This window comes from Cornus florida, unplaced genomic scaffold, assembly GCF_030987335.1.
Source record: "Cornus florida cultivar Cherokee Brave unplaced genomic scaffold, ASM3098733v1 CherokeeBrave_3.0.0_Hap2_Chr10, whole genome shotgun sequence".
In the NCBI taxonomy this organism is placed as follows: domain Eukaryota; kingdom Viridiplantae; phylum Streptophyta; class Magnoliopsida; order Cornales; family Cornaceae; genus Cornus; species Cornus florida.
The window spans coordinates 1,254,338-1,398,516 of NW_026775580.1; the positions used below are offsets into that span (position 1 = coordinate 1,254,338).

General features: G+C 38.1%; 2 protein-coding genes and 1 pseudogene across 2 annotated transcripts; all 3 read left to right on the forward strand.

The window, feature by feature from the left end:
- Positions 1 to 11,245: 11,245 nt before the first annotated feature.
- Positions 11,246 to 11,344, forward strand: LOC132280554 (small nucleolar RNA R71; annotated as a pseudogene).
- Positions 11,345 to 23,694: 12,350 nt separating this feature from the next.
- Positions 23,695 to 81,289, forward strand: LOC132275871 (DNA repair RAD52-like protein 1, mitochondrial). The gene is made up of 4 exons (XM_059777042.1): positions 23,695 to 24,081; positions 57,936 to 57,973; positions 58,082 to 58,176; positions 80,871 to 81,289. The coding sequence occupies exons 1-4, from the start codon at positions 23,771 to 23,773 to the stop codon at positions 81,012 to 81,014; spliced, it is 588 nt and encodes a 195-aa protein (XP_059633025.1). The 5' UTR covers positions 23,695 to 23,770; the 3' UTR covers positions 81,015 to 81,289.
- A 50,232-nt stretch (positions 81,290 to 131,521) lies between these two features.
- On the forward strand, positions 131,522 to 134,713 carry LOC132280200 (GDSL esterase/lipase At1g71250). The gene is made up of 5 exons (XM_059782372.1): positions 131,522 to 132,350; positions 132,480 to 132,607; positions 132,737 to 132,979; positions 133,110 to 133,368; positions 134,487 to 134,713. The coding sequence occupies exons 1-5, from the start codon at positions 132,086 to 132,088 to the stop codon at positions 134,711 to 134,713; spliced, it is 1,122 nt and encodes a 373-aa protein (XP_059638355.1). The 5' UTR covers positions 131,522 to 132,085.
- The last annotated feature ends 9,466 nt before the right edge of the window (positions 134,714 to 144,179 follow it).

Sequence of the window (144,179 nt, forward strand, 5' to 3'; positions counted from 1 at the left end):
AGATGTAATGCTTAATTAGGTTCAATTATGCCATTTTGCCTTATGTCGTGTAAAGTGTACTTGGATACGCTATTTAGAACCTATTTGATATGTATGACATGAGGTCAAGGGCCAAACATGTTTAATTTAGCACTTGTACTCATTTGGCGCCACATTTTGTTTAAATATGTAATTTTTCCAACTTTAGAGGCTTGGCGTGTCAAATTTTGTAAATAAAATGTAATGAGACCGTAGGCCATTGTAACATGTTTAAGATGTCATATTACACTTGCGTGTATGTTCACATCATCACATACTTGCATATAATTCAGTTTGATCATGCTATGGGGGATGTAAATGAAACTTAGGAATTCTTTTCAGCCTTGGTGTATAATAGGCCTTAGTTTCACATTTTCGACTTGTTTCGGTCGACCGGTGGCTCATTTCGGTCGACCGGTTCTTGGTTCAATTCATTTGCACAGTTTAAACTCATTTTCCAATAGCTTAGTTACTGTTTGGGATTGTTTCGGTCGACCGGTTCTTCATTTCGGCCAACCAAAGTGGTTTCTCTTCAAAATCAGTCTTTGGGTAAAATTTCTGTTCATTTCGGCCTACCAAAATGGCTATTTCGGCCTACCTAAATAACTTCTTTCAACTTCAAAAGGTCATAACTTATTCATTTCTAATCCAAATGGGGTGATTCTTAAGCCTAAATTCATGGATTTTGAGTCAGCTTTCCAATGGTACCAATTCCATTCTCGGATTCCAATCACAATGGAAGTTATTCATGTTTTAGTGAGGTAGTATCAGTTTTCGCTTATACTGGGAAAGGGCATTTTGTGGGATTCTTGTCCAAAGTTCTTAGAACCTCTTGGAATATTGTGAAATGATTAGATTAGATTGTATTCACCTTGTTTGACTTGTTTAGAGTCAATTTTCTCTTCTCATTTATGAATTGACCATTTTGCCCTTCATTGACGGATTTAGCCCGTTTTGACTCTCGTTTGCTCATTCGCTTTTCCTTGAGTTCCGTGACTTCATGGAAGATCACAAGGTGTCTTAAAGATGATTTATATCTCAAAGGACTATGGTTTCATCTTTTGTTTCCGCATTTCGAATCCGTTATTGGGTTAATTTTTCAGGTCCCGGGTTGAAAAACTTGGGTCACGACATAGAATCTAAGTCAAGTTACATGTATAGGATCATTCCTAAGTCACGATAGCATAAAGTAACATGAAACGAGATAACAAAGAAAATTAACAAAATTGAAAAAAATCAATTAACACGATAAGGATAAGGCGTGAAATCAAGGATAATGCATAATATCTATACAATTAAACAAGAATAGAACATTCCACACAACACCCAAGTTTAATACATGGAATCAAGAACAAGGCATAATATCTATGCAAGTAAACAAGATTTGAACATTCCAATTAACACGATACGAGTTATACATGAAATCAAGAGCAAGGCATAATAAAGTAAACAAGGATGGAATCTTCCATACAACACGAAAAGAGTCTTAAATCTTCAAGGAATACAAAACTTGAAATTTAAGGAGTGAAATCATGGATGAAGCATAAAATCTATGCAATGAAACAAGATTGGCGCATTTCACATAACACGAAAAGTTTTAAATCTTCAAGGAATAGCAACTTGAAATTTAAAGAGTGAAATCAACCAATGTAGAAAGTCGGATATCGCCCGGATTAAAATCGTACTCTTGGGATCACTTTAGGGCTACTAACCCATGGGTTCCTTCCCTTAGTGTGCACTATAGTATAAGGAGCTCTCTATCTCCCATACTAGAACCAAGTCCTAGCCATGTCAATTCTTGATTGATATCCCAAGTTCCAAAATCATCAAGTTATGCAAGTCAAGATAGTATCAAGATACAAGAGATGTATTAACCACGTTTCATGCACAACCAAGATTTTGGAACACACAAGTCATGCCCTAAGTTCCAACTATAATGGCATGTGAAATATCAAGAAATCATAATATACATCTACATAGACTACGGACTAGGATATATAGCACATAGAATCTATTGATGTAAATATACCACGAGTATAAGTTTAATGATTTAATTACCTGTTTAACAACTCATGAACAATTAAATCATTACAATACAAGGGTGCAAGTTCATTAACCACATTAATGAAGCCAAGATACAATAAGTCATGATACATGATAAAAAAAGGCAAAAGCCCCATGAGATAGGTGTCCAATTCATTAGAACACTAAATAGAAATTAATTAACCTAATTAACATATGTGAATGTCCATTTCATGGCGATTACAAATTTCACATCAATTTCACAAAGTGAGCAAGATATAATCATGTGGAATTTAATTAATTTAAATTAAATAAATCCCTAGATTTCAAAAGTTATTCAAATGACCCCAATTAAATGTATATCAAGGATAAAGTCATGGCTATGCCATATATCAAGTCATAAATGGAATACAGGCAAGATACAATTAACTAGAATTTTAATCAAATTAAACTCATTAAATCTCTAGATTTGAAAACTCATTCAAATGGCTCCAAATAAATATATAACAAAGTTCAAGTCAATGTCATGCCATATACCAAGTCAAAAATGAGTTATATGCAAGCTATAATACATCATTAATTTCTCAAATTAACAAGAGACATGCATACAACTTGTATTTCATACAAAAGCAAGTAAAACCACTTGGAAAAATATATTATAACACCCCCCACCTCACTAGAGAAATATATATCTAGATTCTAAGGAAAATCAACACAAAATGGTAAACCCTTCAAGGGTTATGAAAAGGAGGATGAGGAGAACAAAAAGTATTCCAAGCTTTATTGTCTAAGGTGAGTGGAAGGGCCTCAAAAATTAAGGTCAAAGCTTAAGCATCAAGCTCCTCTAATGGTGGCTAGGGTTTGTGGTAAGGAAAAGAATAAAATAATGAGATGAAGTGTGAGTGGAGGAAATAGAAATCCTCCACTCACTATGTGATCTTACACCATGGTCAACACACACAAGTCTTGGTCAATTGGATAAAAACCCTTCTTTAAAACCATAACCCCAAAGTGGCCCAAAAATAATTGCAAGACTAAATTATTAGCCTACACTTGTCACAAATCCAAGGCTCCCTCCTAGGCTTAATCTCAAGCCTACACTTGTCAACCATCTAAGCCAACAAGTGCACTTATCCTAGGCCAACAAGTGGGTAAATCTCCACCCTCCACATGTCATCATCCAAGGCATCAAAGTGTCTCCACACAAATATTAACAAGTGGACCAATGAGAATGTGACACTTGTCACACTTTCCAGAAATTGCAAAAAGGTCCTTTTTAAAAATATCTTCTAAATTAAATTACAAAATGGTCCCCAAGATGAAAAATAATTACTTTAAGTAATTACACAAGTAACCCCAAAAACAAGAAAGTTTCCAAAGAAAGTGTGCATCCACACCCCTAAGAAAGAAAGTGAACAAATGGCATGCATTTCTAGGAAAGTAAAAATACACATGGCATGGAATTTAAATACCATAGATGCATGTAAAACCAGAATCAAATCCGAACACGAAAAGTGTGGTTGTGCCAACAAAGTGACATACGGAAAAAAGACGAAAAGTGAATAGTGCCCGAAAAGTGAAAATGCGAAAATGACTCGGTCCTCAAAGGAAGTTGTCAATCCAAACGAAAGAGTCTTGGAAACCATTTCCAAGCACTCGAGACGACACCCAGTGATGAGAAACAGAATTTGGAAAAAGAAAATTAAACGAAAAAAATTTATTTGTAAAATTTGAGAAAAAGGAAAGGGAGGAAAATAACCGGGTCATTACAGGATCAATCGAACTATGGCGGCACACTTTTTGGATAAGACAAAGCTGAGATATTTTTAGGATATTTTTAGGAAAAGGACAAAAGTGGTTGGTGAGGATAAGATCAAAAATGTTCGATCGATTGAAGGAAAGGTTAGATCAATCGAAAGGGAAATTTCCTGGAGATAAGGACAAAAGGCTTGATCCATCATGGCATGGTTGGAATGATCACAGTGTGATCGATTAGAGCTTGGTTTGATTGATTGGAGAAGGCTTCTTTTCACCACTTTGCTTCCATTTTGCTCCTTTCTTCCACCAAGCTTGAGATTGCTTCTTTTATGCTCTAATTCAGCTGAATTGACTTATTTTGGGGATAAGTGCCTAAAAAGGGAAATAACATAAAATTAGACTAAAATGGGAAAATAAGATAGAATAAGGTCCTAGAACGTTCAAGCTTAAGGGGTTTAAATGTGCACTTTTCAGCGCTAATCACAACTCCAAACTTAAATATTGCTAGTCCCTAGTAATGAACTATAAAGGAAATAAAGAAATGAACAACTATACAACTATGAACTAGAAAGTAATAAATGGATAACGTCACTTTCGTAGGGAACACGATTGCATTTAGCATGTGCAACAAGCCTTTAAACCCCTGGGTTACCCATAGTGGACGAGTGAAGTCTCGTGAGGGTTTCCAGAAATGATACCCACAAACATTACACTCATTCTCATTAAAGAGGCACCAATATTCCAAACAAGCATTGGGAGAAAACTCTCTCAAGTATGCAATTTGTCAATCATTTCCAAACAATCTCCCAAAATCTCAACATCAAGTAAGTATAGTCCTCCACACATCAAGACAATGATCATACAAATCAAAACAACTCTAGAATTCTTTTTAAGTGAACCAACATCAAATATGTTACTATCTAAGCCAACTAAAAAAATAATCACATCCGGCCTCAAACTAGCACACAAATCTAGTACTGACCATCAAGACAAAGAATGGACCTTTTATTAAAGCTTTATTCAACTAGGTGCGCTTATTCTTTTCACTCCATTTTTTTTTTATTTTTTTTTTAATCCTAAGGATCAAAGATGGAAACATAGTGCAATGTGTTGATCTATTAAGCTTTCTAGCGATCCATGAAGTCGAGCGTTAGGTCAATGACTCCTAAACCGGACAGCTTTAGGGCATTAGGTGTTTAAACACCCCTAAGGACTTATAAGCTCAAATCAATTAGGCTACAAATCACAATAACCTCCATCTAATCATTTCCCACTTCTCACCTTTTGGGAGAAGTCCTTACTTTTTTATTTACTTTTGCAATTTTTTTTTCCAATTATTAACCTAGAGTTTGGGCCCTTTACCTTTCAGCGCGAGAAATTCAGTGCTTGATGAGGCTAGAATCCCAGCTACTTAGTGAAAAGGGTTTGTTATCCACCTTTATCAAGAATGAAAGTTCTCAATGCACTACTAGGTCAATTGGGATATAACCAAATCAATAATCAACAAAGCATGTACCCCATAAATGAATGTTAGTGTGCGCCTGTGCTAGTGTAGAATCCTAGAGTGAATCTTAAAACAATCATAAAATTAGGATGACGTGGACCATAAATGCAAGCAAAATATCAATATTTCAAAAAATTTACTCCTAAATGGCATCCACAAAGCATACAAGGAGTATTAGACTCTCAAGTCAAGCAATTTTTAAATTCTAAGCAATATAGTCCTCAAAAGATCAAAATCATAGCTAGTCATGGACCAATCATAGAAAATCCCTTAAATGCACAAGTCATGCTCAAAATCTTGAATTGAATGCGAAGAACACACATTACCCCAAACTTAAATGGTACAATGTCCTCAATGTGTAAAGAAAAGAAAAGAAAAAGGAAAGAGTATACTAGTGTAACTATGGCGATGAATGGTCGGGACACAAATATCCAAAGTGGGTCGTATAACCCCCCAAACTTGGGATTAACTGTAGTCCTGAAAAGATGGCACTGGGATAAAACCTCATTAGATTACAAATAGGATAATAATGGTGTAAAGTGGTCATGCAAGTGCAAGTGGGATAGTAAATGAAATAAAGAGAGAGGGATAAGGGTGGTCCTGAAAAATATGGGCAGCACTCTCTCACTGAAGTCACTGGGATGCACCTGATAATGGAGTCAATCATCAACAGATATATCAATAAAATATCAAAACATCCATAATATCGAAAATAAAAATAGTATAATGTACATCACAGTAATCAGGCCAATAGACTGGCTACAAAAATGGAATAATAGTATCACAGTAACAAGGCAAAAACACAGTCATATAAATGATAAAGAGAGAGGGGTCAGGCAGACGATAACGGTCTAACAGGGCAGGAACCCTAGATATATCGAGAAATATCCTGTAATACTGACACAACATCCGTGCGGAGAATGGTCACATCTGCTCGGAGGGAGACAACTGAATTCTCTAGTGTCTAAATACGCTCCCCTAAGCTGGGTGTCTGAGCCTGAGCGTCAAGAATGACTAAATCATCCTGACGGGGAAATCTGGAGTCATCAGGAAACTGATGCTCGTCCTGGCTCTGGTCATGATGGCTCTGCTCCTGAGAATGATATGGTGACCCTACTAGAGGCTCCTGCTCTGGGTCAATATCTATGAAAGCTCTCTCTGCCACCTGTGCCTCTGCCACTACTGTTGCTGCCTCCTCCTCCTCAGCCTCAAGATCCTCCGCTGCCTAGGCTGCCTCGACCTCTAGACTCTTGATAAGGGCATTGTAACTCTTATTCTAGTCCTTCTTTGCCATAATGGCAAACTCTAGTCTCAATGTGCTCCTCCGGGTGAAATGGATAGTGCTGGTCCCGGAGGATCTGTATAATCAAATGTGCAAAGGGGAGGAACTTGGGCCGCTTCGGCCTGCTCTTGCTGATGTAATATCTATATAGCTTCATCATAACACTCCAGTAGAGTGCAGGAACTGAAAACCAATGCCCTATGAACATGGCATATAAAGCTGCAAGAAAATTTGCCCGCCTCTGAATTTTATGCCCCGCCACAAAAATATTTCGGTATAAAACCGAGTCAAATAACCATATGCTGTCAGGCAGATAGGTCCGAGTGGCATAAGTGTGGGTAGCAATGATGGTGCCGTGAAGAGCTGTGGCCATGTTTGCAAATGACGGCCTCTGTAGAATCGGGTAATCTATGCCTGAAGGGTAGACATGTGGGCATTGAGATGATGTCGCCAATGTCTCAACGGTAATACGGATGAGATACCTATCTATAATAGTCTGTAGCTCGGCCAGGTTACTCAAAGATGGCCAAAGGTTCTGGTAGAACAACCGAACAAGCCTCAGGTAAACTGGATTGGCCACTAGGCCAAAATAGGAGAAAGATGGCGTCCGTAGATTTCATCATATGACTACTTGGTCGTGATCGACTGGGCAAAGAACTCCTCATCAAAGATGGACTCATGCGCGACTGAAAGGTGCGCATATCTCTGAGCAACCCAGTCACAGACAATGCTAAGCTGTGCCGGTGGTGGCACTGGACTAGGTGAAGGAGGTGGCGTAGCCTCAGCCTCCTGTGAAGAAGAAGAAGAATAGATGATGATGATGAAGAAGAAGAGGAGTGCTCGGACTGATCAGGAGCTGGCTCCTCTGGCTCCTCTATCCTCTGCCGTACTCAGCGATCATATGTCCGATTGGCTGTGGTCTTAAACCTAGTCATAGCCTGCAAAACAATAAAATAAAATAAAATAACACTTGCACTTGTAGTCAGTAACAGGAAAGGATATATAGAATTGAAAGCACAATAGATAGAAACATGCTTGTCATATTAAGATAGACAACTCAGAATATAAGCACATGAAACTATCTATGCAAGTGGTAATGCAACCAAATATAAACATTAAATGATCAAAAAGCGTGAAACATGCTAGACATTACAAGCAAAAAATGCAACCAATGTGGAAAACATAGGCACTGGGCATAAATATAATAGCATGGACACAAGAAAGAGTATAGGAGCATCAATATGCAAAAATAGTGAAGTTTGAATGATCATAGAAAAATGTGATCGATCCAAGTTGGATCGATCATGACATACATTGGATCGATCGGTCCCTGATCGATTAGGGCACCGATGTAATCGATCGAACCTGCTGAGAAATGAAAAGTCATGGATTCGTGACGTAAAAGACACGGGGTGCATTCCATTGGTCACTTCAAGGCTCATGACCCCCTATACACCTCAACAATGCAAATATGGTCACTTAAAATGGCACGTGACCCCTGAACCGAATTTGGAAACAATATATATATATATATATACACATATACACATGTATATACACATGCCCAAAGTTCTAAAAATGGAAACAAAATCACATGAAGTTTTGAATCTAAACATGGCAACAATTTGTTTATGAAAATAAAACAAAACAGAAAAAAAAAAAATGTAAAACTTACCAAAGATGGGGGAGAGAAGGGGACCGAGAAAGAGAGTGGAAGAGATCTAGATCAGAGATGGAGTTTTGAAGCTTGCCGGAGTCTCGCCGAAGATGGAGAAGATGAAGGAGATGACGGGAGAGGGAGAGAGGGCTTTGGATCGATTCAATGAATCGATCCAAATGACCCTTGGTTCACTTTTTTTAAACTAGTCCCGACATATGTGATTGATCACATGGTCCAATGGATCGATCGAACCTTGATCGATTATAAAGGTTCTTAGATCGATCGAACTACAAAACGACAAAATATTTTTGAATTTTTTGAATTTTTGAAAATTGAAAATATTTTTGGATTTTTTTTTTTTGAATTTTGAAATTTGAAATTTGAAAAAGTCAAAGGGAAGAACACAGATCGATCGAAGGATGATCGATTGAAACTCGATCAATCCAAGATGTGAAAACCTGTAGATAACTTCAAACGATACACAAAGAGATGATTTTTTCAGACATCCAAAAATTTTCTAAGTTTAGAACTGAGATTGATTGAAGGGGAAACTGGATCGATCGAAGGATCTTTGAACAATCAGAGAGAAAATTCCAACGATATACAGAGAGATGAAACATGCAGAGAATTTTTGCACGATGGAACAGAGACTTGAGAATATGCAGAGATGATGTTCGATCGATCAAATATCTTTTGAGATTGATCGAACAGACACTAAATGCCTAATTTAGAGATGAAAACACATGCATTCCCCATTAAAGTTCCAAACAACATGTATAATCCCATATTGTATCTAGAGGACGCAAGAAAAGAAAAAAATATATATAAATGAGGGAGGAATAGGGTTAGAAACCCTACGAAGCACTAGTGTTTAACGTCTCTAGCAAGATGTTGGGCTCTTTTAGCCCGAATCAAAGACCTTAGTGTGTATCCCCTCCTTAATGGGGTGAAAAGAACCTTGAACCCCACCCAACAAACTATTCCCTAAGGAACTTGTTGAATTTGATTCAAGTGGAATTGATGGTCCTTGGTCAACAAATTCTTTGGGCTTCCATACTCTTACAACACTTAACTTAAAAACATTTCCTTTTGAAGCCTTTTTAGAAGGTAAAACAATTGATTGTTCAACACCAAACAAAGACTCATTTTTTTCAAATTCACTTTCAAGACATTTCTCAACAACACATACTTTTTCATGCTTGTCCATAGAATTGGGGGTTGGATTGAATATATTCAACTTCACCTTCATATAGCCAAATGAAATTTTCATTATCCCGGTCTTATAATTTATGTTGGCATCAGTGGTTGCCAAGAAGGGACGGCCAAGGATAACAGAGATTTGGCTCTTAGGATTTAGGACCGGTTCCGTGTCAATGACAACGAAATCAACTGGAAAGAAGAACTATCAATTTTGATCAACACATCCTCAATAATACCCCGGGGCTTTTTGATGGATTGGTCGGCTAGTTGCAAAACTACCGACGTTGGTTTTAAATCCCTTAAGCCCAATTGAACATACACTGAATATGGAAGAAGGGTCACACTTGCTCCTAAATCAAGAAGAGTCCGGTTATTGACGTGATCACCAATGATGCGAGAAGTAGTAGATGAACTGGGGTCTTTGAACTTTAGGAGGGTGTTATGTTACAAAATGGAGCTTACTTGCTCGGTCAAAACAACTATTTTTGGTGCTTGGCTATTATTCTTCCTCTTAAGGGTGCAAAGATCCTTCAAGAATTTGGCATAGGCCAGAATTTGTCTAATTGCATCTAAGAGAGGAAGATTGATCTTCACTTGCCTGAACATATCCATTATCTCATTTGCTTTACTTTGTTGTTTTTCAAGAGAATTGGATCCTTTTAAGGCATCCGGGAATGGAGCCTTGGGCTTAAAAACTTTTTCACAATCATTTTTCAAGTCTTTCTCAACAAAGGGTTCTTTCACATGCAATAAAGGAGGAATAGAATATGAGACGGAATGGGTGTCAACTTTTGGTTGCACTAGTTCACTCTCTTCATTTTGAACACCAATTTGATTATCAACAATTCTTCCACTTCTTAAGGTGGTAACCGCATTCACATGTTCAATTGTGTGACCTTCCGAAGAAGAATTAGTTTCCACAACAAATTGTTGCTTGGGTGGTGGATTCAAATACATTTTCTCTTTTTCCCTAGCATTCAAGGTACTAGTTATTTGCCCGACTTAGGTTTCTAGCTTTGTAATTGATTGGGAATGAGAATGAAGTAATTGGATATTTGCCTCTAAAGTACCTAAAGCGGTTGAGACTTTCTCCTCAAATGCAGGACTCCTTGAATTCCCTTGAGAATATGAAGATTGATTTGGAAAGTAAGTATTTGAAAATTGGTTTCCATGTGGTGCTTGATAAGATGATCTATAACATTGGGAACCTTGGCTTTAAATTGGGGGCGGAACATACTTGCCTTGAAAACCACTTTAGGGAGGGTTTGAGCCTTCCCCTTGGCTTTTCCAAGAGAAGTTTGGATGGTTCCTCCACCCGGCATTATAACGAGTTCCATAGGGATTATTCCCTTGTTTAACAAATACGGCATTCACTTGTTCGTGGTGCTCACTTTGCACATGTCCATGGGGATAATTGGAAGTAGAATGTAAAACACTAGAACAAGTCATGCAAGATTCATTTGAAGTATGATGAGTATGACTGGGGGAGGAAGACACTTGATTTGCCAAATTTTGGTTGATCAAAAATTAATCAAACCGTTGGGATAAAGATTTCACTTCGGAAGCTATATCATTAGAATTGTCAACTTGATACAAGCCGACATTCTTCCTTCCACCTAGGTTTCTACCATTTTTGGAAGATAAGGATCGATGCATTGAATTCTCACTCATGCTCTCATATAGACGTCATACATCATCCTCATGCCTATCAAGATATGAACCACCCATAGAGGCATCTACCATTCCTTTACAATTGTCCGACAAACTTTCAAAGAAAAATTGGACCAATTGCCATTTGGGAATGTCGTGATGTGGACACTTCCTAAGAAAATCATTTAAGCACTCCCATGCCTCGTGAAACATTTCCCCATCCCCTTGAGAAAATTCTCAAATTGAGGTTCTTATTGCATTGGTCTTTGAAACTAGATAGTACTTTTTCAAGAATTCTTATTGCATTTCTGTCCAAGAAGTTATCAAAAAAAGGCCTTAGATTGTTGAACTAATATTTCGCTTTATCTTTAAGGGTGAAAAGGAAGAGTTTTAATCTTAAAACCTCCTCCGCATGTCCGTGTATTTCACGGTGGAACACACTTCAAGAAACTCATCCAAATGCTTGTAAGGTTCTTCACTTGGAAGCCCATGATAATTAGGAAGCATTTGGATAGTTTGTGGTTTGATTTCATAATGGTGTGCTCTAAATGGAGGTAATTGAATGCACGTTGGTGCATTATACTCATTTAGCATATAGTGATCTCTCAAAGCAAGAGGAGGATTCACAACCGGTGGCGCTACATGAGCACCGTGATTTCCTTGAACAATGGGAGGTTGGGGTGGAACAAAATTTGGCAGAGGCATTCCCATTGGAACATGGCCTTGTTGTTGTGGAATGAAGGGTCTTGGCATGCCTAATGGTGCTTGAATGTAGTCATGATGGTGATGTACATTAGGGTGAAGGATGCCTTGTGGGTCTATTTAACTAAGGTCCTCCACATGGTCCTCATTATGTTTCTCCATTGATGAAATGAAGTCACTAGATTTACCCCTTCCCCTAGGATTACGAATAATGGATTCAAGATTCAAATTAAGTAGGACAAGAGTAGGATTTAATGATCTACGACTATGTATGCACTATCAAAACAATTAACAAGTTAACAACAAGAATGTAACAAGCACTTCTCCTCCGCAACAAATCAATCAACAAACCTCCACAAATATTGATCTTATACTACCATGCTTTGAACAATATGCAAGGAAAGTAAATTGCTTCCACGCGGGCTCACGATTTATCTCAGAAATTAAACTTGCCTCCATGCTGGCCAACAATTTAACTAGGGAGAGAGTTAGAAAAGCTCACAAAGGGTCCTTAAGCAACTTCAATTAAGTTTCAATTTTTGTTTTGCCTTGCCTTGCTTTGCAAATTTTTTTAGATTTTTAACTTTTTATGTTTTTGCTTTACTTAGCATAGCTTGTTTCTTTGCTCTAGAATTTCCCTTTTACTTCACTCATCTTGGCTCAATGTACCTAACCAAAAAAAAAAAAAAAAAAACACAATAAGTAACCAAAATAAAATAAAAATAAAGATAAGATCAAAATAGTACTAATTCCTAATTGATTTCCAAAATACGACATTGCCAAAACTTGGTGTGTCGTCGAACCAAAGCATAAAAAGTGTGTAATGTGGCCAAGTTTGAATTTATAGAATGCTACTACCACTACTAGCTATTAATGTAGCTAAAGTAAGTAGGGATCGTCCCAAGGGAAAGGAAGCGTATTTTTGGTTTGGAAATTAATGTTGGATTAATAGGTCGAGTGATCAAAAGATGGTTGGTGGATGAATTATACTATGATTTGAACTAAAATAATATGAGGTGTATAGACTATGAGAGAGGAGTCTTGGAATATAGAGTTCACCACTACGCATCACCTTCTTAGACATTTAATATTTGATGGATTAGGGGTTTTTGTGTTGTAAATGAAAGTGTGTGTCATTAATTGTATATCAAGCATGGATGGCCAAGTAAGCATACATTGTCTAGCCAATCTAGTGAATAGCACAATATATCAAATTAAGCCATTAATCTTTCCATAAGTCCACAATTAATGTACACTCATTAAATTAGAGAAATATACTACTTGCATTCATAAGCATGGAACATCAAACAACAAGTATGGATTGTCCACCTATTTAAGAAAGTAAGGCAATTAAACTACAACTAAGCTAGTGACATGAAAATTAAACTAATTAAACTAAGAAGGTGGCACAATCCATCAAGAAATGAGTATGAACCATCAAACAAACCATAAGAGTAATCTATTTAAGCATCATGCCTTGACCATCACTAGATTCATAATATCAACACATACAGACATGCATCAATGTCACAAAATCTAGAGATACACACATGAACATTCATTCTAGTATACATAGACATATGGATAGAACTAAATGATCAATTGGAAGTATTAAACCACATAAATCATTGTAAAAACAAGATTCATATATATAAGATGTCAAGACAAAAATTACAACACAAATCCCCATTAATTTCAAAACATCAAAGTCTAGAAGGCATGTTTAGGGCTATCTCTAGCCCCAAGAGAATGGTTTAGCCACTCATTGATGTTGTCATCCAACCCTCAAGAGCTATCTCCATGATAGAAATCATCCTCCTCTTCCTAGTAGTAACCCTAGATGAATGGAAGAACTTTCCAAAAAATGTATATTTCTATCTCTAATCTCTAGCCTCTAATCAACCTCAATGTTGTCTATCCTTTTTCTCAAAATAGCCAAAATCCTTATATAAGTAGCTCACATGTCACACCTAATGGTCAGACCTCGTGCACTAGGACCTCCAAATGATTGCACCATGAACACACATTTAAGTTAGCTAGAATTCTGTTTTTCACGCACTTGAGGCAGTTCGATCGACCACAAGGTTGCTTAGATCGATCGAACCATAGCAGTGCACTTTTTGGATAAAACAAAGCTGAGATATTTTTGGGATATTTTTGGGAAAAGGACAAAAGTGGTAGGTGATGATAAGATCAAATTTGTTCGATTGATCGAAAGAAAGGTTGGATCGATCCAAAAGGAAATTTCTTGAAGATAAGGACAAAAGGCTCAATCCATCATGGCATTGTTGGAACGATCACAGTGTGATCGATTGGAGGTTGGTTCGATCGATCGGAGAAGGCTTCTTTTCACCACTTTGCTTCCATTTTGCTCATTTCTTCCACCAAGCTTGAGATTGTTTCTTTTATGCTCTAATTCAGCAGAATTGACTTATTTTGGGGATAAGTGCCTGAAAAGATAAATAACATGAAATTAGACTAAAACGGGAAAATAAGATAGAATAAGGTCCTAGAACATTCAAGCTTAAGGGGTTTAAATGCTCACTTTTCAGCGCTTATCACCAAACAACCTTGTGATTGATCGAACTGCCTCAAGTGCGTGAAAAAATAGAGTTCTAGCCAACTTAAAGGTGTGCTCGTGGTACAATAATTTAGAGGTCCTAGTGCACGAGGTCTGACCATTGGGTATAATAGTTGAGCTACCTATATAGGGATTTTGGCCATTTTGAGTAAGTAGGTTGATTAGGTTTTGACAAGAAGCTAGAGATTAGAGAGAGAAATATACCATTTTGGGAAAGTTCTTCCACTTATCTAGGTTTTCTACCAAGAACACAAGAGGAGAATAATGATTTCTACTATGGAGATAGCCCTTGAGGGTTAGATGACAACATCAATGAGTGGCTAAACCATTCTCTTAAGGCTATAGATAGCCCTAAGCATGCCTCCTAGATTTTGATATTTTGTAATTAATGGTGATTTGTGTTGTAATTATTGTCTTGATATCTTATATATATAAATCTTGTTTCTATAATATTTTGTGTAGTTTAATACTTCCAATTGATCATTTAATTCTATCTATATGTCTATATATGCTAGAATGAATGTTCATGTATATATCTTTAGATCTTGTGACATTGATGCATGTCTATGTGTATTGATATTATGAATCTAGTGATGGTCAAGGCATAGTGCTTAAATAGATTAATCTTGTGGTTTATTTGATGGTTCATACTTATTTCTTGATGGATTGTGCTACCTCCTTAGTTTAATTAGTTTAATTTTCAAGTCACTAGCTTACTTGTAGTGTAATTGCCTTACTTTTTTAGATAGGTGGACAATCCATGCTTATTGTTTGATGTTCCATGCTTATGAATGCAAGGAGTACATTTCTCTAATTTAATGATTGTGCATTGATTGTGGGCTTATAAAAGAATTAATGGCTTAATTTGATATGTTGTGCTACTCAATAGATTGGCTAGACAATGTATGCTTACTTGGCCATCCATGCTTGATATTCAATTAATGGTATAAATACTTTCATTTATAACACATAATCCCCCTGATCCATCAAATATTAAATGTCAATGAAGGTGATACTTAATGGTGAACTCTATGTCCCAAGACTCCTCTCTCATATTCTCTACACCTCATATTGATCTAGTTGTTTTATATTGCATTTATTTAGCTTAAATTGTAGTATAATTCAACCACCAACCATCTAATATTGATTTCCAAACAAAAATATGTTTCCTTTCCCTTAGGACGATCCCTACTTACTATAGCTACATTAATAGTTAGTTGTGGTAGTGGCATTCTATAAATTCAAACTTGGCCACATTTTATCACACTTTTGTGCAACTAGGGTTTGACACACACAAGTAAAAAAAGCATGAAAGAAAGCTAGTATGTAAAATTACAACAAAGACATAAAAAATAAAAATATAAAAAAAAAAAAACAAAAATTCCTATTAGTGGTGGTGAGACGTTTAAGAGGTGAAGCTATTTATATTTTTATTTGTTTGGTACTTACCTTTTATTGTTGTAATTAGTGTGTAATGACCCGGTCATTTTCTTCCTTTCCTTTTTCCTCAAATTTTACGGATAAATTTTTTTCATTTAATTTTCTTTTCCGAGTTCCTTTTCTCGACTTTAGTGTCGTCTTGAGTGCTCAGAAATGGTTTTCGAGACTCTTTACCTTGGATTGACAACTTCCTTTAAGGATTGAGTCATTTCCACATTTTCACTTTTTGGACACCATTCACTTTTTGTCCTTTTCCTTATTTTGTCTTTTTCCCGTTTGTCACTTTTTGGCACAACCTCATTTTCCATGCTCGGAGTTGGTTTTTGACTTCATGTATTTTCATTCTAAGTGGTTTCCACGAAATACGTGTCTTTACTTTTGCAGTAAAGTACTCTAGTTGCTCCCGGTATCCATAGGGGCGTGGATACATAGTTTTTCAGCATCTTTTTCTTTTCTTGGGGTGTTTTTTGTAAATATCTTTTGAAGATATTTTATTTCAAGGGTTTTTAAGAAAATATTTTTGGAAGATATTTTCATTCTGGGCCATTAGTGCAGTTTTCACTTTTTGGAGGGACCATTGTGCAATTAGTGAAAGTTATTATTCAATGCCTTATTTTGAGCTTGGATCCTCATACGGGATTCATTTTCACTTTTCGTTGAGTTGCGTACTCTTATAATTCCCTTCTGGTCGTTTTTCTCCAGTTTCAAGATTTCTTGCCCTAGTTGCCGCCGAACTTGTTCGGGGCATATCTCTCTGCTCGGAACTCAGTTTTCTACGTCGTTTCTTCTGTTATTCATATTTTCTTATTTCGGTTCTTTTTCGTTCATGGAGTTTTGTCAGTTCAATGCGTCTGCTCAAATTTCACTTTTTCGGACCCTGTAGGGCCCTTTTGGGGCACTTTTTGAGATTTCTATAAATAGGTGGCCCTAATTTAAACAGTTAACTTTTCAGCCTTCTTCTCCACTTCATGGCTGGTAGCCATGGTAGCCCAAGGGGCTGCCACCTTTCTTTCTTCTTCTCCATTTGCATGCCTTTGTAAAAAGTCTTCCGCCTTAACGTTTATCGTAGACCTCGTCGTGCTCTACCTTTCCCCCTTATTAGAACTCATTTCTGACCATTTTGTGAGTTCAGGTTTGAAGTCAAGTTGTGATTTTCATGGGGCTTCATTGGGATTCTTGTTCACCGTGTTGTCCCCGACAAAACCCCGAAGTATCGTCGGATTCGGAGCACTTTTCTTTCGGTAGGAATTTGAGATTTTCATCTCAAATTGAGGTAGGGGATGTTATATGTTTATATTTTTGTTGTCTTACATGCTATTGATGCTTATACAACTTGTATGCATGCTTTTTATTCATAATCTAGAATTTAATTTAATTAATTTCTATGTTTAAGATTTAATTCACATGATGATATTTAACTTAGAATTAAATTGTGGCATGCTAGTAAATTAGGCTTTGGTATGTTTGTTAATATATATGAAAATTGGAGTATTTGATAAAGTATTGTAACTTTTATTTAATAATTTTCTTTGGTGAAAGTTTAATTCTCATGGTCGTACCTTGCATGGAAATAACTTGTGATATGCTTTTAAATTAAGTCTTGGCATGTTCTTTCACATACTTTAATTTGAGAGCATTTGAAGGAGTATGAAAATTTAAAGATTTTAATTAAAATGATTAATTAAAATCTATTTAATAGTTCCATTGGCTTAATTAAGTTTTTAACTTAATATTTGTCATGAGCATAACTTGTACACTACCATATAATAATTTAGGACCATTTGGTATTGTTTTAGAAGTTTAATTATCATAATTTAATTAAATTCTACCTTATTGTTCCATGGCCTAATTAAGTCTTTGAATGGATATGTGAAATAACCATACTATGTTGTTCAACATGTGTTAATTAGGGATCATTTGATTGAGATTAAAAACCTGGAGAAATTAATTAGTTTATTTGATTAATTTCCGTTTCTATTGCATTATTGATTTAATCATGAGTTTGACATTTGGTAGTATATTTAAAGCATGATTTTAGACTTGTATTAGATTCTTCAGTTTATGTTTTCAATATTAAATTATATTGTTCGTTACTCGCTATATTATAGCGCGTAACGAATCGCGCTCTGAAGATTCGACATTTGTCATCTTATAGTAGTTGTGAATTTAGAGCATGAGCTGTGTGGTTACAACCTACTTGTGCATGGAATGTAGTTTCGTGCTTTATATATATTTCGTATATAAGTTGTTAACTTATTTATTTTGGAGTCACTTGGGACATTGTTACAGAGACATGGCTAGAGTTTGGCTCTAGTGCGGGAGGTATGAGTTCTCCCCATTTATAGTGTGCACTTAGGGTGGTATTCCCAGCGGGTAAGTGCCAAAATAACAATAGGTCTTGGCTTTATCCAAGATTTGATGTCCAAGTCTTCCACTACTTGATTTCGCATTCAATTCCAAATTGGCAACTAATATTTAATTGTGACTTGTGGTTTTGGTTATTTACGATTTACTGTTGATAAGTACATTCAGGCATTATTCTTTCTAATGAATCCTTGTAGGTTTTGATGTTGTTAAATACATTAAGGCATTATGATCATTGCAGGTTTTTTTATGTTGTTAAGTACATCTATGCTATATTGTTCAAATGCAATTTAGGAATGATCCTATAGATTCATATGGAAATAGACATTAGGTGGCATGACCCACTTTAGTTGTTTTCGCATTTTAAATTTTAAGTTAATGGCTTTGAGGATCTATATCTTGTTGCTTTGTATAGCATGCTTATATGTTATTTGAATTGCATGAATGATGTGATTTATGCTAGAAATGTTTCAAGGTAGCTTAGGATGCTCCCTAAGTCTCACCTTTGACATAGACGTTAGGTGGGATGACCCTTTTGAATTATTTTAAGTTAATGTAATAATTTTGTAAAACGTTAGGTCGATGCATGCTCATTTTCTACGAGTAACTTTATGTTACTCATCCACGTAGTGGGGACATTTTTCAGGTACAGGAATCAACATTCTCGTTATGCTTGGACGATTTGTGGACTTGAAGGTTCCATTTTGTGAAGGTTGGCTTAAAAAGCCATATGTAGCCTTATTTGTTAAATGTGTGTATTTGATTCTAAACTTATAATGTGTGCCTAAGCATACTTTTTGCTCCTCATTTTATGTATATGATATGAGGCCAAGGGCCAAACCATATTTAAAGTTCATGTATATTCATAAATGTTGAAATCTTGCCTTTAATGAGAATATATAAGAAATTAGGGTTTTAGCATGACATTATTGCACCGAAGTGTGCATCAGGTATGAAATTCATTATTTAGCATTCATTCAATATGTATGAGGTATGGCCAAAGCCCAATCACCATTTTATTTTCATTTTTGCATTTTAGTTTCATACTTTGCATTTTGAGCTAAAATAATAAAATTCGAGCCTTTAAGGATTCATTTCCAAATTAGGTGATGCAAAGTGTGCACGAGCACATTCATTAGGACCTACTTAATATGCATGAAGTGTGGCCAAGGGCCAAATGGTAATTTGAAATCATTTGTTAATTTTAGTTTTCAAATTCTCCATTTCTAGTTCATTTTTGCCTTTTTGGCCATAGGGGGGTCAAATTTTGCATCGGTAATATTTTTAAGCCATGGACCATTGTAGCATGTCCTAATGGGTAAGTTACGTTTATGTGCATGATTATTTTCAAGAAAAACCTCATCCTTGGTGATTTGAGCCTCCTATGAATTTTACTTTTGACATTTTTTGCATAATCTGATTTTAGGGCATTTTGGGGTTTTCCTTCGAGAAATGAATTCCGGTCTTCACATGTCACTTAGAAAACGTGATTTTGGGAGGGGGGGTTTCTTCTTCGTGTTTTTCCAGAAAATGTCATCTTGGTACCGGAAATCCCTCGCAAAGTTCAGCTTTCAATTTGTATTTTTGCAGCTTTTTAACCCCCATGACCTGATTTCATGGAGGGGCATTTTATAGTGAGATTTTTTTATTTTCTTTGCGATATCAGGTAGAAAATTTGATTTCGGGAGGGGTTTCTTTTTCGTATTTTTCCAGAAAAATTCGTTTGATAACCCGTTTCTGCTCTCAGATCAGGACAGTTACTGTAGCAACTTTTGCCCTCTTGTCCAGTTCTGATCTAGGGGTATTTTGGAAATTTTTCAGTGTGTTTTTTTGTTTCCTTTTAGGTAGTTGGGTAGAAAAATCAATTTTACGGGGGGTTTCTTCTTCATGTTTTTCCAAAAAATGTCATCTCGGACCCGAAAACCCCACGTCAAATCTGATTTCCTGTGCGCATCTGCACTATTTGAAAAAGTCTGTTGTAAGGAATTTTGGAGATTTCACGTCAAAAATAAAATTTTCTTTCAATATGGTCAGCTTGGAAAAATTATTTTGAGGGGGGTTTCTTCTTCTTGTTTTTCCAGAAAACGTCGTTTAGTGCCTCAAAACGGTACACGGATTTCAGCATTTTGCCCAGGTTACTATTCACGGCCGCGGCGACGTCAAAACTTTATTTTGACTTTTCTCTTCCATCCAGATTCCGAATCAAGTGATTCTTGAGTATAACTTGATTAATTTTTCGCTGTCTTCCCAGTGGTGTGCTCGGTAGCACCCGATTTTATATTTTTTAGAAATAACCATTTTGCCCTTGGGGCTATTTTTGTCCGGTTTTCTTGTAATTCGCTTCCGCTACTTTCTTTGGAGTTCCTTGACTTCACGGGAAGTCATGGATGTGTCTCGGAAATAATATATATTCTAGGGACGTCATTTCCATGTAAAATGACTATTTTGCCCCTGGGGGTTTATTTGTCATATTTTTGATCTTTTACTTCCGCGTCAGCTCTCATTGAGTTTCACGACCTCATGGAAGGTCATCAAAGTGTATTAGAGGTGCGTTGTGTTTTGGGAGATCGTTATCTTGTTTCTTACTTCCGCATTCTGGATTCGATATCGGATCTACATTCGGTCATCATAGGACGCGCTGACCTAAAAACCAGGGCCGTCATATAGTGGTTTTGGTAAATATTAAATATAGAAACTAGAAATAGTGATAGTGGTTTTGTAATAAAAGGAAAGCATATAGGTGGGTTGGAATGTGACAATTAGATTTAATCTAATGATTACTATAGAAAGTGTGGAAGAATTTTCTTGCTCCACAGGGAGCAAGAGATCACTACTCTCTATATATAAATGATAACAAATAGATTTTTTTGAGGCAACTGGGCCCCACAAGGTCAAGGTCATTACAAACCTCATTTTTTTGGCTGAAATACAAACTGTGACTTTTTTTTTTTTTTTTTTTTTTTTTTTTTTTTTTTTTCTGTCTATCTAAAAAGTCTTCTCACTAGATCTTTAAACTTTAAGCTCAAATATCATCAATTTCCATTTACATTTAGACGTTGCCATTGATGGCAAAGTTAACGAGCTCGAAGAGGGCTGCGAGTTTATTAGAGCCGATTTTTGATTTGGCGACTTTGGGATTTTTTAAATTTTGGGGCTTTTGCTCTTTTACTGAGGAGGGGTCTCTAAACCTCATCTTCTTTGGTCTTTTGTGAATTAATACCTTTACATTGCAATGTGGCATGCATAAATTTTGAATTAGATTTATAGCCTTTAAGGTTTGTTTTTTTGAAGCATGATAATCATGTCTTATGTGATATTATGTGTTGAATTGCATGCTTAAGTGAAATTATATGAGATTATATGCTTAATGGAGATTACTACATGAATTACTTGCCTAAAGTAGCATGCTTGTGAAGTGAATTCTATGAATAATTATTATATCAATTTTCCCTTTAAGCATGCAAGTATGTTTATAGTTTAATGCATGAATCTTCATATTAGCATGATGTTGATGTATTGTGTGAAATTTGTTATTGTCATGGCATTGAAAGGCATGAAACATTCATACATTGGCATCGGGTAAGAAATGGGGACTTGATTTGAAAAGAAAGAAAAACCATTTTTGGGGAAAAGTTTTAAGGAAAGGTTTACGAAAACCCGATCGCCAAAGAGTTGCCTAGGGTTTGTGGCATTAATGTAACCTAGAGGGAACTAAGAAGACTACCTTAGCGTGGTTGAGCTACCTAGGCCCTAAATGATGCCTTGGAGTTGCCATGGGCCGGGTTGCATTAACAGTTTGGAAAGGATGAATGGAAAATGTTTTGAAAATGGGGAGCGACATTAGCATCTCATCGGCATCTCATTAGCATTGCATTATATAGTATGGTTTGGTTGACCTTGTTGTTGACATATTTTTCCTTAAAATAGTATGATCCCGATTCCCTTATTCTATGCTTTGTTTGGATCATGGGGTCATAAAGAGGTGTGTTTTTGGCACTTCTTACTGAGTCGTTGTGCTCACCCCTTTATAACCATTTTTCAGGTCACCGAAAGGAAGTGGCGGACAATGCTTCTCTACAGGCTTAGGTGGGATTAGAAGATCATTTTTGATGTCTTTTGTATATAAACTCTCATTTTTGTAAAACCTTGGTTTATACATGTATTAGCTTGGTATATTTTGGTTTTGTAACCATAACCTTATTCTTTGGGTTATGTGTAAGTGATTTTGGGAATGTTTATTATAAAAGGAACCATTTTGTATTAAGGAAAAACATGAATATATTTGAATCATGTTAAATGTCCATATTGATGTAATTGTTTGTGGAATGGATATATATTTTGATTGTCGTGAGTTGGGACAGGTATTGCATGATTTAGATGTCAATTGATGACCATGGGACTTAGGCCATTGGTAACGAGGTGATAAAGAGGTCGAACCCCACCTTTTTTTTTTCTTGTTTTTTTTTTCAATTGATGACCATGGGACTTAGGCCATTGGTAACGAGGTGATAAAGAGGTCGAACCCCACCTTTTTTTTTTCTTGTTTTTTTTTCAAAAAAAAAAAAAAAAAAAAAAAAAACACTAGTGTGAGATCGATCTCCCTCTCCATTTTAGAGGGGAGGGGGTGGTGGATAGATCCCCCACCCAGGAGGATCAATCCCCCATTTCTCCAATTTTTAGTAAATTTATTTATTTATTTCTCCGATTTTGTAATAGACATAACTTCTTCATTTCAAATCTAAATGGGGTCATTTTTTAGTCCAAATTCCATTAGTGCCAGCCTCATCCCATGATTCTAATTTGAAATGAGCGTTTTACCCTTGTAAACCCTAGGGGTCCGTGAACCCAAAGTTGGAGTTATCACCTCTTTGTGAATCGGTGTGCTTAGAAATGACTCGTATGACTTCATTATGACTCCTAATACTTAGTAAGGTGCATAATGACCATTTTAGCCTTGGGATTTTTTTTGGTCAGGTTAAGACCCGATTAGCAATTCGGACCTATGGGTTCGGGTCGTTACACGGGTAACTAAAATCCACTATTCCTTAATATGTTCTAATTTAAATATGAATATAAATAATAATAATTACTTTTAATAATTCATCATTTTACTATTTATTTAGTAAAATTTAATATAAATAATTGATATAAAGAGAATTAATCTAAAACAAAGTTATTTATTTTTTAGTATTTGAAATCATGATGGTAGTTTTGGTAAGTAAATTATTTTTTTTCCTTTCATGCTATCCAAACTAACTAAATACTATTTTTTCAAAAAATTTCCTACTAATCAAATGCATGCGGGAACTTAATTTTCTTTTCTTTTACTTCATGTTCCTCTCATTTTTAATTTTCATCTAACCAAACGGACTCTTAGGGTTTAAATTTGTGGGCTGAGTTTGTGTTCTCAAGCCCATGTGATATCATTTAGGGCTCATCGTAGGTTTAAAATTTGTTTGGGGCAACAATAATAATAATAATAATAAATGAAATAAAAGGCTAAAAAAGTGGAGTAGTTTTTGGGGCTTTGTACATTTCTTCTTCTTCACTGTGAAATAGTTGGCTGAAGAGAGAGGAAGGGAGGGGAATATGGCGTTGTCTATGATGAAATGTGTAGCAAAATCAGCAGCATCTAATGATCAAACTCACAGTTATGTTTTGAAGTTGTTGGCGTCACGAATCACTCGCCGTTCATTTGCTGCTGCCAAGGCTGCTTCTGCTTCAGATGAGAGAATGTCCTTCACCAGGTCAGAACACGACATCCCAGACGACGCCGTCCCAACTTCCGGAATAAGTCGTCCGCTTTTTGATATCCTCAAAGAACTCAACAAGAAAGTTCCCGACTCTCTCGTCAGAGTTCGCTCCGAACCTGATGGTTTCCCCATCAAATACATTCCCTGGTATTATTAATTTTACACAAACTCTCACTCCCCCTCTCTCTACATCTTTGTCTCTATAATGTGCGTACATACAAACCCTAATTCGGGAATTCACTTTTTACTACAACTCCTTCTTGTATTAGGCTTAATATTTGTAATATTTTCCGTCTATGTGCAGCTAAGCTTATGTTTTTTGTGAATTGTTGAGCTACAAAGTATTGCATGTGAAAATATGTATGCAGAAAGGATAAAAAAAAGGTTGGATAGATATTGTATGTGCAATTTCTTTAATGTTAAAGAAATTTTTTTCCCTTCTAAAACATCTTGATTACGTCCCTATAATTTCCCTTTTTTTTTTTTTTTTTTTCTCTTAATATTTTGGTTAATGTTGGTCAAGATATGGCAAAGTTTTGTTTGATTGCTTGTAGGTTTCTGTTGCAAAACATCTTTATTGAACCTTCCAATAATTGCTTTAAACCTTGTATATTTACTCGGGCCACGACTATTTACTGCTATTCAATGCAATTCGCGGTGTTGCTAATGCTTGTGTTTGGTTACTCAATTTTTGCACCTACCCTTTTAAACCAACGTATTTTTATTATGCTCTTTTGGGTCTTCTTTCACACCTATAAAATTGGTCTTATGGTTTTATAGTTTATTAGGTGGCTTTCCAGTGAAATTGGAAGCTCAATTGTGCTTTCCACAGGCTTGTTCAATCTGCTTGACCATCACAATCCTTCATCGCCATTTTGCTTTATCTAGGGCCTTTCTTACTAAATGCCTCAAAATTTGAATAGTGACATAAGTTTGCTCCTCTATTGAGAACAAGAGAAAGGTGTAGATGACGGGGTGCACACAGTTTGGTTCTGAAATGAACCAAGACTGAACTGGTCTCATAGTTCCAGAAAAATTGGAACCAAAACCGAACTGTTGGAACTCTGGAACCAAACCGAATCTTATAAAATCGGTTTAGAACTATCCCACAGTTCTGGGTTTCTCATAGGTAGCCCATCCATGAACCATATGCGGGCTAGAAAAAGCACATTAGGGTGTGAGTAAGACTTCCATGCCTTAAAAAAACTAAAGTTGTAATTTGATTCAACAAATAAATGAACCAATCTCATTCAGTAATCCTTTCAAGAAGACAATTATTACTTGAATAGAAATCATATTGGAAGACGAGGGACAGAAATATATCGTGTGGTCTCAGCAACGAAGTGGATCCAAGGCACAACAACATAAGGCAACAAAAGTGCAAAAGTGACAACAAAAATGAAATCACAAGAGTGTCGTGTGTGTGCTGTGTAATATATATATGTATATAGAGGGGGAGAGAGGAAAAAAAATAGATAGGCTAAAAAGTTCAAAGGTGGCGGAGGCAGACAATGCCTGTGGGTCGATGATGGTTAAGGGTAGATGTTTTTATTTTTTATTTTCTATTTTATTTTTTAAGTAATAATTCATTAGTTAAGGGTAGATGTTGGTTGAGGATCGATGGTGGTCAAGGGTCTTGGCTAAGGGAAGTCAATGGTGGCTGAGGGTTGAGATAACGGGTTGTGGTGATGAAATGAGAAAAGAGAAAGAGAAAGGTTGATGGCAGCTAAACCTCTAAGGTGAGAATTGTGATTTGAGAGAACTGATTTAGGGTTAGAATAGATTATATAGTATATATTTATAATATATATTTATTTTATTAACAGTTTGGTTCGGTCCTAATGGACGACAAACCTGAACTGAACTGTTAATTAATGCTTCCTATACTTATAATCGGAACCGGACTGAACCATAATAGAACCGGACCGAACCGAACCGTGCAGTTTTGTCCACTTTACCTGTTCTACCAAATTTTTTTGTGCATCCCTAGTACACATATGATTCAACAATCAATAATTAAAACTTTTTTTTTTTGACAAGTATTATAGACAGCTCAAGAGGGAGCGCATCCCGACAGCTACACAAGGACAAAATTATTGTCAGGGACTTATTTGTTGTAACTTATATAATGTAGGGTGCTTATGTATAATTTCTGAAACTTTTTAGTATAAATAGAATGTGGTGGAAGGATGAAATTATTCTTTCATTCTTTATCTCTCTCTCTCTTTCTTTTTTGATAAGTAAAAATGTATTAGAAATCGTTCAAAAGGGGAATGCATCCCAAGAATATACAAAGGCCAAAGCCTAGAGAAAAGAAAAAAGAGCGAATTCCTTATCTCTTTTCCCATCTCTCTCTCTTTTCTCTCCTCCTCTTCCTTCTCTTCTTGATCTTCTTATACTTTACTATTTTTTTTATTATCTCTGAAAGTCAATAGAAATAGGGCCCCTAAACTCTCAACATATCCACAAAATCCACCAACTCCCCTAAAGATTTACAATTTTTCCCTTGAAGCCAAAAAAAAAAGAAAAAGTGTGAAGGATATAGAACTTAAGCACACCAATAGGAGTTTCCTCCCCTCTCAAAGGATCTTCAATTCTTCTATTCCTTTCCCTCCACAATGACCACCAAAAACACAAGGGTGTAACTCTCCAAGCTTCTCGGGCCTGAGCTCCAAGAGGTAGCCTCTCCAAAGCGCCAGAGCACTCATCGCCGAAAGAGGCATAACCGCTGGATCCCAAAGAGACCAAGAATCAAGTCCTAATAATCTTGAGCCACTGGGCAACGAAGAAGGAAATGATTCACTGTCTCCTTGTTCCTCTTGCACATGTTGCACCGATCTGACCTCTCCTCCTCAGGTTGCCTATTGTAAGAATTCGGCCCAGGACCACTGACCAAGCAAAAAAATCCGCCTTCAGGGGAGTCTTCGTACGCCACACGACCTTCCATGGAAAGGGAAGGGCCTGTGCACTCACCAATCCCAATCCTGTAAGTGTCTCAAAAACTACACATCCCAAGTCAACCCTCCGCTATTAAGCCGATAGCAGTTGACAATCTCATGACATGCATGTCTGACACAATCTTGAAGAGCCTCGAATAGGAACATGCTAAAGAGCAATCCCGGCACCAATGAACCTCCCAAATTTGAATACTCCTGCCATCCCTCACCCTGAAGCGAATATGCTTTGAAAACTCATTCCAACCCTTTCGGATGAATTTCCAAATCCCAACTCCACCAGACCCCTCACCTGTAAGGAAAATCAACAACCCTTCTCCTCTCCAAACTTTGAGCAAATGACTCTCCTCTCCACCTCAGGTCTCCATAAACACTTCCCCAACAGGGCTTTATTGAAAGAAGTGAGTCTCTAATACTCAGACCCCCGGTTTGGTTTGGACTGCACACTTGGTCCCAGCACACAACATGGTACTTGAACTCCTCCCTCCCCTCATCCCTCTCCGTAGGAAATTCTGTTGAAGTTCCTCAATCCTCTACCTTACTGAAGCTGGAATTTGAAACAAGAATAGGAAGTAAGTAGGTGTAGGTGCAAAATTTCGCTCAACCAATAATGATTAAGAAAAATAAAACAACTCACTCAATCAATAGTAAAATAAACAAGAACTGTATATCTCGAAGCGTAGAATTGCTTGATCCCTTTATTGGAGGTCTAAGCCTCTATTTATATATAAAAGATTGTAAAATTATGGTAGGACTCGCCTTGCTTGCCCTCCAATTCTTTCTATATAAACATTCTTTACTAATAGAGTTCTTTCCGTTGTCTAATTTTCCATACATAGAACTTGCCTTGTATAGAACTTCCTATCTCAGGATTTTCCTTCTACGGTAAATCCTTCAACTGATAGGACTTGTGCATTCTTGAATAACTGGGCTGAACATACTTTGATCCGGCTGGGCTTGAGTAACGGACCAGATGTTTAAATATTAACCAGTTGGGCCGATGACCTCTTGATTCGGTCTTGATGGAGGCTGGAGGACAAATAACAATGGTCTTGGGCTAAAAATACCCTCAATTTGGGCTTGAGCATGATGGGCCTTATATGTCCTTGGAGTGTAGACATGTGTAGTGATGACGTGTGCGCTTTTTATTGGAGGGAGTTTTTTTCCCTCCACACTTTGCCCCAAATTTCATTTTTAATTGAGTGACGGCTCCCATTAAAGAGGGAATTGAAACCGGTTTTTTACTTTGCTTCAGAAACGGTTCGAGGTCTTTCATTATTACTCCGTCATACAAGATTCTGCAAGAGTTACATTTGCCCTCACTGCACTCCTGCGTTCTTCATTCCATCGCCTTGTCAGGTTAGTTTTTTTCCCGCATCTTTCTCTTCAATCTTTCATTATGAGTACTTCATCTACTCCCGAACGTATAGACATTGGGGATTCTGAATCCACACCTTCATCTTCCCCCGTTCGCATTAGGGCTCCCCCTCCTAGGGTTTCTACAGATCGTCTTTCGTTGAATCAATTAGGTACTTCCCCCCTTCCAGCCGAGACATCTACCTCAGGTTCTGATAATGTTCTTACTCATGGAGAGAGGAAAGCAATCATCTCTATTGGCATCAAGTTCTCTATTGCTTTGGTAATGGAAGAATTTGATATTCCCGAGGGAGTAGAAATTGCAGAATATCCCGAGGGTGCCGATTTTACCTCCGGCGAGGGAATTAAAGAGAGTGAATTGCTTCTTTCGGTAGGGCATCTTAACGCCCTCCGGTTCCCTCCTCATCCCTTCTATCATTTGGTTTTCAACAAGTTAGGTCTTGCCCCCCTTCAGGTAAATCCTAATTTCTTTCGCATCCTTTCGGCACTGTTGGTGCGCCGGAAATTAGAGGCTCTGGATTTGACCTTTGCCGACCTTCTGCTTACTTACAATATATCTAAGCATGGGACCGAGCCTGGTCGCTTCTTTTTTACCTCTCCCCTTCATCAGAGGATATGCACGAACCTTCCTTCATCCGAAAAGAAGTGGAAAGAAAGGATGGTTATAGTTAAAGGAAAATGGTTCGTGCCCCAATCAATTACGCTCCCCATCCCGCGCAAGTTCGGGAAATTAGGTATAGAATACTTAACCTCCCTTCATACCAAGTGTTCTGGCTGTTTTCCTTGCCAAGTCTTAATGTTTCGCCGTACTTATGAGTTTCTTGGTGTTTTTTCAGCTACATTCCCATCCTCCGCAGCAAGGAACAGACTTTCTTTTCTTGAGGAACGAGTCTGGAGTGACCCCTCGCCTATCGAGGACCTGCTAACTTCTTCAAACCTCAAGGATATTGCCTCCAGTGCTGTTGCTGCAGACCTCATGGATCTGTCTCTACCATCCTTTGACAGTTTCCCCATGACTGAGGAGGAGATACGGAGGGCTGAGGCTTTAAAAAAGAAAGCCGAAGATGCCCAACCCTTGGTCGTTATTAGATCTACTGAGGATGAGGTGGAGGCTGAGGAACCACCAATGAAGAAATCTCGCCTCAACCCCCCATCCTCTGGCAAGGGCAAGGTCCCTTCTAAAAGCAGAGGGAAAAAGGCTGGAGAGGCCGAACCTGAAGATGAAGTCAGGGCCTTTGTTCTGGCTGAGACTGGGGCTCCTTGGACTCCTTCCTTCACCAGGGCTGACAAGTCAGTCCTGCACTCAGGGGATTCTGTGATTATAGACCCTTCAGCTGCACTGGCGGTGGCTCGAGGGATGTGGCTCCTAAAGGACGAGGAAGCCATCAGCCAAATGGGGTTGGAACAACTACTCCCCTCTGCCCCGGTCCGGGTCATAGAGGTTCGCATTGCTCCTTCAGAATTATGTTACTCTTGCTTGCTTATGTTTCCATTTATGCTCATATTTGTTCCTCTGTTATACAGAGTCTATACCACACCATGGCCCTCTGCGCCACTGCTGAAGCCCAATCCCTCTCCATCAAGAAGCTGGAAAAGGATCTTGACAATGCAGAGAAGAGAGCCACCACTGCCTCTACCAATCTGAAGATAGCTTCTGAAGCCAAGGATGCGTATAAGAGGCAGTTGGCTGCTTCTGAGGCTAAGGTGGATTCTCTTCAGGCCGAAGTTCAACGCCTGACCGAGGCTCTTACTACTTGCTTCAAGGCGGGGAAGCAAATGCAGGGGCGCTACTCCTGTCTGGCACACCTGGCTAGTGCTAAAGCGTTCCGGTCTGGCTATAATCAGGGCTCAGGCCCTAGGACGATGGATCCGGGCGCTTTTGACAAGCAGGTGGGGGTGCACTTCCCATATGATAAAGGGCCAGAGGCTTTGGAAGCTGAAATCCGCTTTGCCGAGATGGTGAAGGCGCACCTGAAGGGTACTCCTAGCTCTTCTGCCCCTGCGGCTTCAATTCCTCCTACCCCAAGTCCTACTGTAGTGGATGCGTTTGAATCTACTCCCTTCGATCCGAAGAGGAAGTAGAATCATGTATTTTGTTTTTATTGACAGTATGTTTGGGATAATGAATATAATTTTTTTGTTTTAGGCTTTCAATACCTGATTTGTTTTTGCTGTATGCTTTTGATACTGTTCATATTTTTCTGACTGGTAATGTTTTTATGACAAACAAAACACATTGTCTTTATGCTTCAGATTTATACTATCCGAGAAAAAGCAAGGATGGTGGGAAGAAGGAGATCCTTTTAACAGTTTAGTTGATATCTCAGGATGATTCATATGGACAATGATTTAACTGTTAAGTGAACTCTCCTTGCCTTTGACTCGCCTGCAGTAGACGTATACATACTCTTTCCTTCTTGTGTGTTCCTGATGTGGGGTGGATCATGATGAACTTATGATATATCCACATCCACAGGGTATTAAACACTTGGAGTCCGGAGGAAAGAGTTCTGATCCGGGCACTAGAGGTCTGAAGCGAATTATTCCTCGGCACTGAGTGTGGAGGAATATTGCTGAATAGGACACTTAGGGTCCGAAGCTATCTCGGACACTTAGGATCCGAGGCGAATTAAACACTCCCTGGCGCGGAGCCGGAGGGGAGGTTTTGCCGAGCCAGACACTTAGGGTCCGAGGCGAGATATTTGCCGAGCCGAACACTTAAGGTCCAAGGCGCTGTCTCGGACACTTAGGATCCGAGGCGAATTAAACACTCCCTGGCGCGGAGCCGGAGGGGAGGTTTTGCCGAGCCGGACACTTAGGGTCCGAGGCGAGATTTTTGCCGAGCCGAACACTTAAGGTCCGAGGCGAGATTTTTGCCGAGCCGAACACTTAGGGTCTGAGGCGAGATTTTTGCGAAGCCAGACACCTAGGGTCCGAGGCGAATGACTTACTCCCCGGCGCTGAGCCTGAGGGGAGGTTTAAATGAATTACTCCCCGGCGCTGAGCCAGAGGGGAGGTTTTGCCGAACCGGACACTTAGGGTCCGGGGCGAATGAACTACTCCACGGCGCTGAGCCTGAGGGGAAGTTTGTTTATATGTTTTCTCAAACAACTTATCCTGAGGCCGAGGACTCAAAAATGATAAGAGGCCAAGAAAGCGAGTAACAGTGGCTGTGAAGTTTCCTATTTGTTGACTTTGGAGACTTTCCTCCTCCACTGATACTCCCTTCTTGGCAACCAAATATTGTGGACCACGCATATATGAACCGCATTTCTTTTCTATTTCTATCCGATGTGGGATATAGACTGAATTTTGTCAAAAAGGTCGGTGTAAGGAATGCCTCTGGTATCGAGCTTGACAGCCTTAACTACCAGTGGGCCCTCCTTACACCGTAATTAACTATTTGAATATTCTCATATATAACAGAATGTAGCATATACTTTTTTGTCGATGTGGGATAGAAAGTTTTAAGCATAGGCCATAACTCATGTTTTTTTTTCTTAAAAATCATTTGTGACGAATGCTTTTTAGCAGCTTGCTTCTAATTGCATAAAAATTGCATAGTGCGACTTTGCATGCATAAAAATTGCCTAATGCGACGCATGCATAAAAGTTGCATAATCATAGAGTAGTATGGCCCCCATTTTTATAGAAAGAAAAAAAAATAGAGTAGAGTTGTACTGAATATAGAAGCAAAATAAAGAAAAGTTTGGCTGACTGTGGACATACTCAGCCTTATTTGTGAAGAATTTGTAGCAAAATTGACAAACTTAACTAATGGAAATACCTTTTAAGGTGTATTGCATTCCAAGGACGCGCAATAGGACGTCCGCCAGCTTCGGCCAAACGATATGCTCCTTTCCCCACTACTTCGGTAACCCTGTAGGGTCCGGTCCAATTAGGTTCCAGTTTCTTTACATGAGCTGTCTCCTGCTTCAAAACCCAATCGCCTACCACAAAGCTCCTGAATCTGACGCGTTTGTTATAACTGTTACACACCTGCTGTTGGTATGCCGCGAGCCGAATTGCTGCTGCATCTCTCCTTTCGTCCACAAGATCAAGGCTATGTTCGAGTTGTTGCTCATTGTTCCCTTCCAGTACCAAGGATGTCCGAAGGGTTGGGATTATGGACTCGATAGGAATGACAGCTTCGGATCCATATGCCATAGCAAATGGGCTTTCTCCCGTGGGTCGTCTTGGAGTGGTTCGATAGGCCCAGAGCACTTGAGGGAGATTCTCGTACCATTTTGTCTTCAATTTCTCCAATTTTTTCTTTGAGCACCCAAATATCGTGCGATTAGTTATTTTAGCTTGCCCATTGCCTTGTGGATGACTAACTGCAGCCAATTTTTGCAGGATTCCATGTTCGCTAAAGAACTTTCTTGTACTTCTGTTATCGAGGTTCTTACCACTGTCCATTACGATAACTTTTGGTACCCCAAACCGGCAAATAATGTTGCTCCAAATGAAATGCTTTACTTCTTCGTGGGTGACGCTAGAGAAGGCTTCAGCTTCTACCCACTTGGTGAAGTAATCCGTAGCCAGAAGCACATGCTCTTTTTTTTCCATGGTTTTGGGTAACGGTCCTACTACATCAATCCCCCATTGGGCGAACGGCCATGGATTAGCCATGGCGTGCAAACCTTCGGCAGGTTGATGCTTTATTGGACCATGGCGCTGACACTTGTCACATCTTCTTGAGTATTCTTCGGCATTCCGAGCCAAGTATGGCCAAAAATAACCTTGGGTTAGAATTTTGTGTGCAAGGGATCTTCCTCCCGAGTGATTTCCACAATCTCCTTCATGAATTTGTTTTAGAATTGTGAGAGCCTTAGTAGGGGTTAAACACTTGAGATAAGGACCGGAGAATGACCTTCGGTACAATTGGTTATTGATGATTGAGTACTTAGCCGCGGTAAGCCTAAGCTTCCTTGCCTCAGCTTTTTGATTTGGGAGAACTCCCTCCTTGAGGTAGGCCTCGATTGGATCAATCCAGCATGGCTCGCGTGGAACTTCCGGGATCACCATCACCTCTTGCCGGGGATTAATGCTGGGTTCTTCGAGAACATCGATTGGAACAAGCCGAATCAACTCTTCGTTTGAAGATGATGCGGCTGCGGCCAATCGATCTGCTTCGGCATTTTCATCTCGTGGTACCTGATGGAATTCGATTTGATCGAACTCCCGGATGGCACTCTCTACAGCATCTTTGTATGACTTCATACATTCCTCCTTGGGATAATAGTGCCCTGTCACTTGATTGATCACAAGCTGTGAGTCACTAAAAACTTTTAAACACCGTACCTGTAGCTGTTTAGCTAGCCGAAGTCCGGCAAGCAACGCCTTATACTCGGCCTCGATATTAGTAGCTGGGAAATCTAGCAAAATTGACTGCTGTAGCTTGGTACCCTCGGGTGTTGTGATGTCAATCCCGGCCCCTGCCCTTTTCTGGTTGGAAGAGCCATCAACCCGTAACTCCCAGTACGGCTCTTGAAGTGTCGGTTCCTCAGACTGATCTTCATACTCTAGTAGGAAATCCGCTACTGACTGCCCCTTGTGAGATACCTTCGGTGTATAGGTGATGTCAAAAGAGCTAAGTTCAATAGCCCATTTTGTAATTCGACCAGACAAGTCTGGTTTAGCTAGGATAGCCCGTATAGGGTGATTTGTAAGTACCACTATACTGTGAGACTCGAAGTAATGTCGAAGTTTCCTCTTGGCATAAATTAACGCCAGGATTACCTTTTCCGTCTTGCTGTACCGTGTCTCGGCATCCGTCATCGTTTTGCTTGTGTAAAAGATTGGGTGCTGAACCTTGCCTCCTTCTTTGATCAACACTGCGCTTGTTGCTACAGCTGATACTGCCAAGTACAGGATGAGAGTGTCTCCGGGCGTTGGAGCAGAAAGGATTGGGGGTTTTGTCATGTAGCTTTTCAATTGATTGAGAGCTTCCTGCTGCTGAGGTCCCCACATCTTTGTTTTTGGATCGAATAGCATCAAAGAAAGGTTTGTACTTATCAGATAATCGGGATATGAACCGGCTGAGAGCCGCAATTCGGCCGGTTAGAACTTGTACTTCCCTGCGGGTTTTTGGCTCTTGGTTCTGTATGAGTGCCTTTGCCTGAGCTGGGCTTACTTCTATTTCTCTTTTATTTATGATGTGCCCGAGGAACTGTCCTGACGAGACGGCGAAGGAGCACTTGGTGGGGTTCAGCTTCATATTGTACCTCTTGAGAGTATCAAAGACCTCCTGGAGGTGCTTCGGGTGGTCCTCTTTCCGTATCCTTTTGACCACCATATCATCGATATAGGCTTCAACTGTATTCCCCAGTAGATTATTGAAAATTTTATTGACAAGTCGCTGGTAGGTGGCTCCGGCATTCTTTAGACCGAAGGGCATCACTCTGTAGCAGTAAGTGCCCGTCTCTGTGATGAAAGCGGTTTTCTCCTCATCTTCAGGATTCATGGGAATCTGATTATAGCCGGAGTATGCATCGAGGAATGTGAGCCTCTCATAACCTGTCGTAGCATCCACCATTTGATCAATCTTGGGCAGAGCGAAGCTATCTTTTGGGCAAGCTTTGTTAAGGTTGGTATAATCTACGCATACCCTCCATTTCCCATTCTTCTTTTGAACAACTACTACATTTGAGAGCCATTGTGGGTATTGCACCTCTCGAATGAATCCTACTTGTAATAGTTTATTTACTTCCTCGGCTATTATGCGATTCCGTTCAGGTGCGAACCGTCGGTGCCTCTGCTTGACTGGCCTGAATTCTGGGTTAACCCTCAAACTATGGCATGAGACCGTAGGATCGATCCCCACCATGTCCGAGTGATCCCAGGCAAAGACATCCGAATTGCACCGAATGACCCTGATCAATGCTTCCTTCTCTTCGGCTGTGCAAGATGAGCCAATGTAGGTGACTTTCTGAGGGTCTCCGAGGACTACCTCTATAGCTTCGAGGGACTCCTCGGTAGGTGCTTCAGCCTCGGCTTCTTCCTCTGCCTTGAGATACTTGGGCAGAGGATACTGTAACTGCTATTTGATTGCGTCTTTGGGATTCGCCTCTAACTGAGGTGATTTCGACGCCTTCTTTGCTTCATGTAGCGTTAGCATGTAACATTCTTTTGCAGCCACCTGGTCTCCCCAGAGGTCGATGACTTCCTTGCCATCTGGGGATAAACACCTTTACTTGATGAAGGGTAGAGGGGACTCCGTTCATACGATGGATCCAACCTCTCCCCATAATGAGGTTATAAGATGGATGAATCTCCGTTACGACAAAGTTCTCCTTCAGAGTCCTCTTTGCTGTAGTAACGGATAGATCGATCACCCCAAGCGGATTCACCTTAGTACCATCAAATCCCATTAGGGGGCTGGAAGTTGGCCTGATGGACGATGGTGAAACCCTCAACTGATCAAAAGCTGCTTTTATAATGATGTTGGCGCTACTTCCCGGATCTATCAGCACCCTCCTGATCATATAATTCACTACCAGGAGGCTAATGACCAAGGGGTCCTCATGCGGGCGCTGGACTCTAGACAGATCATTGTTACCGAATCCAATGTTGATGCTGCCTGGTGCAACCGTGTTTACCGAAGACAATCTTCGTAACTTATGAGCCTTTCTCAGCCTGGATCTGTACAACTCTTCAGACTCTTCATCATCCTCTGACCTTCCGTGTATGGCATGGATAACCTTTACCTGACCGCCCTCTACCCGTCGAGGGTTAACCTCCCGAGGTTTTACGTACTCCTTCGTGGCGAGATACTCCACCAACTCTCCTCTCGCTATCATGCTTTCTACCTGTCGCTGAAGGGACCTGCAGTCATTGGTGGTATGCTCATAGTCTCTATGGTAGGCACAATGTTTGCTTTTATCCCTCTGCTCCAAGGGTTGTTTCATGGGCTGAGGAGTTGCGAACCTCGTCTTATTCTCTTGGAATAGGCGCGCTAAGGTAGTACGGAGAGGGGTAAGCCTGTCCTCTGTCCTTCGCCTCTTCTCAGGCGCTTGGGTGACTTGTGTGGCGGTATGAGGAACCTTTTGCATCCTTGTACTTGCAGCTTTCTCTCGAGACTTGTTTTCCACTGTGACGAGGGTAGCGTGCTGTGCACGGTGGGCTACGTTTTCCTCCAACCGAATGTAGATTTGTGCCCTAGCGTTCAAAGTCTGCATATCCGGGAGGGAATATTTGATCAAGGATGTGTGAAACTTGGTTCCCTGGATCATTGCCAATTTAAATGTTTCGATTACCGTGGCAGGGTGGCAATCTGCTATCTCCGAGGCTTCCATGTTAAACCTGGATAAGAAATCTTGCAAAGTTTCTCCCTTCCTTTGCCTTATGGTGAAAAGGCTGGCGATACTTTTCTTCTGCTTCTTATTTCCGCAATACTGGGCTAAGAACATAGTGCACAAGGTCTCATAATCAAGGATAGACTTGTGTGGCCTATTCTTGAACCATTCTAACGCTGCTCCGGTTAAACTGGTAGGAAAAACCTTACACATCCACGGATCGTTATGATCGTCCAGTGCCATCTTTTGCGCATAATGATCGAGATGCCGAGAGGGGTCTCCTGCCCCATCGAACTGGGTGAAGGATGGCATAGTGAACTTCTTTGGTCTCTCCACAAGGTACACATCGTCAGTAAAGGGGGTCTTGACCAAGGAGTTCTTGTGCTCTCTAGCCATCTCGGCTGGTGTCTGAACTCTTAATAGCTTCTTTTCGTCGAAGGCATCTTGTACGCATGCGTCGTCTGGAACGCCATTGGACCATACCGTAAGCCTATGGCTGGACTCGGCCTGTTCGTCCTGTGTGCGACGCGGGAGATTATCCGAAGCAACCGCCTCGAACCTCGTCCCTTGCTTTTGCTGAACCTCATTAGGTCGAGCCCCGTTGGGTGGTGTCCCGTTGGCCGGAGGCTCGTGAACTGGAGGTAAATTCTGGGTGGGGGGTGGTGCTGCAGCATCGCCTGGTGGTGGTTGTGGCGTTAGCCTGGCCATTGCCGTGTGTAGCGTATGAGTCTGCTGCTGAAGCGCAGCTATTTGGGCGACACTCGTATCATTTGCTTGCCGGAGTGTCTCAAATTGGTGCAAGAACTCTTCTCGCATCTTTTGCATCAATTCTATCTGTTGATTCATTGCTGACTCTCCGTTTGACATTCCAGATACGACTAAGGATTTGATTTGAAGAACAAGTGGGAGTATATTTTTATACGATTCCCACAGACGGCGCCAAAGTGTAGGTGCAAAATTTCGCTCAACCAATAATGATTAAGAAAAATAAAACAACTCACTCAATCAATAGTAAAATAAACAAGAACTGTATATCTCGAAGCGTAGAATTGCTTGATCCCTTTATTGGAGGTCTAAGCCTCTATTTATATACAAAAGATTGTAAAATTATGGTAGGACTCGCCTTGCTTGCCCTCCAATTCTTTCTATATAAACATTCTTTACTAATAGAGTTCTTTCCGTTGTCTAATTTTCCATACATAGAACTTGCCTTGTACAGAACTTCCTATCTCAGAATTTTCCTTCTACGGTAAATCCTTCAACTAATAGGACTTGTGCATTCTTGAATAACTGGGCTGAACATACTTTGATCCGGCTGGGCTTGAGTAACGGATCAGATGTTTAAATATTAACTAGTTGGGTCGATGACCTCTTGATTCGGCCTTGATGGAGGCTGGAGGACAAATAACAATGGTCTTGGGCTAAAAATACCCTCAATTTGGGCTTGAGCATGATGGGCCTTATATGTCCTTGGAGTGTAGATATGTGTAGTGATGACGTGTGCGCTTTTTATTGGAGGGAGTTTTTTTCCCTCCACAGTAGGCATACTTGATAACGTGCTCTCTATCAAAGTCAGACAGCCTCATTTCGACAAATAATGTTTCTTCCACTCTGCAAGCCTCCTCTTAAACCTTTCAATGACTGGATCTTAGGCTGCTACTCTTCTTGAAGGCGCACCCAAAGGCAGGCCCGAGTAGGATATCAAGAACTCCCCTATCCCACATCCCAGGATATCTGCAAGAATAGATCTGGTCCACCTCTCCCGTCAGGACAATCTCACTCTTAGCTAAGTTCACTTTCAAGCCAGATGCTACTTGAAAGTAAACCAACACACTCCTCTGTATCACAAAAAAACAAAAAAAAGTATTGTTGACAAACAATAAGTGTGAGATCTTTAACTGATGTAACTGCTCTGAGTGCTCTCTACCTACTTTGAAGCCTCTAATGTATCCCAGCTCCACTGCCTTCCTTGTCTAACGACTGAAGGCCTCCATCACTACAAGGAATAGAAATGGGGATAGTGGGTCTCCCTGCTTCAATCCTGTCTAGCTGCCGGAGAATTCATTAGGGGACTATTCACAAGTACCGAAAACCTCACTGTAGAAATGCATACCTCAATCCACCTCGTTCCAAACCACATCCTCTCCAGAAGGTAGAGCAAGAATTCCTAACTCACATGATCACAAGCCTTCTTTACATCTAGCTTACATCAGACACCCGGGATTTTTTTACACAGTCTAGAATCGACACTCAGAAGCTATGAGAGATGAATCTAGAAGCTGGTGCCTAGCCACAAAAGCATTGTTGGACTCTGAGATGACACCATCCAACACACCTTTAATGCGAGAGGCTAGGACTTTGTTTATAAGTTTGTACACACTGCCCACCAAACTAATAGGCCTAAAGTCCTCGATATCTATAGCTCCCCTTTTCTTGGGGATGAGAACAATAAACAAGGCATTCAAACTCTTCTAAAAACAGCCTTGCTCATGGAAGGCATTGATAGCCCCCCATGAACTTCTCTCTCACCACCTCTCAGGCTCTCAATTCTGTTGGAGAATACCTGTCGTGAATCCATCTGACCTTGGAGCTTTGTCTCCATTACAATTGTTCAACACCAATAGCACTTCCTCTTCTCAAAAGAGTCTCTTTAGGTTGACTATGCGCCCCCGCTGAAATCATATCAAAGTCTAACTCGTCTAGTTGAGGTCTCCGGCTAAACTCTTTCATGTACAAGTGCTGGTAAAAGTAGGCAATTCCTCTACTCATATCCTCCTCTTTACTCAATAGAGTTCGATCTACCCAAATCCTCTTGATGTGGTTGCTCCTTTGACGAGAATTCGCTAGTCGACGGAAGAATTTTGTATGTCTGTTGCCCTCTTTCAACCATAGAGCCCTTGATTTTTGCCGCCAAGAGATCTCCTCTGAGATGGCAATCTCTCCTATCTCTACTTTGCATTCGTCCCGTCTACATCTCTCCTCATTGAGCTTCCCTTGACCCTCCTTTCGGTCTAGCTCTGCAATTTCTGAAAAGACTCCATTCCAAAAGTTCCTGAAAACCACCTGGTTCCATTTTTTGATGCCTTCCTTTATCAATCTGAGCTATGAAGGTAACGTAAAGCTCGGATTACCTCTCACCACATATTCTCTCCACCACAAACCGACCCACACCAGTGCTATTAAAGGCCCAAGGCGCTAGAGGTCCTTTGGAGCCTAGGCGCGGGGCGCATGGTGAGGCGTGCGCCTGAACGAAGTGAGGTGCACAATTGAAAATTTAAACTACCATAATAACATTCATATCTCATAAATCATATCAATATTCTAAAAATTAATATCAAATATAAAAAAGTAAATCCATCAACTATTCAAGCATCCAACAACCATAAAACATAGCACAAATTTGTTTTCTTGAAAGGCAAAGGCTCAAAGCAAAATGTATTTTTTTGAATGGCAAAACAAAGCACAAAAAGAAATAAATATGTTAAAAAAAAAAATAAAATTGTTAACAAGAAAAAAAAAAAAGAAAAAATAGAGCCAAAAAAAAAAAAGATAGAGAGAGAAGATAACTACACAAAGAGAGAGATGTAAACGAAGATAAGAAGAGAGGAGAGATCTAGAGGAGAAGAGAGAAAAAAAGAAAGAAAGAAAGAACTGACGTGGCTTCATCGTTCATCTCTGCAACTAAGGCTTCATCTTCATCTTACAATCTCATTCTATCGTTGTTCGGTAAACACTTTGACTCTTGGGCTTTTTTATTTTTTTATTCTTTTGAACAAAAGTTCCTTCTATCGTATGATTGAACTTTCTTTTTTGTTTATTAAGTTGCCAAAAGTACCCTTTTTGGCTCAAGAAATAGAATAATCGGATTTTTTTAAACAAATATCGGTGAGGCGCGCCTCACAAACAGGACGAGGCGCAACTGAGGCGCGCGCCTAGTAAACATTGGACGACAACAGGTGCTAAACTTGAGCCTCGAGCCTAGGCGCGCCTTTAACAACACTGACCCACACCTTGAAGTCTTCCACCCGAAGCCACATATTCTCAAATCTGAACGAATAACTCTTTCTTCCGCATTCCACCACAATTCAATATTAATTGAATATGGCCAAAGGTCGGTTTAGCCATCGCAGCTTATGTCACATCCGAGAATTTCTCCTCCATCGGAAGATCAATTAACTACTGCTCATCAATAAAGTCTAAAAATTGCTTTATCACGAGTGGAACTAACTCTCCAATAGTCCAATGGGGTTCTAATCACGTTGAAATCCCCTCCCTCTCACCAATGATAAGACCACCTCCTGCAAACACCGTCCAACTCCTCCCAAAGGAAACCTCTCTTCCATCATCAATCAGACCATAGACCCCTGTAAACACCCAATGGAACCCATCATCCTCCAAACCTCCAAGGCCTCCCAACCAACAAATCTCCCACCCATAGGCTTCTACTGTAGCTTGTGCTTCAGCTCCTAATCGCTTCAAGCTTAACCTTGACCTGAGAGAGAGGACAACTTTGTTTCCTGAAGGCACACCATATGAGCCATTTTCGCACTGCCAACTTCACCACCTTCCTCTTGTCATGGTCATTAACCAACTGAGATTCCATGAGATCAATCGGAGCTTCATAAGCAAACAATGGATTTCTCCTCCCCCCTTTACTCTTCTCCTCCTCTCCCCACTCCTTCCCTCACAATTAACATAAGAAATCAGCCCCTTCAACTCCCTTTCCCCTCTCCAAGAAGCATTCCACTTCCTTCTAGACAATTTTCACTTATCTTCAATAGAGTGGTATATCACCCCCGCCTTATCATCATTCCCTTAGCATGATACTCCCGAACTTTTACTCACCTCCCCGATGGTGTTAGTCACCTAATTATCTTCTGGATCATCTCCGGTTGTATTGATATCGTAGTGCCCCTTTGGTTGGGTATTGGTGCAACATTTCAAAGGATTTCGAATGATCGATTCGCCATTGAGAGCATTAACCCCAGAAGGACGAATATGAGATCGATGAGATTGATATTCAAATATTTCTTCTTAGAACGTATTGATTTGACCCCATAAGTGGGACCACCACCCAAATAGATGCCAAAAGCAGAACCCTGTGTATTTCTCCTAGAGAATCTCCTAATTGTTCCAAAATAACTAGAAAGAGATTGTTTTCAATTTGCCAGATCTTACCATGGTTCTTGATTCTAACAGAAGAAGGCATCTATTTCCACAAAGGGAGGAACTCGATAGAAGATTTGTTGAGCTTGCGGGAAATGCTGGTTAGTGTTCCTGGAAATTCTCTCGAGAGCGGTATGCCGGCTGAGATGGAGCTGGAAGCCAAGAAATATAAATGAATTAAAAAACAGGGTGTAGGTGTCTGTAGGATTATACAAGGCATCTTAGGGTTAGTTTGTCAAAATCAGCTCTAAGCATTTTTAAAACCCTGTGGTAAAATCCCGGTTGTAATGAATAAATTTTCTATCTTCCTTCTCGGTTCAATAACCCATAAAGGAGTTGACAGCCCCTCCCTTTCCATGGAAAGCTCTACAGTGATCTCCACCACATCCCCACTTACACAATTATGAAATGGATCGTTCGGCCATTCCTCTTCCCATGCCTAATCCTCATGGTCAGTTCCCTCCCACCCAACCAAGGCACAGTTCTTGTAATCAGAGATTTCTCTACGCCAATCTCATGCCCCATTTGAGTTGCTTCTGTCACCCCCCCTTTGCTGCCATAGCAGGTCCATCAAAACCTTGGCCTGTTCATTTCTTAGTCGTAGTTAAATACCGCGACCAACACATATAGTTATAGCCCCATCTTTCTCAATTGACATGCCCATTTCATCCCCAAATTTAGACTGAACAGTACTGTGCAGTCCAGTTTCAATCCTTCTTGCTTTGTACCCGTCGCTATGTTTGATCCCCCTCCTCCATTTTCACAAACTGCACCATTTCCGGTCTTACCATTAGGGCCGGCTCAATAGAATTTGAGGCCTTAAGCAAAAATGTAAAAATGGCCTTCTAGGCAGCACGGACAAGCCAAAATGGGGGAAGAATTTGTGTCCGACGTGTCGGACACGCCAAAAAACGTGTCTGGAATTTTTTTTTAATTTTCAGACACGGCACGGACACTCTGCAGACACATGTGTTTGGAAATTTTTTTTTTTAATTTTTAATGCTGATATGTTCTGTTTTTTGTTTTGTACTATCCTTTTGGTATTGTAAATGGTAAATGTCCTAGGTCAAATGATGGATGGAAATAGATGATAGTACACTGACTTGTTTTTGTATCTTTTTTGGGGACTAGCCTTTAGGTTTTTGTGAATGTTAAGTGCTAACAGTAAAGTCCTGAATGTTAAACAGTCATGAATGTTAATAGTCCTTTCTGTCTATGCTTTTGTATTTGGAGTAAAGTTGCAATGATGATTAAATGATACTAGTTATTATTCTAATGTCTTGTTTTTTATTTGGTTTTATAACTATGCAACATTATTCTTTTATAGTTTATTAGTTGAGTTATGATTTGTGTTTTTTTTTTCATTGCGAGGTTGATGAAAAATAGTAACACTCAGTAATTTTTAAAGTACTACATCACACACATCTATATATATATATATATACTTTTCGCCGTGTCCGTGTCCTAATTTTTTTGTATTTGCCGTGTCGTCATGTCCGTGTCATGTCGTATTCGTGTCCCGTATCTGTGTCCATGCTTCTTAGATGGTCTTTTAATATGTATATATTTTTTTTGATAAGAAGATGGTCTTTTAATATTTAAAATATTAATATCATATATAAGTTAATAGTTTTTATTTAAAAATCATTCTTCTTGTTCTTTGGAATGCAAAGTTGCTAATTAGATGACTTGATTGTTTATTTGTTGAATTCTCACCTAAATTGTTTGTTATGTTTTGATTAGTAGTTGTAACAAATTTATCAAGAGCACCTTTTTAAAATTGAATTAATTTATCAATTATTTTCCTTTTTGAAAGTTTTTCATATCTTTAATATAATTAAAAATTGTTACAAACAAAATATACATTTTATACAATAACAATTATCTAATGAGGAGAGATGAGCATAAAAATAATAATAAAGAAACAAAAATTAGGAGTTCAATAAAAAAGTAGATAATTAGAGAAAAACTAAGCGTAGCACAAAAATTAATAATATAGAAACAAAAAATAGGATTTAAATAAATAAGTAGATACTTGGAAAAAAACTAAAGAGTAGATGTAAAATTTTATCACTTCTCACTACCAATTATGTGTTAGATAAAAATTAAATTGTAGGGCCTACTGTTAATACATGCTTTTAGTTGGGGCCTAACAAAATAAGATGAGTAAAAACTTTTGTGGTTCAAATATAACACACTCTATTGGCTGCTGAAAGGAAGAGAGGAGAAAAAAAAACTCTATAAGTAGGAGAGGATAAAGAAAAAACATGAGAGATAAGGATTAAAAAAAAATAGGAGTTTAATATTCAACAATATAAGTAAAAATAGTCACAACTCACAAACAAAATATACAATTTTATAATAACAAAAATTAATAAAACTAAAAAATAATTAAGTAAAAGAATAATAGAACCTGATTTAGAAAAACCCAATCCAATGCTCCTACAAATTCTTCTAATGTGTTCAAAATCTTCAGATGGATTAAAAAAAAAAAAAAAAGAATGATGAAAGTTAGTAAAAGAATATGGAAAGTTTCACCACTTTCCCAAACAATGGTTAAATACATATCTAATTATTATTGCAGGTGTAACTTACCCCAAAAAAAAAAAAAAAAAAAATAGCGCTGGTGTAAAAAAACGTGAATGAGGAGGAGAGAGAGAAAGAGAGAAAAAAAGGTTATTTAAGGATATAAATCTTTGGGGCCCAATATTAAATTTATGTATTAGTTGGTGAATTGGGCTCCAATTGGTTTCTTTGGTAGCTCACGAGGGTTGCGTCAGGGAGATCCATTGTCCCCATTTCTGTTCATCATTGTTATGGAGTGGCTTAGTAGATTGATGGGGAGGGCTGTGGAGGTGGGCTTTATCAGGGGTTTTAGGGTGGGAAGGGATGATATGCATTAGTTGAAGATTTCCCATCTTTTATTTGTGGATGATACTTTGATTTTTTGCGAGGCTGAAGTGTCTCAGATGAGATATTTGAGGTCGGTGTTGATCTGTTTTCAAGCAGTCTCGAGTTTGAAAGTGAATGTGGGGAAGATCGCTTTGATTCCAGTGGGGGAGGTTCCGGATATTGAGGAGTTAGCTTCTGTTCTTGGTCCTCGAGTCATTTCTTTTCCGATTTTTTACTTGGGTTTGCCTCTGAGGGTTTCTTTAAGGATTGTACGTGCTTGGGATCCGATGGTGGAGAGGAGGCTTGCGGGGTGGAAGAAGCAATATTTATTGAAAGGTGGGAGGGTTACCTTGTTAGAAAGCACTTTGTCGAGCATTCCTACATATTTTTTTATCCCTTTTCCAGATTCCGTCCTTGGTTGCTACTTGTATTGAAAGACTTTAGAGGAACTTCTTATGGGGAGGTTTGGGTTTTGGGGATGTTCCGGAGATTGAGTTGTTTGCTCAGATCCTTGGATGTTGTACGGGGTCTTTTCCCATTTCTTATTTAGGATTGCCTTTGAGTGCCCCTTCGAGATGTGTGGGGAGTTGGGATCCGGTAGTGGACAGATTCGAGAGGAGGTTGGCAGGTTGGAAAAAGCAGTACCTGTCCAAGGGGGGTCGGGTTACCCTGATTAAGAGCACCCTTTCTAGCCTTCCTACATACTTCTTATCTCTGTTTCAGATTCCTTCTTCAGTAGTTGAGAGAATTGAAAGATTGCAGTGCAACCTTTGTTTGGGGGGGGGGGGGGGGGGGGGGGGGGGGGGGACTTAGTTCGGTGGGATCAAGTGTGCCGTCCAATTCGATTTGGAGGCTTAGGATTTCGGAGGTTGTTGCCTTTTAATAAGGCTGTCCTTGGTAAATGGCTCTGGAGGTTTGGGATCGAGAGGCATTGGTTATGGAGGAGAGTTATTGCTAGCAAATTTGGGGAAAGTCGTGGTGGATGGTGCTCTCTGGCGATGCGTGGTCCAAGGGGGGTGGGAGTTTGGCATTTCATTCGGAGGGGTTGGGATGACTTCTGCAAGCATGTTTGTTTTCGTATTAAAGATGGAAGGAGGATCAGTTTTTGGAAGGATCTCTAGTGTGGGGAACTCCCTCTTGCTCTCGCATTCCCACGGCTCTATAGGATTGCTTCTCATCGACAGGCCATGGTTGTTGACTGTTATCATCTTGATAACGGGAGACTGTCTTGGGATGTTCAGTTCAGGAGGCATTTTCAGGATTGGGAGATTGAGGATGTTTCTCGTTTTCTGGAGCTGTTGTATAGCTAGGTGATTTCCTTTGGAGAATCGCATTGGTGGTTCTGGATTCCTAACTCGCAAGGCCGTTTTGAGGTTAGGTCCTTTTTCAGATGCCTTTCGGTTGGTCATGGAGATCCCTTCCCTTGGAAGTCTATTTGGCAGTCCAAGGCTCCCCGCAAGGTCGCCTTTTTTTCTTGGACCTTTGTCCTGGGTAAGGTTTTAACCCAGGATAATCTGAGGAGGAGGAATCAGGTGGTGGTTAATCACTGTTACATGTGTTTGTGTAATGAGGAGTCTGTTGATCATCTCCTTTTACATTGCAGCATGGCCAGAGATTGTTGGGATTTGATGCTTCGATTATTTGGGGTCCATTGGGCCATGCCTTTTTCCTCTAGAGGGTTGATTGAGGCTTAGAGAGGCGTCTCTGTTGGGGCTGGCATTAAGGACACTTGGAGGGTTACGCCGTTTTGTATCTGGTGGTGTATTTGGCTTGAGAGAAATAAGAGATATTTTGACGGAAAAAAGAAGCCTGTTTCTATGCTTAAGTTCTCTGTTATTTCTACTATTTTTTGTTGGGTTTCAGGGAGAGATTATAGATCTATGGAGGAAATTATTGTTTTCTTGGCCTCTCTGAAGGTCTAAGGCGCCCTTTGGCTCTTTTGTTTTCTTTTGTTTCTTTGGGCTTTGCTCCCCTTTTGAGCGTTTTTAATAAAATCTTACTTATAAAAAAGTATCATCTGGTTCGTTGGGAGCAGGTGTGTAAGCCTGCTAAGTTTGCAAGAATTGGGATTAGGAGACTGCTGCCTTTTAACAGGGCCTTTTTAGGTAAGTGGTTGTGGGGGTTTGGTATTGAGCGGGATAGGTTGTGGAGGAGGGTTATCTTGTGTCGCTTTTTTTTTTTTTTTTTGGGGGGGGGGTGGGGTGTTCTGTTGTGGGGTCTATTCTTGGAGGCGTCGGTGTTTGGAAAGACATTAGGAAGGGATGTAATGAGTTTTCTAAGCATATTAGATTTAGAGCTCATGATGGTATGGAGATTCGGTTTTGGGAGGATTTGTGGTATGGAGATCGCACTTTAGCATGCTCTTTCCCTTAGACTGTTTAGGATTGTGGCTAATAGGCATGCCTCGGTGGCTGATTGCTATCACCTTATTTTTTATTTATTTATTTATTTTTCCTTAGTTGGTACCCACACACATATGCCTCCACCGAGGCTCGAACCCCTGAACTCCCTTTGGGAATTAGGAGTGGGAAACCGGTTTGGGACGTGCTTTTTCAGCGATCTTTTCAGGATTGGGAGATGGATGATGTCTTTGGTTTCTTAGAGTTGTTGTATAACCAGGTGATTCGTGAAGGAGGTAGGGATTCTCTCGTGTGGATTCCTTCTTCTAGGGGAATGTTTAGTATGAGATCCTTTTTTTCGGATGCCTTTTGGACCCAGCTGGGGTGGTATTCCCTTGGAAGGCAGTGTGGCAAACTAAGGTGCCATTGAAAGTGGCTTTTCTTTGCTTGGACGGTCGTGTGGGGTAAAATATCGACATTGGATAATCTGAGAAGGAGAAATCATATCACAGTGAATTGGTGTTGCATGTGTAAGTGTAATGGCGAGTCAGTTGATCATCTTCTTTTGCATTGTCCAGTGGCAGTTGAATGTTGGAATATTTTGTTAGGCCTATTTGGAGTTTGCTTGTATTGAAAGACTTCAGAGGAACCTCTTATGGGGAGGTTTGGGGGATGAGTTTAAGTATCATCTGGTTCGTTGGGAGCAGGTGTGCAAGCCTGCTAAGTTCGTAGGAATTGGGATTAGAAGACTGTTGCCTTTTAACAGGGCCCTTTTAGGTAAGTGGTTGTGGAGGTTTGGTATTGAGCGGGATAGGTTGTGGAGGAGGGTTATCTTGTGTCGCTTTGGGGAGGAGGGGGAGGGGGGGTGTGTGGCGGGCGGTGTTCTATTGTGGTGTCTATTCCTAGAGGCGTTGGTGTTAGGAAAGACATTAGGAAGGGATGGAATGAATTTTCTAAGCATATCAGATTCAGAATTCATGATGGTATGGAGATTCGGTTTTGGAAGGATTTGTGGTGTGGAGATCGCACTTTAGCATGCTCTTTCCCTTAGACTGTTTAGGATTGTGGCTAATAGGCATGCCTCGATGGCTGACTGCTATCGCCTTTTTGTTTTTTCTCTTAGTTGGTACTCACACACACACGCCTCCACCGAGGCTTGAACCCCTGACCTCCCTTTGGGAAGTAGGAGCGGGAGACCGGTTTGGGACGTGCTTTTTTAGCGATCTTTTCAGGACTGGGAGATGGATGATGTCTTTGGTTTCTTGGAGTTGTTGTATAAACAGGTGATTCGTGAAGGAGGTAGGGATTCTCTTGTGTGGATTCCTTCTTCTAGGGGAATGTTTAGTGTGAGATTGTTTTTCGGATGCCTTTTGGACCCAGCTGGGGTGGTATTCCCTTGGATGGCAATGTGGCGAACTAAGGTGCCATTGAAAGTGGCTTTTCTTTGCTTGGACGGTCGTGTGGGGTAAAATATTGACGCTGGATAATCTGAGAAGGAGAAGGCATATCACGGTGAATTGGTGTTGCATGTGTAAGTGTAATGGCGAGTTGGTTGATCATCTTCTTTTGCATTGTCTAGTGGCGGTTGAATGTTGGAATCCTTTGTTAGGCCTATTTGGAGTTTACTGGGTCATGCCTAGATCTACGAGAGGTCTGATGGACACCTGGAGAGGGGGTTGGGTGGGAGCACAGGCTCGAGGTTATTGGAATAGAAGATCCTTTAAAGGAGTGGAATCTTCGGTTATTGTTCTTAAATCTTCTAATATTAGCTCTATTTTTTGGGGTTCGGGTAGATTATGTTCCTCTTCGGGTAAACTATGTTCTATTGGCTTCCCTGGGGCCTTAGGGTACCCAGGTTTTTGTGGTCTTGTAGGGACGCGTTCCTCTTTTGAACGCTTTTAATGAATTGCTTATTTATCAAAAAAAAAAAAAAAAAGAAAAAAAAAAAAGTTTATGTATTAGTTGGTGTCTAATAATATTAGGAAATAATTGGCCTTCCTATTGGCTAGGGCCTTAGGTGACCACCTAAGTTGCCTAAGGCTCCTGCCAGCCTTGCTTACCATCAACAATGAAGGGTGGCTGTTGCTCCGTGCAGTGTTATTAAGGGCTCAAGGTGCACCAAGGCGCTAGAGGTCCTTTGGAGCCTAGGCACGTGCCTGAGTGAAGTGAGGCGCACAATTGAAATTTTAAACTACCATAATAGCATTCGTATCTCACAAGTCATATTTATAGTCTAAAAATTAATATCAAATATTAAAAAGTAAATCCATCAACTATATAAGCATTCAAGAACCATAAAACATAACACAAATTTGTTTTCTTGAATAGCAAAACAGAGTACAAAAAGAAATAAATCTTTTAAAAAAAAACTTTTAACAAGAAAAGAAAAAAAAAATGGAGGCAAAAAAAAAAACGAAGAAAAGAGGTAGAGACAAAAGAAGTAGATGAAGACAGAGAAGTAGACGAGAAAAGAGAGAAAGTGTTAAAGGAGAAAAAAATAGAGCCCAAAAAAAAAAAAAAACAGAGAGAAGAGAACTAGATGGAGAGAAAGAAGTAAACAAAGATGAGAAGAGAGGAGTAGAGGAGAAGAGAGGAGAAGAGAGAAGAAGAAGAAAGAACTGACATGGCTTCGTCATTCGTCTCTGCCACTAGGGCTTCGTCGTTGCTTTCACAGTCTCACTCTTTCTATGTTCGGTCTTGGTCTTTCTTATCTGTTAATTCTTTTGAGGTCTTTCTTATTTGTTTATTCTTTTGAACAAAAGATCATTCTCTGATATGCTTAGACTTTCTTATTTGTTTATTAAGTTGCCAAAAGTACCCTTTTTGGCTTAAGAGATAGAACAATCATTTAAAAAAAAAACACAAAAAACAACGAGGCGCGCCTAGACAAATAGGACGAGGCGCAACCGAGGCGAGCGCCTAGTAAACATCAATGAGCCTGGGATGACAACATGCGCTAGACCTGCGCCTCGAGCCTAGGCGCGCCTTTAACAACACTTGCTCCGTGTCTTCCATCCAAGTCTACGAAACTAGCCTTGGACTTCAACACAAAATTAGGGCTCTGGATATCAGATATGTTTTCCAAGTCTTTGGATATTAGATATGTTATTTTCATTAAATTGTGTTTTTGGTTGACTGAGTCTATTTACTTTTCTTGGACCCTCTTCAACTACGGCCTACGGGCCGTGCCATTTTTGTTTCTTAGCCCATGTCCATTTTCTATGGACTGATTGCTTCAAATGGGCTGGTTGCCTATTTTGGGTCCATTGTTTTTTTTCATTATGCTTCTCTCTTAAATCTGCCTTTTGACCCATCCCAACAGTAACGGGCACACTTTCCTTACTGTTCTTCTGACTCAGCCAATTTGAATCCGATCCCTTTAATAGATTCTATAGGCCCATTCCTTTTCATTGGTTGTTCCTTGGCTTGGTCCCAATCCCAGTGGCCCAAATTTGTTGTGCAAGCCTGAGTCCATTGGGATGAAGTTTGAATTCATTTGGCAGGCCACGTGATTGATCGTACCAAGGGACCCTTCAAGGTTCACTACATGTCCCTATGGCTGGCAACCACTTATTTTTCCCGTTGGGTCCTCTGTTGCCAAGTGTGCTGCCACGTGTCCCCTTTGCCTGAGTCATTCCTCCATGCGTCCCGGGCGCGTGAATTTCATTTTGATATTCCAGAATGTAGATATCCACCCGAGAATCTACATGACCTAGACGAAAGTGGACCATTTCTAGACCTTAGGGAAAATCATGCCGAAGATGAGACCTGCAATAATGATGCAATGTGCATCCCATCTACCCTCATGGGAGAAGATGACTGGAACTGCACCAACATATTTCACACAAATCTCAGATGTAGAGAAACAGTCTGTAAACCAAGAAGCTTTAATAAACCCAGTATCAAACCATATAGGATGACTTGGATTGGTAGGACTTTCTTGATTGTCAATGAAGGTGTTAAATTCCTATTCAAATGGGCGTTTATTTTGATAACATCTGGTGTGGGTTTTACTTTGACTGTAGCCCACATACTACTTGGTCACCATTGGATCTACAATATAGGTGCTACTAATTATAGTATAGACAATGTTTATGTTTTCAAATGCAATGATAAAACTGTCATGCTAACACCGGCAAAGCGTCCAGAAAGGGATTTTAAAGCACCACATAGATCTTCTTTTCAGTCTCATAAAGATAAACCTATTTTGACAAAAGAAGAAAAAGAAGTAACTATAAAGTTCTCCATATCACATCTGAGGAAATGTTGGTTTCTCCACCATTGAAATGCACTTATTTAAATAAATTATAGATGTAACATTTGCGGAACATCAAGCTAAATTGTGGAATTGTCATACATGAATGATGTGCAACACACAATTGTCTTGAGTAATAAGAATTTTGAACTTACTGCATATACTCATTATAGGAACATAAATTTATTAAAGGAAATTATGGTATAATCCGTACACGACAAGATCCTAATCTAAAAACTCGTTCCAGATAGAAAATGCCCAAGTTGTTGAACTTTTTCACATCATTCATAAATTAGGACCTAATGTCTATTTTTGTTTGACTGGTCCTTGGATACGAGTGCTAATTCAATTTTTGATGCGGGGTATTTGTTAGTTGCCATGTTAATGATTGTTAGTCATCTTACTGATTGTTATTGGTAAGCTTGCTCGCTTTGACCGAGGCACCTTTGAGCCTCCTATTCCATTGCCATGTGAGTTACATTTTCCTCCGCACCAGCATTATTTCTTCCGCCTTTTTAGCTGCGCCACTATATTGGTTGCATTTGGGATATTTTTGACCGTCAGCATAATGCTTCTCCTGTTGGAGATATTCAGTATTACCTTGTTCGATGGACAGGTTATCCAGCTTCAGATATCACATGGAGTATTGATGATGAGCTTTGTTGTGTTTCCTCATAGTCCTTGGAGTCCTACCATAGGCTTTACTCTTAGGAGGAGAGTTCTTCTCGATGGGGGATAATTGATCGAGTATTGTTTCTTTTTTAGCACCCAACACACTTTGCTCCATATATATAGCCGGTCTAGTGCTTGTCCTATATAATACGTCTCCTTTTAAATTTTGGTAATTTTTTATTGCATAAAACACCATTAGCTTGCCTTCATTTTTCCAACCTATCTAGTTTTACTACTTACATCCATCATTAATCTCTCTGAACTTTTGGATAATTGATACTTTTGATGGGTTTACACATGTGGGCCGGAATGTTATGGGCAAGGTTTGGGGGAAGGGGGGGTGAAGTCTTTTGGGCCATATGGGGTTAATGAGAGTGGGCTTGTGGGGGAGGGGCATAGTAATGGGCTTGCGAGTAATTTTAGGGCTGAAGTTAAAGTATCAGAAGGAATGGGTACAGTGAAGGCTTCGCATAGATTGGCAAACATTCGGAAAAGGGGGGGGGGGGGGGGGGGGGGGGGGGGGGGAAGGTGGGGAGCGCTGGGGGACGAGAAAAGAGGTAAGGAATCAGGTCACCATCTTCGACCATGCCGTGAATTTCAGGTTCGTAGCCTGACGATAGGCAAAAAGTGGTCGAGAATTCAAAAGCAGAAATGGGTTGTTGCTGAAGGTGGTGGTTTAGGTATGTTCTCTGCATTGAATTCTTCTTCCTCTACACATGCTTCTTCTTCTTCTACTCCTCCTTCTGGGGTGGTGAGGATAGTGGGTGAGAGGGAGGAAAGGGGGAGGACACTGGTGGGCTAGAGACTTGCAACGATACCTGAAGTGGATGGTGAAGGGAGTGGTCCAGTATTTTCAGTTAGGGAGGATGGAGGGTTGATTCACTCAGAGGAAGAGAGGGGGTTGATCAAGCTGTTGGCAAATGCATTTAAATAGAGGAATGATTTTATTAGAATGGGGTGCAGTTGTATGGTGCTTGATGATGTAGGTACTGAACATGTGCGAACAGAGTCCAGAGTAGATAGTGGACAGGATGAGTTTGATATTAATGAGGTTGATTCGGAGATTTCGTTTCATTTATGGGACATCGAGGCTGAGGTTGGAGAGAGTACGGTGGGCATTCACACTCCCTTGGCAGTGATTAGGGATGGTCAGAGACACTTGGAGTTGGATGGCGTTGATGATAACTAGTTTGTGAAGGGTATTGAAGAGGAAAGTAAATTTTTGGGGTTGACTTGGAAAGGGGAGGATTTGCAAGTGATGGAGTTGTTTCAAGCAGTGGAGGATGAATGGGTGAGGAAGAAGGAGAAGAGTGTGAATGTTTTGAAAGGGGTGAGAGAGCTGAAAGGTTTGTTTTCTGAAGTGAATTATGAAGGAAGGAGTGGAGCAGGGAGAGTGAAGAGGAGTGGGGGAAGGAGGGGGAGTGGAAGAATTAATGGTTGTTAATGAAGCTCAATATGGTGTCTTGGAATGTTCGGGGACTGAATGACCCGAGAAAGAGGAAGGTGTTGAAGGCTCTGATTCGGAAATGGAAGGTGCATGTGGTTTGCTTGCAGGAGACTAAATTGGAAGTGGAGGAGGCTAAGGTTATGAAAAGTTTTTTTTTTTTTTTTTGGGTGTGTGTTGTTGTTGTGTTGGGGGGGGGGGGGGGGGGGGGTAATGCAGAGGGGACGTCTGGGGGAGTTGCTGTTCTTTGGGATAGGAGATGGGTGTCGAAGGCTGATGTTTGGAAAGGGAGGCATTCATTATCATCACTGTTTGGGTTTGAGGAAGATGGTTCGAATTGGTGTTTTTCGGGTGTCTATGGGCCTGTAGGTGATGTGGAGCGTAGAGTGTCGTGGGCGGAACTGGGTACAATTAGAAGCCGATGGGGGGTGCAGTGGTGTGTTGGTGGTGATTTTAATGCTGTCCTTAACACGAGCGAGAGATCTTCTGGGTTGCGTGGGATGGAGTAATGGCTGATTTTTCCGAGTTCGTGGAAGCTAACAGGTTGTTGGACCTTCCCATGGAGGGAGGCGCTTTTACATGGTCAAGTGGGAGGGATCCTCTTTCTTTTTTTAGGCCGGACAGATTCTTGATTTCAGTGGAGATGGAGGAGAAGTTCCCGGATGTGGCTTAAGTGGCGTGTGTACGGGCAATTTCTGATCATATACCTATTTTGCTTGATTGTGGAGGGACTAGGAGAGGGAGAACCCCTTTTAGATTTGAAAACATGTGGCTACGAGTGGATGATTTCAAAGCAAGGATTATGAACGGGTGGGGAGCTTATGATGTTAGGGGTAACCCAAGTTTCAAATTGGCTACTAAGTTGAGATACTTAAAGGGCGACATTAAGGTTTGGAATAAGGAGGTGTTTGGTAAGTTGGAGTGGAGGAAGAATCAGCTACTTTTGGAGATTTCAAAGTTGGATAGGAAGGAAGGTGTTGAGGGGATTTCAGTGTTAGAGAGGAGTAAAAGGGAGGAGTGTAAGGCTGACTTTGAAGAGATTGCAGCGATGGGGGAAGTTTCGTGGAGACAGAAGTCGAGAACATTGTGCCTTAATGAATGGGATAGCAATACTCAGTTTTTTCATCGATTAGCTAATGCTCATAGAAGAGGGAACAGTATTGGTAGGATATGCTTTGATGGTGTTATGGCTGAAACTGAAGAGGAGATCCGGACAGGGCTTGTGGCATTTTATCAAGAGCTATTTACAGAGTCCGTCTCTTGGAGGCCGGGGATGGATGATATTGTGTTTGAAAAAATTTCTAATGAGGATAGAGGGGATTTGGAGAGGCAATTTAGGGAGGAGGAAGTGTTGGAAGCTCTAAGGAGTTGTGATGGAGATAAAGCTCTGGCCTGATGGGTTTACAATTGCATTTTTTCAAAAGAATTGGGAGGTGGTGAGAGAGGATGTGATGGGTGTAATGCATGTTTTTTTCGAGGAAGGGTGTTTTGAGAAGAGTTTGAATGCCACTTTTATTACTCTTATACCTAATAAGGGGGGAGCGGTTGAAGCTTAAGGATTTCAGACCAATTAGTTTGGTGGGTGCAGTTTATGAGATTATTGAGAAGATTCTAGCTAACAGGTTAAGGAAAGTGATGGATGGGGTCATTTTGGAGTCTCAAAATGCGTTTGTTGGAGGAAGACAAATTCTCGACCCACTGAATGTATTGATGCTAGAGTTAGGAGTGGTGAACCGGGGATTGTATGTAAATTGGACATAGAAAAAGCATATGATCATGTGAATTGGGCGTTCTTATTGTATGTGTTGGAGAGGATGGGGTTTGGCACAAAATGGAGGGGGTGGATTCATTAATGTATTTCGACTGCTCAGTTTTCTATCTTAGTGAATACCAGTAGGTTTCTTTGCAAGTTCGAGAGGTTTGCGTCAAGGGGACCCATTGTCCCCTTTTTTATTCATTATTGTAATGGAAGCCTTTAGTATACTCATGAAAAGGGCAGAGGTTCTGGGCTTTATCCAAGGGTTTACAGTGGGCTGTGCGCCAAATCAGATTTGTACATCTCACTTGCTGTTTGCTGATGACACTATTGTGTTTTGTGATGCTAGTGTGAATCAAGTGAGACACTTGAGGGGTGTTTTGGCCTATTTTCAAGTGGTTTCGGGGTTGAAGATTAATATTGGAAAAAGTGTGATTGTTCCAATTAGGGATGTGGGACATATTCATGAGTTGGCAGCTATTTTGGGTTGCGGAGTGGAGGTTTCTCCTATTTCTTATTTGGGGTTGCCATTGGGTGCTTCCTCGAGGAGAGTTGCTGTTTGGGATCTAGTGGTGGAATGTTTTCAAAAGTGGTTATTTGGGTGGAAGAAGCAATATTTGTTGAAAGGGGGTAAACTTATATTGTTAAAGAGTACCTTAGCTAACCTTCCTACATATTTCATGTCTTTGTTTCCAATCCCTAAAACAGTGATTGGTAGACTTAATAAGATTCAGGGGAACTTTTTTTTTTTTTTTTTTTTTTGGGGGGGGGGGGGGGGGGGGGGGGGGGGGGGGTGTAGGAGTTTAAGTACCATCTTGTGAATTGGGAGAAAGTGTGCACCCCGATTTAAAGAGGAGGCTTGGGACTGCGCAGGTTGGAAATGTTTAATAAAGCTCTGTTAAGGAAATGGTTAAATAGATTTGGATGCGAAAGGTCCGTGTTTTGGAGGCGTGTTATTGCTTGGGGGTTTAGGAAGAGGAGGGAGGTTGGGTGTCTAGAGGTGTGAATGCATCAGCAGGTATCGGATCATGGAAAGGTATTAGGAGGGGGTGGGACGAGTTCTCTAAGTGGATACGGTTTCGAGTTAGGGATGGTAGTTTTGTGAGGTTTTGGACAGATCTTTGGTGTGGGGATGTGGCGTTGGCTTGTAGGATTCCTAGACTTTATAGGATGGTTGAGGTGAAGCATGTGGTGGTGGCAGATTATTTTAGGTTAGAGAATGAGAGAGCTAGTTGGGATGTGAGATTTTGCAAAAATTTTAATGATTGGGAATAGTTGGAGTTTACCGAATTAATGGGATTAATTTATAGTCAAGTGGTGGAGGGGGAAGGAAGGGATGAGATGGTGTGGAAGGGGGATTCTAGAGGGGTGTTTAAGGTGAGTCTGTTTTATAAAAGTCTTACGAATTTGATGAGCAACAGGTTTCCTTGGAAGGCTGTTTGGAGGACTTCAGCTCCAATAAAGGTGGCTTTTTTCACATGGACAATGGCGCTTGGCAGCATTCTTACTTTGGATAATCTCAGAAAAAGACGCCAAATAACAGTTAATTGGTGTTGCATGTGTAAGAAGGTGGGCGAATTGGTTAATCATCTCTTGTTGCATTGTAGAGTGGCAGTGGATGCTTGGAGTCTGATGCTGAATGTTTTTGGGGTGGAATGGGTAGTGTCAAGTAACATAATGGACATGTTAGAAGCTTGGAGAGGGAGTAGAGTGGAAAGTCGGGTTAGGAGGGCGTGGAGGGTTGCACCTCTTTGTATTTGGTGGGGGTTGTGGCATGAGAGGAATAGGAGATCTTTCGAAGGACAGGAATCGTCGGTGTTGGTTATCAAAGCGAATATTTTGCATTCTCTTTATTCTTGGGTTAATGGGAAAAATTGCCCATATGTAGATAGCTTTTTGGATTTTTTTGACAACTTATTGTTGTATTGACGCGTTTGCATTTTTGTTTTTTTGTTTTGTTTAGGGTTCGCTCCCCTCTGAGCGCGTTTGTTAATATATCTTTACTTATCAAAAAAAAAAAAAAAAACAGTTTGATACTTTTTTTTTTCTTCATAGTTGGTACTCACACACATGTTTCTACTGAGGCTTGAACCCTTGACCTGTCTTTGAGAAGTAAGGGTTTGATATTGTTAGGCCAGTGGCCTGTTGGTGTATAATTGATACTAAATGTTGAAAATAATTACTTTGACTAATACTTTCATCTTGAAATGTTTTCGCTATATTATCATCTCTTATAGCATTGCTAAATTTACATTCCATATTTTCTGATTTAGTTCCACATATTTTTAAACCTTTTAAAAGAATGCATGGATATTCATATATTAATATTGAGCAACTGACATTTTTGGGACAAAGTTCCTGAGTAGACCGACTTGATTTTGTTGTGTTTTAAATGTTGCATAAGCTAGATGACCTCTCACTTAGATGTTGCGACTTGTGGTATTGCGAGACATCCTGCAAGACGGTATTATCTTGTGTGAGACACGCAAGTTGTCTCATGATATAAGAAGTGACTAGGTCACCCAAGTTTTTTATATACTACGTAACATATTAGTACAACGATAACAACTTGACTTGGTTAAGTAATCACCATATTGAGCAAGACTTCAAATTGTGGTAATAGCGGTTACGTTTAGCACAAGGAATTTGTGGGAACAATCCCATCGAGAAATTTAGAAACGTATAAAATAGCCTAAACAACCTTCAGAGTCCTTTTTTTTAAAAAAATACTTCCTCATATGTATTCTCTATTTTGTTACCTCTATTATTACTTCTCTACTTGGTTCCTTAGCACAATATTCAAAGTTTAGGATTGTGCTAATCAAAATATCACTGTTCATTGTTTCCAGGCATATTGTGAATCGAATTATGAACTTACATGCTCCAGGTATGTTAAGGCATCATGTTCCTTCATTGAAATTATTGCAATTATAGTTTTAATGGTATATGAATTCTTTCAAATCTCAACATGTTCCATGTCCTCTATCTATTGTAGAATGGTCTGGTGAGGTCCGAAGCATCACTTATTCTGCTGATGGCAATTCTGTTTCTGTTGTTTATCGCGTAACTCTCTATGGCACTGATGCAGAGGTATTTGTTCACTTTATGGTTTATATTATGTTTATCTAGATCCCTATTATATGCATGCATTGTAGATGGGTGTATTGGTATAGTACTCATACTTCACATGCTTTTGGAATTAGCTTGGTATTGTGATGGTTGGTGAGAACGTGTGAAATCGTAATTATGTTCTTAATTGCTCTCATATGATTAAGTTTATAATTTCTTGCTATTAAGGTAAATAGTTTTGTAATTTATATGCATGAGATTGTACTGGTGTTATTTTATTGTTAGAGGTCTGAATTACGTAGTTTTATTCCACTCTGCTGTCATACTGTGGAGATCATTGGGAAGCAGTTTTTAGCTAGAGTACAATTGCTTGAGATATGCTTGGACTATAGGATGTTGTGGCTATGGGAACTAGCTCATCTCTTGGGTATGCTTGAAAGACCTTTTCACCCCATCTAAGTTTGTTCATACTGTGAATTCTCCATTGAGATTTCCGCCTACACCACTCTCATTGTAACTCATAGTAAGTCACTGTATGGGGCTCTTTGTGACTGTACAAACAAATTTTGTGTCTTGAAAAATTAAAGAACAAAATGTGGAACTAATCATTGTATAAAAATTAATGAGTACAATCCTCTGAGGTGTTCTTTACAAAAGAAAGAAAGTATCATTTGATTCAATCTCCTATGATGTTCAGTGCAAGGGCTTCAAAGCTTGATTTTGAACTGATTGTGACAAACTTCCTTAAAATCTTCGAAGAATAAACAAAGCTTGAATTGATTCCCTTTTGAGGGCCGTGGAGGCTTGATCTCAAATGGAGTTGTTTGGTGGTTCTTCAACCTTGTGGAATCTTGACGAACGGCATGACTTTGAATGTGCTTGTTGTTCTTCGTCTTCAGGGTTCGAGTGTTGGGAGAATGTGGAGTTTGGCAGAGTTTCATTAATCTCTCTTTGGTTTTCTTGGTGTTCTCCCCCATTCTCTACCCCTTTACCTCTATTTATAGGCTTGATGAAGAGGTAGAATTGCAACGTTTTTTTTGATAGATAATGAAAAGATTTTATAAATACGCTGAAACGGGCAGCACTCCCAAACCAAACAACTGCCATCCAAGACGACACTAACGTTTCAAGCTATCAACAAAATCCAAAAGACAATCCACTGACATACAATCCCTTTGGTAATTGCAACTTGCTTTTTTTGATAGACAATCCCTTTACAATTGCAACTTGCTTCACCTTTGATAATTATCCACTTTAATTGTGATAATTATCCTATTTATTGTTATGATAATTATGCATAATTATCCTCAATTATATATAATTATCTTGTGACCCACATTAATAATGGGTCTGGGCTTATTGGGTAATTTGACTTGACCCATTTGTCCATTTTTTCATGGTGGGCTGAATTGATGGTAGACCCAACTTATGCTCTGACATCATGTAAATTTTTAGTGTCTATAGTGCCCAATTGAGCAAGTGTGCCTTACTCTAAATGCCCTTCAGAACTCCCAATCAATGGAAATGGGCAAATGATGTTGGTAATTTGGACCTAAACTATGTAAACCAAAAATTACTTGTTTGGATGTTATTGAATCAAATAAAGACGAACCACTAGAAACTAAATATATGAAACAGACGTCATAATAAGTTCAAAGAAAATGAAATTTGTTAATTCTAAGGTCCCTTAAGATATGAGAAAAACAAAGAAGAAAAAACGATATTCCAAGAAAATCATTAAAAGGGTCCTTATTTCAGTTCTTTGTCCAAAGTAAATAAAATATAAATAATATTCATACTGTATATATATATTTTTATTTATTGTTGTATTTAATTTATTCCTAGAAAATATATGCAAGAGAAGGGGGAAAAAGGTGATCTGATTAAGAATCAAAGCCCCAGTAGCACCTTTCCATTATTGTGTGCTCATCTAATACAGAGTGGAAGTGAGAGATTTGTATGTTCAGTGTCCTAGGCTACAAGATATTATTAAAAAATGCCCCCTTGTCCAAGCCGCCTTCATCCAGAGCCACACTCTGCCTTTAAAAAATTTGATTTCCTTTCATGTGCTCCAGTTAATTTAACATGTCACCTTCTAATCTGGACTCCAGATTCTAGTTCCTTCGGAATCAGCAGCCCACTGCTATCCACAGCAATGCAATCACCTCCTTGGCAATCCACTTTAAAACATATCTGCAGTCAAATACTTAGAACAAATTTACATACTGTATAGGCAAAAGTGCAAAAATTCCCCTGAACTTTCATCAAAGTAGCAAATTACCCCCCCCGAACTACGAAAGTGAGCAAGTCAGTACTACTAGTTACAAAAGTGAGCAACTTATCCCTTTGCATGTGACCTCAGATTGCTTTCCAGCCTACTGTTGAGTCAGATTGCTTTCCAGCCTACTGTTGAGTCACATGACCTGTACAACATTTTTATGTTATATATAACTTATCATCACCATTTCTAGATTTCATTTTTTTTTTTTTTTTTTTTTTTTTTTTGGTGTTCTGAGTTCTGACAGGAATTTTAAAACATATTTCCAAATATATATGATGAATTGAAGTTCAATATCAGGATGAGGAGAGAATCATCTGTGCCAACTATTTCTGATGAAGTTACTAGGATAGGATAGGGGTGAACCACTTTTATTGAGAGGAATATTTTGTAGTCTTGATGAGTTCTATATTGACGACTACAATATAATTTGGGAAAGAAATATCATAATCCATACATGAATTTGGTTTCAGCTGAGGCGCCATTGCAAGATTTGTGTATGATGCTTTGTGTCGTAGTTGTTATCTTTTAGTATCTCATGCATTTCAGTTGTCTATTGCCAAACTGAATGCTATGGTATTTTAAAATAGAGATGCTTTGGATGGTTTAAGGAGAACCATCTTAAACAAAAATATCAAAGAAGCCTCATTAATTATGAGGGAGACTTACTAGACATTGCTAAACTTTATATGAACTATGCAGATGAAATTTGAGAATGTTTGTCATGATCAACATTAATCAGGGCTGGCAATTTCAGAGGGTTTGGATAGGTAGAAAATGGGTACGAAAACCATCTTAACCCATATTTGAGTGGGTCAGATGCTGATAGGGTGCAAACATATCTGATCCCTGCAACCTATTTTTGTTCGAATTCTTTAGATCCTTTATTCTTTTATGAAATTTGAAGTTACAAGTCCCATGAATCCGGGTTGATGAATGCAACCCACTTCAGTGATCTGACCCGTTTTCTCAGTTTTATTTACAACATAAAAATCATTTTTCTGATCTTTTTTTTTTTTTTTTTTTTTTCTCTATATGCTTCAATTATTTTTGTTGTTTAGTAATTAAAGTAAAAATAATATATCCTGCACCACCCATTTTGTAACGACCCGAAATTAGGGGCTATAACAAAACAAGTTTCGAAAAACAATCCAAATAAAATCAGACCATTCTTGGTCCTACTTCAACCCAAATAACCAGAAACAAAATTCCGCTGCGCTACTCCGATAATTGCCAACTTAAACACGTCACAAACAACCTCAAAACAAAATCTGCGCTGCAATTAATTAAAAATTCGTAGAAAATTCATTTTAAATCAAAATGGAGCAAACGAAAATGATTTGAAAACTAGACTCAAAGGGTAATGTGACACTGGAATTCCCAGCAACTTAAGATTTGCCAATAAAATCAGTTTTTGGAAGGAAAATGGCAGTCAAAGAATGAGCTGAAAATAAAGTTTTCGGCAAACTTTGTTCATTTGAAAAATATCTGGAGCTGAGAAAATTTCAATAAATTTATTTTTAGAAAGCAGATTCACGGAAGTATAAAACTGGAAAGTTTGGTAATGATCCGGTGTCCAGAAGTTGGTCAAATAATTCATTTAAAATCTGTTTTCCAGCAGCGATTTAAAGATGGACAGCCTGCGCTGTTGGATTTTATAAAAATATATGCTTGTCTAAAAATTACGAAATTAATTTGGGAGGTTCTAGACATGCATGGGAACCTGTGGTAAAAGATTTGTAGCCATTGAAGCTGTAAAACTCCTGATAAAAATTCATTTCCAGAGGAGATCCAGGGAAAATTGTAATGCTTTTAGGCAGAATTCACATTTTCAACAACTACCAGATTTCTTATGTTTCCCAACCATCAAACTCATAGAACCTGACCTTAAAATACATAGAAACGTCATTACTAATATCCACAATCAAACAATTACAAGGTAATTAGATCAGAATCTCCAATATACATCAGTTTCCTTAAGACGAATTCAAGCACATCTTCATTTATTTATATTTTCTCCATGGGAGGTAGGGTTCCTCTAATTTATGTTGCTATATGTTATTTTATTTCATACTCTCCGTGCTTTACTCTTTCAAGTCCTTTACCGGATTTTCCATAAATTGGAATTGGTTCTCTTGTTGTCATGTGCTGAGATTTGGATTCTTTGTTGAAAGTCATGGGTTGTTCTTTGTTTCAATTATCACATTCATGCATGATTGTTCTAAGCTCTGGTCCAAAAATGGCATCTCCGTAGATCCATCCAAAGTTGAGGCTGTTCTAAGTTGGGAAAGGCCGAAGAATGTTACACATTTCGGTACAGTTATTCTGCCTCCAACCAGAATCAGCTGAAACCTGGATTGAGTATGGCCACATTATCCCCTTCCAAGTACTTCGCAGCCCTTTCCCTACACTTTTTCTACTTCAAAACCCTAACTACAAACATCTATTTGTCATTTTCTTTCAAAATTTTTATAGAAGTTTGAACTTTGTGGCCAACTTGCTCCATATGGTGATTCCAAGGTCATTAATTGTGATTTCTCCATGTAACTCACTGAGACGTTGAGATTAAGTGAATCCTTGAGAAACCAAAATCAGAACAAAAGCGCAAAACCTTAGAAATATAGGTATCAGAGAAAACGAGAATTGGAGAAAGAGATGGAGCAAGAGGATGTGGATGTGTGAGCAAGAGAGAGGACAACAATAGGTTTTGATTGGCTGCCACACTCGCTGTAAAACAATGTGAATGTTGAGATGGATGTGCGATAAGACTATAAAGGATAAAATTAGAAATAATTAGTCAGGAGATGGTTGGAGTAGTACCAATTGGAGATAAAATCAGTTAAGAACTTTAGATGGTTTAGACATGTACAAAGAAGACCTTTAAGTGCGTTGATTAGGAAAAGTAGCACATTGAGGGTAATACTAGGGGAAGAGGAAGGCCAAAGTTAACGTGGCTAGAGTTAAGCAAAGAAAGATATAATAGGATGTGGATTGACTAAGACTGGTTTTAAATAGAGTGGAATGGAAATATGGGATTTAAGTAGCCAACCCCAAGTGTAACGACCCAAACCCGGGATCCAAAACCCTAATCGTGTCATGACCTGAACCGGAAACACCCAAGGGTAAAATGGTCTATTTGACCAACATCGTGTACTAAAGGCCACGAGAAGGCCATAACAATGCTTATAATTCAATTTAGATCACTTACTAGTGAAAGAATCAGCTTTAACCTTGAAGCAGTCCAATTAGGGTTATAGTGGTAATTTGGTCATTTTGGACTGTGCAATGCATTGGGGACCTTATAATTGCCTTCTAAGTCGTATAAGAACGTTAGGGGTCACTTGAATTTGAAATAAAACAATTTGGTTTAAGGTTGCTTGTTATAGGGCTAAAAAGGGTAAAAATGACATTTTGAACCATTGGGCTCGCAACCAACCAGTGGGTACCGTACATCCTAAGGGTCATGTGGGGCCCATACGAAGAGTCTCAGAAGAATCAGAGAAGGCTGAAAAGAAGAGTGGGCTCAACTTAACCACGATCGTTAGTCCGCCCTTGACGAGCGATCGTCGAGCATGCTGGGCGCGCGTTGTGGCGACTCACCTGTCGGGTGAGCGCTCGTCCTATTTGGACGAGCGATCGTCCCCAGCCTAGAAACGGGGGCTTTCTGCCCCTTCTAGAACTTGTTTTTGTCGCACCTTTTTGTCGTTTTGACCATCGATACCATGTCCCAACTCGGGGCAAGCATAAATGACAAATCGTTGGCATTAAACGTCAATGAGAAAACAAAGACGAGCTTCATACATTCATTGAAGTCCAAATAGAGTACGGTTGCATCATAATATGGCTATAAGGCCTTGCATGGTTCTAGAAATCCTAATGAGACCGCAAAAGATACAAAAGTGGTCTCAAAACCATTTCTATCCATGAATTGAATACATGGCATCTCTTAATACAAATTGTAGCAAATTAGAGACATATACATTGATTACAAAAGAAGTTAAAGTTTCATTCAATCCATCTAAACTTGTGGGGGATTGTCATCCGCCACTTCTTTGCCATGACCTAAAAAATGGTAATAATGGGGTTAGCACAACGGCTCAGTAGGAAGTGCTTAAAATGCACTCCTTAATGAACCCGTGAATCCAAACAAAGAACGGAAAATAAAGAAGGGGTCATGCTCATTCGGGGAAAATAGGTCACCTTGCTAATCCAACAAACCTCATGAAAATGCAGTGCCATGAAATATGATGCCAGTGCAATGGAATGTCGCTCCCCATTCCCAAAACTTCTTTCCAATCGCAACCATTTCCGAACCGATAATGTAACCCGGCCCATAGCAACTCCATGGCGCCACGAGAGAAGGATTGGCTAACTGTCTCTGGCCAAGCAACTCCATAGGCATAGGTAGCTCAACCATGCTAGAGCAGTCTCCCTAGTTCCCTCTAGGTCCCATTAATGCTAGGGACACTGGGCAACTCCTAACCGTTCGGGTTTTCGCAAACCTCATTTCAAAACTTTTCCCCAAATCAATTTCTTTTCTTTTTAAAATCAAATTTTCCTTTTTCCTTCCCAATGCCATGCATGGGTACCATGTACATGTTCAATGCTATGAAGATCCATATATTGTAAATCTCAATCGCATAGCGTGCTTTTGTTAATGATTTAACACAATAATTTATGTAATCACTACATCATTCTTGACATTTAAACATGTAAAGCATGTAATAACATCATTGAAGCATATATCATCACAACACAACAATGAACACATAGCTTTACACATTGTCATACAAACATAGAAGTCACACTTAAGTAAAGCTACAATTTAAGCGTGTTATACACCAAAAATAGAAGAGTAATTCACAACAACCAAAGGAATTAAACTTTGGGAACCCCTACCTTAAATTCAAGCCAAAGCCCCAGTTTTCCCCAAATTTTCGAAATCCCAAGGTAGTGCAATCGAAAATCTGCTCCAATCAACTTGTAGCTCTCGTTGAGCTCTTGAACTTGGCCTTCAATGGCAAAGTCCAATTCCCGCAAGAAATAGGTGGAATCATGCTTCAAAAGCTAGTGCTTTAGCATAGTTGTTAAAGGCTCAAGGCGCATAAAAGCGCAAATGCCTCCTGGAGCCTGAGGCGCGCGCCTGACTGAAGCAAGGCACACGTTTAAAAAAAAAAAAAAAAAGGCCCATCCAATAAAGTATTAAAGATGCAATAGTATATATAAAGATGCAAAAGTCAACTAAATGAATTACTTAAGTTAAATATTCAACATAAAGATGCCAAAACCAAGTAAATCAAGTACTTGAGTTCAACAGTGAATAATCAAACATATTAACATAAGATGCAAAAGTCAACTAAGGAGAATTATGAGATAAAACTAAAACAAACATAAACATCATTTCTTCCTAAGAAGACAACACCAACGAATCTAAATATCATCCTCGTCATCAATAAGCGTAACATCATTTTGATCGTCACTAAATGATTCATAATTCTTAGGATCCTCTTCTATCTCATCTGAATTATCCTCACCCTCATCCACAAGTCGAACTGAAGAACTTCCTGCTCCCTTTGTTGGTAACCGTGAACTAGAACTAGATTTTGATCTAGTAGACTGGTGCGGCCTGCTATCCTCTCCAATACCAACAAAACTAGCAACATCACCCTATGTTAAGGAATCATCTTCAAAGACTAGATCATGTTCTGCATTAGAATCATCCATCTTCCCTGTCAACCACTCGTTACTCTCATCAATGTCATCGAGTAAAATGGGATCAAGAGTGTCATGCATATTATATCGACGCCTTAATGCTCTATTATATTTTATGAACACTAAATCATTCAAAGTTGTTTGAGCGAGCCTATTTCTTTTCTTGTTATGAAGCTGCAATAAATTCAACTTTAACTAGTAAGTATAAAAAATTAAAATTTTAATTTTCAACAATTAAATTACAAACCTAGTTAGTAGATAGTATATACTTACATGCTCAAACACGCTCCAATTTCGTTCACAACCAGAAGAACTGCAAGTAAGGCTTAAAACTTTTATAGCAAACTTATGGAGAAGTTTTGTTGACTTGCCATAAGCTTCCCACCAATTAGCTATTAAAAAAAATTAGTAATGATCTTTAGCAACTTTAGCTTCATCTTTCTATCGATTCTATTGTCAAAATAATTTTAAAACTTAGCTATACTAACTTAATATACTTTACCACTTTACCTGGTCCTCGTGTACTTCTCTGTCTAATAGCAAAGGGATTACCAAAGAGGCCCTCAGCTTTAGAATATAAGGACAGCTCCTCAGTAATTTTGTCTTGGTCTTTGACATCCGGGACTAACTTTGCAATGCATGCATACAAACCCTTTGCAATGTCTTCATCTTCTTCAATTTTCGGATTTGAATAAAAGTATTCTGGGTTCAAATAATAACCTGCTGCATGCAAAGGGCGATGAAGTTGAACATTCCACCTCTTATCAATTATTTCAAAAATATCCTTGTATTTGTCTTCTACTTCCCCAAATGATTTTGCAATGGCTTCTTTAGCCCTATCCATAGTCGCATAAATGTATCCCATGAGAGGTTTTTTCTTGCCATCAACTAATCTCGAAACCGGAATAAGAGGACCGGAAACCTTAAGGCTAAAGACAATGTTGTTCCAAAAGGAAGGCATCAAAACATAAGAAGCAACTCTTTTACCGGCTTCCTCTTTCGCCCATTTACTACGACTCCATTCTTCTCAAGTAAACATCTTTCTCAAATTATTCTTTTGCTTGTGAATACTTGATAATGTGATGAAACATGTAGCAAATCGAGTCTTAGCGGGCCTAAGCAACTCCTTTTTGTGAGTAAAGTTCCTCATAATGTTCAACAACTTTGGATGCATATAAATATAACTATTTAACTCCGTTGCCCTCTGCATTGTTCTAGAGATGGACGGTATTTTCCCAATGTCTTCCAACATCAAGTCTAAGCAATGAGCAGCACATGGTGTCCAATACAAATGTGGGTGTTCTTTCTCTAACATCCTCCCTATTTGAAACCAAACGAAAAAAAAAAAAAAATGATATAAAGAGAATGAGTAAATCAAAATTGATTTAAATTATATATTTGTAAAGAATGTAAACTCTAAAAGTTATAAACATTGAACATTCTTAGCGGCATACTTATTGCTTGATTCACTATCTGTGACGACTTGGACGACATTTGCTACTCCAATGCGGTTCACAAATTTATTAAGTAAGTCGAACATCTTTTCACCATCCTTTGAAAAAGAAGAAGTATCTATCGATTCAATAAACATGGTTCCCCTTGGACTATTTACTAGGAAATTAAGCAATGTTCTCCCTCTTTTGTCTGTCCACCCATCTGCCATTAATGAGCATCCAAATTTTGACCACTCCTCTCTATGGTCATTCATCAAAGCATTGGTATTATCCAATTCCTTCATAAGCAAAGGAACTCTCACCTCATGATAACTAGGTGGTTTCATGCTAGGACCATATTGTCCAATTGCTTCAACAACCTCGGCAAAGCTATCATACTTAACAGTATTGAATGCAATTCCTGCATCATACGTCCACCTTGCAAAAGCAGCACACGCTCTTCCTCTCAACTCTTTCTTGCATGCATCATTAATGGTTGTCTGTTTTTCCCCCTCTTTTCTTTTTTTGTACCACAATTTCCGGTCTGGGAGTGAAATATAAATCAATCGGTCCCTTTTGCTTTTGCCTCTTTGAGGAATTGACACTAGCACTGCCACTAGCTGCACTAGCCACCCTTTTTCCCCGATTGTTAACTTCCATAACGTCATCCTCATTTTCTCCATCAATGAAATTAATTTCACACTAGGTAACAAATTCATTTGATCTTTTTCTTCATTTTTCTTACTCATGTACTTTTTGATTTCTTCTCTAACACTAGATGAGCATCTTGTGCATGCACTCACATTTCTATACCCTCCAGCTAAGTGTTGCTTAGCCCGATAAATACCTCCTTTTGTAACTTTTGTGCAAATGTTACAAGTGATGGCATTTGTATCTTTCGGATTCTCCAAATGTGAGTAATTCCATGCCGGATCCTTTCTTGAACCATCACTAGGTATCTTTTAAAGTATAAACTACAATCAAATTCAAGATAGCAAAATAATAGCATCATGTAATCAGTGTCTGCAACAACTCTGACAAAAAAAAAAAAAAAAAAAAAAAAAAAAAAAAAAAAAAAAAATACAGTGCTTCAAAGCAATATTAACATTTCAATTTAAAAAATAAAATACAAAGCTTTGGCAAATGCAAAAAGCAGAATATTATTTCATGCAAAGAACACATGGATGATGGATGTGCTATTATTATTTTTAAGTCAAAATTGTCAAATCAAATCTAATTTTCATTAAGCACGAATAAAACGTTTTTGCAAGCTACAAGCACCATGTTTGGATGCATTAAATAGAAATTATGAATTTATCTTGCAAAAACCACAAGGATGTGATATATTTTCAAATCAAATCGATTTAATTTTCTATAAGCACTATGATTGATTCTATTTTTCATTTTTGGGCAAGTGATTTAATAACTAAACATTATTTCAATAATAGAACCTAATTATATGAAAATAATATAATAGTACATGAGTAATTATTTCATTTTAACAAAATGATTTCATTTTAGCAGTACATGAGCTATTTACAATTTGAGATTGTCTTCTATAATTTAGAGTACACTTAACTAATTATTTCATTTTAACCAAATTAGATAAAAATGCATTTCCTCAAACCAATAACATGTTAGAATGGAACAAACACAGCTGTTCACACAAATAAAACAGAATCACACAAATAAATAAAAAAAATAGTGAGAGCAATACATTGTACTAATCTAATCCAAGGCTTCCAAGCAGGTAAATATAAAGTACCTCACACAAATAAATAAAAAAATAAAAAGAAGAAGAATAAAACTCGAGGAAAAAAAAAAAAAATAAATAAATAAAAAGAAGAAGAAAAATAAAAATAAATCTGCCAGGAGAGAGCCGAGACTCGAGAGAAGAAGAAGAAAAGAGAAGAAAAGAAGAAAAAAAAAAATCTGAGACCGATTCGGCAGATCCGAGAAGAGGAGGAGAGAAGAAGAAGAGAAGGAAAGAAGAAGAAGAGAGAGAAGGAGAACTTAGCTGCTGGCCGAAGCAGATCCGAGAGTCCGAGTGCCTTCGCTGCCTCTTATCTTCTTTCCTTTGCTTTTTGCTTCTCTTTTTTTTTGTTTTTTATGTTGTAACTTGTAGGCTTTCTACTATATTAACTAATAAAATAATAGGATAGAAATAATAATAATAATATAACAATACACAAACAATAAACAAACAAAAACAAAATAACAAAAAGAAGTAACAAACAACATTTTAAAGCAGGCGCGCCTTTAGCGTGCTTGTAGCCTGGCGCCTTGGTTGAAAAGGCGCACGCCTTACTTAACACAGCCGCCTTAAGTGTACTCAAGGCGACAACATGGCGCCTGGAGGCGCCTTTAACAACTATGGGCTTTAGAGAGAGAGAGAGAGAGAGAGAGAGAGAGAGAGAGCTGGTTCAGTGGAGGAAGAAGGAAGAATGACCAAAGGTTGGTCATGTGGTCCTTGTAATGGTCTTAGCTCATGTGGGGTCCACTTTGCTAAATATCTCTTTTGCCTCGTGTGTGTGTGTGTGTATATATATATATGTATACACATGCTACAAATACATATTAAATCATATACCCACATAAATATGCACCAAATAATGATATAAGAAGGGTAATGATGCCCAAAAATAATCTCGAGCATGACAAATCCGGTTACGGGTCCCACCCGGGATCTCCTGGCCTGGAAATATGAAAAATGCCGAAATAGCCAACAATGCATTTCTATGAGTTCTGAACTAGACGAAATGCCCCAATCAACTCCCGGGACCCACTTGACACATCCCATGGTGTTCGGCACCCAAAACAAGGCAAGGAGATAAAATAATCTGAAAAATAAAAAAATCCTCGAAAAATGGAAAATAGAAAAATGAGAAACTATACAATCTCCCCAACTTAAAAGGATTTCGTCCTCGAAATCAAGCCATACCCGGGGAAAAAAGTAGAAAACAAACCTAGATACTTAGAACGAACCTTTTGTTCAGGTTTCCAAGTAGCCTCCTCAACTCCGTGATGTCTCCACAAAACCTTCACTAACTGTATCGTATTATCCCTCAACACCTTTTGTCGCGATTCAAGGATCTGAACTCGTCCCTCCTTGTAAGAAACATCCTCATCAATATCCACATCAGTCCAACTCAAGACGTGAGATGGATCCGGCTCGTACTTCCTTAGCATCGACACATGAAAAACATTATGGACTCTGTCCATCTGTGGTGGCAATGCAAGTCTATACGCCACCTCTCCTACGCGCTCCAAAATCTCAAAAAGTCCATTGAATTGTGGTGACAACTTGCCACTCTTCCCGAACCTTATCAATCCCTTCCGTTGAGAAACCCAAAGAAAAACGTGGTCCCCACCTTGAAGATAACAGATACAAGCCTGACCTCAAGTCAATCTTCAAAAAATAGCAAGCTCCTCTCAACTGATCAATCAAATCATCTATCCTTGGTAAAGGATACTTGTTCTTGATGGTGGCATGATTCAACCTCCAGTAATCAATGCATAACCTCAAAGAACCATCTATATTCTTAGCAAACAAGACTGGTGCTCCCCACGGCGAAACACTCGGTTGGATTTTAACCTATCATCTTCAAGTTGTCAAGCTGCTTCTTCAACTCTTCCAATTCTACTGGTGCCATACGATACAGTGCCATAGAAATTGGTGCGGTACTAGGAATCAAATCAATAGCAAACTCTATCTCCCTTCTAGGAGGTAATTTCGTCAAGTTTTCTGGAAAAACGTCCAAGAAGTCACAAACAATTGCCGGATAAACCTCCTCTACGACATCGTCTTCTTCGGCTAAAAGGTTAGCCAAGAAGTAATCACAACGATCTCATCCACGAATCCTGTAAAATGCCGAAGTGTGGGAATCACTCCGTCTCACACGAAAAAGAAACAATCTCCCTCGAGAGTACAAACTGTGACTCTACCTCGGAAGCAATCGATCATAGCACGAAATGAAGCTAACCAGTCCATCTCGAGGATGACATCAAAACTAGTCATCTCAAGGAGGATAAGGTCAAACACGAGTGTCCTTCCGACTATCACAATAGCGCAATCCCTAACAACTATGCCCAGGGACAACAAAACCCCAATTGGCGTATCAACACATAACGCTTAATTTAGGCAACTGACCCCTAACCCCTATGCAAGTGCAAATGAAGATGAGATGAAGGAATGAGATGCACCAGAGTCAAACAAACACGGGCCCATGAACCAAATACTAGAAATATACCTCGAAGAATTGATGGACCAGATGATGTGTTGGTCGGAACAACTGCATAGACACGACCCTGAGGTGCCTGTGCTTATGAACCACCAACCTGAATTCCCGACTGCTGTGCGGTTAAAGTAGGAGTGTCTCTCCTAGCTGTTCGTGAGCCCTAAGAAGACATGGCAGGCTGTGGTGGTGGCGGTGGTCTGAAACCTTACTAAGCTGTAGCCGACTGTGCCAGCCTCTGCCGTGACCCTCTGCCACTACCTGTGCTTCCTCTCCAATGTGGACAATCCCTAGCCCTATGGCCCTGCTTGCCACAACCAAAACAAGCCCTTGAACTAGCAAAAATCTGTGGGCACTCTGCCTTATATTGACCCAGTTGATTGCACCGATAACAGAAGACACCACTTTTAACTTACCCAGCTGGCATAGTAGTAGTAGGAGTGGATCGTGCAGGCCGCTGTCCCTGAAATTGAGATGAACCACCCTTAAACTTCTTTCCTGTGTGTCCCTCAGATGATGGCCCCAATATCCTCTTCTGCTTCCACTGCTCCTTACCCGCATTACTGTCATTAGCTTTTGCCTCTATCATCAAGGCCTTTCCACTGCCTTTGCATACACTTTGAGATACTGGGTTGTCACTACTGGCCTAATTTGGTAATGAAGGCCAAAGACGAATTTTCGAGTCTTGTCCGCCTCATCTCTCACTAAGTTAGGAGCAAAGCGAGAAAGAGAGGTGAACCTGTTCTTGTACTCCGTCACCGTCATATTGCCCTGAATAAGGAGATCAAACTCCCTCCTTAGCTCCCATCTCTTGGTCATCGGAAAATACTTGTCGTAGAACAACTCCTTAACACATCCCAATTCATAGCCTCAACATTGTGTCAATTAGTAACCGATTTCCACCATAGCTTCGCATCCTTGGAAAAGTTAAAAGTGGCCAAGATGATCTTCAAATGATCATTTGGCACACCTATAGTAGACAAGTGTTTCTCTACTAGGTCGAACCAGTCATATGCAACCATAGGGTCTGGACCACCCTCAAACATCATCGGCATTAACATGACAAACCTAGATATCAACTTAAGACGCTTCTTCATCTCCATCTCCTCTGTTTGAACTATTGGTTGTGGTACCCTGCTGGGGCATTGGTTGAGGAACAGAAGCAACCGTAGTCCGCAAAACATTAAGTGGTCAGGGTCTACCTAATTGAGCCTTCACCCTCCTTAACGGGTGCCTCAACATCATCTCTCTTATCGGGAACACCTCTCAGAGGAACTGATTCCCTAAGAAGTGTGTCCTCATCAACCTGCTCTACGGGATTAGAGCTAGAACTCTCCCTAACATCACTGTTGGTTGGCCTAGAGTTAACTCCTCTAGGTTCTTTCGTGGTGGCATGGTGATATAAGACGAGAAAACGAGTCAATAACGATAACGCTAAATTTTGCCCGAGAACGATGTTCTCACACGAATGACTTAATGCGAAATGACATCATAAAACACCTTCCATGCTCGCGTAACACCAAACAAGTAATAGACATGGCCATGCTAACAATATACATCAACTTAAACACGTAAACAAGTAAGCATGCTTTTCAAACAACTAAACACCTTAACATACAAGCACTTAAACAATGCAAATCAACCTTTCACACAACCCTAAGTAGGCCTCTACCCGTCGTCCCAATGGTTTTCGAACCATCATTCTGATACCAAATTGTAACGACCAAAACCAGGGATCCTAAACCTTAATCAGGTCATGACCCAACCCGGAAACCACCTAAGGGTAAATGGGTCTATTTGACCAACATCGTGTCGTAAAGGCCACGAGGAGGCCATAACAGTGCTTAAAATTCAATTTGGATCACTTATTAGTGAAAGAATTGGCTTTGACCTTAAACTGGTCTAATTAGGGTTATAGGGGTAATTTGGTCATTTTGGACCGTGCAATGCATTGGGGACCTTATAACAGCCCTCGAAGTTGTATAAGAACGTTAGGGGTCACTTGAATTTGAAATAAAACAATTTGGTTGAAGGTTGCCTGTTATAGGGCTAAAAAGGGTAAAAATGACATTTTGGACCATTCGGCTCGCAACCGGACATGGCCAGTGGGTACCGTGCATCCTAAGGGTCATGTAGGACCCACACGAAGAGTCTTGAAAGAATTGGAGAAGGTTGAAAAAAACAGTGGGCTCAACCTACCCACGATTGCTCATCCACCCCTAACGAGCGATCGTAGGGCTTGCTGGGCGCGCGCTGCGGTAGACTCACCTGTCGGGCGAGCGATCGTCCCTATTGGACGAGCGATTGTCCCCAGCCTAGTAATGGGGCTTTCTGCCCCTTTTGTCCTTGGAACCTATTTCCGTTGCACCTTTTGATCGTTTTGACCTTCGATACCCTGTCCCAACTCACGACAAGCATAAATGACAAATCGTTGGCATTAAATGTCAATAAGAAAACAAGTACAAGCTTAATACATTCATTGAAGTCCAAAAAGAGTACAGTTACATCATAATATGGCCATCAGGCCTTGCATGGATCTAGAAATCTTAATGAGACCGCAAAAGATACAAAAGTGGTCTCAAAACCATTTCCATCTGTGATTTGAATGTATGGCATCACTTAATACAAATTGTAGCAAAATAGAGACATATACATCGATTACAAAAGAAGTCAAAGTTTCATCCAATTCGCCTAAATTTATGAGGGATTGTCATTTGCCACTTCTTTGCCATGACTTGAAAAATGGTAATAATGGGGTGAGCACAAGCTCAGTACGAAGTGCCTAAAATGCACTTTTTAATGATCCCATGAATCCAAACAAAGAACGGAAAATAGAGAAGTGGTCATGCTCATTCGGGGAAGATAGGTCACCTTGCTAATTCAACCAAACTCACAAAAATGCAATGCCATGAAATGTGATGCCAATGCAATGGAATGTCGCTCCCCGTTCCCAAAACTTCTTTCTAATCACAACCATTTCCAAACCGTTAATGTAACCCGGCCCATGGCAACTCTATGGCGCCACGAGAGAATGATTGACTAACTATTCCTTACTTATAGCAACTCTATAGCGTCATTTGGGGCCTAGGTTGCTTAACCACGCTAGAGCAGTCTTCCTAGTTCCCTTTAGGTCCCATTAACGCCATGTACACTAGGCAACTCCTAGCCGTCCGGGATTTCACAAACCTCATTTCAAAACTTTTCCCCAAATCAATTTATTTTCTTTTTAAAATCAATTTTTCCCTTTTCCTTCCCAATGCCATGCATGGATACTATGTACATGTTCAATGCTATGAAAATCCATACATTGCAAATTTCAATCACATAGCGTGCTTTGGATAATGATTAACACAATAATTTCTCTTGTAATCACCACATCATTCTTGACAATTTAAACATGTAAAGCATGTAGTAACATCATTGAAGCATATATCATCACAACACAACAATTAACACATAGCTTTGCACATTATCATACAAATATAGAAGTTACACTCTAAGTAAAGCTACAATTTATGCATGTTATACACCAAAAATAGAAGAGTAATTCACAACAACCAAAGGAATTGAACTGTAGGAACCCCTATCTCAAATTCAAGCCAAAGCCCCTATTTTCCCCAAATTTTCAAAATCCTAAGGTAGTGCAATCGAAAATCTGCTCCGATCAACTCGTAGCCCTCGTTGAGCTCGTAACTTTGCCTTCAATGGCAAAGTCCAATTCCAGCAAGAAATAGATTGTATCAAAGCTTCAAAAGCTAGGGCTTAAAGAGAGAGGAGTGTAGAGAGAGAGAGAGAAAGAGCTAGTTCAGTGGAGGAAGAAGGAAGAATGACCAAAGTTTGGTTATGAGGTCCTTGTAATGTTCTTAGCTCATGTGGGGTCCACTTTGCTAAATCTCTTTTTTTGCCTCGTGTATATATATATGTATACACATGCTACAAATACACATTAAATCATATGCCCACATAAATAAGCATCAAATAATGATATAAGAAGTGTAATGATGCTGAAAAATAATCCCAAGCATGACAAATCCGGTTGTTGGTCCCACCCGGGATCTCCTGGCCCGAAAATCTGAAAAATGCTGAAATGGCCAACAATGCATTTTTACGAGTCCTGAACTCGAAGAAATGCCCCAATCAACTCCTGGGGCCCACCCGACACACCCCATAGTGTTCGAGACGCAAAACGAGGCGAGGAGATAATATATAATCCGAAAAATAAAAAAAATCCCCGAAAAATGAAAAATAGAAAAATGTGAAACTTTACATCAAGTAATTGAGAAAATGCTTGTTGTGGTGGTAGTTATTCGGTGGGTGAATATGGTTGCCAATATTCAACTCATTCCAACCAATTAAATATACGAGGAAACGGTTGATCATATTGTGGTCAATTGGTGGTGCATATGCAAGAATGATGAGGAAACGGTTGATTATCTTCTTTTGCATTGTCCAGTGGCTCGGGATTGTTGGATTTTGATGTTGGGCTTATTTGGGGTTCAGTGGGTTATGCCCAGATCTTCCAGAGACTTTGTTGAGGCTTGGAGACGTTGTATAGTGGGGGCCCAAGTTAATGATTTTTGGAGGGTTACACTTTTTGTGTCGGGTGGTGCTTACGGCTTGAAAGAAATAGGAGATTCTTTGAAGGAAAGGAGAATCCCATTGGGACGTTTAAGTTCTCCCTTAGAACTATGATACTCGTTCCTAACAAAATGGCCGAAACTTTGTACGAATGTAACGTGGCAAGCCACGTCATACCAGCTCCATTTTTATGCATGAAAAATCTGGAATCTCCATTACCTAATATATATATTTTTTTAAATTCAAGAATCTCTCTCTGAGATTGAATCTTAAATTTATTAGGATTTCCAATCAATTGTTCAGGCAATCCCTCAACTCCATTTCTAGGGTTTTAACCCCATTTTTAGGGTTTCTCGGTACCTTTTCTTTACGGATCTTCAGTAATATCATCACTCTGTATGCCATGTTATCCCCCATGGAACTAGTTGAAGTCCCTGATGAGAGCATAGCTAGATCAATAGACCTCATCTGCAGAAAAATATGTGACCACCCATAAAAAAAAAACATTCAACAGACTTATACGAGCAGAAATTAATTTTGTTTCACCCAATTATGGAACAATTCTCTTCCTATTGCTATGGGTAGTTCAAAATATTTCCACCTCCTCAATCCCTTCTAGAGGTGGGTAACAAAAACAGAGGAAAGGGGAAGTGAGATAGAGAAGATATATATAGGTGTGTGTGTGTGTGTGTGATGTGTGTGTATAGAGAGATAGAGATGCGGGTGGGTAGGGAAGAGAGATATAGAGATATGGATGTATCGATAGAAAGAGAGGGTAATTGGGTAATACAACTTCTAAAGTTTTGAGGGGAAGAACTTACCAAGGAAAAAAGCAGCTTTTAAGTTGATTGCGTGGCATTGCCACATCAGAATCAGACAGAGTTTCAGCCGTTTGAGTCGGAACGAGTATCATTACTCCCTCCCTTACTAGTACTCTTTTTTGTTGTGTTCTAGGGAGAAATTGTAAATCCTTGGAGGAGCTTATAGATTTTTTTTTGAGTTTTCGAGGGTTTAGAGGCCTTATTTGACCTTGTGTAGCTTTTGAGGGTTGTGTTCCCCTTTTGAATGCTTTTTATATAATCTTTACATATAAAAAAATTAAAAAAAATTTAACCCGTTTTTCTCCAGATAAATAAAATAGTTCCTCAAATCCACTAAATCCCAGGTTTTTATGTTAAATTAAACATATTGGGTGTGGGCATAGTTCTTAATCGCCGTGTAACGGAATTGGGCTTCCATTCGCGTAACGTAACGGAATCGATTATCGTAGTCGTGAATTTTTTTCAATCTTGCACATAGGGTCCAAAATGAGCCGATACACATCTTTACAACATAATTTGATAAATATGAATTTTAACGATTTTTATTAAATTTTGGAAGACCATTTAACACAAGTAATAACCTATTCATGAATTCTAAGTCATTGTCATTATTAAAAATGTTTAGTAATTTTGTTTTTTACGAAATTAATGAATAATAATATATTTAAGTGTGAATTAGATAAAAATTCATACCATATATAATAATATGTGAGGGTTAAAAAATAGAAGAAAAATAAAATTAAAATATATAAGAAAATATAATGCAATTCAAAATACTAACAAAATTATAAGTACAATACATGTAATATTTATATCACAAAAAAAGTTACCACTGAAGAGTGAAAATTTTTAAAAAAATAGAGTATAATTTTTTTCTAAAAGTAGGATAGTTTCCAGAAGTATTATATTAATTGAGTATATATTATTTTATATTATGTTATATTTAAGCATTGTAAGGCTTATGCCAGTGTTATCAAAGGCTCAAGGTGCACCAAGACACTATTAAATTACTATTAAGGCATAATTATATTCCCTTTAAAGGCTCAAATGTTGTCAAAAGCGCGTTTGGGCACACAACATGCGCAAGTGTTTGTATGAGTTTGGAGCCTAGGCGCTTGCCTAGGCACACCTTTAACAGCACTGGCTTTTGCATAAAGCAAACAAATTCTATGTTAAATAAATATGAAAGTTGATGAAGGATTTAAATATTAAAGTTACACCCTCTCTATCTACTTAAGGTTTTAGAGTACATGGTTGTTTACATGGTATCAGAGCCACACAATGTGCTCTGATCAAAACTCACCATCACCTTGATGGTTAAAATTGAACCACGTGTTGGACTAAAAGAAGGCCACACACGTGAGGGGCATGTTGAAGGATTTAAATATTAAAATTACACCCTCTGTAGCAACTTAACCTCTTATAGTAGATTATTGTTAACAAAAACTATGCATAAAGTAATGGAAGCAACAAGTGGCTTGGTGGTAGGAGCTATGGTTCTCATTCAAGAAGTCCACGGTTCAAGCCTCTACGACTCCACCACTTTAATATTTTGAGCTTGTTAATGAATGAGATGGCATCAAGTTTAGGCCGAGTACAAACCAACCTGAAGGAGATGATTCAGATAGAAATGGACTGAATTGTACATGTTAGCTTTGAATCGGCCTATTCGCAGGTTCTAAATTTTCCACTTATAAAGCAGTGGGACTTGACACTTGCAGAGCTCATTGCAAACTGAATCGAACGGTTCGGCGAACCATGGGTGCGGGTTTGTGGCTTTAGTATTATTGGAGCTCCCTAAACTCTCAGATTTTGCCATACTCTCAGTATTTGGCACATTCCTCAATGTTTAAATTCATTTCTTTTAGTTTTTGATTAGTAAATTCATTTTATTTAATATTGTAATGTATGATATACTTGGTTGGAATTTTAATTAAATGGGATGCGGTTAAAATGGGGTTTCATCAATCTCTTAATGCAGGAAAGTAGGAAACCTTCTTTGATTTCAAATTTCAGTTTTTTCTTTGTTTTTCATCATCACATGTAGAGGGTCACCGTGAGGTCTGTCTCGAGACTTCCCTCTGCAAGACCCTACTGTGGGAGGACTAGGACGGGGTAATGTCCCTTTTACATTTAGAGTGCCCATATTTGACTTGGGTTCATGTGTCTCACCTATTGCCGTGTGATTATGATATTGTGGGGAGAGTATTAATTCTTCTAGTAGTGCTGCATATATTTTTCTCATACTAGATTAAATAATTGCTTGAAAAACTGACTTGGTTGCATATCAGAAAATGGTGAAAAAAGGAAGCAGAAGATGAGAATAAGAAGATGCTCTTTGGATCAATTTAGATTCACTTGTTTTCTTTTTCTTGATGCATGCCAATAAAATCCTAAAATACAGTTCATTTTGTTAGGCCCAGTGTTGTTAAAGGCGTGCCTAGGCTCGAGGCTCAGGTTTAGCGCCTGTTGTCATCCCAGGCTCACTGATGTTTACTAGGCACGTACCTCGGTTGCGCCTCGTCTTGTTTGTGAAGCGCACTCACTGATAGTTGTTTAAAAAAATACGAATGTTCTATTTCTTAAGCCAAAAAGGGTACTTTTGGCAACTTAATAAACAAAAAAGAATGCCCAAGCGTACGATAGAAGGAACTTTTGTACAAAAGAATAAAAAAATAAGAAAGCCTTAGAGTCAAAGTGTTAACCGAACAACGATAGAATGAGATTGTGAGATGAAGACAAAGCCCTAGTTGCAAAGATGAACAACGAAGTCACACTAGTTCTTCTTCTTCTTCTTCTTCTTTTTATTTTTTTATGTTTTTATTTATTTATTTTTTCTCCTCTAGATCTCCCCTCTTCTTATCTTTGTTTACATCTCTCTCTTCGTATAATTCTCCTCTGTCTTTTTTTTTTTTTTTGGCTCTGTTTTTTCTTTTCTTTTTTTCTTGTTAACAATTTTTTTTTTTTTTTAGTTAACATATTTATTTCTTTTTGTGCTTTGTTTTGTCATTCAAAAAAACACATTTTTGCTTTGCCTTTCAAGAAAACAAATTTGTGCTCTGTATTATGGTTGTTGGATGCTTGTATGGTTGATGGATTTACTTTTTTATATTTGATATTAGTTTTTAGAATATTGATATGACTTATGAGATATAAATATTATTATGGTAGTTTAAATTTTCAATTGTGCGTCTCACTTCACACAGGCGCGTGCCTAGTGAAGCAATTAAGGCCATTGATGGCCTGAAGTGAGACCTCATTTTAGGCCCCACTTCACGCCATTTAGGTCCATGCTCTTATATCATTGTTGGCCATGTTTTACCATGTGTACAGTCATCTCGACAGCCTACGGCTGACACTGATATATGCCTCCAGTAATATATGAAAATCTCTAATCTGAATCTGCCCCTCTAAGTTACAAAATTTGTTAATGTATAACTTTGTCACATCTGAAATCTCTCTCCATAGCTATATGTCTATTTGGTGTTTCTGGTCCAAATGAGGAGGGATTAATTAGAGAAACTTTGGATTTTTAAGTTTCAAGCTGGGTAATTGCTTTACTACTTTTTGTTATATCCTGAAAGCCATAAATAAGTAATACAGGGGAAGAAAAAGAGAAGGCTAACTTGCATTACTATTTACTTTTTATTTCAACAAGATGTATCGGGAGTCAACAGGGACTGCACCACTAAATGTGGAAGGCTATGGAGATCCTGTGCAGAAGGCAGAAGCAATGGCATTTCGTCGGGCTTGTGCTCGTTTTGGTCTGGGGCTTCATCTCTATCACGAGGATATGTTGTAGTAAGACAATGGACTTGTGCAAAGCAGGCTCAGGTAGGAAGGTGATGCATGGATCCGAAGTCCTCAGCTCATTTCCTTTTTGTTGTTGGGGTAGGTCATATGAAGATGATATATTTTAATGGAAACAAAAAGACTTCAATGTAACTCTGATTGATGCATCAGTTACTGAATTTTTATGGCGGTAGAATGTTGGGGAATTGTTGGCCTAATTAGCTGTTCTGTTTGTTTCAGAAATCTTATTATTATTATTATTATTATTTTTACTCAGTTAGAAACGAGTAATTGCGGACCTGTTGCAGGATTCGATCGTCTTTAGCTCTGGAGAGACAGATTTACAGACTCATATTGCAGCAACAATAAATGAGCAGAGGCTGTTATGCATATCAATATGTGTACCAGAGACCTGATACTATCAATTTGTAGGGTTTCTTGGCACTTTTTCCTCAGATATTTAATCGTAGCATGAAAGTTAGTCCTCTTCTTTCTTTCTCAATTGGAAAAAATCAAAACCATTCCATTTTCGATGCCCATCTCGAAAAGCCATTAGTTTGATGTGGTCTTTCTTGTTTTTGTTGTCATGCTGGTGTAAAACCAAAGGGGAAACATGACACTTTTAAATGCTGTGTCTTTCCCTAGATGATGTGGTCCAAGATCTTGGTGAAAGCACCATCTTTAGATCTCGTCAAGCTTCATCCATAAAAAAACGTTCAGCAGAAATCAAATTTGTTTCACCCATTATGGGACAGAATCTCTCTATATTGCTATGGGCGTCTAAAATATTTATCACCAGCTCAATCCCTTCAAGAGGAAGCCATTAGCGTCGGTGGCAAAGCTGAGTAAAATATCTGAGACAAGGGTCTTTGGAGATGGATATAGATATAGAGATAGAGGGAGGAGTAATTTTGTTTATGCGAAATTTAGCTCACGTCTGATAGTTTGCGGGCCTCCTCGAATACATAGGGTAAGGTAAGGCTGGGTGAGAAAGGGTATTCAGCTCACGACTGATAGAGTTTGCGGGCCTCCTCGAATACATAGGGTAAGGTAGGGCTGGGTGAGAAAGGGTCCCTAGTACCAATTGTAAGTGGCCATTTGTCCATTTATTCAAAAGTTTAAATTGTTAGGTAATGTTGCATACTCACTCATTTTATATCAAATCATTTTCTCATCCGGATTCGATATGGGACAAATGACTCTTGTTACATTCCTCCTTACCAACGTTCTCGTTGCGACTTGGGCCACCCTATCTACTCGGGTTACAAATCCGGAAGCCCTCCGAGTTAGGTGCTTGGCGTGACACCAGATCAAGGTTTGACTCTAATACTAATTGTAACGAGTGGGTGTTTGCCCATTTACTCAAAAGCTCAAGCTGTTGGGTAATGCTGCATACCCACCCATTTATACCCAATCACTTTTCTATCCAGATCTGATGTGGGTCAAATGACCCTTGTTACACCATTCCACTTTGCCCGGCCTTCGACTCTCCTTACTTATAAAGGGTTTTACGACTGCGAGAACTACCTAACTAAAGAAAAAGAGTGCTCTTTCTAAGAGTATGCGTGGAGAACTTTTTGCAGGCAATTGTCTGGGAGAGAGAATAGTAAGAACTCCTAGTAAGGTTCTTGCAAATAAGGACTTTTGAGGTGTTAAAAGAAAAGTGCAATATAAAATGAAACAGCTTAATTGAAATTGCATGGAAAGAAAAGTGCAAAAAAAATTAAATTGCAAAAAATTAAATGACTAGAATTTAAATAATGCAGAAAAGAATTGACATTGAATTTAAATTGCCAGAAAACGAATTTGGAAAGGAAAGAATATTGCTGAAATTGAAGTATCAAAATAGAAAATGTCATTGGAATGAAAAAGTGCTAAAAAAGAAAGTTGCTAGAATTTAGAGAACTTGAATGGAAGTTGCCACTGGAATTAAAATACTTGAAAAAAAGTTAACATGATTGAGAATTGATAAATGACGTAGAGTCAACTGAATTGCATGTTTTTGGAGTGGTGCTGGACTATTTGGAAAGAATTACAACCCTCTTATTTATCGAAATCTTTCATCAACTAAATTCTCATCTTCTTCCTAAAACATCTCTTTCCTTGATTCTCTCCTTTTTAGTTACTGGATTTGATGTTGACTAGGTCTCTTTCTTGAAATGAACTTCCCCTCTCTAGTTACGATATATGGATTCTTCTCCCTCATGTTGGCCTTCCCTTTGAATTAATCAAGCCCAGATTTGTTACTTGTCTCAAACTTCTTCACAAACTTAGCAGCCTTACCCTTCAAATTTTTACAACCGTGCGTGTAGTCGCTATATTGTTCCATGCGCTTCCTTTTAATGACATATAATAAAATGCCACATTATTAACACTTGCTGCTCTCTGGTTGGTACACGTTATCGCTGATGTGGCTGCCAAGTTTTGGTGCCAACAAATGGCCCCCAAATTTCAAATGTGTTATCGGCCACCTAAGCCGATAATATTTTTTGGAATTTTAAAGTTTAATGCAAGGAAAATCTCCAAACCATTATTGAATTCATCGCTTGGAATAAGATGGCAAATCAATGAGTTTTAAAACCTTATTTCTTTCGGACAACCACTAAGTTAGTCTTTATTTTGCATCATCCACGACTGGCCGATCATGATACTTCCATTATTCTCACAAAGCTGGTTGATACCCTTCAAGGTATTAGCCATTTATAAACCCATGATAGACAACATCATTAAAGTTTTCCAACTCTACTAGTAAGGCATGATCGTAATCAGCCGGGATCGGGTTGTTATGCAATGTCATTTGGGCCGATCTAATTGGCTTCTCTGTTAAAAGAACAACATTCTACTAGTATGGTGCTTTTCTGGTGGCTGATCCTTTTGAATTTTTATACTTCTATGGTCCTTCTGAAAGTACCTTATCCCAAGTTTTTGAATCTTCATTTTCTTTAATGATTTTAGCTATATCAGCTGAAAATACCAAGAATAGTATTTCTTTTGTAGCCAATTTTTTCTCGACCGAGTAAGCTTTTAGAATGTAAGCGGCTATGATGTCCTGACTCCTCCATAATTCTTTAATTGGCACTTCAACAACTAGTCGAGGAAGCTTTATCATCGGCCGAAAAACCTTTCTGAATAACTTTTTAAAGTTAACATCAGTCAGACTTCTATTGATAATGGCCGATGCTAGTCGCCCCATTCTATTTATGCTTTTCAACCTGAACAGAACATGATTCTCATTGTTTAGTATTCCATTGGTCAAGTAAAAATTTGCATTAAATGGCAGATTTATTTTCTTCCACGAATTTCTTCTCAGCTTAAATCTTTTTTGTTGTCATTCCCGCTTTCTTTTCTTGAAATTAGGTTAAGGACGACGAGCTAAAATAATTCTTTCAGCCAACGACGATCTGGGTTGAGGATTAGCTGTCACTCTTGGCCAAACATTCTGGTAATCTGGCTAATTTGATCCTGATATTATTTTCCTTTGTTGAAAAATGTATCTCTCTTGAACACTTCTTTTAGAAGACCGAGTTTGGACTTTTATTTTATGAAAAAATTAACTTTACCTCGATTAATAATCTTCCATTGAGGGCAGCAACCATGTTAAATGAGAGCATATTAGGTTTCTCTCAATTGTTCTTTTAATTCTTCCACAGCCTTGGCATTTGGAGTGGCTGACGGTGTACTTTTAGTAACCTTAGGTTGATTCCCTTCATTAACCTTCTCTTTGGGATCTTAGTTGATCACATTACTACCTGCTATGAAAAGATCATTGATAAACCCCATAACTTCTGACAGCTTTTTAGAGAATTTCAAAATGTCATCGTTAATTGCCTTTTCCCAATATCAGCTACTCCTCTTTTGGTTGATATGGTAGATGGTTGAATGCCGTATGTGGCTGATTTTGGCTTGGTAATGTAAAATTGAGAGTGAAATATTTCTTCCATTTGCTGCCAATTGAAAATGGAATTTGGCGGCAGATGAATATACCACGAGAAGGCTGCCCTTGTCAAAGAGTTTGGGAAAAGCCTTATCTTTAACCAAGTGTTAGTACCAACCTCACCATATTGAACTGTGAAGCAGTTGATGTGCTCTACAGCTGATTGGTTTCCTTCACTACTAAAAGACACAAAGTTAGGGATATTGTATCTTCTATGTCTGGATAAGGCTTTTTGTACATTGGCCGGCCTATCCGCCTAAGGCCATGACCATATTCTTACTTGATATCAACCATCGTTGGTTGATTGGGCTGATAAATGACTGGTCGATCTTGATTTACCTTTAGTGGCTGATTTTTTGCTGGTGGCTGATTATAATTCAATCAATCTTTTGGCTGATTGGCCATTTGTTGCCTCTCGAGTCCAAACTGATATATAATAAACGGTTGATTTGCCATCGGTGGCTGATAATAATTTGACCAACCTTGTGGCTGATTAACCATCGGCTTGCCCCCTGAGTGTCGGAGGTTGTGGTATGGAAGCAATATGCTGATATTTTGGACATTCTTGCTACGATTGATTTACCACTTGAGGCTGATTTTCCACTGGTGGCTGATTATAATTCTGCTAATCTTGTAGCTGATGGGCCATATCTTGCCCCTCGATGCCCGGCTGTGGCGATACCTAAGTGTGAAGTGTATTTGGAGTTCTACACCTAACCTGGTTTCCCCCCCGAGTTAAAGGGTACCCGAGGAGGGTTTAGAGGAATTACTTGCGGCCGCTGATGTTTATTTGTCATTGGTGACTGATTGTACGTAGGTGGTTGAAGGATGGTTGTAGCAATTGGCTGCAATGAATTTTTTGCCCAAGTTGGCAGCAGATTCGTTAGGAGATTTGCTGTTATACTTGGTTAAAGTAAAACCACTAGCGGCCATGGCTGAGCATTCACTGCTGGCTGAACAACTTATGACAAAATCGGCTAAGTGACCGATTCTGAATTATTGGAACTCCAAGGCAGAGCCGGCCTATTCATAATGGCGGATGAAAACTGAGATATTGTTTCGTGCAGGTTGTTTTAACGTGTACTTATTCTTCCCATTGCCTCTAATAAAGACCACACCTGTGTTTTAACTATTGATACTTTTGATTGTATAGCTAGTTCATCCGTAGGGCCCAATGTAGAGCTACCAGCTTATGTTGGCTAAAGTTCCGCCTTTACTAAAGAATTGACCTATGCTTGAACTATTGATACTCCAGATCGTATAACTAGTTCATCCACAGGGCCCAGCATACGGCTACTAGCCTGGGTTGGCTGATGTTCTTCTTCAGGCTCATCATTGGTGGCAACGGACTTAGAATATCTTGGACGTGGCATTGCGTTTTCGTTAAACACCAGGTGGGGGTCCCACCGGGTGTGCCAATTTATATTCGCGCGAAATTTGGCTCACACTGTTGATAGAGTTTGCGGGTGTGCCAGAGTCTTTAGATTACTTAAATGAATTGAACATCAACTATCCCTTTTTAAGTGATGGCGGATTGCAGACGATTATGTGGGAGAGAGAATAGTAAGAACTCCCAGCAAAGTTCTTTTCTTGCCTTGTTTGCAAGGACTTTTGAGGTGCTAAAGAAAAGTGTAATATAAAGTGAAACGGTTGAATTGAAATTGCATGAAAAAAAAAAAAAAGTGTAAAGAAATTAAATTACAGAAAATTAGATGACTAGAATTTAAATTGCTAGAAAAGGAATTTGGAAAGGAAATAATATTGTTAAAATTAAATTATCAAAATAGAAAGTGTCATTAGAATGAAAAAGTGCAAGAAATGAAAGTTGCTAGAAATTAGAGAACTTGAATGCAAGTTTCAATTGGAATTAAAATACTTAAATAGAAGTTGGCATGATTAAAAATTGATAAATGACACAGAGTCAATTGAATTGCATGTTTTTGGAGGGGTGCTGGACCGTTTGGAAAGAATTACAATCCTCCTATTTATAGAAGTCTTTCATCAACTAAATCGCCTATCTTCTTGCTAAAATATCTCTTTCCTTTGTTCTCTTCTTTTTAGTTAATGAATTTGATGTTGACTAGGAATCTTTCTTCAAATGAACTTCCTCTCTCCAGTTATGATATACGGATTCTTCTCCCTCATGTTGGCCTTCCTTTTGAATTAGTTAAGCCCCGATTCCTCAAACTTCTTCACAAACTTGGTAGCCTTACCCTTCAAATTTTTACAACCATGTGTGCAATCGCTATATTGCTCCACGCGCTTTCTCTAATGATATGTAATAAAATGATACATTATTAACACTTGTTACTCTTTGGTTGGTTGATGTCATCGCTGAGGTGGCTGCAAAGTTTTGGTGCCAACAAATTCGAAGATAGGTCTGAAAATATCTTCGAACAAATAAACAGATATATATATATATATAGAGAGAGTGTGTGTGATGACCTTGTGGGCGGGTGTGCCGTGGGCGGGTGCAAGAGACACTGTCAGGCTACCACACTGGCGAGTTACGGGTGCACAGTCCCACATCGCCTGGGTAGAGGAAATGTGAAGTGCTTATATGTAAGTGCATCACCTCCAATTGGTATGAGGCCTTTTGGGGTAAAGCCCAAGAACAAAACCGTGCGGGCTCAGGCCCAAAGCGGACAATATCATACCATGTGGTGGAGTGAGTCGTTGCAAATTGTATCAGAGCCTGACCCAGCCGGAAGTGTGCCGACGGGGACGTCGGGCCTCCAAGGGGGGTGGATTGTGATGACCTTGTGGGCGGGTGCAAGAGACACTGTCAGGCTACCACACTGGCGAGTTACGGGTGCACAAGTCCTACATCGCCTGGGTAGAGGAAATGTGAAGTGCTTATATGTAAGTGCATCATCTCCAATTGGTATGAGGCATTTTGGGGTAAAGCCTAAGAACAAAACCGTGCGGGCTCAGGCCCAAAGCGAACAATATCATACCATATGGTGGAGCGGGTTGTTACCATTATGATTTGTAACGACCCGCTCCACCACATGGTATGATATTGTCCGCTTTGGGCCTGAGCCTGTATGGTTTTGCTCTTGGGTTTTGCCCCAAAAGGCCTCATACCAATTGGAGGTGACACACTTACATATAAGCACTTCACCTTTTTTCTACACAGGCGATGTGGGACTGTGCACCCGTAGCTCGCCAGTGTGGTAGCCTGACAGTGTCTCTCGCACCCGCCCACGGCACACCCACCCACAGGGTCATCACAATCCACCCCCCTTGGAGGCCCGACATCCCCGTCGGCACACTTTCGGCTGGGTCAGGCTTTGATACCATTTGTAACGACCCACTCCACCACATGGTATGATATTGTCCGCTTTGGGCCTGAGCCCGCACGGTTTTGCTATTGGGTTTCACCCCAAAAGGCTTCATACCAATTGGAGGTGACACACTTACATATAAGCACTTCACCTTTCCTCTACCTAGGTGATGTGGGATTGTGCACCCATAGCTCGCCAGTGTGGTAGCCTGACAGTGTCTCTCGCACCCGCCCACGGCACACCCGCCCACAGGGTCATCACAATCCACCCCCCTTGGAGGCCCGACATCCCCGTCGGCACACTTCCGGCTGGGTCAGGCTCTAATACCATTTGTAACGACCCGCTCCACCACATGGTATGATATTGTCCGCTTTGGGCCTGAGCCAGCACGGTTTTGTTCTTGGGTTTTACCCAAAAGGCCTCATACCAATTGGAGATGATGCACTTACATATAAGCACTTCACATTTCCTCTATCCAGGCGATGTGGGACTTGTGCACCCGTAGCTCGCCAGTGTGGTAGCCTGACAGTGTCTCTTGCACCTGCCCACAGCACACCTTCCCACAAGGTCATCACAATCCACCCCCCTTGGAGGCCCGACGTCCCCGTCGGCACACTTTCGGCTGGGTCAGGCTCTGATACCATTTGTAACGACCCGCTCCACCACATGGTATGATATTGTCCGCTTTGGGCCTGAGCCTGCACGGTTTTGCTCTTGGGTTTCACCCTTAAAGGCCTCATACCAATTGGAGGTGACATATTTACATATAAGCACTTCACCTTTCCTCTACCCAGGCGATGTGGGACTGTGTACCCGTAGCTCGCCAGTGTGGTAGCCTGACAGTGTCTCTCGCACCCGCCCACGGCACACCCGCCCATAGGGTCATCATTATAGGCCCAAAGCGGACAATATCATACCATGTGGTGGAGCGGGTCATTACAGAGAGAGAGAAAAAAAAAAAAAAATTTATTGTCTATTGAAAATAAACTTTATTTAATTTGTTTAATCAAAGGATAATAAGAAATAAACTTAATAATGAACACTGCCTGTGTAGGTGCAAAATTTGTCACCAGAAACACTTAAGTAAAATAAAAATTATAGTAAAGATAATATTACTGAATTGAAATAATGTAGACAGAAGAAAATCAGATTGCTAGAAATTGCTGATATTTTCCTTCTCATTGATCTCTTATTTATATATGTTTACAAAGCTTTTCCTAGGGCTGTTATTGACAGTTTTGTGCGTGGACATTCATGGCCCTATTTTCATGCAATCACTCTTTATTACAAATGTTATGGGATGTTTTGAACGAGATTGGGTTGGGCTTCCTTTGCTCGGGTCGTTTGTTGTTCTTGGGTGTTAGCTGCATTGGTCTTCTAGGCTAACCATTCTCATGCTGGGCCTTTGTTGTTTTGTGGACACGTGGCGTGCTATGAATGGTGGGAGAATTTACCTCCACACTTTGGCCCCAATTCCTTTTATGAATCAAATTTATGTAAGGAATTTGAACTATTTTTAGAAGTCGAGGAGCTTTCGGCCGTTACTGCTTATCATTATTTCTTTGGTTTCTGAACTTTGGGGTCTCATGCTTTTGTCCCTTCGCTATCTGCCTGGTAACTTCTATATATTGGGCTCCTGTGACTGTGTTTGTCTACACTGGTGAAAATACCTTGGCTTAGACAGCGAATTTGACTGTTATTGCTATAGTCTTTTCTTCGTCATCAAGGTCCGCCGTTTTCTCTTACTATCTTATTCTCTTATTTCATTCTCCCATCAAGAGTCAAGATAACAGTGAACGTACTTATAGTGCTCGGTCATCCGATTCTAAATCGAGGATATCGGTAGTTAGTGGGAGTTGTTCTATTTGTGTTGAATTTAGCCATTCTTTAGGTTAACCCTAATTTCTTCCACATCATTTCTTGCCTTCTGGCTTTGAACAAGGTCCTTGGGCTATCCTTGAATTTCATTGATCTTCTCTTCTATTATACATTAAATAGGATAAAAAGGAGAGGAGGGCAGGTACCATTTTCATTCTAGGATGGGTAGGTCCTCTTTTTATTGGTTTTAGCACCTCCGGTAAAGAGTGGAAGGACATGATTGTTAAGGTAGGAGGGGCCTGGCGCTCTTCTTCTGTTTAGGATTTTCCTATTCGAACGAGCTTTTATACTCTTTGTTTCCCTGTGCTCGATGATTTGGGCGAGTCTTTTTGCTTTATTTGTATGGTTAAGAATTTCTGTTATATTTTTGACTTCTTGGGTCATAAAACTGACTTTTTCCCTTCTAAAGTTGCAGACATCCGGTTTGATTACCTTTAGTCGAACGTTTGGAATAACGTCTCTTCTGCTTGGTTCCTACTCTCTTCTTCTCTTCTCGAGGCAATTTCTAGGGATTCCCCTATGATTGTTCCAAATCCCGAGGAGCCTATCAACCTTGACACCTCTGATACTGAAGCTGATTATGTTTTCCCTGCTCATCTTTTGCTTTCCTAATCAGTTATGGAACTTCCGCCCCCCAAGAAAGAAAGGGAGGCGGCTGCTAAGCTACTGAAGGAGAGGAATAATAGTATTGCTAGGGCGAACAAGGCCCTCACCCCTCATAAATTAAAGGGGGTCTCCTCTTCTTTGGTTCCCAAGTGTTCTCTAGTGTTGGATGCCCCTACCTCTAAGCGTCTTAATCTCATTGTTGGGGCTTTTAAGGGCAAGGGTGCTTTAGTTTCTGCCAAGAATGATACTATTGGTGGTGACTTTACAAGATCCACTAAAAGGTGGATTCCTGAGATTTTAAAGGCTGATAGTTCTTCCATCAGCCTCGGTGATTCTGGAGTCGAGGATCCAAAGGTTTTATTGGGCTTGGCCACCTAGGGATAAGATTCTTCAATAGTAGATGAGTGTTGATGATCTTATCTCCCTTACTCCCCAGTTTTCTCATTGTAGAGCTTATTTTTAATGTTGGCTCTTATGAAGAAGCTTTCGGTTGATTCTCTTTTGGCGAACCAATCTGTAGCTCTCCAGAAAAGGGTAGAGTTTTTGGAGACTTCTCTTGATGCCAGGCGAAAGGCTACCGAGCGGCAGAAATCGGTTGAGTATTTCGGCAAGAGGGTCGGAGAGCTAGAAGATAAGGTTGTTGAGTTTAAGCTTCAGCTTGGGAAGGCTAATTCTTGGATCTAGACTTGCAAGGATGGAGGTCTAGAGATGTTTGCTCGTTTCTCCCAGATTGCCAACTTTCGCTATGCTAAGGGATTTAGACTTGGCTTTGCTCAAGGCCAGCTTCCTTCAGAGGAGAGGGAATATGGCGACGCTGATGAGCATGATGTGGGGCAAGGGCTCAAAGTCATTGGGGAATATAATGAACCACCTGCCGGAGCTGGTGAGATGGAATTTGCTGCTCTGCTGAAGGGCAAAAAGGCTTCGGACGTTCTGCCTCATCTTCAATACCCATCAAGTTCATTCGGTGTGCCTACTATGGCTCTGGACGCATCTCTTCCTACCTCTGGTTCGGCTAGAGTAGAGCTGGTTGATGCCTTCACGCAGGAGTTTAATGTAGAGGGCGGAGCTGATGTTGTGAAGGAATATCGATAAGGCTTGACATGTGTAGAATCTTTTCCTTCTTTTTTATTTTTTATATTTTTTTTTTATTTGGAGGTGTAGGGTATGTCCTACCTCCACTTGTAATTTTCATTTTAATGGAATTTAGCTTCTCTTCCTCACATTTTCTGAGATTGCTTATGTTTTTGGAACCCTCCGTTTCATTTAGCCCCAACAGCTGTTTAGTCTCCTTTTTATTTATTTATTTAGCTAACTTTTGATAATGTTTTGTATGGCGTTTAGCTCTTCGAGCCTCTGCCTTCTATTGAGACTGGTTCTTGGAGCCACTCGATTTTTAGACTTAGCCAAATTTTGATGGAGTTTGGTGCATCGTTTGGCTCCTCGGGCCTTCCCCTTTTTGTTACGATCGGTTCTTCGGTCATTCGCCTTTTTGTTCTGATCAACTCTTTGGGCAGTTTGACTTTTTGACTTAACCAAAATTTGATGGAATTTGGTGTGAAGCTCGGCTCCTCGAGCCTTCGCCTTTTATTGCAATCGGCTCTTAAGGCCATTCGACTTTTTGACTTAACCAAATTTTGATGGAATTTGGTGTGACGTTCGGCTCCTCGGGCCTTTACTTTTTATTGCGATCGGATTTTTGACTTAACCAAATTTTGATGGAATTTGGTGTGATATTTGGCTCTTCGGGCCTTCGCCTTTTTGTTGCGATACCAAATTTTGATGGAATTTGGTTTAACGTTTGGCTTTTCGGGCCTTCTCTTTTTTGTTGCAATCGGTTCTTCGGGCCATTTGGCTTTTTGACTTAACCAATTTTTGATGGAATTTGGTTTGGCGTTCGGCTCTTCAGGCCTTCATCTTTTTGTTGCGATCAGCTTTTGGGGTCATTAGACTTTTTTGACTTAACCAAATTTTGATGGAATTTGGTTTGGTATTCGACTCTTCAGGCCTTCATCTTTTTGTTGCAATCGGCTCTTTAGGCTTTCGCGTTTTTTGAATATATATATTCATTTTTTTTTAAGAATATAGGCCACATTTGGGCCAAGTCCAAAATAAAAGGAGGGGGTCACGGGGGGAGACACTTAATAATGGGCCTTTTGATGACGGGCTGTCATTATCAATGGGTCACTATTATCAAAGTGTTCCTCTTGCTGATTTTTAAATCACACAAATTTTTTTTTTTTAATAAAGGAAAAGCTGATTTTTTAGTCGATGTGGGATACAAGTTTGAAGAGGAAGCAAAACAGGTTTATTCATTGTCAAAGGGACCAATTAAAAACATTGGTGCGATTATTCTATTGAAAATACCTTTCAATTGCATTGCGTTCCTTGGTTTGTCTATTATAGTGCCATTCAGGTGTTGGAGTCTGTATGCTCATTTTCCTATCACATCTGAGACTCGGAATTGACCTTTCCAATTAGGTTCCAATTTTTCCATGTATCCTTCTGATTTCGGGAGCACAAGGTCCCCTGGGTTGAAATTTCTGTGTTTGACCCTTTTGTTGTAGCTATTCATCAAGCTTTGTTGATTGGCTGCCAACCGAATGGCTGCTACCTTTCTTTTCTCCTCCAGAAGGTAAGCAGTTGATCGTTTGGTTCCTGCCCCTGTGCCAAGCTTCAAATGGTTACGAAAACCATCTTGGTTGGAATTACAACTTCAGTTCTGTAGGCTAGTGCGAAGGGGCTCTTGCCCATGGGGCGTCTTGAGGGGGCCCTGTTTGCCCAGAAAACATTTGGTAGCTCATCCAGCGAGTTTCCTATTTTGGTCTTGGTTTTTAGGCCAGTGCGTCCTGTGATGAACCGAACGTAGATCCGATAACAAATCCAGAATGCGGAAGCAAAAGATGAAACAACAGTCTCTAGAAATACGACGTCTCTAAGACACCAATGTGACACTCAATGAGGTCACGGAACCCAAAGAAAATAAATGCGGGAGCGATGTTTCAAAAACAGACAAGAATGAACCTAGGGGCAAAAAGGTCATTTCTAAGATGAAACTGGGTGATACCGAGCACACCATTGGAAAGAGAACGAAAAATTAATAAACTTAGACTCAAGAATCACTTGATTCGGAGTCTAGACGAAGAAGATATGGTTAACGGAAGAAAATGGGTAAAAAGGTCAAAATAGTCAACCCAAGGCCATCTAACCGGTTACCAAACTTTCCTAACCGGTTAGGAGGCAAAACAAGATGACCGTAATACTGCTACAAGTCATCTAAACTATTACGAGATCAAATTCATCTACACAGTTGTACTACAAGTCAATAAAAAGCTGACAGTAGGGGTTTTTCAGGAAAAAATGAGTTTTTGAGGGCCAAGATGACATTTTTTGGAAAAAACACAAAGAAGAAACACCCCCCCCCTCCAAAATTGAGTTTTCTACTCGACAACACAGAAGAAAATAAAAAAAAAACTCGCTGTGAAATGCCCAGAATGCCCTCCCAAGAAATCAGGTCAAGAGGGTTAAAAAGCTGCTAAAATGTAAAACTGAAAGTTGAACTTCGCGAGGGATTTTTGGTACCAAGATGACATTTTTTGGAAAAACATGAAGAAGAAACCCCCCCTAAAATCACTTTTTAAAGTGAAATACCAAAAATGCCCTTAAGATCAGATTTAGCAAAAATGTGAAAATGAATGCTACTTCAAGTGTTCATTTCATCAAGAATGGTGGTGTGTGCCAAAGTGAACATGCACGCATATGTAAAATGACATAGTAGACGCGCTACAATGGCCTACAGCCTTATTACATCCATTTTCAAAATTTGACCTATCAAACCTTCATTTTCACAAAATAGGCTATTAGGGTAAAATTTAAGCTTTGAAAGCATACATGTAAGCTTTGAAATTTATGGCCTTGGCCTCATGTTATATATACAAAAGAGCATTGTCAAGTGTACTTAAATACACATAATACATCAAAGAAGCCATCTTAGCTTGCAAAATACCATATATATCCATGGTATACAAAATATATCATCCAAAAGTAAAACATGCTAAACAAGTGCATGTCAATATACAAAAATGCTTCAAAGTACTCATGAGCCCCTTGGGATGATGAGCATCCAAGAACATAGTCTCCTTGCCTGTAAAACAACCCAAACCACTAGGGTGAGTAATCAAGTTACTCGTAGGAAGAAGCATATGCGTATACCCTAAAGTTTCAATATCATTGCAAGATCAATATAGACGAATACAAGGGATTATTCCACTTAACGTCTATGTTCAAGGTATTCTAAGGGATCATCTTAAGCTAACTTAATGATTCTTTAGTAACACATATTAACATTAATGTACTTAACAACATCAATTAGCCAATAGCAAAAATTATAAGTTATAATTAAGCATTAGTTGTCAACTTGGAATTGAATGCGAAATCAATTAGTGGAAGACTTGGACATCACGTCTCGGAATGAACTAAGATTAAAACGGTTATTCTGGGCATTAACCAGTTGGGAAGACCACCCTAGTGCGCACTATCTCAATTGGGGAGAACTCATACCTCCCGCACTAGAGCTAAACTCTAGCCATATCACTTGTAACAATGTCCCCAGAGAATCCAAAATCATAATTAAGTTCAAAATTCATACACTATAATTGAGGCATATAAGCCACCTCCATGCACAAGTATTTTTGAAACCACACAAACCATGTCTTAGGGTTCCAAATCTAAAATGGCAAACCAAATGACAAGTCTTTAACATGATATAATGTGTAATACAATACCACCAACTTATCAATTTAAATCATGCCTCAACAATAAGCTTTATATACTAGATTACAACATTATAGTATTAAGCTTCTAAAATAATTACAATTACCAATAGTAATCAACTAAAATATAGAATTATCATCACAATAGTATAGTAATATAAGTTAACAAGAGTTCTATACAACATTAATAATCATACACAAGATATATACACAATATACATGCTTAAATCAATAAACCCTAAGTCAATCATAAGGATTTCCTATAATATGCAATACTATAATTCTAAAAGCATGTACACAATATATATTAAACCCCAAAGGATTATAAAGCACTTAAAATATAAACATACTACCACCCATACCTCAATAGAGAATTGAATCTCTATAATCCCAAGCAACCAAGCTCAAAAATGGAAAACGAAATAAGGGTTTTGAAGAGGTAAGTGAGTGGAAACTTTTATCTCCTAAGGTTAATGGTCTAAGGTGAGTGGAAGGAGGCTAAAATGAAGAAATAAGTTATTAACCAAGCTTTTCTCCTGTGGTAGCTAGGTTAGGGTTTTGAAGAACAAGGAAATGAAAAAGATGAAAGTGAAAAATGGTGAGTGGAGGATTTAGTAATCTTCCACTCACTATGTGCTCTTGCACTACCTCACACACACACATATGCAAGACTAATTTGTGAGCCTACACTTGTCACAAATCAATGGCTCCTTCCTAGGTTTAATCTTTAGCCTACACTTGTCAACCATCTAAGCCAACAAATGTACCAATCCTAGGCCAACAAGTTGGTGAATCTCCACCCTCCAAATGTCACAAGATGATGCATCCAAATCTCTCCACCCCAATGCCAACAAGTGGCTCAATGAGAGTGTGACACTTGTCACACTTTTCAAAAACTACAAAAAGGTCATTTTCTAAAATATCTTTCAAATTAGATTACAAGACGGTCCCCAAGACGAAAAATAATCATTTTACATTATTACACTAAAACCCCAAAAATTAAGAATATTTCCAAAAAAATATGCATCCATACCCTTTATGAAAAAGTAAGCAACAAGAATGTATTTTCTACAAAAGTAAAAATACAATTATCATGGAATTCAAATATCATGGATGCATGCAAAGTTGGGATCTAATCTGAGCACTAAAAGTGAGGTTATGTAAAGAAAAATGATAAACGAAAAAAAGACAAAATAGGGAAAAGACGAAAAAAAAAAATTACCGAAAAAAAGAAAGGATGGAAAATGATCGGGTCATTACAACCTACCCTCCTTAAAAGGATTTTGTCCCCGAAATCAACCCGAACCTAAAAGAGAGAACAAATTGGGATACCGAGAGCGAACCTCCTATTCGAGCTCCCAGGTAGCCTCCTCAACTCCGTGATGTCTCCATAAGACCTTAACCAATGGAATGGTCTTGGTCCGCAAGACTTGCTCCCATGAATCAAGAGTCTGGATTGGACCCTCCTCGTAGGTCACTTCCTTATCAACAACAATATATGTCCACCTTAAAACATGTGATGGATCTAGCTCGTACTTTCTCAACACAGAGACATGGAAGACGTCGTGAACCCTATCTAAGTATGGCGGCAATGCCAAACGATAAGCAACTTCACTGATGTGCTCCAAAATTTAAAATGGTCCAATGAACCTAGGAGACAACTTGCTCGTATGCCAAAATCTCATAAGTCCTTTCCATGGAGAAATCTTAAGAAAGACGTGGTCCCCTACCTCAAAAGACAAGGATTTCCTACTCCTGTCAGCATAACTCTTCTGCCTACTCTGAGTTGTAGCCAACTGCTGTCAAATCAACTTAATCTTCTCTGTAGTCTCAAAGACAATATCGGGACCCAAAACGACTGTATCACCTACCTCGGTTCAACAAAATGGAGATCTGCAAGGCTTGCCATACAGCGCCTCAAAAGGTGCCATGCCAATACTGGTTTGGTAATTGTTGTTGTAGGCAAACTCAACCAAGGGTAAGTAGTCTTCCCAACTACCCCCAAAATCTAAGATACAAGCCCGTAGCATATCCTCCAATATCTGAATGGTACACTCCGACTGACCATCAGTCTAAGGATGGAATGCTGTGCTGAAATGAAGCCCCGTGTCAAAAGCCTCCTGAAAACTCTGTCAAAAGTGAGACGTGAATCTGGGATCCTTATAAGAAATATTGGATACTGGAACCCAATGAAGCTTGACAATCTGCCTCATATACAATCCACTAAGTCTCTCTGTGTCATCTATCACTGCCATAAGCAAAAAGTGAGCCGTTTTAGTCAATCTGTCAACAATGACCCAAACAGCATCATTCCCTGCCTTGGATCTCGGAAGTCTCGTCACGAAATCCATAGTGATGTGCTCCCACTTCCACTCTGCCATTGGTAGTGGTTGCAACAAACCTGCCGGTCTTTGATGCTTCGCCTTCACTTGTTGACAAGTAAGGCATTTAGCCACGAACTGAGAAACATCTCATTTCATACCTTTCCACTAAAACTGTCTCCGCAAATTATGATACATCTTTGTACCACTAGGATGAACTGCGAGTCGAGAATGGTGAAAATGCCAAAAAATAATGTCACGACAAGATAAAGGAACAAACATCTTCCCTCTGTACCTGAGACCACTGTTTGAATGCAAGGTCCAACCCTCTACATTCTCGCCGCCTGAAATCCGATCGTGGATGGACTTCATATCCCCATCCTCCTGCTGTGCCTCAATAACACTGCTAATAAGAGCTGGTTGAGCCACAAGGCTAAACAAGATAGCCAGTGAAACATCCTCATATGACTGTAAACCAAGATCTGCAAGCTTTTCTAGCATCTTCCATATGTGGACGGAAATGCTAGCAAGAGTACTCCGTGACTTCCTACTCAATGCATCGGCCACCACATTGGCCTTTCCCGGATGATACTGTAACTCAAAGTCATAATCCTCCATGAACTCGACCTATCTGCGTTGTCTCAAATTCAAATCCTTCTGAGAGAAAAAATATTTGAGACTCTTGTAATCAGAGAAAACCTTGAACTTTTCCCCATACAAATAATGTCTCCACCTTTTCAGGGCGAAGATCACTGCTGCCAACTCCAAAATAGGTGTCAAATAGTTCAACTCATGAGCCTTCAACTATCGAGACCCATAAGCTACCACCCGTTTAGTTTGCATCAGAATACACCTTAAACCTTCTCGCGAAGCATCACAATAGATCACGTAACCCAAACCACATTCAGGTATGATTAAAACTGGAGCTAATGTTAACCTAACCTTCAACTCTTGAAAAGCAAAATTACAAGCCTCATTCCATATGAACTTGACTCCCTTGCGAGTAAATCGAGTCATAGGTGCTGCTAAACGAGAGAAATCCTGAACAAATCTCCTGTAATAGCCGGCTAGGCCAAGAAAGCTCCGAATCTCAAACATTATCTTCGGATGCTCCCAATCCATCACAGACTCAATTTTCGATGGATCCACTACAACACCGCCCCCTAACACTACATGTCCAAGGAACCTCACCTCCGGTAGTCAAAATTTGCATTTCTCGAATTTCACATACAATCGGTTATCCTTAAGGATCTGTAAAACTGCTCTCAAGTGATACTCATGCTCTTCCCTCGAAGCTGAGTACATGAGAATGTCGTCAATGAACACCACCACAAATCTATTAAGATAGTCACTGAATACACAGTTCATCAAATCCATGAAGGCTGCTGGAGCATTGGTCAAACCAAATGGCATCACCAGAAACTCATAATGGCCATACCGTATGTTAAAAGCGGTCTTGGATATATCCTCATCCTTAACCCTCAACTGATAGTAACTTGATCTCAAATTAATTTTCGAAAAGCATGTTGCTCCTTTCAACTGATCAAACAAGTCATCAATCCTAGGTAAAGGATACCTATTCTTGATCATAGCGTGATTTAATTTGCGATAATCGATGCAAAATCTCAAAGACCCATCTTTTTTCTTCGCAAAAAGAACCGGTGCTCCCTATAGTGAAGCACTAGGACGAATAAAGCCCTTAGCTTTCAAATCATCCAACTGACCTTTCAGCTCATCAAGCTCTACCGGTGCCATACGGTACGGTGCCATAGAGATGGGTGCTGTACCGAGAATGGCATCAATGGCAAAAATAACTTCCCTTAAAGGAGGTAACTCTGTCAGTTCCTCAGGAAAGACATCAACAAAATCCTCAACAATAGTCAGAAGAACACAGCCCGAACTGTTATGCTCCTCAATTAGCAAACTAGCCAAGTAAGATTTGTGGTGACTCTAGTCACCAATGCTGAAAACCATCGCTGGGTGGGAATCGCTCCGATCTCCCACAAAATGGAAACAATCTCCCTTGGGAGTGCAATCGGACAACCTCCTGCGGAAGCAATCAATCGTAGCCCGAAAGAATGACAACCAATCCATCCCGAGAATAACATCAAAGCTCGTCATGTCAAGAACAACAAAATCAAACTTTAAGGTCCGCCCAGCTATCTCAATAGCATAACCCCGACAAACACGATCCAAAGACACTGAATAACACAGAGAAGACTATCTCAAAGTGTGACTTCCAGACCTAATGAATGTGCAAATGATGCAGAAATTCGATGAAAGAACGAAATGCACGCGCAAAAGGAAAACTCAAACGAAAGACTGAATAGAGGAAAGGTACCTTGGTCAGTCGAAATCCCTACCGAAGTATCCGCCTGTGGGAGAGAAACAACCTTTACGCGTTTTGGCCTACAGCAATGAACACCCCCTCTTGAAGTGGCCTTACTGCTTACAGTAGTTATAAGCTCCGTGAACCTCATTGATAGCAACAGCTGTATGCCGAATGATCTGAGCTTGAAGTTGTGGGCAATGAGGCCTGATGTGCCATGGCTGATGGCAATGGTGACACACTATCTCAGGATTGGACCCCGCAGTCAAAGGAACTGTGGTTGTAGGACGAATCTGTTGTGATGGTCCCCATGAGCAAGCGACGTCCCCAACTTTAGCCATTTTTGCCTGCACCCCTAAAGATGAAGCCTCATCCTCACATCGCTTCTTAGGCTCCTTAACCCGTACTGCATCTAAAGCCTCTGCCCCGACGAGTACAACCCGCTGAATCACGTCCTCATAAGTCCTTAAGTCTGGGAATAGGGACTATGACCTGACCTCAAGCTGCAAGCCATCTCGAAGTCCCCTAAGATACTCCGAAGCCTCAAAGACTATTGGTGCTGGTGTCGAAATTTGAATCACCGCCACCTGTCGGCAAATCAACTCCTGAACGAATTCAGCAATCCCAAGTGCCACTCTTCGTGCATGAACTCTCGACTTCCTAAGAAGGTTCCTGACAAGCTCGGTGTCTTCCACCTACTCATCCCCTCCATTCTGACGTGAAGACTCCCCTCGTGTCCTAACCATGATGCTAGACGTACGAAAGAAAGAGGTCAATAATAACACAAGTTATTATGACCGAATGCAACTTACAATATGAGTGCACAAAACACAAAACAAGACAAAGTATACAACATACGGTCATGCTAAAGCATTCAAAGAAAGCTACTTAAATAGTTAAGCACTTAAAAAAATAAGCATACATGTCAAACAAAGATGCTTCTAAACACATAAGCATATAAGCATAAAGACATGTCATAATACCAAGCGTGCTATCAAGGAACACATAAACATGTTGCAATGTTAAAACATGTTATCAAAGGCATGTGAATATATCAAAGTAGATCAACAAAAATATGATATGCACCCAAAACCCGTTATCTTAAGGTATTCAAATCTAAGAGCTCTGATACCACTTGTGACGGCCCAAGTTTTATAAACCCGGTGCGTCAGTGATGACTAAAAGATGACCCAATAACGGATTCAAAATGGTAAAGCAAAAGATGAAAAATAGCCACTAGAGATGTACGTTATCCCTAAGGCACCAAAACGACTCCCTATGAAGCCACGGAACTCAAATAAGTCAAGTAATGAAACAAGGATTTCAAACTCGATAAGAAATGAACCAAGGGTAAAATGATCATTTAAAACTAAAATGGATGCCACCGTGTATACCATTGGAAAGACAACAAAAAATTAATGAAGTTAGACTCAAGAATCACCGGATTCGGAGTCCGAACGGAAAATATATAAAGTCTTGAAGTCGAAGGAAGAGAAACCCCATCCCGGTTCGAACCAAATCCTGACACTACGTCATTAAAACTTGAATATCTTGATCTACAGATAGAATTTGAAGCTGTAATTGGTACCATTGGAAAGCTTATTTCGACGCGGTCAATTTAGACTCAAGAATAGACCAATTCGGATTTAAAACAAAGGAGATACAGTGATTTGAAGTCGGAGGTGCAGTGCTGAAAAATGGATGGATGAGCGCTCGTCCAAGGGCTACGAGCGCTCATAATCAGGGCAGTGGGCATTGCCTTGGCGTGCTCATTTACGATGAAATATAATTTATCTCTATGCAAACTGACAATGCACTCATGCAGGTACATAAAGTCTTAAAAGCTTCATTAATAATCTTTCTGCAATTTACCATGTCAAAACGTTGTGTGATGTTCAAAAGAGACAATGAAAGCTCTATCCACTAATTGAAGCTAGCTATTAGGTAACTCAATAAAATGACACATGCCACCTATGGTATGCAATAATGTCAAGTTCCAACTGAGTATGGGTAACTACATGGAGAACAAAGAGAAGATGTATAGAAACCTAAAGAAGGGCTTCACTTAAATAGGGTGACATCTAGTCGACAAGTGCAAAGCCAAATTAAGCAACACTTATGATTGCCTCAATTTTACTCTCCTCGCCATTGCAAAGAAGGAGAATTACCAAAGCAATACTTGTTTAAATAGACATGACATATAGAAGAAGAAGGAAAGGAAAGTGAAAGTGACAAAAGTGGCATATCCACCTTGAAGCTCAGTCACTATCTGTGCAATCAAAACCCTGTTCAGCTCAAGCATCACCATCATTGCCATCCTTGCCATCCTCATCTCAAACGGGAAGTCACTATTTCTGCAATCTCAATACTCCTTTATTTGGTATACCGCATCTCCATTGTTATTCACTGCTGATCAAATTTGTTATTTTTCAAGTAGGGGCATTCATATTATCCGAGTATGGTAAGATCGTATTTTTACCAAGGCATTGCTAGAACAGGTAAAATAAAAAAATTTACCCACTTCTCACATGGAAAGGAACATAGTTTTTACTTATCCAATATATATCACAAATGAAAAAACTGCCTTTTCATTCATTGAAAGACAATTTGACATTTTTTCATACAAAGTCTAGTGCCTAAATTTCATCCTTAGTGTGTTAATCATGTGCCAATAACGAACCAGTAGTGTGCTAAGTCTGATTCCAAATATCCAATAAAGGCTTTAGAGTGCCATTTATCATAATAAGCACCTCTAGTGTGTTAAATATTTCTTTTCTAAACACACCCTTATTGTGTTATCCCAAGGGATGACCTAATTCGTAATAATGACTAGAATGCTCCAGGCATACACTTAAAGAAACCATAGCCAATTTTGTGCCGACCAAGACGCAAAATGGGTTATGTCAACTTCTTTGTTTGACATTGCTTCACCACACCAAACAAAGAGGGGTAGCTATAGACACCCTATTTTGCCTCTACCCATTTATAGGGGTATTCTGGTAAACTAGTTTGGCCAAGCTATGAAAATCTGAGAATTCAACCATCGGATCATAAAATGGATGTCACCGTTGAGTCCAGAAAAGTCCCAAAACCTCGGGGTACACCTAGAGTTTTGTTCATAATCGAACTCGTAGGGCTCAATTAAGAAAGGGTTGAATTCATAGTTTTGCACCCGCACCCTAAACTCGTTCAAATATGATTAAAACTTAAGAAAAATGATATAATCGGATTAATAAATGGACTCCACCATTATCTCCGGAGTGGGTTTATGTGAATTAATAAATGAAAAATAAAATAATAGCATAATAAAAATAAAATAATAGTAATAATAAAAGAGAGTAATAATATTGTTGTTGGTTAATATTTTGGCACATAACTAAAGGAGTTGCAAAGCTTTACAAATGATCTTTGCATTTTATAAATTATATAATAAGATAAAATAAAAATAAGATGAAGGAAAATAATGCCCAGGCCTTTTGCTAATTTCCATTTCTCCAACGCCAGTTATTAAAATGGGCATATGTTTCAACCTTTTGTCTAATTCCTCTATGCTATATTGGGTCCATTAGATAGGCGTAAATTTGGTTTGCCCACAAGGTGTGATCAAGGCTGCATGGACAGGTTGGTTATTGGCAAATTGTTTTTTTCATTAAATATATCAATATATATATATATATATAGTAACACTGATAATAAAATAAATGGGTCGTGATACTCAGACAGGATCGTGATACTCAGACAGAAACATCTGACCGATTAACTAGGCAGAATCCACGTGGCATCCAGCTGGCAAAAAAATTAATTCTAAATTTGGCTTCAATACGCTTACATCATCGTCACTCCGACAGCACAAGTACAACCCAAAGCTTCGACTAACACTGAAAAGGGGCAACTGTGGTACACCGTGTTGAGATTTATATGCCCTGGCATAGTAAATTCATATCTGGATTATAGTGACATATGTTCTTGATGTTTCTGAAATATTTATGTTTTATACAAATGGTGAATTCAATGTATTATGTTTCAATTCATTATAGAATTGACAGTGTCCACTTGATTGCAAGAGATATTTATTTATGTATGTGATGGCGATCAATACATGAATATAAATAGTAATCATAAATTGTTTATAGTCGGTAATTATGGATGGACTCATAATTAATTAAGACTTGAACTGGATTTGCGTTAGCTAGGTTGAGATATATTGCGAGAGCCGTCGTATGTAATTGCTCCCTATCACCGTCATGGCATTTGACTCTTAAGCATGAGAAAAGAATAGACTCTTTTATTAATTAATAATTACTTTGATTTGTTCGGCGAATTCTTCGGGATCCTTAGACCAACACTTTGGGTAGTTATGTAATTAATAATTAGAGAGTTATATTTTCAATATTTGCATCATTGCTACTTGTATTTATTTTGTATTGATTATGGTTGATCACAAAGTAAATTTGAAGACCTTCGTGTGTTTTTAGACAAAATGATTTATTATATATTTATTTATTTAAATTATTATTTTTGTCAAACAAATGTTTTATTGTGATCAAGCCGGAAATAATCAAAGGTACCAAAATAAATATATTAATTAAGTAATCGGATTGATGGCTTTATTTATCCGATAATTAATTATGCATAGAGGGGTTAAAGTGCAATATTGACTTAGAGGTTATTTATTATTTAATTGGAGTTCAATTAATTTCTTTTAGTGGAGTAGAAATTAATTTATGAATTAATTGAATTGGGTTCATGGACCGGGCCAATTATTAATTCATTGTAGCCAATAAAATAATAGGCCCAATGGATTCTCACTCATAGCCCAACTTGATATTGGAATCATATTAGATTTGAGACATGTGAATTAGAGATTGAGAATGATTTGTTGTTTCTTTTTCTTTATCTTTATGTTGCTTATAAATATACATGGTCTATGTGTATTTTAGGGGTGATTTTTATGAGAAGGAAAAAAAGAATATATATTCTCTCTCTAGAAAATTAGGGTTTATGTTCTCATCTAATGGAGGCTCCCACAAGCCTAGTTTTCCAAGGTCATTCATGGAGGCTTATGAGTGATTCCTAAAGGCAAAACAAGTACCAAGAAGATGGAGATCCAAAGAGAAGACATCTTGCTAAGGGATCTACAATAAGTGAGAACATTCACTTTAGAGGAAAGATTTAAAGGTTTACTCAGACCTTTGATGTAAGTATTCAATCTCTTAATTGAATGATACGTCATATTTTATTTTTGCATAAAACTTGTCTCTATGTGATGAATCAAAATCTATGAATCAAAATCCCTCAAAAAGTTTTTAAATCTTGCACGTTTCCCAACACACCGGCGGGTAATCAAAACAAACAGCGACAAGCTTTACCCCAGCTGTAACAACCTACCACGAGGAAGGACTACTTGGAGTCAAGAATTGGTAAGTTCCATCTTTTATTGCTGCAGTTTTTCATGAATAATTTTTGTATAAATTTCTTTCTTTTTGACACAGGCATGAAATTGAGATCTTACAGTTCTATTTTATTTATGGATTGCAATTTTCTTTTCTTTTTCCTCCCAGAATTCTGTAGATGCACAAGAACTTAAAATTCCATATCCGTGGTTAGTTTTCAATGAAACGGTGAAAGTTATTTAACACACCGTCAACAACACCTGAACTATTCACTGATTATTGCCGATCAGTCCTTACTTCTTGTCGGCGTCAACACGTGCTCCAGCCACTGCGAAATTAATGATTTGGAAGAGAGATCTGTTGGGTGAAGGATAGGATTCTGTCATTGAACAAGCCTCTGGTGCCGACACCACCATCAATTGATCGGACTTCTGTTGCCGACACCACCATCGATTGATCTTTGACACCCTTGATGAGCTCAAATCTGGCATTATGGCCACCGTTGTTCGCACTAACATCATTTAAAGATGGCCACCGTTGCTTGCACCTGTATACGCCGATGAAGCTGGAGAAAGAGATAGAGATAGAGATAGAGGTAGAGAAAGAGAGGAGAGAAAGGGAGAAAATAAGACCCATGCGCCGTTGTTTGGCCTGAGAGGTTAGATAGAGGTGGAGAGAAGGAAAGATCAATTGATCCGAAGCAAAAAATTTTGCTCAGATGAACTGCCACTTAGGATTCTGTCTAAGTAATCGGCCAAATTCATAGGTGTAAATATCATTTTTCAAAATAAATATGATGACAATAGTAAATAAATAAAATATAACAAACCAAATTATATATATATATATATATATATATATATATATATATATATGGCAATAACAAAATTTTAAACTAAATAACACCTGTACATGATGCAATATTATTATGTTTATGTTATATATTATTCTGTTATAATAGCTAAGCACTATCTTATAATAAGATATAGGGTAAAGTGCATTAAACCCCCCTGAACTATTGGTCATTTGCAAGAAACCCCCCTGAACTACAAAAAACCCTCTGAACTATGATTTTGTTGCAATTTACCCCCTTGAACTATTGATAATTTGCAAGAAACCCCCCTAAACTACAAAAAACCCCCTGACCTATGATTTTGTTGCAATTTACCCCCCTGAACTATGATTTTGTTGCAATTTACCCCCCTAAACTATGATTTTGTTGCAATTTACCTCCATGATATCAACTTCCGGTACTGAAAATTTTGAAAGACCAGTTTACCCTTATAACACGTACACTGTGTCGTTTTAACTTATACGCTTCTTACTTTTTTTTTTCTGCCAAAAGATGCCTTTCACCCAACACAACCCAAAACTGAGAGCTAGAGAGAGAGAGAAGAGACCAAAGAAATCCGAGGTCGGCGGGATGGCTCGGTCTCGGATGATGGCGGCTTGTGCGTGGAGGACTCAACTGTGATGAGAGCTCGGTTGACTCGGCCGTGAACTGTGGAGGCGGCGGCGAGTTCAAGGGGGCTCGGCGGTGAACTGTGGACGGCTATGTGCTTGAAACACGGACGACGATGTGCTCGGCTATGGAGATGGCAGAATGGACCGGCGAGATTGGAATGGACGGTGGAATGGACCGGCGAGCAAGGTGAGCTGAACGGCGGGTAAGGCAGTGACGGCGATGGGCTGACGCAACGGTGCAGAGAAGTGCGATATATATGGCCGACAGATCTGGCTAGTGGTGCAACGGCTATGATCGAGCTATGACAGGAGACCCACCAATCCCAACAACAAATTCCTCGACTTCATCGTCCCTTTCAGTTAATCAATTCGCGTGGATGGGGTAAACTGCAAAAAAATATATAGTTCAGGGGGGTTTTTTGCACATACCACAATAGTTCAGGGGGGTTTTTTGCAACTTTTATAGTTCAGGGGGATTTCTTGCACATACCCCAATAGTTCAGGGGTTTTTTTTTGTAATTTTTATAGTTCAGGGGGATTTTTTACACATACCCCAATAGTTCAGGAGGGTTTAATGCACTTTACCCTAAGATATATAGATACAAGATAAATCACAATTCACATCTTTCATTTCTGTTAGTGATAGATCACATCTTTCATTTCTGTTAGTGATAGATCATGTCTCTAAAAATTTATATTCTTGTTAGCCATGCACTAGAACAATATAAATACATCCCTCTGTTTCACAAGAGATGGGAGGGAATAAAAACTAAGCTCAGTGGGAGGCCTCCAAACCTTCATTTAGTTTCCAGAGCCTTCAAGTATTTTACCAATCCGGAGGAATGGAGTCAAAGCTCTGGTCGACTATACCCCAAAGTTTTGTTCAATAGCCTTGGGAAATCAAATATAAAATAAAATAAAAATAAGTAGTGCATTTTTTAACAGGTATTCTTCCTACTACTTTTGCCTTACAATTTTTTTATTTTATTTTATTTTTATTTTTTATGCATTCGTGATTGTTTGTATATCCATGAATTATATTCTGATCGTTTATATATATATATATATATATATATATATGTATGTATATACTTGATTATTTGTTTTATGAATATTATTTCTATCTAGCACATATATATATATTGTTTTATGAATATTATTTCTATCTAGCACCCTAGTTGCAATATTGCCATGATAATTCAACTGATGCATTCTTTCATACGGAATAATTGCTATGCATGTTTCCTTTTTGATGTTTTCCAGTATTACTCTTTTATTAGATGAAAGATCCGCTAATAAAACTAGTGGGCTTTTATAGTCCAGTTCTTGGCTTGAAGCCAATAGACTGATCACCATTGGTTAAGTTCACAAATTAGAAAAAAACAAATAAAGGTTCTGGGTTGACCACTTAAAATGTATAATATTATATTATTATCACTTAAGTAGCTATATAATAGCATACTGTTTTGTGATTTCTACATTACTAAAGTATATAATATTATATTATACTTCTATGATTACTACATTACTAAGCATATTTACTAATTACATATATGTTTATTTAGATATCAAAATATTTGGTATTGGTCCAAGGAATTATTGGCCACCAATTTGACAATTCATATATGGAGTATGGGTTAACAGGCTATTATTTTTTTTTTTATGAAACCATTTAACTATAAACGTTTTTATTTATTTATTACAATCTACTATGATAGTGAAGGTTGAAGGGTACTAAGTCATTAAGGTTGCTGCCATTGTTGCTTGTATTGTTATGTTTTATATGAGCAAGGAGAAGTATGATAATATTTACTCATTTTATAAAACCAATTGAAGTCTCCATAACACAATCCTAAATTTCCTAAATTTTAGGTTTTCATAGTAAACCGAAGGAGTAACTTTTTCCGAGTTCTCTTTAAAATCCTAAATTCGCAGTCTAGTTCCTTGGTAATTAGGATACAACCTAAATAAAGTTAGATTTTAGTTCCTTAGTACTTAAGGTCAAAAATTCATAAAATCCATTTATAGGTCCCCAAGCTCTAAAGTTCACAAACTTTAGATCTAGGTAACTTCATGAATATTTAAACCAGTACTCACAGACTTTTTTAAAGGTCCCACTCCCCTCTTTTAAACCTTTAATTTACAATTAATCAAAGAATACTTTTGCTCTTCTACGAAATTCAAACCATCTTTCAAAGTAATTTGACTTCAAAAGTCATATTTCTAAATTACAATATCCATTCTAATTAAAATTCCATGTTTTCATACCATTTAAATTTAATTACTTATCTTCCCAAAAAATAATATATATATATTTATATAAATATATACATAAATATACTTTCCTGAAAAAAGGTATTTTCTTGTAAAGTATACCAGTTTCCTTTTAAATTAATATACTTATCAGAATATAAGTTCCATTAGGTGTATATAAACCTTCCAAAATTATAAATCTTCCTTAGAAACATTTTAATGATACAAATTTTTTTACAAATAAATATACTTTCTTAAGTAATAAAGTTTCCTTAGCGACATTGTGGAGATACAAGTTTCCTTAGGACAGACTTTCTTCAATTGCAAAGTTTCCTTAGAAATATTTTTAAAATACAAATCTTGTTGGAATAGGTATATTCTTCCTAAATTACAAGTTTCTTTAGAAATATTTATTCTTTAATATAATTTCTCCTACGATATTTATTGAATACAAATTGAACTACATTTGACCTGATCCTCACCTTTTATGTGATGGGGTATGTAGGCAACCTAGGTCACTCCTAGGTTCGGTCACATCAATATCTAAAATATATATTCTTTTATCAAACTCATATGTTTAAATATATATTTCACAAGCTATTAAAACATTAACCTTATTTTCCTATAATAAAGATAAAGCTTATAAACCATTATTGAATAAAGCATAAACATTAAAATTATACATATTCATCTTTAGGAATGCAATATAGAAATAAGGTAATCGTATTCCACGGGTGTCGTGGAGTGCCTAACACCTTCCCCATGCATAACCAAACCCCCGAGCCCATTAATCTGGTTTCGTAGACTAAATGGATGTCAAATACGTTAGGGACCATATTAGACCTCTCATGTGTCCATGTAGTTATCCATTTTTCGAAAGTCTCTAGACACTATAGGTGACCTAGGACACCATAATCCTATGCTAGGTGGCGACTCCGAATATTAATAAATTGAACTTACTACAAAATAAATAATAATTTAACCATAGTCACTCCGTCACATTAAACCCCTTTTCTAACCCATAAGTGTTTAGTATAACCCTTTTAGAAAGGGTGGGGAAAATCCGGGCGTGACAAGGACACGTTTGACTAAACAGTTTGCTACCAGGAGACTGATCATCAGAGATCAATCATGGATCTTGATTCATCATATAGAGATAAGTTTTATGCAAAAGTAAAAAAAAGATGATGTATCATTCAATAAACAGATTGAATACTTACATCAAACGTCTGAGTAAACCTTTTAATCTTTCCTCTAAAGTGAATGTTCTCACTTATATTGTAGATCCCTTTAGCAAGATCCTTTCTCCTTCTTCTTGATTATGATCTTCTCTTTAGGAATCACCAATATGCCTTGATGAATGACCTTGGAATCAAGGCTTGTGGTAGCCTCCTTTAGAAGAGAAAAAAACCCTAAAATCTAGAGAGAGAAAGTGTATTCTTTTTTCTTGTTCTCAAAGTCACCCCTAAAATATACATGAACCCATGTATATATAGGCAAAATAAAAATAAGAAAAGGAAACATTAAATCATTCTCCATTTCTAATTCAACTTTCTCAATTCTAACAGGACTCCAATATCAACTAGGGCTATTGGTGAGAATCCTTTTGGGCTTACTATTTTCTTCGCTCCTATAAATTAATAATTGGTTAAGTCCATTAAACCATGGACCAAATTTAATTAATTCATAAATTAATTTATACTCCACTAAAAGAAATTAATTGCACTCCAATTAAATAGTAAATAACCTCTAAGTCAATGTTGCACTTCGACTCCTCTATACATAATTATTAATCAGATAATTAAAGCCATCAATTCGACAACATTATTAATATAATTATTTTGTTACCTTTGGTTATTTCTGGTTCGATTACAATAAAATATTTATTTGACAAAAATAGTAATTTACTAAATAAATATATATATAAAACATTTGTCTAAAACATACGAAGGCCTTCGAATTAATTTGAGATCAACCATAATCAAAACAAAATAAATACAAAAAGTACTGATGCAAATATTCAGAATATAGACCTCTAACTATTAATTACATAACTACCCAAAGTGCCGATTTAAGGATCCCGAGGTATCCGCCGAACAAATCAAAGTAATTATTAATTAAGAAAAGAGTTTATACTTCTCTCATGCTTGAGAGTCAAAAGTCATGATTGTGATAGAGAGCAATTGCATACGATAGCTCTCACAATATATCTCAATCTATCGTGGACTCGATTCAAGTCTTAAAAAATTAAATGTCCATCCATAATTACCAACTTTGAACTATTTATGATTATTAATTTCTAACTTAGTATTAATTGTTATTACATACATATATAAAAATATTTTGTAATCAAGTAGACACAATCAATTCCATAATAAATCGAAAAATAATATATTCTATTCACCAATTGTATAATGCTTTACTAATAATATTCAAATAAGGAACTATGACTTTTGCAATCCAAAATAAGAATTTGCTATGCTAGGGCACACATATCCTAACAGGTCACTCCTAGGTTCGGTCACATCAATATCTAAAATATATATTCTTTTATCAAACTCATATGTTTAAATATATATTTCATAGGCTATTAAAACATTAACCTTATTTTCTTATAATAAAGATGAAGCTTATAAACCATTATTGAATAAAGCATAAACATTAAAATTATACATATTCATTTTTAGAAATGTAATAGAAATAAGGTAACCGTGTTCCACGGGTGTCGTAGGGTGCCTAACACCTTCCCCATGCATAACCAAACCCCTGAGCCCATTAATCTGGTTTCGTAGACTAAATGGATGTCAAATATGTTAGGGACCATATTAGACCTCTCATGTGTCCATATAGTTATCCATTTTTCGAAAGTCTCTATAAACTATAGGTGACCTAGCACACCATAATCCTATGCTAGGTGGCGACTCCGAATATTAATAAATTGAACTTATTCTAAAATAAATAATAATTTGACCATAGTCACTCCGTCACATTAAACCCCTTTTCTGACCCATAAGTGTTTAGTATAACCCTTTTAGAAAGGGTGGGGAAAATCCGGGCGCGACAAGGACACGTTTGACTAAACAGTTTGCTACTAGGAGACTGATCACCAGAGATCAATCATGGATCTGGATTCATCACATAGAGATAAGTTTTATGCAAAAATAAATAAAAGATGATGTATCATTCAATAAACGGATTGAATACTTACATCAAAGGTTTGAGTAAACCTTTTAATCTTTCCTCTAAAGTGAATGTTCTCACTTATATTGTAGATCCCTTTAGCAAGATCCTTTCTCCTTCTTCTTGATTATGATCTTCCCTATAGGAATCACCAATATGCCTTGATGAATGACCTTGGAATCAAGGCTTGTGGTAGCCTCCTCTATAATAGAAAACAAACCCTAAAATCTAGAGAGAGAAAGTGTATTCCTTTTTCTTGTTCTCAAAGTCACCCCTAAAATATACATGGACCCATGTATATATAGGCAAAATAAAAATAAGAAAAGGAAATATTAAATCATTCTCCATCTCTAATTCAACTTTTTCAATTCTAACAGGACTCCAATATCAACTTGGGCTATTGGTGAGAATCCTTTTGGGCTTTCTATTTTCTTGGCTCTTATAAATTAATAATTGGTCCGGTCCATTAAACTATGGACCCAATTTAATTAATTCATGAATTAATTTCTACTCCACTAAAAGAAATTAATTACACTCCAATTAAATAGTAAATAACCTCTAAGTCAATGATGCACTTTGACCCCTCTATGCATAATTATTTATCAGATTATTAAAGCCATCAATCCGATAAAATTATTAATATAATTATTTTGTTACCTTTGATTATTTCTTGCTCGATCACAATAAAATATTTATGTGACAAAAATAATAATTTACTAAATAAATATATATAGAAAACATTTGTCTAAAACATACGAAGGCCTTCGAATTTAATTTGTGATCAACCATAATCAAAACAAAATAAATACAAAAAGCACTAATGCAAATATTGAGAATATAGACCTCTAACTATTAATTACATAACTACCCAAAGTGCCAATTTAAGGATCCCGAGGTATCCGCCGAACAAATCAAAGTAATTATTAATTAATAAAAAAGTTTATACTTCTTTCATTCTTGAGAGTCAAAAGCCATGACTGTGATTGAGAGTAATTGCATACGACAGCTCTCGCAATATATCTTAATCTATCGTGGACTCGATTCAAGTCTTAACAAATTAAATGTCCATCCATAATTACCGACTTTGAACCATTTATGATTACTAATTCATAACTTAGTATTAATTGCCATTACATTCATATATAAATATATCTTGTAATCAAGTGGACATAATCAATTCCATAATAAATCGAAAAATAATATATTCCATTTACCAATTGTATAATGCTTTAATAATAATATTCAAATAAGGAACCATGACTTTTACAATCCAAAATAAGAATTTGCTATGGTAGGGCACACATATCTCAACAGGTCACTCCTAGGTTCGGTCACATCAATCTCTAAAATATATATTCTTTTATCAAACTCATATGTTTAAATATATATTTCACAAGCTATTAAAACATTAACCTTATTTTCCTATAATAAAGATGAAGCTTATAAACCATTATTGAATAAAGCATAAACATTAAAATTATACATATTTATCTTTAAAATTGCAATATAGAAATAAGGTAACCGTGTTCCATAGGTGTCGTGGGGTGCCTAACACCTTCTCCATGCATAACCAAATCCCCAGAGCCCATTAATATGGTTTCGTAGACTAAATGGATGTTAAATACGTTAGGGACCATATTAGACCTCTCATGTGTCCAAGTAGTTATCCATTTTTCGAAAGTCTCTAGACACTATAGGTGACCTAGCACACCATAATCCTATGCTAGGTGGCGACTCCGAATATTAATAAATTGAACTTACTCTAAAATAAATAATAATTTGACCATAGTCACTCCGTCACATTAAACCCCTTTTCTAACCCAGAAGTGTTTAGTATAACCCTTTTAGAAAGGGTGGGGAAAATTCGGGCGCGACAAGGACACGTTTGACTAAACAGTTTGCTACCAGGAGACTGATCACCAGAGATCAATCATGGATTTTGATTCATCACATCGAGATAAGTTTTATGCAAAAATAAATAAAAGACGATGTACCATTCAATAAACAGATTGAATACTTACATCAAAGGTTTGAGTAAACCTTTTAATCTTTCCTCTAAAGTGAATGTTCTCACTTATATGGTAGATCCCTTTAGCAAGATCCTTTCTCCTTCTTCTTGATTATGATCTTCCCTTTAGGAATCACCAATATGCCTTGATGAATGACTTTGGAATCAAGGCTTGTGATAGCCTCCTTTAGAAGAGAAAACAAACCCTAAAATCTAGAGAGAGAAAGTGTATTCATTTTTTTTGTTCTCAAAGTCACCCCTAATATATACATGGACCCATGTATATATAGGCAAAATAAAAATAAGAAAAGAAAATATTAAATCATTTTCCATCTGTAATTCAACTTTCTCAATTCTAACAGGACTCCAATATCAACTTGGGCTATTGGTGAGAATCTTTTTGGGCTTACTATTTTCTTGGGTCCTATAAATTAATAATTAGTTCGGCCCATTAAACCATGGACCCAATTTAATTAATTCATAAATTAATTACTACTCCACTAAAAGAAATTAATTGCACTCCAATTAAATAGTAAATAACCCCTAAGTCAATGTTGCACTTTGACCCCTTTATGCATAATTATTTATCGGATAATTAAAGTCATCAATCCGATAACATTATTAATATAATTATTTTGTTACTTTTGATTATTTCTGGCTCGATCACAATAAAATATTTATTTGATAAAAATAATAATTTACTAAATAAATATATATAGAAAACATTTGTCTAAAACATACGAAGGCCTTCGAATTTAATTTATGATCAACCATAATCAAAACAAAATAAATAGAAAAAGTACTGATGCAAATATTGAGAATATAGAACTCTAACTATTAATTACATAACTACCCAAAGTGCCGATTTAAGGATCCCGAGGTATCCACCGAACAAATCAAAGTAATTATTAATTAATAAAAGAGTTTATACTTCTCTCATGCTTGAGAGTCAAAAGCCATGACTGTGATAGAGAGTAATTGCATACGACAGCTCTCCCAATATATCTTAATCTATCGTGGACTCGATTTAAGTCTTAACAAATTAAATGTTCATCCATAATTACAGACTTTGAACTATTTATGATCGCTAATTTATAACTTAGTATTAATTGTCATTACATACATATATAAATATATCTTGTAATCAAATGGATATAATCAATTCCATAATGAATCGAAAAATAATATATTTATAACGACCCGGTCATTTGCCTTCCTTTCCTTTTTCCTGAAATTTTACGAATGAATTTTTTTTTTTTTTTTTTCATTTAATTTTCTTTTCTGAGCTCTGTTTCGTGTCGCTTAGTGTCATCTCGAGTGCTCAGAATTGGTTTCTGAGACTTTTTCATGTGAATTGACAACTTCCTTTGAGGATCGAGTCATTTTCGCATTTTCGTTTTTTGGACACTATGCTCTATTTCGTCTTTTCCCTATTTCGTCTTATCTCCGTTTGTCGGTTTTTGGCACAACCTCACTTCTGATGCTTGGAGTTGGTATTTGATAACACGTGCCTTCATCTTCAGTGGTTTCCTCGAAATACGTATCTTTACTTTTGCAAGAAAGTACTCTCGTTACTCCCGGTGTCCACAGGGGCATAGATTCACAATTCTTCAGAATCTTTTTCATTTATTGAGGTGTTTTTCGTAAATGTCTTTTGAAGATATTTTATTTCAGGGGTATCTAAGAAAATATCTTTTGGAAGATATTTTCATTCTGGGGCAATTTTGCAGTTAACCCTTTTTTGTAGGGGCCAAAGATATTTTCATTCTGGGGCAATTTCGCAGTTAACCCTTTTTTGTAGGGGCCATTGTGGAATTAACGAAAGTTATTGCAAAAATGTCTCGTCTGGAGCTTGGATCCTCGTACGGGATTCATTTTCACATTTCGTCAAGTCGTGGACTCTTAGAATTCCGTTCTGGTCGTTTTTCTCCAGTTTCAGAGTTTCTGGACCTAGTTGCCGACGAACTTGTTCGGGGCATAACTTTTCGCTCGGGATTCGGTTTTCGATGCCGTTTCTTCCATTGTTCATATTTTCTCATTTTAAATCTTTTTCATTTACGGAGTTTTGCCGTTTGAGTGCGTTTGCTCAAATTCCACTTTTTCGGACCCGGTGGGGCCCTTTCGGGGCACTTTTTGAGATTTCTATAAATAGGTTGCCCTAATCCTTAAAATCAAAATTTCAGCCTCCTTCTTCCTCTTTGGCTGGTAGCCATGGAAGCACCTTGAGCTGCCACTTTCTTTCTCCTCCTTTGATCCACTTTTCTTTGATGAAAATTCTTCGGCCTTAACGTTTAATGCTTGTCTTGACACCACGCACCTTTCACCCTTATTAGAAATCATTTCCGACCATTTCTTGAGTTTGGTGTTGAGGTCAAGTTGTGATTTTCATGGGGCTTCTTGGAGATTGATGTAGATCGTTTTGTCCCCGACAAAACCTAGGAGTTTCGTCGGATTCGGAGCCGTTTCAATTCGGTGGGGATTTGGGATTTTCTTCTCAAATTGAGGTAGGGGGTGTTTTAGGTTATATTCTTGCGATCTTGTATGCTATTGATGTTTATACAACCCATATGCTCACTTTTGGTTCAAGATCTAGAAATTGATTTAAATGTGATTTAAATTCTACTTCATTGTACTATGCTTGTTTTCCAATTTTGACTTGATATATGGCATGACTATGACTTAATCCTTGATGTATATTAATTTGAGATCATTTGAATAACCTTTGAAATCAAGTGATTTAGTAAATTTTAAATTAATTAAATTATACATGATGATAGCTTGCTCACTTTGTGAAATTGATATGATATTTGCAATCACCATGAAATGGACATTCACATATATTATTTTGAGAATTTTTGGACATCTTTGATTTCTAAAGAAATTAATTAATTAGCTTAATTAATTTCTACTTAGTGTTCTAAAGAATTAGACTTGTATTGTGTTCTTAAATCAAGTTACGACATGTTGTATAACATATATTAAATTGGGATTAATTGTATGAGAATTGTAACTTTTAATTTATATTTAACTTTAGTGAAAGTTTAATTCGCATGGTCTTAAATTGAATGAAATAAACTTGTAATGTGATATTACATTAGTTCTTGGCATGTTTTTCAACATAGGTTAATTTGAGAGTATTTGGTTAAGTTTAAAAATCAAGAGATTTTAATTAAAAGAATTAATTAAAATCTATTTTGTGGTCCCATTAGCTTAATTAAGGTTTTAACTTGATATTTGTATTGGCTATGACTTGTTTACTAGTATAAATTAATTTGGGACTATTAGAAGTTGTTTTAGAACCTTGGGATTTAAACTAGCATGATTTAATTAAAGTTCTACCTTGTTGTTCTAACAACCTAATTGAGTTTTAGAATGGATATAGGTGATGACCTTATCATGTCCTTTAACATGTGTTAAATTGAGATTAATAGGAATTGAATCGGAATCTATAGAATTTAATTGTGTTTATCTATTTAAATTCTATCAATTTGCTCCATGATCTAGTTGTGTTTTAGAAGTGGTTTCTATATTCAAATCATGGACTTAGACTTGTTATATATTCATTTGGTTTTGCTTTGAACATTGGATAACATAGTTGTTATATTTGTACTCATGAGAATATGTTTTTCTTATTGATATATTGTTGCCTTGTGTAATGATTTGCACATTTCGTATTTAACGTCATTCACGCATAGCGTGTAACGAATTGCACACTGAAGATTCGACATTCATCATATCATATTAGTTGTGAATTTAGAGCATGTATTGTATAGGTTTCCAAATTTGGTTGTGCTTAGTAGATAGTTGATTATCTTGCATATTGCAGTTGATATATGCGTTGTTGCACAACTTGTTGATTTTGGGAACTTGGGGATGTCGTTGTTTGGCTATGGCTAGGAGGTGGTTCTAGTACGGGGGATAGTCCCTCTATATAGTCTAGTGCGCACAAAGGGAGGTTACCTATGGGCTAGTAACCCTAAAGTAACTATGTTGTCGGTCTAATCCAGCGTGACGTCCGAGTATCCATTTTGTTCGATTTTGCATTTCATTTTCAAGTTGATAACTAGATGATGTTGTAACTTGTTGTTCCTTATTTGTCGTTCCATTTTAAGTTACATGATGTTAACTTTGCGAAATTATGCTTTATGCGTTGTATTGGAAGTTCCAATGTTGGTTAAATTGCATCGATATTGAAAATTGTGTTTTGACATTCTAACAAAGCTTAGGATTGATCCTATTAATTCATTTAGAACTTTGACGTTAGGTGGCATGAACCACTACTATTATTTTGTGCTTTAGATTCTAAGTTGATGGCTTTGAGAACTTATACCTTGTTGCATTGTATAACATGCTTTTTTGTTGTTGAATTGCATGGATAATGTGATTCTTGTTAACTTATATTCAAATATACTTTTGTCATGTTGAATGGATTACTCTAGACCTAGTTCAATTGTATTGAAAATGCAATTCATGTTAATCTATGCTCAAGCATTCTTCTTGTTATGTTCTTTGGATTATCCCAACCATAATTCGTTTCATACACGTATGTATATCATGATTCTTGTTGTTTAGACTCTAAGGTAGCTTAGGATGCTCCCCGAGTCTCACTTGGACATAGACGTTAGGTGGCATGAACCCCTTCAACATGCTTCACCTTAAGGTGATAAAGTTGTAAAATGCTAGGTCGATGCATGATCATCTCCTACGAGTAGCTTTATGTTACTCACGCCTACGGTACTGGGGCATATTTCAGGTACAAGAATCAAAGTTGAGGTCTTCATTATGCTTGGATGGTTTATGGACTTGGAGACTTCCATTTTCATGAAGGTTGGCTCGGAATGCCAATTGTAGTCTTATATGTCAAAATATGTATATTTGATTCCATGTATGTAATGTGTACTTAAGTACACTTCTTTCAATGTATTTGATATGTATGAGATGAGGCCGGTGGCCAATGACATGTATATTGTATTCTATGCAACTTTTTAACTTCATGAAATGTTGTGAAAATCTTGAAAAATCGCAATTCATTGTTTCACCATGGTTGTATCGGGTGTGGGAATTCCGTTCTCATTCTTTCATAGGGTCTCATTAATCTTGTTTGAAGTGTGGCCAAGGGCCAAATGGTCAATTGACTCCATTTTGTATTTTTGAATTCCATGTTTTCCATTCCAAGTCTATTTTTGCCTTTTTGCCCGTTGGGGGGTCGAATTTTGCATCGGCTATGTTTTTATGCCATGGACCATTGTAGCGCGTATAAATAGGTATGTTACGTTTATGTGCATAGTCGTTTCCAGGCAAAACCTCATCGTTTGTGTTTTGAGCCTCCAACGGACTTATTTTGAGTTTTTGTTGCATATTCTGATCTAGGGGTATTCTAGACTTTTCAATTCAGTTTTATTTCCTTCTTTCAAAATGGTTGACTAGAAAACATGATTTTAGGGGAGGTTTCTTCTTCGTGTTTTTCCAGAAAATGTCGTCTTGGCATCGGAAATCGCATCCGAAGTTCAGCTCTCAGTTTTTAAATTTAGCAGCTTTTTGGACCCTCTGGACCAGTTTTCTTGGGAGGGCATTTTGGGCATTTCACAGCGAGTTGTTTTCAATTTTTCTCATGTGTCATGTAGAAAACTCGATTTTGAGGGGGGTTTCTTCTTTGAGTTTTTACAGAAAATGTCATCTAGGCCCTCAAATTTCTATTTTTTCCCGAAAAACCCCTGCTGCCAGGTTTTTAGGTCGCACCCTTGCTGCCCCTTCACATCTAAACGTTTAGATGGGGCTTCGTAATCGGTTAGACGAGTGTGGGCAGCATTTTTGTCACTGTTTTTGGCCTTCTAACCGGTTAGATGTTCATGGGTTGCCTCTTTTGGACCGTTTGCCCCTTTTTCTTCCGTTAGCCATATCTTCTTCATTAGGATTCCGAATCAAGCGATTTTTGAGTCTAAGTTCATTGATTTTTCATTGTCTTTCCAATGGTGTGCTCGGTGGCACCCACTTTTACGCTAGAAATGATGATTTTTCCCCTTGGTTCAATCTTGTTTGTTTTTGAAACGTTGCTTCCCCGTTTGATTCCTTTGGGTTCCGTGACCTCGTTGAGGATCATAATGGTGTCTTAGAGCCATGTTGTATCTCTAGAGACAGTTGTTTTGTTTTTTGCTTCCGCATTTCAGATCCGTTATCGGGTCATCTTTCGGTTCATCACTGACGTACCAGGTTGAAAACCAGGGCCGTCACAGGTGGTATCAGAGCGTCCGGGTTCGAATACCTTGGACGATGGGCTTTGGGTGCATATCATGCTCATGTTATTTTGCTTTGATATGTCATTTGTATCTTGATAACATGTCTTGTATGATAACATGTTAATATGCTTAAATGTTGTGAGACGCCTATTATTATTGTTACGCATGCTTTCGGTGTATATATGCTTCCTGATAACATGGTCTAGGTTAGTATAATGTCTTGGTGTGACATCATGTTTGTGTGCTTGTGTTAGCATGGCTGTATGCGTTGTATGTCGGCATACCTTACGTTTTTCATTCACGTGTATTGTCGTACCATTTATTTACATGCTTCTTGATAACATGTTTTGAGTTGACAACATGTCTGTTTGCTTATATGGCAACTTGTTTAGAAGCATACTTTGACTGTCTTAGTATATGATATATGCTTGTTTACCTTAGCACATGGTACTTGTTTTTCATCTTAACATGTGGTATACGCTTGTTCATCTTGACATGATTATATGCAGCATATCATCATGCTTTACGTCCTTTTCTTGTATACTTTGACATGTTTTATGTGATCTTACTACTTGTGTGAGCAGATAGTCTGTTGCTATATTGTATGCTAGCTGTCCCCTTTTATGTCTAGTTTTGGCATTGTCTCTTAGGATTTGTCGTATCCCTTGGATGCATTCTTGTTTCACGAGTTTCTCCCTTAGATAGGAGAAATTCATTCTGTAAGGACCCATGTCGGGAACCTGCTTGTCTTTTTTTTTGGTCGGGTGTTTCGAGACCTTAGTCTGTTTTGTCGGTGCGAGTAAGACTCATGTGAGTGTAGAATCACAATTCTTGTCTGGTGGAGTGAGACGTGGGCCAGGGAGGCACCGTTTCATTTCCTTTTCCTTCGTGGCTTCTAGATCTAAGGCCTTAAGCGTAATGGTGCCAGTGTCATTGTTGTTAGAGTTTTGGGATTAGCTACCCTAACTCTCGCAAATGCCTGGTTCCCGTGGTGCTTTTGGTAATGATCATTTTTGATATTGATGTCATCTGTATTAATAGTTTTCTTAGAGTTGACCTGGTTTGGGGCATGTTATGGACTAGTGCCTTATACTATCATGCTATCTTGCTGACGAGTAAGTGTGAGCGAGTTCTGGTCACTGTTCGTACAGCCTTGTCACTCCCTTCTTCTATCATGTTTCAATCTTTTGTTGTCTTGGGATTCTCTCGGTAGTTGACGTTGAGTTAACGTGCCGATTCGTATGAGGTGTTGTCTCAATTCATGGTTTTGCGTTCCTTCAGTTGATCTTTAGACTTCCGGATATGTCCTTTTGTGCGTTGTGAGCTGTCCTTTGATTTGACCTTTTGTTCGGTTGTTATTTTGTTCTCTCTGGGATGTTCCTAATTTTGGGGACGAAATTCCTTTAAGGAGGGTAGGTTGTAACGACCCGGTCATTTGTCTTCCTTTCCTTTTTCCTAAAATTTTACGAATGAATTTTTTTTTTTTTTTTTTTTTTTCCATTTAATTTTCTTTTCTGAGCTCTGTTTTGTGTCGCTTAGTGTCATCTCAAGTGCTCAGAATTGGTTTCTGAGACACTTTCATGTGAATTGACAAATTCCTTTGAGGACCGAGTCATTTTCGCATTTTCGTTTTTCGGACACTATGCGCTATTTCGTCATTTCCCTATTTCGTCTTATCTCCGTTTGTCAGTTTTTGGCACAACTTCACTTGTCATGCTCGGAGTTAGTTTTTGACTTCACGTGCCTTCATCTTCAGTGGTTTTCTCGAAATACGTATCTTTACTTTTGCAAGAAAGTACTCTGGTTGCTCCTGATGTCCATAGGGGCATAGATGCACAATTCTTCAGAATCTTTTTCATTTCTTGGGGTGTTTTTCGTAAATATCTTTTAAAGATATTTTATTTCAGGGGCATCTAAGAAAATATCTTTTGGAAGATATTTTTATTCTGGGGCAATTTCGCAGTTAACCCTTTTTTGTAGGGGCAATTGTGGAATTAACGAAAGTTATTGCAAAAATGTCTCGTCTGGAGCTTGGATTCTCGTACGGGATTCATTTTCACATTTCTTCAAGTCATGGACTCTTAAAATTCCGTTCTGGTCGTTTTTCTCCAGTTTAAGAGTTTCTGGACCCAGTTGCCGCCGAACTTGTTCAGGGCATAACTTTCTGCTCGGGATTCAGTTTTCGACGCTGTTTCTTCCGTTGTTCATATTTTCTCATTTTAAATCTTTTTCATTCACGGAGTTTTGCCGTTTGAATGCGTTTACTCAAATTCCACTTTTTCGGACCCGACGAGGCTCTTTCGGGGCACTTTTTGAGATTTCTATAAATAGGTTGCCCTAATCCTTAAAATCAAAATTTCAGCCTCCTTCTTCCTCTTTGGCCGGCAGCCATGGGAGCACCTTGAGCTGCCACTTTCTCTCTCCTCCTTTTGATCCACTTTTCTTTGATGAAAATTCTTCGGCCTTAACGTTTAATGCTTGTCTTGACGCCACGCACCTTTCACCCTTATTAGAAATCATTTTCGACCATTTCTTGAGTTTGGTGTTGAGGTCAAGTTATGATTTTCATGGGGCTTCTTGGAGATTCATGTAGATCGTGTTGTCCCCGACAAAACCTAGGAGTTTCGTCGGATTCGGAGCCGTTTCAATTCGGTGGGGATTTGGAATTTTCATCTCAAATTGAGGTAGGGGGTGTTTTAGGTTTAAATTCTTGCTATCTTGTATGCTATTGATGTTTATACAACCCATATGCTCACTTTTGGTTCAAGATCTAAAAATTGATTTAAATGTGATTTAAATTCTACTTAATTGTACCATGCTTGTTTTCCAATTTTGACTTGATATATGGCATGACTATGACTTAATCCTTGATATATATTAATTTGAGACCATTTGAATAACCTTTGAAATCTAGAGATTTAGTAAATTTTAAATTAATTAAATTATACATGATGATAGCTTGCTTACTTTGTGAAATTGATATGATATTTGCAATCACCATGAAATGGATATTCACATATATTATTTTGAGAATTTTTGGACATCTTTGATTTTTAGAGAAATTAATTAATTAGCTTAATTAATTTCTACTTAGTATTCTGAAGAATTAGACTTGTATTGTGTTCTTAAATCAAGTTATGACATGTTGTATAACATATATTAAATTGGGATTAATTGCATGAGAATTGTAACTTTTAATTTATATTTAAATTTAGTGAAAGTTTAATTCGCATGGTCTTAAATTGAATGAAATAAACTTGTAATGTGATATTACATTAGTTCTTGGCATGTTTTCCAACATAGGTTAATTTGAGAGTATTTGGTTAAGTTTGAAAATCAAGAGATTTTAATTAAAAGAATTAATTAAAATCTATTTTGTGGTCCCATTAGCTTAATTAAGGTTTTAACTTGATATTTGTATTGGTCATGACTTGTTTACTAGTATATATTAATTTGGGACTATTTGAAATTGTTTTAGAACCTTGTGATTTAAATTAGCATGATTTAATTAAAGTTCTACCTTATTGTTCTAACAACCTAATTGAGTTTTAGAAATGATATAGGTGATGACCTTGCCATGTCCTTTAACATGTGTTACATTGAGATTAATTGGAATTGAATCGGAATCTATAGAATTTAATTGTATTTATCTATTTAAATTTTATCAATTTGCTCTATGATCTACTTGTGTTTTAGAAGTGGTTTCTATATTCAAATTATGGACTTAGACTTGTTATATATTCATTTGGTTTTGCTTTGAACATTGGATAACATAGTTGTTATATTTGTACTCATGAGAATATGTTTTTTTATTGAATATATTGTTGCCTTATGTAATGATTTGCACATTTCGTATTTAACATCATTCATGCATAGCGTGTAACGAATCGCACACTGAAGATTCGACATTCATCATATCATATTAGTTGTGAATTTAGAGCATGTATTGTATAGGTTTCCAAATTTGGTTGTGCTTAGTAGATAGTTGATTATCTTGCATGTTCCTGTTGATATATGCGTTGTTGCACAACTTGTTGATTTTGGAAACTTGGGGATGTCGTTGTTTGGCTATGGCTTGGACGTGGTTCTAGTACGGGGGATAGTCCCTCTATATAGTCTAGTGCGCACATAGGGAGGTTACGCATGGACTAGTAATCCTAAAGTAACTATGTTGTCGGTCTGATCCGGCGTGACGTTCGAGTATCCACTTTGTTGATTTCGCACTTCATTTTCAAGTTGATAACTAGATGATGTTGTAACTTGTTGTTCCTTATTTGTCGTTCAATTTTAAGTTACATGATGTTAACTTTGCGAAATTGTGCTTTATGCGTTGTATTGGAAGTTCCAATGTTAGTTAAATTGCATCGATATTGAAAATTGTGTTTTGACGTTCTAATAAAGCTTAGGATTGATCCTATTAATTCATTTAGAACTTAGACGTTAGGTGGCATGAACCACTACTGTTATTTTGTGCTTTAGATTCTAAGTTGATGGTTTTGAGAACTTATACTTTGTTGCATTGTATAATATGCTCTTTTGTTGTTGAATTGCATGGATAATGTGATTCTTGTTAACTTGTATTCAAATATGCTTTTGTCATGTTGAATGGATTACTCTAGACCTAGTTCAATTGTATTGAAAATGCAATTCATGTTAATCTATGCTCAAGCATTCTTCTTGTTGTGTTCTTTGGATTATCCCAACCATGATTCGTTTCATACACGTATGTATATTATGATTCTTGTTGTTTAGACTCTAAGGTAGCTTAGGATGCTCCCCGAGTCTCACTTGGACATAGACGTTAGGTGGCATGAACCCCTTCAACATGCTTCACCTTAAAGTGATAAAGTTGTAAAATGTAGGTCAATGTATGCTCATCTCCTACGAGTAGCTTTATGTTACTCACCCCTACGGTACTGGGGCATATTTTAGGTACAAGAATCAAAGTTGAGGTCTTCATTATGCTTGGATGGTTTGTGGACTTAGAGACTTCCATTTTCGTGAAGGTTGGCTCGGAATGCCAATTGTAGTCTTATATGTCAAAATATGTATATTTGATTCCATGTATGTAATGTGTACTTCAGTACACTTCTTTCAATGTATTTGATATGTATGAAATGAGGCCAGAGGCCAATGACATGTATATTGTATTCTATGCAATTTTTTAACTTCATGAAATGTTGTGAAAATCTTAAAAAATCGCAAGTCATTACTTCACCATGGTTGTATCGGGTGTGGGAATTCCATTCTTATTCTTTCCTAGGATCTCATTAATCTTGTTTGAAGTGTGGCCAAAGGCCAAATGGTCAATTGACTCCATTTTGTATTTTTGGATTCCATGTTTTCCATTCCAAGTCCATTTTTGCCTTTTTGCCCGTTGGGGGGTCGGATTTTGCATCGGCTATGTTTTTAAGCCATGGACCATTGTAATGCGTCTAAATAGGTATGTTACGTTTATGTGCATAGTCGTTTCCTGGCAAAACCTCATCATTTGTGTTTTGAGCCTCTAACGGACTCATTTTGCGTTTTTGTTGCATATTCTGATCTTGGGGTATTCTAGACTTTTCAATTCAGTTTTATTTTCTTCTTTCAACATGGTTGAATAGAAAACATGATTTTAGGGGAGGTTTTTTCTTCGTGTTTTTCCAGAAAATGTCGTCTTGCCATCGGAAATCGCATCCGAAGTTCAGCTGTCAGTTTTTAAATTTAGCAGCTTTTTGGACCCTCTGGACCAGTTTTCTTGGGAGGGCATTTTGGGCATTTCACAATGAGTTGTTTTCAATTTTTTGCATGTGTCACGTAGAAAACTCGATTTTGAGGGGGGTTTCTTCTTTGAGTTTTTACAGAATATGTCATCTAGGCCCTTAAATTTCCATTTTTTCTGGAAAAACCCTTGCTGCCAGGTTTTTGGGTCGCACCCTTGTTGTCCCTTCACATCTAAACGTTTAGATGGGGCTCCGTAACCGGTTAGATGAGTGTGGGCAGCATTTTTGTCACTGTTTTTGGCCTTCTAACCGGTTAGATGTTAATGGGTTGCCTCTTTTGGACCGTTTGCCCCTTTTTCTTCCGTTAGCCATATCTTCTTCATTCGGACTCCGAATCAAGCAATTTTTGAGTCTAAGTTCATTGATTTTTCGTTGTCTTTCCAATGGTATGCTCAGTGGCACCCACTTTTAAGCTAGAAATGATGATTTTTCCCCTAGGTTCAATCTTGTTCGTTTTTGAAACGTTGCTTCCCTATTTAATTCTCTTGGATTCCGTGACCTCGTTGAGGGTCATAACGGTGTCTTAGAGCCATGTTGTATCTCTAGAGACCGTTGTTTTGTCTTTTGCTTCCGCACTTCGGATCCGTTATCGGGTCATCTTTCGGTTCATCACTGACGCACCGGGTTGAAAAACCAGGGCCGTCACAATATTCCATTCACCAATTATATAATGCTTTAATAATAATATTCAAATAAAGAACCATGACTTTTACAATCCAAAATAAGAATTTGCTATGCTAGGGCACACATATCCTAACAGGTCACTCCTAGGTTCGGTCACATCAATATTTAAAATATATATTCTTTTATCAAACTCATATGTTTAAATATATATTTCACAAGCTATTAAAACATTAACCTTATTTTCCTATAATAAAGATGAAGCTTATAAACCATTATTGAATAAAGCATAAACATTAAAATTATACATATTTATCTTTAGGAATGCAATATAGAAATAAGGTAATCGTGTTCCACGGGTGTCGTGGGGTGCCTAACACCTTCCCCATGCATAACCAAACCCCTGAGCCCATTAATTTGGTTTCGTAGACTAAATGGATGTCAAATACATTAAGGACCATATTAGACCTCTCATGTGTCCATGTAGTTATCCATTTTTTGAAAGTCTCTAGACACTATAGGTGACCTAACACACCATAATCCTATGCTAGGTGGCGACTCCGAATATTAATAAATTAAACTTACTCCAAAATAAATAATAATTTGACCATAGTCACTCCGTCACATTAAACCCCTTTTCTGACCCATAAGTGTTTAGTATAACCCTTTTAGAATGGGTGGGGAAAATCCGGGCGCGACAAGGACACGTTTGACTAAACAGTTTGCTACTAGGAGACTTATCACCAGAGGATCCTTATGTGGATGATGTACTCTCTTGAAGTCTTCTTCATAGAAGGAAATTTGGGTCGAGCTTAACCTGTACTCGATTGTATTAACTTCCCTAATTTTATGTAGTTTGTGAGCTTGCTTGAGTTGTATCTTGTAGGAATTTTCTGGCTGCTTATCCTCTTCTGGACAGCCGGGAATAATGTTAATTACCCGAATGGGCTAATTATCAGTTGCAGCCTTTGGGGTTGGTCTAGTCTGCTCGGGTTGCCTCTGATGGTCTGGGTCGGTGTGGTATTTGGCCAACTCGCCCTTGGCTATCAAGGCTTCTACCTACCTTCTCAGACTCCTGTAATCATTAGTTAGGTGCCTAAAATCATTATGGAAAGCACAATGCTTACTCTGATCCCTTTGGTCCATCGATTGTCTGATTGGTGGAGGGATTTGGAATATTTTCCTGCCCCTTATCTCCAGGTACAATTTTGCCAGTGTTGATTTTGAGGGGTGTAACCTTTTTTTGCAGTTCATGAACTATTCTCAGGAGCTCTTCCTTCGATAATCGGGGGTTCTCGCTGAGTTCTTGAGGTGCTCGACTGCTTCCTCGGTCTACTTTCCACTGTAACTAACGTTGCCCTCTGTTGCCTTGTCATTTTGTTCTATTCAAGTCTGATATAATTTTGTGCCCTTATATTCAATTTTGACATATCTGTTGGAGTTTTCTTCACTAGCGAGGAATGAAAATGTGTGCCTTGTATCATGGCTATCTTGAATGCCTCTATAGCTGTAGCTTAGTTGCAGTTTGGAATACCTGAAGACTCCATGTTGAAGCAAGTGAGGAAGGTCTAGGAGCCTTCCCCTTTCGTCTATCGAATTGTGAAGAGACTGGAGATGGTTTTCTTCTGTTTCTTGTTTCCGCAATACTAGGCTAGGAATGCCGTACACAACGTCTTGAAGTTTGAGATTGATTTTTGTGGTCGGTTTTTGAACCATTCCAGTGCTACCCCTATTAGGCTGGATGGAAAGATCTTGCACATGAACAGGTCATTTTGTGCTTCCAAAGTTATTTCCTAGCTGTAATGATCTAGATGCGGAGAGGATCACCAGTCTCATTAAACTTGATGAATTTTGGCATTGTGAACTTCTTGGGTTTTTCGACCTGTTCTATTTCATCCGTGAAGGGAGTTTTGACTATAGAGGCAGTAAATTTTCGTGTCATGTCTTCTGGCGTTTGGGCCTTCAGCCCTTTGATGAGCTCGTCAACTTCCCTGGGACCCAAGTACCCTTTCTTCATGACTCAACATTATCTTCCATGGCTGGAGTCCTTGTGGCTCGTGGTCCTCCCAATGTGGAGTCTGCCATGACGCAGGATTGACTTATTGTCTCGTCACCGTCGTTCCGGTCCAGAGCGTCATGTTGCATATTGAGTTGCTACCGAGGAACGCATTGATTTGCTTGGTGCTAGCCTCATTGGCTTGCTGCAGGATGTTAAACTGTGTTTGCATCTCCTCGCGCATTTTTTGCATGATTTCTTGTTGCTGTACCTATTCTGCATCTAATCCTGTTGCCATTCCGGATTGATGTCGCATGAAAGAAATAGTGAAAGGCTTTTTATAAAGCTTCCTACAGAAGGCGCCAAAGTATAGGTGCAAAATTTGTCACCAGAAACACTTAAGAAAAATAAAAATAATAGCAAAGATAATATCACTTAATTGAAATAATGTAGACAAAGAAAATCAAATTGTTGGAAATTGATGATCCTTTCCTTCTCATTGATCTCTTATTTATATCTGTATACAGAGATTTTCTTAGGGCTGTTATTGACAGTTTTTTGCGTGGGCATTCATGGGCCCTATTTTCATGCACTCACTCTTTATTACAGACGTTATGGGATGTTTTGAACGAGATTAGGCTGGGCTTCCTTCGCTTGAGCTGGTTTGTTGTTCTTGGGTGTCTCCTCTAATGGGATTTTGGCTGCATTGGTCTTCTGGGCTAACCATTCGCATGCTGGGCCTTTGTTGTTTTGTGGACACGTGGCATGCTATGAATGGTGGGAGAATTTCCCTCCACAATCTATTTTTTCAAAGAGGATTTATTTACTGTGCTCCATAAAGTTCATACACTAATATTTTTTCAGGGTCAGCTCTTCGGTGTTAATATATGTCAGAGGGCACGTCCAGTGTTTCACTCATTCTTTGAGTGTCTTCTTATTCTGCAAAGTCGAGGAGGGAGAAGTTAATATATGTCAGGCGGCACCTCGTGTTGGCAATATAAATAATATTGAATGTGTAAAATGTCTCAAATCTCTCAACTCTCGCTCCTCAGCCTTTGGATCATAATCGGAGACATTATCCCTTTCCTCCTCTGTGATCAACTCTAGCAGCCTCATCTCCACAGCTAGCCTCCTCACCAGAGCTGGAGTCACCTCCATCTGTGACTACTCACTGAAGTAGTCCGATCTCCATCATCATCTCTATGATCATCACTGTCATTATCGAAAGACTGAATGTGGATCATCACTAAGGCTCATTCTGTTCACATTCACATTATGGAAATAAAATGAAATAGTGCCAAATTATCACTCCAATGAGACAATCTGATGCGCAAAATGTATCTGACACAAGTTCATTACTTTTTTCTTGTGCCAAAGTAGTGCAAACTCCCTTTTAAAACTTTTCAAACAAAACCATTTGGTAAATACAAACAAATTTATTTTGGTAGAATTTTCAATAAATTTTAATCATCCTCATCATCTCCAAGTGTTACTCCAATTCGCCATTTTGGGCCCAAATCGCCCAAATCCAGTGCTACTCCAATTCGGCGATTTAGGCCCAAAATGGCAACCCAATTACTCCTTGTGGGTTGCCAAATATGGACCCATTTGGTAATTCTTGGCCAGTGTATGCAGGCCGGCCTGCAATAGTTTTTTTAAAAATCAACCCAACTACTATAACTACCCAGATATGGGTTATAAGGACGTGTTTGGGTAAAACAATCGACAGAAATCACTTTTTTTGGAATCTTTTTTTTTTTTTTTTTTTTCCTTAACGTAATTGAACCAACAGAGCCGTTAACGCACTGTTTGGCTTACACAAACAGTGCCTTAAAGACTTTCTTGGGTAAAAAAATAAAAAAAGAGGAGAAATTCAATATATATATATATATATATATATATATATTGTACCTTTTCTGCACTTATTATGCTATTATAGCCATTAATGCATTATTTGGTTGGCACAAACAGTGCCTTTACTGCTATATTGGACCAAAAATTAATTAAATTTATTTTTATAAAATATATATATTTTTTAAATAATTTTTTTTTTTTTTTTTTTTTTTTTTTTTAACCTTTCTTTTCTCGTCTATAAATACATCAATCTATACCATCATTCGCCTCACTTCCATCCCATCATATCTCTTTCAACTTACAACTACAAGCACCAAGTATTTTTCTCTATCTATATTTTTAATATTCAAGTTGAATTACATGGATCCACTTTGAATGCGTCGTTATGCGTGTGGATTTCATTACTTTATATATAGAGGAGGGTTTATTGCAATGCATGTAAGGAAAGGTTGTAGATAGAGGGTTTCTTGTAATACATGTTAGGAAAGTGAATAATCCTTCCAAAAATATGAATTTAGCAACGGTTTGGGAAGCTACGTAGAGAGATGGACCACTTTATGGCAGTGAATAAATTTTAAAAAAATTAGGAAAAATTGTTCAGTCTTGGTGAACCAAGGGTCTATGTTCAGTACATGGTGGGTCTATGTTCTACCCTGCCGGATTTGTCACGGCAACGGAGAAGAGGCTGGAGTATCTAAAGGGAGGAGCGGGTGAACCAAGGGTAATATGCACGGAGGAATGCAGCTTAGTGATACTTACTTATCTTCCAAATAGAAGATTGAATGTTCAACTCTCATGATATAAAGTTGGTAGGTGTGTGAATGCTCTTCTTGTTAAATAAAAAATAAAAAAAATAAAAAAGTATACAAGGAACCTCCTTTCAGTATGCATTGCAAACACTCGTGACGAAAGGGACAAAAAAACAGAGGCTGATTAAGAAAATGAGGAAAGCAATTGCAACAGATTGGAAGTTAAAAAGTACATCTTAAAACAAGGAAAAAGGAGAGAAAAGGCACAATTTAATACGAACTAGCCGTTTCATTTAAATGGATAATATGTTGTACCAATTAAGGGTGGGTTCCATCTCCATCTCACCACCTTTAAATTGCCTTAAAACCAACATGAGAGAGAGAGACATAAAAAATAAATAAAAAATAAATAAAAAAGAAAGAAAAGAAAAAGAAATGAAGGGCAATAATAGTATTGAGAGTTGGTCATGGTTGATGGGTGTATTGTTGTTGATGTTGGGATGGTCAAATGATGTGATATTGGTAGTGGGAGGGTCACAGGTTAGTGCAATGTATGTCTTTGGGGATTCACTGGTTGATGATGGCAATAACAACTACCTCAACTCCATTGCCAAGTCTAATTACTATCCTTATGGCTGTGACTACAATAGAGGCCCTTCTGGCAGATTTTGTAATGGAAAAACATTTGCTGATTTTATTGGTAATTATTAACTTCATTTTCATTCCTTAATTATTTTTTATTTTGGGTAATTAGGACTGTCCATTTTCTTCTTAAAATATTACAATTTAAATTTATTATTATTTTATTGCCGGTTTGAGTACTTCACAGGAGAGATGCTGAGAGTTCCATATCCTCCAGCCTTTGCAGACCCCAACACCAACGGAGACAGAATTCTTGGGGGAGTCAATTATGCTTCTGCAGCTGCTGGCATTCTCGATGAAACTGGCCAGCACTATGTATTATTTAATTTGTCACTAATATATATATATATATATATATATATATATATTAATGATCAATCTATCTTATACTACATATTAATATATTGATGGATGCCAATGGCTTATATATATATATATGTATAGGGAGATCGATTCAGCTTGAACCAGCAGGTGGTGAATTTTGAGAGTACATTGAGTCAACTAAGGACGTTGATAGGTGCAAGTAACCTAAGTCAATACCTGGCCAAATCCATTGCAGTGATGGTGTTTGGAAGCAATGACTACATTAACAACTATCTCTTGCCTTCCATCTACCCTTCTAGATATAATTACAGTCCACCACAATTCGCCAACCTTCTCCTCAATCATTATGCACGTCAAATTGTGGTATATATATATATATATATATATATATATATATATATATATATATATATGTTAATTAATTTTCTAATTCTTAATTCATTTTTACAATATATATATATATATATATATATATATATATCTATTGTTGCAGGCACTATACAGTGTTGGACTTAGGAAATTTGTGCTGGCTGGAATTGGACCGCTTGGATGCATTCCGAACCAGTTAGCCACAGGTCAGGCTCCACCAGGAAGGTGCGTTGACTATGTGAATCAGATGCTTGGTACCTTCAACGAAGGGCTCAGATCACTCGTTACCATACTCAACAACGGCACCCATCCTGGTGCCATATTTGTGTATGGCAATACATATGCTATTTTTGGTGACATCCTAAACAACCCCGCTGTCTATGGTATGTTAAAATTAATTGTTTTTATCACACACACACACACACACACACACACACACATATATATATATATGCTACTATTACTAATAATTAATTGGCAGCTGTTGTGTAAATTTGATGTGTATTTACATAAAAATTTTGGACTACTCGTCTTTAATTAATTTTATCTGTCATATTAGGACCTACATAATTTTTAGAAACTTACCTAATATAGAGACGATTCTTTAATGGAATGAAAAAGAGGAAGTAAAAATGAAATATGTTGATGTGATTGTATAAAAAAGTTGTGTAAAATACACAATAATTTTACACATTAGTGACGTGACTATATATCTTAACATATTGTTAGAAAAAAAAAAAAAAAATTTACCCATTATATTTGGCAATGTATATTTTATACAAAAAAAATATTTACTCATTATACTTGGCAGTGTATATTTTACACAAAAAAAATATTTACTCATTATACTTGGCAGTGTATATTTTACACAAAAAAAGTATTTACTTATTATACTTTGTAGTGTATATTATTTTTATCTCTCAACAACAACTATTCACGTGTCATAACAAGATTCCATATAATTTTTACAAACTTACTTCATTTAGGTTGTGTGAAAGAATTGTGTAAAATAAGTAACAATTTTATACATTGATGACAAGATATCTTATAATATATTACTGGAGATATAAAAAATAAATAAAAAATTACACATTATAAGTGACTGACTGTGTATATTTTAATGTTTTAACATAGGGATGCTTTTAATTTAAGTAACTATGAGGAGTTAGAAGAGATTCAGGCTACTGAGTGACTCAGTGGATACAAATCAAAATTGACGTAAAGGTAGTACATGTAATTTGTGGGTGATGTGCATATATTTGGAGATTACCTTGCGGCCTCTTGTACCAAACATCACCGACAGGCTGAGAGTGGTCCGAGAAAAAAACAGAAAAATAACAAATAAATAAATAAAAATCAGAAAAAGTGCCGTGAAATAATGATGTTTTATTTAACCATATATAATACTATGATATGATTAGTTAATTGATTAATTTAATTTAATTTAATTTAATTTATTTATTTATTTTGGGAAATTGATTATTAATTAATTGATTGGTAGGGTTCAACGTAGTGGACAGAGGTTGCTGTGGAATAGGGAGGAACCAAGGACAGATTACATGTCTTCCCTATGCATTTCCATGCCCTAATAGGAATCAGTATGTGTTTTGGGATGCCTTTCATCCAACTCAAGCTGCCAATGCCATCCTTGCTCAAAGGGCGTATTCTGGTCCACCTAACGATTGCTACCCAATCAATGTTCAACAATTGGCTCTCATTAATCGTTAATTATTTTAATTTAGTTTACTTTATTCCATGTGTACGTTTTACTTCGTATTAATTTCTTTTTCTTTCATTTCTTGTACTACCAACTTTGTGTCTCTACTCAACTGCATGTTTGCCTAGATAATCATCATCATCAATCTTCGTTTGCTGCAGACTTTGTAATGGCTTTTCGAAAATAAAAGCAAAGTAGTAAGTACAGAAAATAAATAAATAAATAAATTTCCACTATATAATGGGAGAAATCATTGTATGGCTCCACAACTATTGGTCTGACCAATCACACATGCAAGCAAAAAGTGGAAGTATTGGCATTGGTCTCGCAACTATGTAATAATTTCTCGACCAAGCAAAAAGTTGAAGTATTCGCAGTGGTCTTGGAACTAAGAAATTATTACATGGTCTAGGGACCATTGAATCCGACCAACCACGTGCTGATATATAAGTAAAAAGTGAGTTGATATTGATATAAAACTGACACGTTTACTTATGTATCAACACATAATTGTCTGATTCCAAAATTATGCAATAATTTCTCATATACACGGGGCATTCCCCACGGCCCACATATGGTAGCCCATAGGCCAAAGCGGACTTAACAAAATTCGCACTGCAATATTAAATAGTCAAGAGTTGAGGACCAACCAAAAGGTGAGGCCTTTGCCCCTACCCGTTGTAGGGGTGGCAATTTTTACTGCTTCGTCAAAAACGGACATGGGAACAACTTTTATGTCATTCGGGTGGGTGTGGATACATTTTTTTAACTCGTCGCGGGTCACGAGGCTAGGACGGGTTTTGATTCATATCCACCCAGTCCTGTCCTGCCTAGCTAAACATATAACTATATATATATATATTATAATATTAATAACTTATGTTTAATATATATAATATAACGTACAAGACTGCAAGTGTACAACTAACCCCAGTATTACTTGCGTGAACTCCTAAATCTGATACCACAAAGAGTCGAGCGGCACATTAAGGCAAAAACCTAACCCTCGAGGCCCTCTATCCATCTCTCCCTCACCAGTCACCAAAACCTCATCGAACACCATTTATCATGCCTTTCAGGTGGAGATCGGACAGATATTGATGATTCGGGTAGAGAGATCCATCGTCCACGCACTTACGCATGCTTTGTTTCTCTCTATCAATGAGTCCGTCCTTCTCTCACTCTCACTGTAATGATCCGGTCATTTTCCTTCCTTTCTTTTTCGGTAATTTTCTTTTTTCGTCTTTTTCCCTGTTTTGTCCTTTTTTCATTTTTCATTTTAACTTGCATAACCTTACTTTTTGCGTTCGGATTTGACTCCGGCTATGCATACATCTATGATATTTAATTTCCATGATATCTACGTTTTTACTTTTGTAGACAAGTATGTTAAATGTTTACTTTTCTTGTAAAGGGCATGGATGCATAACTTTTTGGTAATTTTCTTAACTTTTGGGGTTTTAGTGTAATTATGCAAAGTAATTATTTTTCGTCTAAGGGACCCCGTTTGCAATTTAATTTGGAAGATATTTTTAAAAATGAACTTTTTGCAATTTCTATAAAATGTGACAAATGTCATACTTTCATGGTGCCACTTGTTGATCTTATGGTGGAACCACTTGGAAGACTTGTTTGATGACACATGGAGGGTGGAGATTCACCCATTTATTGGCCTAGGATAGGAGCACTTTTTGGCATGGATGGTTGACAAATGTAGGCTTGATTTTAAATCTTGGAAGTTTACTTAGATTCATGACAAGTGTAGGTCTCACCTTTAGTCTTGCAAGTGTGTGTGTGAGAGGTAGTGCAAGAGCACTTAGTGAGTGGAGAATCCCACCACATTTAACTTATTTCATTTTTTTTTTTTTTTTTCATTTCATCTCTTTCCTCTCAAACCCTAACTTGGCCACCATTGGAGCAAAGCGTGATTCAAGGTTTTAAGCTTCATTTTGGTGCCCTTCCACTCACCTAAGACCTTTAAGCTTGGAATACTTTAGTTTCCTCTCACTATCCTCTATAAAACCCTTGTTTGATTTTCCATTTTTAAACTTGGTTGCCTTGGATTATAGAGATACAATTCTCTATTGAGGTAGGGGGTGTTCTAGTTTATTATCTAGGTGAATTAATTGCTTTTGTAGTGATATTAAGTTGTATGCATGTCTTGTATTGAAATGAGAAATTAATGATTAATTGTAACTTGTATATAACTCATTCTAGACTTGATATGTGGCATGGCCATGACTTAATCTTTGTTGTGTATTAATTTGGTATAATTTAAATGAGTTTTTAAATCTAGAGGATTAATTAATTTAAGTTGATTTAAATTCTAATTATTTGTACCATGTTTGAATTCCATTTTAGACTTGATATGTGGCATAGCCATGACTTACTCTTTGTTATATATTAAATTGGAATCATTTGGACAACTCTTGAAATCTAGAGAAATTACCTAGTTGGTCTACTTAATTTTTATCATATTGATCTAATGATTTAGTCATGTAATTTATGGAACTTATTGTGTTTTATCACATATCATGACTTGTTGCTTTACTTGTTGATTTTGGAAACTTGGGATATCATTAAGAACTTGACATGGCTAGGACTTGATTTTGGTACGGGAGATAGAGAGCTCCCTATACTATAGTGCGCACTAGGGGAAGGTACCCATGGGTTAATAGCCCTAAAGTGATCCCAAGAGTACGGTTTTAGTTCGGGCGTTATCTAAGTATCCACCTTATTTTGATTTCACTCTTTAATTTCCAAACTTGATAACCTTGTGATATTGTATCTCATTGTGCTATGTTAAAAGTTCCAATGTCATTTTAATAGCATGGACTTAATTCTATTGAATTGCAAACTTTGTAATAAATTAAACTTATGCATGCTCATTCCCTACGAGTAAACTTGTTTACTCACCCCAAAGTTACCCGGTGTTTTTTAGGTAAAGAAGTTTTATTGTGGGATGCACAACACTCTTAGACTTGTTAGAATTCTTGGAGTATTTTTGGTGACATTGAATATGCACTTGTTAGCATATCATGATCCTTTTTGGTGTATTGTATAAAAACTTGTATTTATTGTCTAAGTTATGTAATGTGCACTTAAATGCACCTTTTGTTACTCTTAGGACGTATATGTAATGAGGCCAAGGGCCAAAGAAACTTATATGACATGTATGCTAGTTTAACTTCATAGCTTGTTTATGGAATATATGGGATTTCAAGGGTTGAAGGGGCATTTTCTACATATGACATGCTATGAGGCCGTAAGCTGTTGTACCGCGTCTACTTATTCATTTTACGTATGCATGTATGTTTACATTTCACAAAACTCTTAAGTTCCAACTTTTGAACTATTTTTGGATGATTTATGAAAATTTAAGCAAAATTCATGCATTGGGGTATCATTTAAAGCTTCATTTTGATTTAGCATGTTTTAGATGCTTGCATGAGGCTAGGGAATATTTTGAAACTTGTCCGGATCAAATGGGAAGCATGTATAGCTTTAGGATTAAGCCAAACACCTTCCCCATGGATTGCAACAGCTTTTTCTATTGCTACCAGGTCCATTGGTTGGCTGATAGCAGTCATCAGCCGACTAATGACTGTTCGAGACCAATTCCAATAGGTTTGCAAGTGAAAAGTGGTGTTTCGGTCAGCTGGTACTGTTCATCAGCTGGCTGATGATTGAGTTTCTACTGTTTGGTACTGTGCATTAGCTGGCTGATCCTCTTTAGAGCTTGGTTTCCTTTCAGCTTCTTGGACAGATTTCTTGGGTCAACTTCAGAGGGTCATATCCCCTTCGTTTCTGATCTAACTCTGGTCATTCTTGACCCTAAACTTAAGAGCTTGAAGTTACCTTTCCAATGATACTAACGAAACTCAAAAACTCCAAACGTATTGAGAGTTATACCAGTTTTAGTGAGATAAGGTCACGGTATCTCTAAATCGAAGAATGCTGTTTTGTTCTTATTTTCATATCTTTTCCATCCAGACTCTAAATCAAGTGATTCTTGAGTCTAACATAATTAAAATTTTGTTGTATTTCCAATGGTATGCTTGGTAGCATCCATTTCTCTATGAAATGACATTTGTACCCTATGTCCATTTCTTATAAGGTTTCAAAACCCTTATTTTCTTCTCACTTCCGTTCAGTCTTAGAACTACTCGGGAAGCCACCCTTGTGTCTTAGGGATGATGTATATCTCTAGAGACCTTGGCCGTGTCTTTCACTTCTGCATTTCAGATCCGTTAATGGAACATCTTCGGGTAATCACATGACGCACTGGGTTCGAAAATCCAGTGCCGTCATACTCATTCTTTCTCTCTCGTGACTTGTTTTGTTTCTTCATACTTTAATGTTATTTCATTGATATCATGTATGAATCGTATGATAATGTCTCTATGTTTGTGGTTCTGATATCATAATTGGTCTTGATTTTTAGGGTTTTTAATTTCTGTAAATCTTTGTGTTTTTGTTTGATCTGATGGTTGATGTAGTCTATGATTTAAGTTATTAACGGTGATGCTTATGTTTTATAAATTTCTGATACACACAGTTGCTAATCACTGATCAGTCCCAAAATTTTGGGAGTTAGATTTTAGAGCTCGCAAACTGCAATAGCCAATTTTTTTTTTTTTAAACTTTCATGTGACAGATAACATTTGAAGCAATCTAGATTATTCAATTATATTGACACTTCTCATTCCCACCTTATCATGTTCATTTGTCAGTTTGATTATCCATTGAAAGTGAACCTTGAAACTGATTACTTCTAAATTTTTTTATCCAAGTAAGTGGTTGATATAATGTCTCAGGCAACTAAAACTATGGAAAGTGAACCATCTGCATCAGCTACATAACCTATAAGTGATGCACCAATTGAAATTGATTCTAAATCAACACCCACTCCAAGTTTAGGGGTCACAAGACTCATAACATCATAGGTGAGGAAGAGAAAATTGACTTCAAAGGTTTGGAAGGATTGTGAAAATGTGATATTGGATGGGCCAAATGGTGGGTCTTTTGCTATTTGTCATCATTGTAAGAAAAAGCTTGTAGCTAAACCTTCATCTGGTACTAGTCATTTAAAAGCATTGTTTACCCAAGAAGTTTCAAGGAAGGAACTTGGGAATGCAATTGTTTTGCATAAGTATCCTCGTAGTATTGTTGAGTATATTGGATTTAGAAGGTTGGTGATGGTCGCTTGCACACGCCAAATTGTTGCTATAGTGAATATGGTTTAATGAGATCCTTGTTGGTCAAGTTTAAATTCATAAAAGCCACTACCATTTATACTACTAACGTAGCAAGAGTGAGTAGAGATCGTCCCAAGGGATTTGCAAAATACTAAGGAATTAATATTGGATTAGTAAGTCGGATGATCAAAGAGGGTGAATTTTTGGTTTAATTAAACTAATGGTTCAATTAAAATATGCAATTTAAAAGCAATCAAAAGATTAAGGTTTAGAGAATGAGAGAGAGGTCTTGGGTCATAGAGTTCACCACTAAGCTTTACTTTATTAAACACTCAGTATTTGCCAATTTAGGGGGGATTTCAAGTTGTAAATCAAATGTGTATGTATATGTTTAATTAAAAACTAAGCATTGATAGCAAATAAGCATAAATTGTGTAACGACTCGGTCATTTGCCTCCCTTTCCTTTTTCCTGAAATTTTACGAATGAATTTTTTTCGTTTAATTTTTTTTTTCTGAGCTCTGTTTCATGTCACTTAGTGTCATCTCGAGTGCTCGGAATTGGTTTTTGAGATTCTTTTATGTGAATTGACAACTTACTTTAAGGACCGAGTCATTTTCACATTTTCACTTTTCGGACACTATGCGCCTTTCATCCTTTTCCCTGTTTCGTCCTTTTCCCTATTCTGTCTTTTCCCCATTTGTCACATTGGTGGCACAATCTCACTTCTCATGCTCGGAGTTGGTTTTTGACTTCACGTGCCTTTATCTTGAGTGGTTTTCTCGAAATACGTATCTTTACTTTTGAAAGAAAGTACTCTGGTTACTCTCGGTGCCCATAGGGGCATGGATGCACAATTCTTTAGAATCTTTTTCATTTCTTTGGGTGTTTTTCATAAATTTCTTTTTAAGATATTTGATTTCAGGGGTATCTAAGAAGATATCTTTTGGAAGATATTTTCATTCAGGGGCAGTTTCGCAGTTAACCCATTTTGTAGGGGCCATTGTGCAATTAACGAAAGTTTTTGCAAAATATCTCGTCTGGAGCCTGGATCCTCGTATGGGATTCATTTTCACTTTTTTTTGACTCGTAAATTCATAGAATTTCCTTTTGGTCGTTTTTCTCCAGTTTCAGAGTTTATAGACTCGGTTGCCGCCGAATTTGTTTGGTGCATAACTTTCTGCTCGGGACTCAGTTTTTGACGTCATTTCTTCCATTATTCATATTTTCTTATTTTGAATCTTTTTCGTTCACGGATTTTTTCCGTTTGAGCGCATTTACTCAAAATCCACTTTTCCGGACCCGGCGGGGCCCGTTCAGGGCACTTTTTGAGATTTCTATAAAAGGGGGATGAGATATTTCATTTTTCATCTTCCCTACTCCTCTTGCACGACTTGAAGCAGCCATGGATGCTCATGGAGCTGCCACCTTCTCTCTCCTTCTTTGATCTACTTTTCCTAAGTGAAAAGTCTTCGGCCTTCACATTTTTTGTTCCCCTCGACGTGTTCTACCATTCCCCCTTATTAGAATTCATTTCCGACCATTTCTTGAGTTTGGGTTTGAGGTCAAGTTGTGATTTTCATGGGTCTTCCTTCGGATCGGATTCATGTAAATCGTGTTGTCCCCGACAAAACCCTTCGGTTTTGGCGGATTCGGAACACTTTTTTTTCGGTGGGCCTTTGAGGTTTTCATCTCAAATTGAGGTAGGGGGTGTTATAATTTACTTTCTTGCTCTATTACATGCTTGTGATGCTTACTCAACTCAATTGCATGCTTAGATATTAAATCTAGAATTTTTTATTATTTATTTTCTAGTATGAAATTTAATTTTTCCGGTGAGTTATAGCATGTTTTAAACTTGTGGCTTGACATTCTATTACACCTTGATATGTTGATTAACATATATTAAAATTGGAGCATTTGGATAAGAAATGAAGATTTTATTTAATATTTATCTTGAATAAAATATTAATTCATGTCGCCTTAACTAGCTTGAAATCAATGTGTGATAGCATATTATATTTGGCCTTAGCATGCTCTTCAACATAGTTGAATTTGAAAGTAATTGGAGGTGTTTTGAAAATTAGTAATTATTAATTAATTTGATTAATTAATTTACCCCGAGTGCACTATTCACTCCATTTGAATTCCGACTTGATATTCTTGATCTACATGCCATATAACTTCACATATATTTGATTTAGAATATTCGGTGAGGTTTTGAAGCCTTTCATTTAATTAATTTCCTTGTTTAAGATTTAATCCCCATGGTGATATACAACTTGGAATTGAATTGTGGTATGCTAGAAATTAGGCTTTGGTATGGTTGTTCACATATATTAAATTGGAATTAATTGCATGAGATTACAACTTTTATTTTATATTTAACTTTACTAAAAGTTTAATTCACATGGTCGTAAATTGAATGAAATAAACTTGTAATGTGATATTACATTAGTCCTTAGCATGTTCTCTAAGATATGTTAAATTGAGAGCATTTGGTTAAGTTTGAAAATCTAGAGATTTTAATTAAAAGAATTAATTAAAATCTATTTTGTAGTCCTATTAGCTTAATTAAGATTTTAACTTGATATTTGTATTGGCCATGACTTATTTACTAATATATGTTAATTGTAGACCATTTGAAGTTGCTTTAGAACATTGGTAATTAAATTAGCATGATTTAATTGGAGTTCTACTTTGTTATTCCAATAACCTAATTGAGTTTTAGAATGGATATAGGTGATGACCATGCCATATTCTTTAATATGTATTAATTTGAGGTTATTTGGAATTGAATTAGAATCTAGGGAATTTAATTATTTTTATTTAATTAAATTCTATCTAATTGAGCCATGGATTTAATTGTGTTTGAAAGTCATTTCCATATCAAAATCCTGGATATGGACTTGTTGTATATTCATTTGGTTATGTTTTGAGCATTGGATAACATAGTTGCTATGTCTATACTCATGAGAATATGTTTTCCTTATTGAATATATTGTTGCCTTGTGTAATGATTTGCACATTTCGAATTTAACATCTTTCATGCATAGCGTGTAACGAATCGCACATTGAAGATTCGACATTCATCATATCATATTAGTTGTGGACTTAGAGCATGTATTGCATTGGTTTCCAAATTTGGTTGTGCATAGTAGATAGTTAATTATCTTGTATATACATGCTGATATATACGTTGTTGCATAACTTGTTGATTTTGGAAACTTGGGGATGTTGTTGTTTGGTTACGGCTAGGACGTGGTTCTAGTACGGGGGTTAATCCCTCTATATAGTCTAGTGCGCACATAGGGAGGTTACCTATGGGCTAGTAACCCGAAAGTAACCACATTGTCGGTTTGATCCGGCGTGACGTCCAAGTATCCACTTTATTTGATTTCGCATTTCATTTCAAGTTGATAACTAGATGATGTTATGACTTGTTGTTCCTTACTTGTTTTCCCGTTTTAAGTTTCAGGATGTTTACCTTGAGAAACCATGCGTTACGTGTTGTATTAGAAGTTCTAATGTTGGTTAGATGGCATTGATATTGTGATTTGTGTTTTGATGTTCTAATGTAATTTAGGAATGATCCTATAGATTCAATTGGAACATAGACGTTAGGCGGCATGACCTACTTTTGTTGTTTTCGTGCTTTAGATTTCAAGCTGATAGCTTTAAGAATTTGTATTTTGTTGTCTTGTATAACTTGCTTTTATGTGGCTAGATTGCATTGAAATTGTAATTTGTGTTTTGATTGTTCAACATGGTCTAGGATGATTCCTTAGACTTATTTAGAACATAGACGTTAGGTGACATGATCACTTTAGTTGTTTCTGTGTTCTAGATTGCAAGTGATACCTTTAAGAACCTTTATCTTATTCCTTTGTATAACGTGTTTCCATATTGTTTGAATTGCATAGATGATGTGATTTATGCTAGAAATGATCTAAGATAGCTTAGGATGATCCCTGAGTCTAATCTTTGACATAGACGTTAGGTGACATGATCCCTTTTTGAAATGATTCATGTAGTCTAAAAATCTTAAAGAAATCGAGTCATGCATGCTCGTCCCTTACGAATAAACTTGTTAGACTTGTTTATTCACCCTGAAATTACTGGGTGTTTTGCAGGTAAACAAGCTTTGTTGTGGGATACACAACACTCTTAGACATGCTAGAAGTCTTGAAGTATTTTTGATGACATTGAATATGCACATGGTAGCATATCATGTTTACTTTTGTTTATTTTGATAAAATTTGTACTTATTGTCTAAGCCA

Bases quoted from the DNA above. Each gene is read 5' to 3' on its own strand.
- LOC132275871 (XM_059777042.1), top strand. From the start codon at position 23,771: ATGGCGTTGTCTATGATGAAATGTGTAGCAAAATCAGCAGCATCTAAT. The intron at 57,974-58,081 runs GTATGTTAAGGC...TATCTATTGTAG, and splicing joins TATGAACTTACATGCTCCAG to AATGGTCTGGTGAGGTCCGA. The intron at 58,177-80,870 runs GTATTTGTTCAC...TATTTCAACAAG, and splicing joins TCTATGGCACTGATGCAGAG to ATGTATCGGGAGTCAACAGG.
- LOC132280200 (XM_059782372.1), top strand. From the start codon at position 132,086: ATGAAGGGCAATAATAGTATTGAGAGTTGGTCATGGTTGATGGGTGTA. The intron at 132,608-132,736 runs GTATTATTTAAT...ATATATGTATAG, and splicing joins ATGAAACTGGCCAGCACTAT to GGAGATCGATTCAGCTTGAA. The intron at 133,369-134,486 runs GTATGTTAAAAT...ATTGATTGGTAG, and splicing joins AAACAACCCCGCTGTCTATG to GGTTCAACGTAGTGGACAGA.